The sequence below is a fragment of the Chanodichthys erythropterus genome, chromosome 23 (genome assembly GCF_024489055.1).
Source record: "Chanodichthys erythropterus isolate Z2021 chromosome 23, ASM2448905v1, whole genome shotgun sequence".
In the NCBI taxonomy this organism is placed as follows: Eukaryota; Metazoa; Chordata; class Actinopteri; order Cypriniformes; family Xenocyprididae; genus Chanodichthys; species Chanodichthys erythropterus.
In genome coordinates this window covers 25955620-26099798 of record NC_090243.1, presented here as the reverse complement: position 1 = coordinate 26099798, position 144179 = coordinate 25955620, and the positions used below count along the sequence as shown (strand labels likewise).

The following is a 144179-nucleotide window of genomic DNA, read 5'->3' as shown; positions in this document are numbered from 1 at the left end:
AATATTCGATACCCTGCCGAAAAGAAGAAAAAAAAAAAAAAAAACTGTGACGCCTGTTAGAAAAAGACGTTCCTATTCTTTATTCATGCTACATCCCTGGCAATATCATTGTACAAGGAAACTTTATATCACCAAGAATAAAAAAAAGATAAAAAGAAACAGAGGGGTATAAATCGATGTGGGCTGTGAAATCTGACCCAGTAAAAAGTCTTCTCATTGACAAGATGGGCGGCCAGTGTATGCAGCGCTGCAGTAGTAAATCGTAGCAGATTTCTCCCTGGGGACATGTGGTGAAGTACAGGGCTAGCGTTTGACAGAAACATTATTCAAATCATCCTGCTCATTTTTCGCTTTCTTTTTTTTTCTCGCTCTCTCTTTTTTTTTTTTTTTTCTCGCTCTTGAATGCAAAAGTCTGGCATTTAGCTGCATTTTCAGCGAATGTAAAGAGAGAAGGTATTCTGTGCTTCTGCCATGGTCAGAGGTGTATGACTGACCCCCTGAGCGTGTCTGTTTATGAATTAAATATTTAATTTGGACACGTTCCATTCCCTGTCGCCCAGTGCCCGCCACAACAATGAAAAGGTCATGTCACATCACTCTAATCACTCTGAACGTGCTACTATGCAGTTCCCGTGTAACCGAGAAAGAGAGAAATACAGGTTAGAGTGAGACAGGCAATAACAGAAAAAAACACATGAACTTCTAAAAGCCTGTCCAGTGAACACATTGTGATTTGACAGGCTTAACTTTTTTTTTTTTCTCCCTGACATCTATGACGTAACAAGTCCTTTGCTCTTCACTTGATCACAAAAGTGGAGTGTGAAGGAAATTTTCACAGTCCAAAAACATCTCACAGGCATCAATGGTGAAATGGCAAAAACCACTTGGCAGGAATTCCATTCTCCTTTCAATTAGGGATGTGTACAAATACATATTTTCAAAATCTTGAAAATATGGTGCATTGTGAGAACAACAATAAGGAAACTCTGTACGATTACACTAATAGGGTTATGTCCACCAGACAACAATCATATAAAGTCAGAATTACGGGATATAAACTCACAATTCTGACTTCTTTTCTCACAATTCTGATGTTTTTTTCTCACAATTGCGAGTTTATATCTCAAATTCTGACTTCTTTTCTCAGAATTGTAAGATATAAACTGGCAATTGTGAGTTATAAAGTCCAGTTATGAGGAAAAAAACGACTGGCTTTTTTTCTCCGAATCGCAAGTTTATGTCTCACAATTCTGATTTAAAGGGATAGTTCACCCAAAATTGAAAATTTGATGTTTATCTGCTTACCCCGAGGGCATCCAAGAAGTAGGTGACTTAGTTTCTTCAGTAGAACACATTCAACACAAATGTTCATCATTCGCTTGGTGATGTCTGATCGCGCTCTGACAGCGGAAGTGATGTCTAGCACTTATTGAAGTATATGCGCGAGACATCACTGCCGTTGTCAGAGCGCGATCAGACACCTCTAAATGTCTCACAATTCTGACCTTTTTCTTGCAATTTGCGAGTTTATATCTCACAATTGACTTTTTTTTCACAATTCTGACTTTTCCCAGAATTGCGAGTTTTTTTTCTTTTTTTTAATTCTGACTTTTTTCTTGAGTGTATACCTCGTAATTCAGATTCCTTTTCTCACAATTCTGACTTCATATCTCGTAATTCTGACTTCTTTTCTCATCATTCTGACGTTTTCTTGCAATTGTGAGTTTATATCTCAAATTCTGACTTTTTTCTCAGAAATGTGAGATATAAACTGGCAATTGTGAGTTATAAAGTCCAATTATGAGGGGGAAAAAAACTGACTTTTTTCCTCACAATTCTAACTTTTTTCTCGAGTTTATATCTCGTAATTCTGATTTCTTTTCTCACAATTCTGAGATTTTTCTTGCAATTGCGAGTTTATATCTCAATTATGACATTTTTCGTACAATTGCAAGTTTATATCTCGCAATTCTGACTTTATAACTCGCAATTGCTCGCAAATATCACGTAATTCTGAGATGTAAAAAGTCGCATTTACCTGTTTTATTTTTTGTTCAGTGGCGGAAACAAACTTCCATAGTAAACTAATCAGAAACTACAAACAAATGAAAAATAAACACTAACAATCATATAGTGAGCATTAAATTGGAATTGACACACTGATAATAAAATAGAAATAAAAACAAAATAAAAGATATCTAATTTGATACATATTCCATCTATCGATAAAGTGTTCTTTGGATGGTGAAATTCTGTGCTGGCGGAAAAATACAAAAAATGACAGCAAGGTGTATGCGTTCTGCTTGGAAGAAGATGTTTGTAATGCACTTTGCAATGCTTGTGGTGCAACACTGAGTCTGTGTCATTCATCAATGCTTTGACACAGGAAGCGGACACAACCCTGCCTGTCAGACACCATGATGGAACAAGGCCATTTTTTACTGCATCAAACAGTAATCCACAGCAACAGTCATCCCCGTCACACCCTTAGAACAGGTACAGTAAATGACATAAACCTCAGAATGACTCAATTTTGGAAAACATTACACACTGTGCTCTTGCTAACCTATCATCTTGCGGCTCAGGTGAGTCACAGTCATGTCAGACAAGTCAAAATGTGATGAATTAGAAAAGTCTATAGTCTGACTTCATGCACTCAAATGAGCAAACTGTGAGTCACTGTTGCCAAATCATCAACACTTTTCACCAGGTTTATGGTCCGGTTTATACTGTTTAATCCTGCATCACATTGAGTGAAAAGGACAGAAGACCCTCACAGTGCAGCAGCCACCCCACTTATCTACCATCAGCATAATCTGTACACATAGACCATTCAGGCTCTGCTGCAGCACAATGCCTTTGTTTGCCTAGCAATAGAAACCAGTTGTCCACTGCTGAGTCAATATTTACACCCTGTTGGAATGTGGGTTGCGCTGCCTCCCCAATACTAGAGCCCAAGCTTATATTCAATCTCCCTCACTCTCTCTTTTTTTCTCTTTTTATGCATCGTTCTCCATCCTTCTTATGAAGTGCACAAACACAAATCCCCCTGGGGGCAATGTAAAGGCTTTCCATCTGCAGTCACATAATGTTTCTGAGTGGGTGAAAGTTAGAGTATCTGAGATCTTGATTTATTTTGACTGTCATGTTCTTGTATCTACATCCTTGTTGGTTCTGCAATGACAATCCTATCAACCAATCATAGGAGTGGAGATAGACTCTGAACAACATTCATTTCAATCTATAATTTAAAGGCATTGAAGATTGAAATATCCAAAACCACTAGAACAATGTTATGCATTATGTTGACTTGTGTACTTACATTATCCCAAATGATGTCTACAATTATTTTTTTATTTCTAGATACTTTAGACAGGTTGTGAGCAATTTTTTGAGATCCTCCAATCAGAATGCTAGCTGGTCGATCACGTGGCCGGCTTGGAGATTTCAGAAAAAAATCAAACAAGATGGCGGCATCTTAGCGGCAGTGGAGCGTGGAAACGGAGCATGAACTTATATCTTTTTACGCTAGTAAGTTGTCATGTGTCAACCCAAAACAGGGAATTTACCTCATTTAATGCTTAAAATACCAACAGGTGTCCAACTGAATGTAGGTAGGCTGTAATTTAGCCATTAAATGTTTTCAGTTAAATACTAAAAAGATGCATTCTGTTTAATGTCTGCAGTGGTGTAGGCTGTAGGAAGTGTGGCATGTGAAAGTAACTTTTGACACGATCAACCCAGGTTCGAATCCGCCTTTTGCCAAACTTGCTCTCCTCGGAAAGGCATTTATATTAAGTAAAAATGTAGAAAATATTTGAAAAGTTGAAGTTTAATAATAAAGAATTTATTGGGTTGGCAATAGCTAAGCTCCTCTTTGATTGGTTGCTGCCAACTGTCCGTTGCCCTATTAGTTGCCCTGTGTCTCATCAGGTTGCCCGTTGACAGCAACATTGCTCAAAAAGTTGCCCCATGTATCATCATCTTAAGTCTTATTGTTTAAAGGGGTATATGTAAAATTTTCACTTTAATAAAGCATGAAAATACCCCGATATGTTTGCAGATATTTAGGAAACATGCAAAGTTCACCTACTTGTCTCTCAGAAAAACAATGCTACAGCCAGATATTCTACTATGAAATGTGCTTTCCGTGTCGGATTGTCTATCTTTGTTTTGGTCTGTGCGAAACCGTGTGCTGCCAGTTTATCCAATAGTATTTCGACATCACGGGTTGCCATTTGGTGGAATACACCAAGGCTTGTAGCCATGGAAACCAGCAAACAAACTGGTCAGACAATCGCAGATTCTACCTGACCTAAAAAGCCTCTGCATCCATCTAAAAATCTCTATGAACGACAGCATATTAAAACACAGATAAATCAACTCATCAACTTACAGTGTGTAAGTCTCCTCAGCTTTCATTGTCAATTGCGTACCCTCTTGTTGCACATCCTCAAGCTGGCAACCCGCGTCTTTGAAGGAGGGGGCGGGGCAAACAATATTTTGAATTTGGACTGCAGTACCTATTTCGACCACTGGGTGTCATTCCTACATAGAGCCCCTTTAAATCTTGTTTTCTTGATTTACCACAACTAATATCGATCTAGCTTACTGTAGTGTGCAACAAGAGTCTCGTAGTAGCTGCCGAGTGAATGCAGAGTAGCACTATAACAACTTTCAGCACACAAATGTATCTAATATGATAAAACAGCGCTGTGAAAGCAAACTATTGAGTAGATGAGTTTACATGCTCGGCATGATTTTCAATTTCCATGATATAGTCCCATTTAGCCATGGTATTACTGATGTATTTTATCATGTAGAATAAAACATGTTAATATCTTGAGGTTGTGTTAACCATAGACTTCATTTCAAACATTTAACCTAAAACTCATTGACTTTAGGACAATGGAACCAGATGTGCCAAAATGATAACTCACTTTCCCGTTTTGGCCTAAAAAAATACGTCATGCTGGCAGCACTCTATAACAGGCATGTGTGTTGGAGTAAAGTTGGAACTGAAGTCTGCATAAAGGTTGCCCTACAGGGGAAGCAGGTTTAGCTAGCAATAACTTAGAGATAGGACAATGTGTCTTTGACCGGAATTTTGACCATCAAAGATGTTGACCAAGGAACATGTCCTACTTGGCAATATCTCAGTCACCATCCCCTGACTGCCGGGACAGATAGAACTGGCAATCGAGCCAAGGTCTTCACCACCCAGCGGATGCCTCTGCCATGAGCTCACTACATTCTCACAGAATGACCCCTTTGTTGCCAGGGCTGCTTGGAGGCCGTGGATGGATTACGGAAGGAATGTGCAACATTGCAACTGCAGAGCTGATGAACTGGAGCTTGTCCCTGAGCCACCTCCCCTCTCAGCACAGGTGTAAAAAGCAGGAAACAGGATGTCCCCAGGTTTGTCAAGCAACCCTCCTTTCTGGCCAGAAATCATAATAAACAACAAAAAATAAATGCTAGATTAACTGGCCCCCATGGAGGGAGCTGGTCCTAGTCAGGAGGTCACTGCTCTGCAACCTTGAGACACAGTTGAGCTATTCATGCTCTAATCTCTCATCCCTTATCATATCATATAATTTATTGTTTTCAGACCTTGTTTTGCATTCGCTTCTTCAAATATGAAGAGATCTTAGTGGTACAGTTATGTTGGTGAAGGAGGTTGCTCTTCTTCTTGTGGTGAAAAGTTATTTTCAAAGGCTAAGGCAAGTTGGGTAGTTATTTTATATGAAAGTGTTTTTTCAAAACAATGCAAAAACTTTTGGACTAAACAAATATAAAATGCTCTAATCGTACAAGCTCGCTCAGGCTTGAACAAGGCTTGTGAAGTTGTATTTCATCTTCATTGTTAAATCCAAGACTGTCATGCATTTTACCTTTTGTTCTTTCATTCAAGGTTTACCTCGTATCACTCCATGCCTTGTGCATGTTTTTCATTACCTCAGTTAGCTGTGTTATCTGTTCTTGGTAGTAGGCCTGTTTGTTACACACTGTTCCAGGAGCTTGAGAAATCACTTCAATGCTATGAATGGAACCTGCTGGAGTTTCACATATTTTATGAGGAATGTACACAATGTCTGCTGTCCCACGGATTGCAAAACATAATGGCGTAATGCTAACATGTGACAGTGACAAATCATTGGAAGGCTGGAGATCCTGGGAAGAAGTTAAAGAAAAGAGTGGCAATCTTAAGCTGTGTTTCCACCAAAATTACCTGGAACAATTTGTCCCAGGATCTTTTTCCCCCCAGACCTGTTGCTGTCTGCATTTCCATCATGGTCTAAAGTACTGTGAAGATTAGTCCGGTAACGTAGGACTGCGTGTGACTTTCCAGTTCCCATTGGATGTCGTCCTCCCATATAAGCTTCATAAAGCCTGAACCTAATTTTTAATGTTCGTAATTTTTAAATACCATTGTTGATTCAAATAGCAAACAACTGTTATTGCACACATGGCAACAGACTTTTAAAAATGGTGGTTGAAAAATAAAATGCTGCGTGGGGTCAACCAATCAATATGCTGTGTGAACTCAACCAATCAGCATGTTAAGTGCCCAAGTCCCACCCCCGAAAGTTCCTGAACTTTGAAAAAGTACTACCTTAGCCCCATTTTCACCGCAGGAACTTTACCCAGGAACTAGGGAGTTTGGGCTGGTACTCGGTGTGTTTCCACTGCAGGAACCAGGAACTAAAAAAAGTTCTGGGTAAAATTTCCCCCTCAGAAAAGTCCCTGATGGCGAGGTGGTACTTTTTCAAAGTTCAGGAACTTTCGGGGGTGGGACTAGGCGCTGAACATGCTGATTGGTCGGATTCACGTAGGGCTGGACAATAATTCAATATCAATATATATCGCGATATAATTTTTTTCGATAACGGTGATATGATTTTTAAACACATTTCCGGTATTTCGATATATACATTACAACATTTCTCACTGACTTGAGGCGCAGCCGTTAGAAAGAGCAGAACGCGATTGGCCATTGGCGTGATGACGTACACCACAGAGACACGCAGCCATCAGCCAGTGCTCAGCGTTAATATGGTTTGTTTAAAATAGCAACATGGAAAACAGACAGACAGAGTTCAGATAATGTATGTTTCAGTCGATGGATGCGCAAAACGTTACAACAACGATAATCAAAAAGCGTGGACAAAACAGTCACTCTTTGTAAACTGTTAACAGCGAGTGCCGTGTGCTCTAATGTCCAGTCATTTACGCCGTCATCACCCGGGTGTTGATAGCGCGCGAGCGCAGGTGAGACCTGAACAGCACACGATGCTATCTGTTTAAACTAAACTCATTTAAGCTTTGCTGATTTAAACCTTCAAGAACAAGACGCGAAAGAGAACTTGCACGCGCTGTGAGAAGATTTGTGTGCGCTCATCCCACGCGCGCACACGCTTATTTCAGACAGCGCAAATACTGATTTCTTTTTCAAGTCTTGCGCTTCGGCGGACAAATTCATACAAAAATTAAGTCAACATGTCCGTCCTAGCGAGTATTCTAGCAAACATAGTCGGTTATGTCTTAACCCTTATGCGGTCTTCGTTTGGGAAGTACACTCAGGGTCTTCGGGGTCTCCACAGACCCCAGGCAACAAAATGCAATTTTGTAACAAAATACTTGTTTTTTTAAAAAACATTTAATTTTACTCTTTTTATTAATGTTTTTACTCCATGTTTGTACAGTTTTTGGAGGATTTATCATATTTTTTAAATTTATATAAATAAATTAAAAAATATTTTTTTAAAATAGGTTTTTATACAAAAACAGCTTTTTATGTAAAATTCCCTTTATAAAAGACCCACATTTCTAAATTTCATTCATGGGGATAACATGGATAATTTGACATGGTTTAGTGTAAGATTTTTGCCCATCTTTTGGAAAATGCAGTTTTAAAAGTAAAAAAACTATCATTTTTACCAGTAGATGGCTGCAGAGCTCCACTATATGCTATGTGCTATCTGACTGACTGAAAGACATCTTTTCATAAGTTTTTTTCAGTTGGATTCATATCTAAATATTATGAAATCACAATTATAACAATAAAGGGTACTTTTTGTCAAAGTTTAGCATTTTTTGTAATGAAAAAAAATAGTTTTTCAATATTGTTACATTATGATGAGACTCCACTGTGAAAATGGACAAAATTCATCCTCAAAATCAACATTTTGGAAAAATTAATTTTTTTCAGTACAAAAAATGCTAAACTTTGACAAAAAGTATTTTTTATTGTTATAATTGTGATTTCATAACATTTAGATATGAATCCAACAAAAAAAACTTATGAAAAGATGTCTTTCAGTCAGTCAAATAGCACATAACAAATAGTGGAGCTCTGCAGCCATCTACTGGTAAAAGTGATTTTTTTTTACTTTTAAAACTGCATTTTTCAAAAGATGGGCAAAAATCTTACACTAAACCATGTCAAATTATCCATGTTATCCCCATGAATGAAAGTTAGAAATGTGGGTCTTTTATAAAGGGAATTTTACATAAAAAGCTGTTTTTGTAAAAATATTAATTTATTTATTTATTTATATAAATTTAAAAGATACGAGAAATCCTCCAAAAACTGCACAAATATGAAGTAAAAACATTAATAAACAGAGTAAAATTACATTTGTTTTTTAAAAAGCAGTTATTTTATAACAAAATTAAATTTTATTGCCTGGGGTCTGTGGAGACCCCGAAGACCCTGAGTGTGACCCTTTTTTTTACACTAACATAAAAACAAGATATCACTCCGATTTTTTTTTTCTTTGTAGATCTAGAAAGTGTTAACAACGGTACAAAGTTTCATGTCATTTGGACAAAGAGAATATTTTTTTTTTATTTGAGCAAACGTAGTTTGGGGTCTGTGCAGACCCCAAAGACCCTATAAGGGTTAAGTGAACGTATATTAGTCGAGAAAGACATCGCATGTGTAACAGTATATGTAGCTACTGGATCGTGCATGTCTTATAGGGGGGAAAAAAATTCCTGCTGCCTGTTTTTAATGTTAAATCAAACAACAAATAACAAAGAAATCACTCACTGCTCTTGACTGAATAGTTTTTGTAACTTCAATAATGATTCATCTTTATTTATTTTATACAGTAAAAATAATATGCAGTGTTATTTTATATTTGATTACTTTATCCATTCTGTACCTGAAAACTGCAGTTAGATACCTGAAAAGCACTGTTTATTCTATTTGAATATTTGCTTTATTGTACTTTTTTGTGATGTACTTATTTGCTCGTTCTTATTTTCTTTATTTTAATTTGACAGTAGTCTTATTTTTAGGGTCACGGTTTCGGTACGGTTCGGTATGTGCTAATAGCACGTACCGAAACCGTGACCCTAAAACCATGATACGAACCGAACCATGAGCAATTTGAACCATTGCACCCCTAGTGTCATCAACACTCAACAATGTTCCTGCCCCAGCAATGTGTTTTTGTTGTTTCTCACTGTTTTTTTCTGTTTTTACTGTTCACAATCTTTATCTTGGCTGAAGCACTTTTGTTTTAATCTATATTAAGGATAATAAAATCAGCCTACATTATAGTTTAATGTTAAAGATATTAATATTACAAAAGTGAGTGAGTCTTATGTTTATTTTTTATGTTTGTATGAAGGCTAAATACAAATAAAAGCTGAACATACATTTATTTGTACTGTTTTTATTTCTTAAATATTATATAGTTTTATAGGAAGAGATTTCATAGATTTGGCAAATTCATTTTTCAGACGTTGTGGCCGTTCTTGGCAGTTTTTCTGAGGCTATTATATAGTTCATATCGATATCGGAATTATATCGTATCGACCGAAATTAAGAATTATATCGTGATATAAATTTTGGCCATATCGTCCAGCCCTAGATTCACGCCGCATTTGATTGGTCAACTCCACGCAGCAGTAAATTCCATAATAACATTCTTCACAACTCTGGATAATTTTTATTGATTGTTTTCTTACCAATCTTGTTCTTTCTGCCCGATGGCACGCGTTCGTCCCAGCCATCTCCAGTCGATGTTTGCAATTGCTGATAAGACACATTGTCTCATTTTATATCGAGAATTACGAGCTTTCTGTATACGCTTTACTATCAGTGCTTGTCTGTTTTCTGCCGTTTGGTTCATTATTTCTTTAGTAAACCAATACACCATGAGCAGAAGCAGCATTCCTTGAATCTCCTCCATACTGCTTTTTCTGTCGCACAAGAATGATTACGGTCCGTCACTGACAGGAAGAAACAGTTGCGTGCAGTGCTACGTCACCGGACAAATTAGCCTAATCATCACGGTACTTTAGACCGCGTGGAAACGCAGAAGGCAACAGGTCTGGGGGGGACAAAAAGTTCCTGGGAGAAAAGTTCCTAGTACAATTGTTCCGGGTAATTTCGGTGGAAACGCGGCTCTTGTGAGCAGGGACTTTTTGAGGGGCAATTTTTACCCGGAACTTTATTTAGACCCTGGTCCCTATACCACCCCAAAGTCCCTAGTTCCTGGTGAAAGATCTTCGTTGGAAATGCGGCTTGAGAATCCAATTTAACATTGACTATATTTTTTTTTTTTTTCTTTTATCTTAGGTCATTGCGAACTTTGTGAACCTTAATAAATGTAAAATTCAGAATCCATCAAATCTATTAAAGTAGCAATAGTTCTTTTAAATTGATTTGGATTAATTTATAGAAAATTTACCACAGAAACTTCTCATCATATCAGATATTAATATTGCTATGTTAGCAGAGCAGCCTGAAAATGATTGTGCTAAATTGGACTTAGGAACTTTAATCAAGTGCCATAGCTCCAAGAATAATCTGAAGACAGATTCTTTTCAGCAATCAGAATAATTAATTATCCATGGTGCAGAAAACTATATACTAGAGATACTTTGATTTCTCATGCAATATTGAAATGCATAATAAAAATGAGGATTATTAATTTTTTTTTCCTCCTATTAGATTATATCCAGTCTCAAAGTGACTGTTAAATGAACAAAGCAAAGGTATTATATGATTCACTATCTAATCAATGTCCAAAAACCATGTACGGTTTATTCAGTTATGCCAGTTTATATCCTTTCATTTGGGGAAGCTCTCAAATTCTGCATTCCCGTGTATGCTCCTATTGGCTTTTGGGCAAAATGATGAAAAACAGCAGCAGTTCCTGTGGTCAAAGTGTGAACCACACTGGGTAGTCAATTGTCAGTTAAATGGAGCACAGTGCAATAAGCACCAGCACAGCCTGTTTGCTCGCCTATCCCCAAATCTTTCCCTCCATAACCCCCCATCTTTCCTCCCACACATTTACCCTGTGGGGTCCCAGTTGGGTGGAATACAGCACGAGTGGATGTGGCAGGTTGCCATAGAAACTTAATAAGCCACCGGCTGCAGAGAGACTTAGCTGGGGTAACTACTGAACCATGGTTTTAAAAGGTAATAAATTGTAAGCGGGGCAATATGTGGAAAGAGAGCCAGAAAGAGAATGGATGTCAGAAGGGAAGAAATGTGTTGTTTCGCCTGAGAATTGGGGTGTGGGTGAGGTTGAAACTGAATTAAATAGTTTGTCAAGCACAGTCTCAACTGTGAGAGCCACCGGAGCCGCGAGGCTGAAGGTTAAACGGCTGTCTGTGATGCCGATGTCGATTGCTTCCCTTTTGACGCGTGTCACCGTTCGTCTGTGGCGTCCCCATTCTTTATCCTCTCCTACAATTGTCATTGCCTCGACTGGACTGCCCATCATGCGCACCTGTCTGCCGGCAAGAATTGATGTGGGGCTCGCTGTCATAGCTCAGATCGCTCCTACTGCTGCTCTGTTGCCAAGTATCCTTTGTGGCTGTAAACCTTTCATTAGCGGCAGTGCTGTAAATCTATCATTAATTATTGGGCTTGGCATTTACAGAGGGACCTCTGATTGATAGCAGAGACGGCAGCAAGCGTGGTGTTGACTGTTTAGAGAGCAGATCCATAATGGCTGGCAACAAGGTGGAATTTGTCTAAGTTTTAATATCCAGAGGTCCTGCCATTCATCTTGCTAACCCTATCACATCGCAGATCTCAGGATGCAGATCTTCCAGGTGCTCATCTACGTGTATTGAAGTGTTTGTGCCAATGTGTTTTTGGTGAGGGGTGGGATACATGCCCTAAGTCGCCTCGCTGCACGAGGTTGGTTGTTTTAGAAATGATTCTGAGAAACCCATATATGATTTCTGGCCCCATTTATACCTGGGCCAAGTTACATAAACTTAAACACTTGTTAAGACATTGTCAGAATTAAGACATTCTACTCGAGACGTTGAGGTTTAAAAGTGTTCACAACATACTTTGTATTGTCTGACAATGCATACAGCAACAGGTACACATCCCCCAGTTTCACAGACAAGTCTTAAGCTAGTCCAGACTAAAATGCATGTTTGAGCTGTTTTAAACGAAAGCAGCTTGCACTGACATATCTTAAAATATGTCAGTGCCATTATTTTGTCTCTAATGTGGGTAGATTTCAGCAGTGGAAGTTGAATTTTATATATAATACTGTAGATTTTCAATTGTAGTCTTTTAAAAAGGCATTTGAAATGATAAACTAAGAGCAATGTAGTGTTGTCAAAAATCTGGATTTTTCAATACTTATCAATACTGAAATATTTGAAGCACTTCCAGTACTCATTTTCCACAGTATAGATACACGATACCAGCTGCTCTTTATCTCTCTCTCATTTATTCTACAGCAAGTCGACACACAAACCCTCTTCCCCTCACTCACTCGTTTCATTTGCTCCAGATGAATATTGTTGGTGTTACAGGGTTTGAATTTCGGCATGGGATTGCGCTTATTGTGCATAATTGTACTCATTCCCACATATTTTGTTTTCACACACAAAGTGTGTGCACATAAATTTGCCTTTTAGTACTAAATTGAGTTCTTTTTCGCTGCTTATTGTGCTTAAACAGTCAAATGCACACAAAATTATGTCAAAATGCCAGTCTTGGCGAGTATTCATGTAAACACAGTCAGTTATGTTTTAAGTGAATGTAAACAGTTGAGAAAGAAAACGCACGTGTAACAGTATAACGGATCCGTGCGTCAGGTCTTAAAGTGACAGCAGCCTAATAAACCTGATGCAAATTATGAGATAATATTAAAAATATCTATATGGCAGTTTTTTTTTTTTTCCCCCATGGCATTGATGTCAAAATTGTGGCCAGTGAAAATGCTGAGTCGCTAGTAACTTTGGAAAAACAACTTGCCACAGAGGCTGGTGAGCAAAAAAAGTTAATGTCAAGCCCTGCACACTAGGGTACGTTTATAAAAGCTACTTAAATAACCTAATTGAACTAAGGCCTAATCTTAGTATAGTCTAAGCACTGTCTGTGAAACCGGGCCATGGACAAACAGATACTTGCACCATTGGTTGAGTCATTGTTTTTGTGTATGGCCCAGTCACAATTTCTTTGATGCCACCAGTGGTGGGTAAATTGCACACTTTGAGACGCTCACCAACTCAGCTAGTTTAAGCTTCTTTTTCCAGTAGGGATGAGGGATTAGAGTTTGTTTCTTTGCTTCTGTGTTCACTCTGAAGGTTAGGATAAAGGGTCGGCTCATTGCAGAGATTCAGTTGTCTCTTCTTGGAAAGCACTCAGTCGCCATGCATTGCATATGATTAGATGTGGGCAACTCTCAAAAAACATGTGCATGCATTTCATCAAATGCCGCTTATCTGAGCCTTGCAGTTAGTCTCAGGTCTGTAACTGTTGCAGATTACTCTGGCTCAGTCTATGAGAGCACGGGTTGTTACAGCCATTGTTCCGGTGTGCCTGGGGACTTGACCACTCAGCAGGTTTGATGAAATCGCTGCTCTGGCAGTGTGCTGGAGAGAATGGGGTTACGTTAGGTGGTTAACAGGAGATGACTCCCGAGCATCAGCCAAAACAGTTTATTTTCCTATCCGCTTTCATAAGTGTGATAGACCGAAAGATCCCTCTGAGATTACTCAAAGGAACAGCTCTCTCAAGATGTCAGATGTTGGTCGGCCGCCTGCTGTAGCAATTTAGGGATGTTCTTTGTTTGGCAAGTGCCTGAAATAAGTTTCAAGTTCAAGCTGCTTGACTGAGTTCACTCAGGTGCTTTTGAGGGTAACATGTTCTTATAATGCTGACCCTTTAGCGATAACACTATTAGGATTCATGGAGCACTCAAATAAATTACTGTTAGGCCTAACCTGAGGCACACTGGATTATGAAGACAAACTTGATACTAAGAAATGATTCAGACCACTAAAGCAGATGGTTATCATAAGGTAGGCAGGAAGACAATAAGACCCATGTCCATCTTTAGCTGGATTAGTCAATTATCTGTTTACACAGATTCAATTCATTTGTTTAATTTCTTTGTTTATCTGTTTGCAGATAATCTATTGTTCTCCAGTTACATGGGTGCTGCTGTAAATGACTTTTTTGCATTAAGCTCAAATCTGTTTTTTTGCTTGTAGTCTGAACAGAATTACAAACCTGATCAAACTGCATTTATATAAAGTTTGCAATGCAATTACAATTTTGGAACTGCATTTCAGTCTGTCAGATTGCAGTTCTTCTTCTTTTTTCATTATTCAATATGAAACATGCGTTAAAACCATACACTGAACAGTAGTGTCTACAGACGTATCTGAATTCACTTATTTTACACTCATGTTTTCCCCATATTTCAACGATCTATGTTGTGAATGAATGGTTTACGAATGGCCAAGAGCAGAGGCAAACTGTCCTCTCTTACCACATGACAGCTGCTCTCTTCTCTTGTCTCCTGGCTTTGTCTTGATACTTGAATCATTAGTATGGCAACCAGTGTGTGTATATAAATATATATATATATATATATATATATATATATATATATATATATATATATATATATATATATATATATATATATATATATATATATATATATATATATATATATATATTGAATACAATGTCTGAACAGCATGACACGGTGAATTACAAGGCTCTTCTCCATTATATGATGAATCATTGCTTCTATTATTACTAGAAATTGTTCGTGTAAAATTCAGTTATACTACATATTTGCCATGGGCAATAGGGCAACACTATTTGTGGCAAGTAAATAGTGCTGACTTTTGTGAATTAAGTGTAATTTACATTGAAAAAAACTTTGCAATGAAACTATGCATTGCATAGATCATGGGTGGTTCTAGAATTTGATCTTTTTCTTCTGGCCTGGTCAGATCACAGCAAAAACAAATACTAGCCTAACTAAAGCCAGGTTCACACTGTGCGATTTTGACCACGATTTGGCTGTCTAAGACAATTTTGCAAATCCTAAAAGATTCCTCTGATCCTAGGCTAAAATCTGTAGTCTTTGATCTTTAGTTTGACATGTTCACCGACAGCCAATTAATGACCGTTGCGATTAAATTTTTACCTCAGACAGAATTCTGGCAGAGTCAGAAGATTTGGCGCACAGTCCTGCAGAGTGACTTCTCCTACGACGAACGTCAAATTATCTCAGTTTTTCAAGACAAGCCATAGTCAAAATTAACACTAGAGATTTTTTTGTTAGCCGAACATATATATTTTGATGATGTAAAACCCTGGACAAGTTTTCCTGCATGCATCCATTTTTAACGCGTCTTGACTGTCGTACAGTCTGACATTAATCTGACGGCTGAGATCCCACAGTGTGACATGAGGATCATGTTTGTACAGTCTGACAAGCAACAATCGTAAAGGATTATTATAAATCGCACAGTGTGTGCCCGGCTTAATATAAAGTTCAATTAAAGACAATAATAAAATAATAACAAATAAACAAATTACAAGCCACAGCACAAAGAAATACAAGAGAACAAAGATAAAGGAATTAAATAAACAGTACTTTACAGAGTTTGTGAAAACGGTATTACTGTAAATTTACACAGCTAAAGGAGTTATTTAGTTAAGCGCAGTGGGTGATTTTCTTTTTCTTTTATTGTTTATGTAGGCTGGTAAAAGCTGTGCATGTAAACCTCACTCCCCTGATCTCAAGAGGTGCTCTAGTGACTGACACTAGAAACTGCGATCTTTAGCCTCCTTTTTAGTTTGCCCGACTTCCAAGCCGGCGGACCCAGATTCGAGTCCCGCTTGGAGTGGGCGGTTCGAACAGGAGGGGTTACATTTGATTAACATTATTAACATAGGAAACAGAAGGTATATGAGGCTGCTTTCACTTTAAAACCTAATGCACCATGGATCTGTTATATTGACACACTTCCGATATTTTCTTAACTGTTTTCATTCACTTAAGACATAACCAACTGTGTTTACATGGATACTCATCAAGACAGAAACAATCTATCACAGTGTGCTAGTACTGAATTAAGTTACTTTCACTTGAATGACTTAAAATCACTTGAATGTTTAAACTGATAAGACTCAAAAACACGTGACAAGTATAAACTTTTTTGAAGCAATACTGGGCTGATCTTTCAGATAGGTGATTGTAGTTAAAAATGGTCTACACTCAAAAAAATGATTTGTTGATGCTGTTCACTTTATTTAAACAACTTATTTTGATTCAACACCATGTATTAGGTTTCTGGTTAAAATTTAATTGCTTCATGTTAAACTGAATTAAAACGATTGCTTTTTTACTTAACTTACTGTTTTCATATTAAACTAACATGTTTCAGTCAAGTAAACTCAGCCAGAACTCAATCAAACAGGACTTTCACTTCCCATCATGATTTGCAAAGGGGCTGATCTGGGAGAGTAAATGTTGAAATAAAGTGCTATTTTAAGCAGTTTTTAGCAACATGAGAAAATGGAGGGACTTTTTAATGTTTACTTTCTACTATGTTGGTATTTAAAAGTTTCTGTTATGTTAAAGGTGCCCTAGAACTTTTTTAAAAAAAAAAGATGTAATATAAGTCTAAGGTGTCCCCTGAATGTGTCTGTGAAGTTTCAGCTCAAAATACCCCATAGATTTTTTTTATTCATTTTTTTAACTGCCTATTTTGGGGCATCATTAGAAATGAGCTGATTCAGGGCTACTGGCCCTTTAATTCTCCTGCTCCACGCCCATGGAGCTCGCGTTTGCCTTGAACAGTGCATAAACAAAGTTTACACAGCTAGTATAACCCTCAAATAAATCTTTACAAAGTGTTCGTCATGCATGCGTCGGATTATGTGAGTATTGTATACTGTTAAATTGTTTACATTTGATTCTGAATGAATTTGAGGCTGTGCTCCGTGGCTAACTGCTAATGCTACACTGTTGGAGAGATTTATAAAGAATGAAGTTGTGTTTATGAATTATACAGACTGCAAGTGTTTAAAAATTAAAATAGCGACGGCTCTTGTCTCTGTGAATACAGTAAGAAACGATGGTAACTTTAACCACATTGAACAGTACATTAGCAACATGCTAACAAAACATTTAGAATGACAATTTACAAATATAAATACTAAAAATATCATGTTATCATGGATCATGTCAGTTATTATCGCTCCATCTGCCATTTTTCGCTATTGTTCTTGCTTGCTTACCTAGTCTGATGATTCAGCTGTGCACAGATCCAGATGTTAATACTGGCTGCCCTTGTCTAATGCCTTGAACATGGGCTGGCATTTGCAAATATTGGGGTCATACATATTAATGACCCCGACTGTTACGTAACAGTCAGTGTTATGTTGAGATTCGCCTGTTCTTCGGAGGTCTTTTAAACAAATGAGATTTATATAAGAAGGAGGAAACAATGGAGTTTGAGACTCACTGTATGTCATTTCCATGTACTGAACTCTTGTTATTCAACTATGCCGAGGTAAATTCAATTTTTCATTCGAGGGCACCTTTAATAGTTTTGGGGTTACCATTGTGGTAAAGTGTAGAACATGTGCTTGGGTTATCTAACAATTATCTAACAATAATTAAAGTTGTTTAATAATAACAACTATTTTGGGCAGATGGAATAAATCCATCTTCTGGCTAACACTTAGCAATAAGAGTCTTTCCAGAGTAAAGATTTTGTAAAAGGTGTGAAAATTTGCTCTTGAATGCATCCACTAAATAAAGTAATCCATTAAACTGGATTACTTTTTTAAATTTCTGTTTGATATGAATTTTAGAATAATTAAACTTAATGGTTTCGGACAAAATTAAGAATGTTAACCTGATTCAACTAAATGGCATTGAGTTAACCTTATGTAATAAATTTAAGTTGACTGAAATAAATAATGTTAATTAAATTCAACATAACCAAATTATGTGGAACGTAAAATCCAACGTATCATTTTTTTGAGTGTAGATCAACCCCTGTCATACTTTAGATGCTTAGGATTGCGGATGGTTAATAAACACAATTGTACTGCAGAACAACTGTACAAAATCACCCCACAGTTAGCTAGACACTAGAGTCTTGCAGTGCAGCTCTTTTTTCTTAAAGATTTTGACGTGCATTTGGTCCACTAGCTCTCCAAGGCCTTCTCTACTCCTCCCCCAAACCTGACTTCACTGCAACACAAACACTGATCAAGAAACTAAAAAAAAAAAGAGAGAGAGAAAAACATCAGTGTGTGACAAGTTCTCTCCCTCTCATCTCTGCGGGAATCTGGTGGGGGCTTTTTGCAACCCACCTGGCCTCGGCTGAATCAACTGCAGCTCAGCATCCATAATGAGGCAGAGCTCCTGCAAACTCAGCTAGCATGTTTTTAGCGCAGACACCCCACTTCTCTTGATCCTCACTCACAGCGAGGCCTGTTTTCATCCGCCCGTTATTGTTGGAAGAGTAGTTCACCTCAGACTTCTGTTTTTCCTTTTTTGTTTCTCTCTCACACTCCTTTTTATGTTTCAATATTTTTTTTTTTACTGTGACCACCCGCTGAATGTGTCTTGGTAGTTTCTTTTCAACTCTATTCCCTCAGTGGCCGCAGGATATGCCAAAACAGTTTAAAAAGGAAATCTTCGTTCCATTTTTATCCCGTTTTTCAAATGTCAGCCAGAACCACACATTCCACAAATCAACAATGCACTTTCTGTTTCATGAATACTCGTGACAAACAAAAACACTTTCTATAGCTGCAATAAACACCACAAACAACAACTCCACAAATAACTTTTTTCTGTTTAGAGCTTAAATTGTTTAAAGAGAACCTGCTGGAAACAAATCTACATTTTTTTTTGTAGTTCCCCTGATTTGGCTTTGCATGTTAACACTTTTATATGTCAGCTTGGTCAATGTGCGAGAAAAGCGGAAAGAAAAACTCTCTTATGTTGACAGTTAAGTAAACCCTTTCATTTGCAATTTCCATGTTTGTGTGGTTATTTATTTGTTAACACTTTAGTTTAGGGTCCAATTCTCACTATTAACTAGTTGTTTATTAGCATGCATATTACTACACACTAAAAAATGTAAAAAAGAGATTGGGTTGTTTTAACCCAGTGGTTGGGTTAAATGTTTGATTTAACCCTACTATTGTTTAAAAATTAATACATGGCTGTCTTAAAGGTGCCCTAGAATTAAAAATTGAATTTACCTCGGCATAGTTGAATAACAAGAGTTCAGTACATGGAAATGACATACAGTGAGTCTCAAACTCCATTGTTTCCTCCTTCTTATATAAATCTCAAGCTCTCGGACTAAATCTAAAATATCTTAAACTTTGTTCCGAAGATGAATGGAGGTCTTACAGATTTGGAACGACATGAGGGTGAGTCATTAATGACATAATTTTCATTTTTGGGTGAACTAACCCTTTAATTGGACCCTAATTTAAAGTGTGACCATTTTTATTTAAATTTGTATAAAAAAACTTTCGGTTTCTTTTCATGCTAATTTGGCAGCATACTTTTTTGTTTCCCTTAAAAAGGATATATGCTTATTTTCTTTCATTTTTTATTTTTTTTTTTAATATCTCTGCCAGAACCACACATTCTGTAAAACAATAATTAAAAAAAAAAGGTGATTTGCAAAAAGCTCCTCTAGCTGAAAACTCAACCAACAATAATCCTGCGCCAGGCTTTGCTTCTTCTTTTATTCAGAATTTTAGAAAAAGTGAATAATTCCACACTACCATTTTGCGCTGCATTATGAATGTGTTGTCTTAGCTGTGGTAATTTTAGGAAAGCAAAGCGAGTGGAAACCCCGGTGTTTCACTTTAAAGCAGCGATCTGGTGCTCACAGCTGGAAACCACTACCATAACAAATAATACATGAGCGGCTAGCAAGAGGGAGTGCAGTCTACGCCATACAAACAGGAATAAATCATTACAGAGCTGATTCAATGCGAATGGAGGGAACCTGCAAAACCCTCTCGTACATCTGCCTCTAGACTCGTCACCTCTGAACCTCCTGAAATGAAGCAGTTTTCACTGCTCTGCCATAACCAGGCGCTAAACAAAAGCATAATTTTCCATCATCATAATTACACTCAGCCTAATGCAAACTATTTTCAGCTCTTATTTTTTACCAACCAGTCTCTCCGTAGGTGCCGCCTCAGAGACGGTGTTCGCCTTTGCTGTCATTCAGATTTCCCTCATTGGCCAAATGCTGATTGCGGAGTCTCGTTTTTCAGAGCACATCAATCATTCTTTAGCATTAGCGTTCAAAGGGCCAATTAGCAAAGCTCTGAGGCACTTAGAGTCACCGAGTGCAAGTCTTCGATTAGAGCCTGACCTCGCTGCAATTTGCATGGACAGCTAAGCATCAAATAAAAGATACAGGATCTTTCACATAATTACATATAAATGGATATTAGGGTGGAACCTTTGAGACTTCATCTGTGGATATTAGCAGCAACGAATGGAAATATATCAGTCTATAACAGTGATTGGAACAGAATGGACAACGGAATGGAAAGTTAAAGTGTAACATCAGATCAATGACACCTAAAATTCTGCCAGATATTATGTGAGCAAGTTGATAAATCAGTGAGTGTGTCAATTTTACGGTGTGTCATAGAATTCTACAAATCCATTGATTTCAATCAATCGCATCACAAGGACATGGATGAAAATGCAACGGTTATCATTTTTAAAACTTAAAAAATGTAATCATTGGTGCAATCCATTGAAAAATGATCATTTCAAAGGTGGTTTATTAGTCGTTTTGATTGAATTTCTGCTTGATTGCAAACTGAACCAGCTCTTTCCACACCTTCAAAATGCGTTTGATGTATTTGGGTCAATGACATGACAGCTCATTTGTTTTTGTCCAAAGGCCTTAATAATAATAAAACATAAAGATATGACATCCAAAATATATAAGGTAGTGCAACTAGATCTCTTTTATTGAATCCAAAAGGTTTTAATTATATTTTGCTACATATAAAGGTATTTTAAAGATTTTGAAGTGTCAAAAGGTCATTCGGTTTAACCGTCCAAAGGCCAATACAGCCATTTCATTTGTGATTAAAATATCTTAAAATGTAATAAATGTATATATTTTTATTCTGGCATGATTTTATAACACCATACATCAACATAGTGCAAAATTGTGTGTAGAAGTCATTGCTTTATTATGAGAAAGAATGTCCAGAAAAATGAATTTTATTGATGTCATTCGGAGTAATCAAATGGGAAAAGGGACCATTTTGGAGCCATGCGATCAATATCATGTGACAGGATGTGACATCATTGAGACACCTGCAAAGGACCACATGGTCATGAAGCAAAGTAACTAAATCTCTTTTAACTATTTGAAAAATTCATGTTTGATCATACGCATGTCCCGAATCATCATGTCATTCGGTACAACCGCTATAAAACACAAAAAATGTTGCTATATTTTATATAGCTAGCTAGATATCATCCTGTTAGCATTGTTTTAAAAAAGATATCGTCATTTAGTATAACCAAAACTGTCAAACCAAATGACTTTTTTGGTGACAAATGTTGTCCATCTTGTAAAAAATTACAAAACAGTGTTAATTGATTATAAAAACCACATAATTTCATTGTTAACACTTAATAAACTTTTAAAAACCTTATTCGTTAATGACCCATTTTTACCCGTCAAATGTTACATCACTGATTTAACCACAGGTAAACTCTGTTCTTACTGCATACAAATGGTTTAGCATTGTAAAATCACGGTCATTCATATTATTATAATTAATAATCAAAATACACAGTTCTTGTAACAGTTGCTGTTTTATGGGTTTTCTGTGGTCACAAGATTGCACATATTATTGCCGTTTTACAACTTTAAATGCAGCTCACCCAATCAAAATGTAAAATGCTTTATAATGAGCTGATTTTTAAAATTCTTTTAAGTTACATTATGATACAGGATAGATTTGCAGCGTCTCTCAATATAAAAGTCCAGCCATTTGACCCTTTTTATGGTCAAATGAGTCTGGTCCCATTCTCACACATGGCCTGATTTCACCATAAGAAAGAGGGTTGTTTAATGAGGCAGTGCTAATCACGCAAGGTCACCTCGGCGGCTAACTGCCTTTCCACCTCTACAGGTGCGAATACTGGTGTCCAGTCTTTTCTATAATATAGCTTCTTTTTTTCTGGATAAACTCTATTAAGTTCCACATAATTGTGTGTGTTCTCCATGGTGAATATTTGATACCCTGTTTGCCCTCTGACGCTGAGCAGACCAAAGTAATCAGTGCTGGGCTTGTCCGTGGATAGACATTGGTGTGTACTCAACGGATGGCCACTCACTGGACCAATTACTTTATTAATTATTAATTTATCACAAAGGTCAACTTCCCTTGATTGTTCCCGCAGAGCTGGTCAGGACAATGTGACTTTTGTCTCTTTGAGTAGCGGTTAATACTCACATCGAGAATTAAGGTGTCTAACGAAGAAAAACGAAGAAAAAAAAAAAAATCACATGTGTATATGCTTTCAAAAACTAGCAAGCGACCTATATAGACAGCACTCTAAGAAATCATAGACTAAGATGCCTCATTTTCACTTAATTTAAAGCCAGCATTGCATTTTCCCTTCAAAGAGACATTAAAGGGTTAATTCACCCAAAAATGAAAATTCTGTCATTAATTACTCACCCTCATGTCGTTCCAAACCCGTAAGACCTTTGTTCATCTTCTGAACACAAATTAAGATATTTTTTATAAAATCCGATGGCTCAGTGAGACAGCAAGATAATTAACACTTTCAAATGCCCAAAAAGCCATATTTAACCCTCTATGGTACGCAATATGATATCAATGAGGAAAAAAAATTATTTGCGTTGTTTTTCCTGCTTAAAATTGGACACCTTAGCATCTTTAATATCAATAAACATTTTCATATTTTTTAAATTTATTTAATTTTTATAAGTTTGTTGCCTCGAGGCAACATTGTACCACAATGGAAAAATTTAAACATTTGGCATTTTCATGTAGAAAAAAAGAAATATATTTATTGAAAACATCAATCTGTTTAACTAGACACTTAAACAAACAAATGTATCTAGTTTTTAATGTATTAAAAGTTTCATATTTGATAAAAAGTAACATTTTATATCCAGCTGTTGCCCTCAGGCAACATTGTACCATAGTGGAACACAAGTATTACCAAACCATGTTATCATATCAAGTTATATCCATCTTCATCCTTATCTCCATCTTTTCTCTCTCCCTGACAGATTGTCACTATGATTTCATCTTCCTCATCACAGTATGACCCCTCATTAACTCCTCATCATCATCTTCATCAACTGCCAGGTCTACCTGTGTTTTATACCTTTCTGAAGTGCTATAGAAAATGTGCAGATCATAATATATGCAGATATAGTATGTGAATTAATATTCTTATAAGTGCATTACAAAATCATGTGAAAATGCCAACATATTTAGATAATTCTAACTCTTTTCCTTACAAATATGATACATTTGTATTCAAACCTATTAAGCCTGTATGGCCTTATGCGATTCCTTTATGATACAATGTTGCCTTGAGGCAACATACAGTTTTTTGTTATTTTCTCTAAAACATTTTATGATATATAATGTAAAGTTCTTAAAAATACTTCTTTTTTTGTGGGTGATTAAACGGTTACAAACAAATGAAAAAAGCACTTTTCAATGGAGAAAATATGGAGTTATGTGACATGTGCTGAAACAGGACACAAAATGGACCCCTGTTGGTCATGTTTTGGTCTTTTTTGCACTTTTATTGATTAGTATTTGAGTTATTCTCCCCTGAGATATGCTTGATCAATCAATTGGTGCCTTATTTTATTAAAAACAAACTAAAATAGACCATGTTGCCTGGAGGCAACACCGTACCATAGAGGGTTAAAACAGGTCATGTGACTACAGTGGTTCAACCTTATTGTTATGAAGCAACAAGAATACTTTTTGTGCGCCAAACTACTTTTTTCAACAATATCTAGTGATGGGCGATTTCCAAACCCCGCTTCATGAAGCTTCGAAGCTTTACGAATCATTTGTTTCGAATCAGTGGTTCGGAGCGTGTATCAAACTGCCAGATTCACGTGATTCATGTTACGTTATAAGTGTTTCAAAATTTCAGTGGTTCACGTGACTTTGGCAGTTTGATACACGCTCCGAAACACTGATTCAAAACAAAAGATTCGTAAAGCTTCGAAGCTTCATGAAGCGGGGTTTGGAAATTGCCCATCACTAGATATTGTTGAATAAAGTCGTTATTTTGTTTTTTTGGCACACAAAAAGCATTCTCGTCGCTTCATAACATTAAGGTTGAACCACTGTACTCACATGAACATTTTTAAATATGTCTTTAGTAGCTTTCTGGGCATTTTAAAGTGTTAATTATCTTGCTGTTTCACTGAGTCATCGGATTTGATAAAAAGTATCTTAATTAGTGTTCCGAAGATAAACGAAGGTCTTACGGGTGTGGAACAACATGAGGGTGAGTAATTAATGACAGAATTTTCATTTTTGGGTAAACTAACCCTTTAAGATGGACCATTTCACCCAACATTTGTTTTTGTTATGCATTTTTATTAGTGAAGCACCATAATTTCGGCAACTGAAAATTGTTCGCTTTGGGCAGAAATAGTTTTGGTGGGGTAAAACATTGACTGAAACGGTGACGTTTAATTAGAGCGTCTCCGATGACATGTTTTGACTGTGTCAGTATCTATTTTGTAAGCCATAACGGGTAAACACGTAGGCAGTGTGGACGCATTTCACCATAACAGTTTATTCGGCTGAAATATCTAAAGGCTGAAGAACTTTATTATGACTGGTTTAACGTTTTGAAGGAAGCTACCAATGTGGGCAGCAAGTCAGCTGTCTATGTTTCGGAACAGAGCCATAGTATCTGTCTAGACTAAAACATGAAGTTTCAAATGAACAAGATTATTGTACACGTTCGTTCAGCGTTGATAATTAAGGCTTAATGTCTTGTACCTCCTAACAAGGCCCAGCTGGAGTCTCGTGTGGTTCTGTTTAATTTGAAAGTCCGGTGGTTTGTAATGTTTAATGTGTCATTTATACTGACCTTTAGTTAATGGTTCTGCCATACCACTGAAAAGGTCATATCTCTATTTCCTATTTATTGCCAAAATGAGATGCAGAGTGACCCTCTGCCCTCGTTGGAGCGGCCAGCTCACAATTACAGTGGTGACTGATTAAATTACCACCTCTGCACACCATTCCTTCTAAGAATACCTCATTCCTTTCAAATGATCACAGACCCTCCACAAAATCTGACCTGGTTTGTTCCACTGAGATGAAAGAGACCACCTACACTTGAAACACTTCCTAAAGTGTACTGTGTGAGATGGAAGAGGCGGGAGCTTCGTGACTCACTGGATTTAATTAATGTTAATTCGTTTTTTGTTATATTTAAACAATGCATGTTAATCTGGCCCGGTAAATTATGAATTGTCAAGCCTGTCTTCATTTACATTATATTAATAGTCATATTAGCATTAAGTGCATAATTAAATTTGATTACGAATAATTATTCACATAAATTAGATTTAGGCTCAAATTATTGCTGTTAAAGTCTGTGAAAAGCTATTTAGCAATAAGAAAAAGTATTCTGCAAATGCTTTTAGTATTCGCGTCGTCTGCGCATACACAGACACACAAGATCCATTCCCTTAAAATAATTACGGCCGCATTGATATTGAAATTTGCATAATTTAATGCCATAGTCCTCCAAACTTAGAGGATTTGCCCTTCTCAGTTTATGCAATAAGCTTTACTGCACTCTGTTAAACAGGAATACACCAGTCACAAATCTGTAGGGTTGTAGTCAAGACCGCCTAAACCGAGACCAAGTCCACATAAAGACCAGAGTCAAGACCCAAGACCAGACTAGTACTCCTCAAATTCATCTGAAAGATCCACATTTACTGCCTGAGAAATGTCTTATTTTTAATCAATAATAACAATTAGAATAATAAGACTATTATATAGAGCTGTTACCAATCAATTGAATTCACTAACAACAAAATTCAAAAATTCATCTTTACTCTGCAGAGGTGGAACAGAAGTTGCATCTGAATTGGTACAATTACAAATGCATAAATAATGTTGAGATTAATGTTTTTAAAAACAAAATGCTGTTTATTGAACATTTGTTAAAAAAAAAAAAAAAAAAAGCCCTTTTTCTTGTGATATTGCTTAATTATATCATGTGTTATAATATAAATATCAAGATCTTATACAATTACTTTATGCAATCATATCTTGAATTTTGTGGGCATTTCTGACACAATCCCTTGTTGATTTCTGACCCGGCACAACAGTAATAAAATAAATGAAATTAGAAATAAGTTATTGATTGCATTTGAAGCAGGACGTTTTACATCCAATCAAATGAATGATGTTTACAAAGAAATCAGACAATGCAATGGCAATTTAGTGATTTTAGCAGTTGTGGTCTTGACCGGTCTTGAAATAAAATCCCGAGTCCTTTTAGTCTGAGACCAAGACAAGACCAAGACCTTCAAAAAATGGTCTTAAGACCGGTCTCGAGTACTACAACGCTACAAATCTGGGCACTTGTATTCATGTTACTCATGTTAAGTTGTTTACAAAGTCAAACATAAATTGTGCTTACAATTAATTTTATGCATTTATGGTTTATGTATTTATTTTTACAAAATTAAAAGCTATTGAAAACTATTTTGGGGAAAAGAATGTGGCATAAGGTTTTTGAGGCATTAGGCCCCAGCTTTTCTGTTGTAACCTCTGTTCTACCATAAATACTCAGAGGGCAGGTAAACATGTTATTTATTCCGTAAAATATAAACAGATGGTAGTGACGCACGGTACAACTAAACATGGTACAATGTTTCATGCTTAGTTGTACTGAAGTTCTTTGGCGTAGGCCCCATCCTTCGTTCTAATCCTGCACTGTAAAAAATGACCCTGATTTTAACAGTAAAAGACTGTAAAAATGCTGCGGTGAAAAACTGTCAATTGGTTTACAGAAAGTTTCCGTACTATATACGGTGAATAACTGTAATAGATCTAACGGTACATTTAATGTAATTTTACGGTAAAATACCGTTAAATTCACAGTTTTTGGAAGTGAAAAATAACACTTCATTGTAAAATATACAGTGAAAAAACGTAAATTGACATTCCCACAATTCCCTGCGTGACACTTCACATTTGATATATTTTCTTCTTCGTTTTTCTCATTTTTTTCTAATCAGTTATGTACATTAGGGTTTTATGTTACATCTAATGTTTATTGCATTTTCAAAATTTCATGCATGTTAACATGATGGTGTTTAGTGTGTGTGTGAATGACACTGTGTGCACCTTCTATATGTTAGTGTTGTCCTTCTCAGCTTGTGGAAAATCTGCTTGTGATGAACTTTGATTCATCATGTGACTCTTATCACCACTGTGTTTGGTGACTGTCAGTGTATTATAAAGGTACAAAACAGATATTAGTACTTCATTAGGTTGGTAAATTAACATTATAACAGTTAATGAAATACGTTATTTTACCGTACATTTAACAGATTTTTTTTTTTTTTTTTAACGTTGCTACTGTATTTTTTACGGTAAAGTTCTGGCAACCACAGCTGCCATTTTTTTTCCGTAAATTTTACTGGATTTTTTTTACCGTGTGGGGATGCAGATTTGGCTGATCCTGCCTGAAGATGAAGGCAGGGGCGGAGCCTATCCCAGATGGATGAACGGGGCCAACCTGGTGGTAGTGGGGAGGATGGAGGGTAACGTTAGCATCATCAACAGAAAATTCAGTGCTCATTTATACCAGGTGTCAAGCAGTGATTGGCCAGACTTATTACGAAGGATGATGTGACATTAAGTCTTCCTGGTAGAACTTGCGCTAGCGCTTTCATTTCCCTGATGGAGGGAACGTGACATTGTGTCGAGACTGACACTAGGGGTCGCTCTTGGGAGCCTCAAACACCTGTGACATATTCAGAAAATGCCAATGAGAATTAGTGAGTGCATGCCAGCCACTCCCTCGGACATGCGGGTATAAAAGGAGGCTGGCGTGCTCCACCCATTCAGGTTGATGCTGAAGAGCCAAGACAGCATCTTGACCATTTCATCATCAGGGTTGTGGCATGAGGGACACAACGTCTCATTCCCTCCTTCAGGGAATGGAGGTTACAACAGTGACCGAGACATTCTCTCTATGTCATTCACTTTGACGATGTGTCGAGACTGACACTAGGGGTCTCTATATGAAATGCCACAACCAGTTGAACTATGTTGAGTTTTTGTGGTACAAGTATCAAGTGAATCCACGCCATCTCGCTACCTTCCAATGGCCAGGGGACTTTCCCTTTTTTTATCAGTCGTGAAGTAAGTTCTTATTATTAAAAATTAGTACCTACTCAAGAAAGTATGCAATTTCTATATTTCTTGATGGATGGATGGATGGATGGATGGATGGATGGATGGATGGATGGATGGATGGAAGAACAGATCGACCATTTGAAAACATGGTTTTAGTGTGAGAATGCTGACTGTAAGATGTATCTGTCTGTAGTTTGGTCTACAGATGGTGTAACATGAAACATACTCTGTCTGAATCACTATAAAAGCACATGCAGAGCTGCCCAGATATGGATTAGCGCTATATAGATAAAAAACATTTTAGAAAAGATAAGCATTGCGTTGGAATAAACTCACACAGTCTGACTGTTGACGACATTGATTCTGGCTATATCCGGGATAAAGATAAGGTTCTGAGATTTACGACAACATTGGAGTCCTTCCACCACGGTGATGCTTCAAAGAATTTATGGGAAAAAAACATTCTACATTATAAGACCATATTTGTCTTATCATCTATCACCAGATTCGATTGGACCACACATGTAAATATGACGGATATAGACATCTACAGTTAGTCTTTGGCTCGACAACATATTGTCTTCCAAATGTGTTCTCAGCCCCCACAAAACCATATGGGCTCTGTAAATCAGAAATCTGCAGTTTTCTCCTTGTGTAGACTGTTTATTTTTTCTTCTAAATGCAGCTTTCATGGTTTCACAAAAGGGATTTGTCAAAAATTAAATAAATATAAGGAAAAGTATTCACAGAACAGTTCAAATCGACAGAAACAACATAATAGACCCTCCAGAGCGTTTGTTATGTCCTCTATTACTGAACCTCAAACGACATTATAAAACAACTTTCTTCCTCTTTGTGCTTTATAGAACGTAATCATTCATAATAATGAACACACTCGAACTCGGAGTGTGTTAGTGAGATCTGACTCAAAAAAGGTATAATGGTAAGAAGCCAGAGGCATAAACAGATATCAGTCTGAAAACTCACAGTCACATTAGAGCTCTTATCGCTTGAGAAACTCTGTTGTATTAATTAAATTAGAGTGACTGTATTGATTGTGATATTTTTTTCTGGCTTCCCCGTATTCTAGTGTGGGTCCTGGAGGGCTGTAACCTTGCTGTTTTTTTCACAGCATTCTGCAGATTTGCCCTGGGGTTGAAAGTTTACCGCTGACACACAAACACACCAGTGCGCCGCTAAAGGCCCCTGGGAGATTAACTGGATGAAGGGGGAGTGGAAGCGTGTGGGGTGAACGAAAGGTTGCGTCAACCGAGGGCAACGCTCACTGCCAAGGTGTAGCCAGACAAAAAGACTAGAAATTTACATTTTACATTCATGTGATTGCACTAAGGCATCGTATCGCCTGCAGCGATGTTCCATTGTAGTTTTTAGCCGCTGACATATTTTGTTTATTATTTATTTTGTTCTTTTATTGTGGAAAGTGTATAATTATAGCTGTCACAGGCCTGTGATTTGGGGGGCCGTGTTGTGAGACTGGCCCAGGTGCTGATACGGCTGCACATGCTGATAGTGCCAGTCGCCACACTGACAATTACAAACAGGGTGATTGCTTGATTGGCAGGGTTATTTCTGGGCAATTATTTTGATTTTTATGTCAGTCAGTCCTACAATCGGCAGATCTTGCTTTTTTACCCTCTCTTGTTGTGTTTCTTAAAGGCTTTGTAAACCTGAAAATCTAAATTCTCACATAATTTCAAAAGAAGATATTTAGCAGAATGTCAAAGCTGCTCTTTTACAGTTCAAGTGAAGGGGAGGCACAAAAAATGACAAAAATAAATATCAAATATAGCTGCAAGCAGCAATTGCAGGGTCAAGCCAAATAAGGACATACAAGGAAATATTTGTGAATATCTGTGATCATGAGGTTAGGATAAAGCTGTTTAAATTACATCAGTTAAAACACTTATTAACATGGTTTATAACTTCTGAGCAGTAGGTGCAACTCTGCATGCACCCTCAAGTCATGCCTGTGATGACATGTACCAAGTTTCGTGTCAATACACAAAACTTTTGCAAATATACAGCCACATATCCTTTTTGGCATGCGCAGTCAAATTTGTTGACGCAGTATAAAACAACAGTTGGGTCTATCAAAAATCTTTTAATAACTTTTTGGGTCCCACTTTATATTAAGTGGCCTTAACTACTATGTACTTTCATTTAAATTAATAATTTGATACAATGCACTTATTGTGTACATACATGTTTTTACATTGTACTTATATTTTAAGTACACTGTTGACCCATCCCTTACACCTTACCCCTACCCTTAAACCTACCCATACCACCAAACCTGTCCCTAACCTTAACCGTATCCACCTCAAAAGCAGCAAAAGTGTTTTTCAATTCAATATGAACCCAATAAGTACGTTGTACTATTTTTTTGATGTAAGTACATAGTAGTTAAAGCCACTTAATATAAAGTGGGACCACTTTTTGTAATGATTGTCTGTAGATGCTACATACCAAATTTCGTAGGAGTTACAAAAAGTAGGTTTTGGATAAAATTCAATATGGAGCACAGTAAGTACGGTAGAATATGGCAAATTTGGTATCGTAGGACTCGGCATAAGCCAACAAACCTAATGATGTAAGTTGAATTTTTCATATGTTATTAGCATTTTCATAAATTTCATTATATCTCTTGACCACTAGGGTGCATGCACTGACCTAAAACTTTAAAAGTCCTCTCAGAACATAACCTGGATGAATCATACCGAGTTTCATAATGATATGTTCATGCGTTCATAAAACACAGCATTTCATGACAAAATTCAAAATGGTCAATGCCAAAAATGGCCGACCAAAGAAAATATATAGCATTCAACTCAGCATGCCTCGAGGAATCTGGGGAGACCATCCTCATGATTTTAGGACAAGGCTTTCAAAAGTTATAAGCAAAAATACTCATTTTTCTTATCACGGCACCAGTAGGTGGTGCTGTGACGATACTGTGCATGTACCCCCAAGTCCTGTAATACCATATACCAAGTTTGGTGTCAATACACCAAATCATTGTGAAGATACAGCATCAAATCGCAGTCAAATTCGTTGACGCACTATATGAGAACGGATTGGCCGATCAAAAATCTTTTGCCTGGAGTGTGAGTAGAAGTGGGTGAAGTGTGCTACATACCAAATCCCGTGCAAATTGGAAAAACGCTCAAGAAGGAGTTTGAAAAAGGAGGTTTTTCATGACGGTGCATTCGAATGAGCATGTGGAAATAATTTTGTTTCTAGGACTTACACGTCCAAAGTTATGAGCATAAATATGAGTTAATCTTTGAACTGTTGGTGGCGCTAGAGGGTTTGACGTAGAGACTCCAAATTTGCTATGGTAACAATTGAGACTGTCCTCTATCTGTGTGCCAAATTTCATCACATTTTACCATACAGTTCTATGGGCTGCCATAGACTCAAGAGTGGAAGAAAAATAAGAAGAAAATAATATGACTTTTAACAGAGCACATGAGTCATATGGGCTGTTTTTATTATTTTAATGATACATTTTTGTACAGTAATTATGAGTGAGGATGGATGCCGTTGCGCTCCAAAACGGTTTTGTTATTGTAAACTAAAACTGTTTTTATTTTTATTTTTTTTTTGCTAACTGAAGTAAAATATAAATTAGTTCAAAAATTGAAATTCAAATTTTGCCTTAAATAGAAATTAGTTGAAGTGCTAAAACTGGTATAAAATATAAATATTAAAAATGATTAAAAAATACAAAAGCAAAAAACAAAATGACCAAATCTTAAACTAAAATTAAATATAAAAATAACAGCTGATTCAAAATATGAATAAAAACTAGAACAGCATATAAATATTACTAAAATAATAACTACTCGAGTCAAGTCGAGTTTTGCTGGAACAATTTAGCATGTTGAAAATGTCGTACATTGAAATAACATCTTTAATCCCAGTTTGTACTTCTCACAAACCTACATCTTCAGAAGACTTTTACTATAGCACATGATTCATATGCTTGACAGCAAGTTGAATCAAGATGAGGGGGAATACATTTTGACCGTATTTTCATTTTGGGCGAATGATTCTTTTAAGCTTCAGTAGTCCTTGATTCATCTGTTTTTGTTAGTCATTCATGGAATCACAGCTGCAGAATCTCCTGTTATTACACTTCCAGTTTCTTCATCTTATGTTTTTGCACCTGAAGCAATCTCTACCTAGACCACCACAGCAGCCAAGACCATTATCACTAAAGCACTGTTCCTCCGGCTGCAAATGCTGTTGATAAGGAACAGAAACCTACTTTGTGCCTTAATGAAAATGTCAGAAGACAAAAGGTCATTAGTGAATGCTGCGCGTATGTGTGTGTGGCCCCTTTGCGCCTCGGTCTTTCTCATGGAACATTTCCCTCGGCTTTCCGAAAGCGAAGCAAAACGACCTTACTTTTCATGTTACTTCAAGGACAACACCGCACATTCTCTTTCAGACTAAATAGAATATCCATGGCAACTGGGATGTGTTGCTGCAAGGTGCTTTGTGTGTGTATTTAGTGATAATTCATTTAATGAAAATCAATGAAGGTGTTGCACAGAACGGTGTAGGCCGCACTAACACGGGTCGCGTTCTCCGATTAGGAGCGGCAGACTCTAAACAAACTATTAGTTCTAATGAAATCTCATCAGTACATCAAAAGACATGGTTTTGCTCCACGTCGTCTCAAATGAGCTCAATTAAATCAGGGCTTTTAGGTCTATTACAAACAGTGTCAGCAGACGCTACCTAAATAGCTTTCCGCTGCAGTAAAGAATTACGCTCAGCATAACAGATTTTATAGAAACGCTAAGGAGACTTACCGCTGTCTACAAATTGCCAGTAATCTGTCTTTTGGAACTGTGGGAACCAAAAATAGAGTCTAAGATCAGAGTATCGCAGCAAAAATGAATTGACGTTGACACATCAACCACAACTATGAAGAAACTGCATGAAAAAGCAGTTATTTGGCTTGGACGCCTGAGTAATGCATTTCCGTCTGATGATCAACGATTTTTCCCCTCGCTGCTTTCTTTTAATGTCTGGGTGGTAATCGTTCCTACTTGTGAGGGGGGCATCCATGTCAGATATAGGCTTTTGCTTCTTAAAAGCTTGCAGCGCTTTAAGTGCAAGGGCCGAAACGCCTGAGTCAGCATCCACGCAGCCAGTTCAGCGAGTGCGACGAGAGGCTGGAAAACACATCAGCACCTCCCCCTGTTCGATGAGACACGCTATACACACACATTTCTCCCCTGTGTTCATGAATTTACATGAGGTCAGTCATCTCCCTGACAATTTTCAGGGGCAGCTAGGAAATCCGGTTGTGGGGCAGAAATTTGATGTGATGTAAATTGCTCTAAACGCACGGCTGAGACTGACTGAGTTGTTACCAGAGCCGAAATTTTTCACTCTTCTGTAATGACGTTTGGCTCTCTGAGATCTACGGCGGAGGACGCTGTAAATAATGTACTTAACATAATTCTGTGTAGCTCTGAGGGTTTCGGGGCGAATTCGCTCGCCATGGGATAATTTCATGCAAACAAGCCAAAGAAGCCACTTACATGCCTCAGCGGCAGTTCATTGGCCATCTCCAAAGCAAACCAATTAGCCAGCGACTCAGCATCTGTCAGGCTAGGAGAAAAGTCTGTAAAGAATGCCTGTGGATTGGTGGGTGGTATTGTACGAGACCTCTGTATGGACCGAAACGACGAAGGCGTGTGTTTAGAAACCGTATCGCTGACATGAAGGGCTTCCAAAAGCTGCTACGCATCAAGAATCCAATGTGCTAAGCTGCTTGAGCTTTCAAAGCCAATTCAATGTCAAATCTTCCAAAATAAGCTTCAAATTCACAAATGTGTTTCTACTGTGGGGTTACTTAGCAGGGGTTCGCTAGAAAGACTTGGGTTGGTTGATCTGGAAAGGGCAGAGGGATTTGGCCTAAAAGTGTTTAGGTGTCAAACTCGCTGCCCGCACCCTCCCCGGGGAGTCAACATTGTGCGGAATTACATTGGCCACACAAAAGGAATTCTTAATTGGATGCTAATTAGGGGCACAGAACTGATAAATACCTTAGTGAGGCAGCTTTTATGCAAAGATGAGAAGATCAGAGTCAGACACCCCTCTTCCAATTCCATTAACAAAAAGGCAGTTTTTGGTGGGAAAAATGTCTCAGCACTGGTCCCTCAAACACGCTGGTCTTGAGCAAGGAATTGCTAACGTCAGTCATCAAGGAAAGGGATAATGTCCACATCAAAGGATGCAATATGTACAAAACTATGAGTAAAGGCTTAAAGGCCTAATCATTCTAATTCTATTGCTGCATCCCAGTTTGCCTACTTATACCATGCCCTAAAAGTATGTACTGTTTTTGTGAAGAGTGTGTAGCAGAAGAGTATGCAAACTTTGGGATACATTGTTGTTGGTAATTGCGTCTTTAATGGACGTTCTGTCGCTTAGTTACGCAACCTGTAACCGTTTAAACTGCCCTTTCAATCATCTTGTCACAGTTAAAATCCTCCAAATAATTTCCGGAGAGAAACGTAGTAGCACGTTGATCTGCCAGTCATGGGTCTTTCATGTGAAGAACTCTCCTCATGTTTGCATAATGATGCACTTAAAAGTTAATGACCAAACGAATCGTTATAAAAGTTCACAGTGCTGTTGCAGATGAAATATAATTGCAAAAAGTTTTTATTAACCAACGTTTCGGCACAAAGTCTTTGTCTAGGTATGTGCACCTCGGACGGAGTGCGTTTGTTTATGTCTTTTTTTGATTACTAGATACTGATTATTAATCACTGAAACCCCTTTATCTTAACCGTTCTGCTTAACCGTTGGTCTCGCACATCTGTCATGTTTGTAGTTTTTTAACACGTTTTATTCGTATTTGTAGTTCTAAACGAATCCTCGTCCACAGCGCAATGTGTTATGGGCAGTATAAGCTAAGAAGTGTGCATGGATTTGCACTTCGGATTCTAAACGGAAAAAGTAGACCATCCGGGTATTTTTGGAATGCTCATTTCAACATACTACGATTTGGAACACACTAATTCTAATTTCAAATACTATAGAGTGTCCCAGGGATGACGCGTTTTTGTAGGCAAAACCCGGAAGCGAGTTAGCATTTTAGGACTTCCGGTTCCAACGCCGTAAAGTCTATGGGGTTTTTGAATTGGTTTTTGCTAAATCGCCTGAAATAACGTCTGTGGTTAACAAAGCCTCTAAATACTTTCACGTTTTGATCTATGACATAAAACACACAAGTTATAACCCACTTGTGATTTTTTAAACTTTTACTGTGTCTTCAACTCGGTGGTTGCTAACAAATTGCTAAAGGGGACTACTTCCTTTGGCGGGGACTTAAACGGGAACGGGAAACGGTTAAAAACGGGACATTTGGACAGCATTTCTCATGAAAAAGTGGATAAGTATTCATACACAGCGCAGATCATAATCAGTGAGCATGTTTTTAAATAGCGTTGTTTTCTAAATAAAGTTTGAGGACGCTTGGTGGTGACGTTGATCCGCGACCATGGTGTGCTGTAGTCCGTTTATAGTCTGCTGTTAGCCTTGTATATCTGACGACTTTATTTAGGCTTCAAAATCTATAAATGTTGTGTTAACTTGTAAAGATTATCTTGATAGACAAAACGCGTAAGTGTCATAACCCTTTGTTAAACACAGAGCTTATTTTCTGCGATTTTCCAAAAGTCTATGGGAAAAATGAATAGGCTTTCAGTCGAGGGAACCCGTGCGCCACTAACTTCCGGGTTGGCCTACAAAAACTCATCATCCCTGGGGCACTCTATTTATCACATATTTATATATATATATATATATATATATATATATATATATATATATATATATATATATGTATATATATATATAATATATTTCAATGAAAACATATATCTGAGCACTTGCCCACACAGCTATTGCTCCGACTAATATCCTTATAGTTATCTTTATTGTTATCTTTCTTGGTGTGAAGACTAAACAAAGGCTGTGATATGTCTTGTTGGTTTCAGGGTGATTATGTCCATATAGTCACTTATGTTGTTGTTTGGCTCTCAAGAAACTAGTAGGTAATCGGAAGGAATTAGATAATATCTGCATGTTGTCATATAAACAATGAGTCAGTAACTGCACTAATTTACAACAGCTTTGAGTACAACATAACAGTTCTTGGTTCATGGAGGCGGTCATGACAAAATTAATGTGAGTGAGATTAATTGTGAAAATAAACACTGAAAGTATTCTTGAAAATAACATGAGCTCAGGAATCAAACTCCACTGGTCACACTGTATGCTTCTGATTCACTAAAAAGAACCAGCCAAGAATCAATAGCTTGGGAATCAGGCTTCACTGGTTGCACTGTGTGTTACTGAACCATAGAAAAGAACCAGCTAAGAAGAGTCATTAGCATGAGAACTGCACTGATTGCAATGTATGTTTCGTGCTGAACAGTAATGCAGAGAACATTTACGTTGTTCTTGCATGTGCAAGAAAATCAGTTTCATTTTCAACCCAAGCTTATTAAAAAAAAAAACATGCCTGTAACAGAATTTCTGCAAAAATTATATCATGCTGCTTCTTGCACATTTCACAACACATTCAAAGAAAAATGTCCAGTGAGTGGTGCAAAAAGCACATTTAATTTTCATTGAAACTGTGAAAATAATTTACCACTTATGCTAAACTCTACTCAAAACCTGATAGTATTAAAGGGCACCTATAATGCCCCTTTTCACAAGATGTAATATAAGTATCTGGTGTCCCCAGAATGTGTCTGTGGAGTTTCAGCTCAAAATCCCCCACAGATCATTTATTATAGCTTGTAAAATTTGCCCCTATTTGGGTGTGAGCAAAAACACACCGTTTTTGTGTGTGTCCCTTTAAATGCAAATGAGCTGCTGCTCCCGCCCCCCTTTCCGGAAGAGGGCGGAGCTTTAACAGCTCAACAACAACAAAGCTGGAGAATCTCACGCAGCCAAAATGAGGAAAGTGTTCAGCCTTACATTGTTCAAACCGGAGTCGACACTGATGGAGAGACTCAGGAAGAAGTTACAACTTTTAGAATGAAACTGGATGTTTCTGAATGGTTAGTGGATAAATGTGCACGCCTTTGCAAATAAGCATTGCATTTTTAATGTCTTGTCTTTACAGAAAACATATACACTTTTTCAAGACAATCACCGTTTAAACTGTTCTTTACAAAAGTGTGGTTATACAGTATATAAACAAGGTTTAAAATAGACGACAGACATATCGACTCTAAGACAACGATAGCTTTAGTTGCATTTGTTGTTGAACTGGCTAACAGGCACATCGACTGAAATCGTGATTTGCTCAAAAACTATAAAAAATAAACACTGTGACACTTACTTCTTAAGGAGGTGACACTGGATCAAGAATAGTTCAAACAGATCGTTCTTGAGTAACAACTTTTTAGCAAAGCCTGCCTTGTATTGCCCCTCGTTCACAAATCAGTCTTGAGTGAAATGATTTGTGCAAGCATAAACAAATTTAGGTAGATATTGGGGCGCATTGCCTTCAAAAAAACAAGTGGGTGGATTTTTATCATTGTAGGATGGTTGTGTTCATACACTGCCAACACACATTTATGTTCAAACACCATGTGAAAGTGGATTTTGCATAATAGGTGCCCTTTAAGTGAAGCAAACGTGAGACAAAATGCAATGAAATGTAGGCCTATGTATAGGTACTTTTTTGGAATTTTACAAAAAGGTAGGTTCAGGCATGTTTTTCCAATGAGCCTATGTTGTTTCCATTTTATTGGAAAATAGGTAAAAGAGTGAGATGAAGTGATTGTAAGATACCTCATCCTGCACTGTAATACCACAAAACTGCAAGACCCTCCCCAAAAAAACCCCCTAGTACATGCATGCATCTCCGCTGCCTCATCGTCGCATTGTTTCCATGGAAACCTGAGGATGAAAAGAGTTACTTGTAGATTAAATGAGATATTTGAAGTACAGACATCCTTCAAAAACACATGACTAAAAAAGTATAAGCTCTTTGGATAATATTGCTCAAATTCATGTAGATAGAAACATTTTCACCCAGTCAGCCTTTGATGGGCTTTAGGCACATTGATCAAACGCTTCAATGTGTATCAGTGTACTAACAAAGTCGCTGAATGCAGCATTTTTCACCTCTGGTTATGATAAAGCTTTCAGTAACATATTTATGAAACTGTGAAATAAGAACATGAAATATGATTTTCCTCAGCGGCAACTCTGAGTAATGGAAGAGATCCAGTCGAGTCATCTGTCACATCTGCGTGTGCGTGTTTGTGTCTTCGCCAGACTACTTTGAAACATTTCTAAAGACTGCTGCATTTCCTCAGGCTTCAACAGATGAGTACACCGATGACGGGATGACATCCAAAAACGGTTGAGCCTATCACATGCTTGCTGCCGGTCGGTGCTTTTGTGTGTGTGGGCCCATGTTTGTGTGAATGTCTCCTTTACAGATGGCCGCTCTCTGAAGGAGATTAGACTGGCTAGCCTTCCCTATGACGGACATAGACAGAACATCCCAATTCCCTGAAGGAACAAGCAACTAAGATAACAGGCATCCAAAACGAGGAGGCAGCAGACACATAAACTGTTTCCCAGTCTGTCTCAATCAGAGTCCACTGAGCAGCCAATATAGACTGTAATTTATTGTGCACCTTGTCCACTGAATGAGGCCTAATGAATCAAGGAATTAGAGTGTTTATGGGTGGCAACTGAATTGCATGCACTGAATTGCATGTTCTGGTAATGGACAGGCTTGGGAAACGGCAGTGCTAAAAAAAAAAAAAAAAGAAAAAAAGCCTTCCAAACTACAGGCTATTTAGAAATTTAACACAGTTAAGCTAAAAATACACTGTAAGCTACTATCAAAAAAGCTTTACATGCACTGTTCAATTGAACCAATTAACTTAAGTGAATCAGACTACCTACAGACCTAAGAGCTTGTTTGGTTTCTGTCTCGGTTTACTTAGCTGAAAAGCTAACACAGTTACCTAACCAAATGCCAGGGTTTCCAGGTTTTCACAACAAAATACACCCAATTGCTAGTCAAAACTAGGCCAAAACCAGCCCAATTGCATTTTGGGGTAGGGTACCCTGGTAAAATTGCATTCCACGGGCTAAATATCATGTTATTTGGGCTCGCTTCAACCCGCGGACATGAAAAACAACCCGCGGCAACAGTGTTAAAGGGATAGTTCACCCAAAAATGAACATTTGTTTATCTGCTTACCCCCAGGACACCAAGATCTAGGTGACTTTGTTTCTTCAGTAGAACACAAATGATGATTTTTAACTCCAACCGTTGCAGTCTGTCAGTCAAATAATGCGTGTCAATGGTAACAAAATCTATGAGAGTAAAAAAAAAACATGCACAGACAAATCCAAATTAAACCCTGCGGCTCATGACGACACATAGATGCCCTAAGACATGAAACGATCGGTTAAATATGATAAAATTCTAGCGACAAACAGTTTGTCTGTCCACACCAAACGGGACCCGACTACGAGACTCGACAAAATCAATCAAAAACCACAGCCAATCAGAAGAGCGCGAGGGTGGGCTCTCTTGGGAAGCACACAGCAGTCATATTGAAATGGATGAGTAGGCCTACATAATCAAATGAATAAATATTACACAATTTAAACATTATTTCAAGTACATCCTGAGTTACTGAAACAATCTTTGTCATATAATACACTTGTTTGTTCACAATGAGTTGACAGTTTGAACGTTCTTGTGCCCATCTATTTATTTTCATGATCTGATATGAATTATCCATGGTTACTTTAAGTACGGCTGCAAAGCTGTGAACACGATATGATATTCAAACGGACATTAGATGCTTTTAGCAATAAAAAAAGCACATAAACAGTACCATACTTCGTGTTGTTGTTCCACCTGCAGCATCGCAGAAAAATAGAAACCGTTTCTAAAATAGAATTGTTGCGTATCGCAGTCGCAGCTAGTTAGGACAAAAACTCTGATTAACATGGAAAATATGCCTTTTATTGCACGTCGCATCTGGCTAGGACATGGTGTTGAGTGCAAAAATACAGAAAAACCAGGAAAATGTAGCTTGTAACTGGAAAAGCTACATTATTATGATAACAGCGGCTACCAAGAAATGTCCAGTCATTATTACTACATATTCAACCTACAGCTATTTTCAGTTAGTTATTCCCTATAGAATACTTGGAACAGCATTTCATAACCAGAATATAAAATGTTTCTTGGTACAGCTGTAAAAATGGATCACATCTTGTAAACAAGGGAATTACTACAGGATCACAATTTCTAATGTTATTAGTAGCCAAACTGTTTAGAGCCATTCACACAGAGCACATGTTTGCACTTAAAAAAGAAATAAACTATATTTTTATGCTCATGTTGTTAGAAACATGTTAACATTGCCTGTCATGTCTCCTCTGTGCATCTTGTGAGATATGCTATTTGTCAGTTTTTATTAAGTGATTAATTCATTTGTCAAGGAATATATATTTTGTTTTTAGGTAACCCTCCCCTTCTGTTAATGGATAACTCAAAAGGGGTAAAGCGAAGAAAATGCTTGTCATATTCAAGATTTATCAGCTGATCTCCCACCAGACTAAAGATTAACCAGAGCTCCATTGTGTTAGTCTGTATACCTATTCACCTTCTTTTCTCAAGATCCCATGGGTAAACACACAACCACACACGCACAGAGCACAACACGCTTCACGGTATCAACCCTTGCGGTGATTAGACATAATTCAAGTTTAACGCCCGCCAACAGGCCCAAACTACGGAGCTGTCGGGATGGAGGTCAACGTGTATAAATATCTCCACACTTATTAATGTGTCAACGTTCTAATGTGGCCACAAACAGCCCACCGGGGACCTGTGGTGAAATAAAAATGGGTGGCTGAAACAAGGTTCGCCGCGCCATTATTTTTACACGTCTTTACGACTCAATTTAGGCCGTGAGGAAGTAAAAGAAGCCCACGTCAAAGACAAGGGTGCAGATGATTTACCGTGCCTGGATGTGTGCGCGTGACTGCAATAGCTCTCTCGGCTGGCGTGGGTGTCAGCGAGGGAAGTCTGCTAATGAATAGGGCTTATTTTGATGAGTCTCTTTAACCTTGGTTAAGAGGCCTGGATGCACGGGTTCCGCCGGGGATCAGGTACGCTGTCATGGAACACTCGGTTTCCTGGCAGAAGCTTCTGTCTCACATGAGCGCAAAAAATGCCATTTTTCCCTTCCTAATTACCCAAACAGTCTCAATTAAAACTCACATTTTAAATGCAAATGAATGAGCTTTTATCAAAATAAGTCTCTTTTTTTCCCACTACCCAGACTTCATATTCCAGATGGACACCATGGTTAGGAATTGATTAGTTTTTTTTATACCTCAGTTGTTGTTTTTTTTACTAAGGTGGTATAATGGTAGCTCGGCTGCCGGGTTTTAATTGTGTTGCAGCTTTTAGAAGAGAAGCCAGTAGCGTCTGTAATGACGGTGACTTGCCTCGCATCAGGTTATTTTGCAGTTGTTTCGGAGCTGCTGGGGCGTACTAACACTGGAGGAGAGCGACAGTCAGTAATTAAAATTCTGTTCAGCATGACAACGCTGTTTCATGCCTCATTTTTCACACACAGGAGGAATACACAATCCACACCATGAACACAATAAGTAAATAACAGACGAACACTTACTGTCATAAGAGACATGCAAATGAGCAGAGGGAAATGAAATCACAGCCTGCCATGTTTATGGTTTACATAAACGTACAGTTTTATATGTAACACTGTGCAGTTTACACATGTATGCAGTCTGGTGTACCTGATATAACAAGGTGACATGTTGTATTAAAGGTGCTAAATAGGATGTTTTGTTTTATACATTTTTGCAATATTACTTGAAACTGTCTTTACTAACTGATAAAAGACTATTTATTAGGTGCACTGAAAGGAATAATATTAATATACATCATCTGTGCACGAGGTAGGGCCTTAAAAACATCAGACAATCGTTTACGCGATCATCGCGTAAACGATTGGCCCTCTGGCTTGTCAATCACTGCCATGACGTTCCAGTAACTTTCCACACTCCACAGGCGCTGCATGCAATGTTTCTGTCCGGAGACAGGAGTAACAACTGCAGATTGAGTTACCTGCGGTGAGTCCGACATAATGAATCCACTAAATACTCGTGTTCCGATACTTGTGCACGAGTTTTGGGAGGCGTTCCCTTGAAATGAGCTGTGAAGGAGGGGGGTTGTTCTTACGCATGAGCTCATATCAAAAACTCACTAACAGTCTTTGGTTTCTCAGTCGACGAAAAGATCCTCTAGCACCTTTATTGGTGATACATGGAATATTCATGATAACTTTGTGATGATTTGGTGGCGATTAAAAAATATCAACATTGTCATTATCATAATGGATTTAATGCACTTTTTACTCAGCCATTAAGACTGCTGAAGAGTCTCATTAGACTAGTTTCATGCTCTTTCCTTGCAAATTGCGAAGTCATCACAAAACATTATTCGCAACTCAGTTAATTTCCGTAATCTGATATATTCCCAGTTGAAGATTATATTTTGACAAACTTTTTTTTTTTTCTTCTTTGGAATAAGAACTCTTTTTTTGATATTCTGTTTTGTTTGCTTTAGTTCCTGTTTCCCTGCTCTGTTTAGTTTTAGTTTCCTGGGTTACTGATTATGTCCTTGTTTGTTTCTGTGGTTACTTAGGATTTGCACCTGTATTCATTACGTTCGTCTTGGATTTCAAATCCCTATTATGTTCAGTACCTTGTCTTGTTTATTATTTACGTAGTTAGAATTTCTCTTATGTTGTTACTGTGATCCTGAATATTTTGCATCATTCATAAAGACAATCTTTCTTCACCTTCATGTGCACTGAATGCATGTTACATTGTGCACAATAAGACCAGAAACATGTGTTTATAAAGAAAGCAAATAGTATTAATTTTGATTTCATGATTTATTTTTGTCTTCACTTGAAAAAGTCCCAGCGTCACATTTTTTTAATGAATTGCAAGTTAAAAATAGGCAAATATAATTTTTGTTATATTCAAAAGAAAACTATTCCTCCTTGAGTTCATTTAATTAAAACTACATTTACACTTAATTTTACACAAATAAATATTGAGATTGAAAGTATATACTGAATATCACTGAAAGGCTTAAACATTTTTGCTGTATCACTAAGCACTGAGATGTGTCTACAAACTCAAATACCCCTAATCAGATCAAATCTCTAGGTGTGATTTGTAATAACGGACACGTGTGGGAATTTATCACAAGCACACGGCTGTATTCAGTGACTAGTTAGTATGACTGAAGGCAGACGCGTGTGGGTCTCCAGGGATGGTGTCCATGGGGCTCTTCAATTATTGCCAGTCAGTTATCAGCGTTTCTCCCAGTATCTGAAGGTCTCCACGGCTCCTCAGCATTTAACCTGGGCCTCCACACTCTTGGCTCTTTCATCAAAAGCATCCTGCCTATTTTGTTTCCCAGCACCGCTGAGAGTTATTGCTCATGACAACAACTGCAGTTCTCTCTTTTCTGTTGCTCGCTCTCTCTCCACTTGCTGGGATTGTATTACCCTGTGATATTCTAGCACTCTCTATTAAATATGCATGAACCCTAGAGATGAAATTAATTTTGGGAATGCTCACTTTTGAATGTTCAAATATGCCTTCATCTGCCTTTGTATCAAACCTTGAATGTGTAATTTCATTTAGGATAGAGGCAGTAGATTAAAGCAGCACCATTTTGGCCAGTGATCAATGCGATGCTGAAAACGACACGCACCCAAAAAATTGATATCGGGGGCTAATTTGGATTAAAAAAAACTGGGGTTCACTTGAAAGAAGATATTTCAGTAAAGACATGTCTGGAATAAATATATAAAAGTAAATGTTCACCAAAAAAAAAATTAAAATTATGTTATCATTTAATCACCCTCATGCAATCCCAAAACTTGTTTAAATCTGCATACATTCAAATGTTGGAACATTAAGATGTCGATTGCCCTGTCTTGTGATGGTGTGAGCCGTCCAGTGTTATTTTAGTATTATTAAGATATTTTTCATTAATATTTTATTTTGTATTTTCTGTTTTTAATTTTATAGTAATTCAGTTGTATGTGTTTGCCATTTTTATTTTATATATGTCTGCACAAAGATACTTTATGAAACTGATTTCAGACAGACATCTGAGGCAGCATAATGGTTTAGGATAATCTCGGGAGACAGGAAGTGAGGCTAAACATTGGATTCGGGAGTGCCATAATGCCTTCCTATCTTGAAATGCATCCTCTGTAAGCAGCATCTTTAAGCTTTCGGCTGCAGCCAATGTTTTAAATGGGATGACTACGAACACAGTGTTTTAGGCCAAACAGAGGGGAAAAAAACTGACAGAAACTGCCATTCTGTCAGTTCTGCCCAACACCCCGAAGCAAAACGCATCTTGTACATAGTTTTACCATAATGCTGTTTTAAAAGTAGACAAAGGCTGGATCCCAAATGGCAGCCTAAACCCTCATGGTCTTCCTCTGAGTCTGCACTTTCGTGACGTAATGCCACTGTGACTGCCAGGTAAAGTCTGCGAACTTGCGGGCTCAGCTGAAGTGCGCATCGAGGGCACATAGCGGCCGCAATGGGGGTGCTCGTGAGCACCCTTCTGAAACCTAAAATGATGATTGGGACACCCTATGGTCTCGTGGACTTAACGGAGACGCACACATCAACATTGTAAGTAAGACCGAAAGTGCTTTGAAGTGTGCCATTTGGGATTCAGCCAAAGTATAATACAATTTTCAGTGATAAACGTACCCTTACAATAACTGTTCTGTTAATAACCTTCTGTCTCACTGTTCGTAGGCGAGGATGCAAAAATATGGAAGTATAATCTGTAGTTCTACCAGAAAGACTCAGGGTGGTAAGATAACATGACAACCATATTTATTAACAATCAGCAAGCAAAACGTTGAAAGAAAGTTCTTTGGCGTAGGCCCCGTCCGTAGCTCAGATCCTAAAGGGTTGCGGACTCTGCATTTCCTGCCTGAAGATGAAGGCAGGGGCGTAGCCGACCCCCTGGGAGGTATGGACAGGGACCATCCTGGTGGTGGTGGGGAAGATGGAGGTGAAGGTTTTCGACAGCATCTGCGGACTCAGACATGTGTCAGCAATCTTTTATACTCCAAGTGCAAGATAATGATTGGTTAACAACCAATGTGTTTGGGTAGTTTTTGTGTTACCCAGCTCCTGGCTCAGACGTAACAACCCAGTGTTTGGGTAGATTTTGTGTTACCCAGATCCTGGGTCAGACGTAACAACCCAGTGTTTGGGTAGATTTTGTGTTACCTAGCTCCTGGGTCAGACGTAACAACCCAGTGTTTGGGTAGTTTTGTGTTACCCAGATCCTGGGTCAGACGTAACAACCCAATGTTTGGGTAGATTTTGTGTTACCCGGATCCTGGGACAGACGTAACAACCCAGTGTTTGGGTAGATTTTGTGTTACCTAGCTCCTGGGTCAGACGTAACAACCCAGTGTTTGGGTAGTTTTTGTTTTACCCAGATCCTGGGACAGACGTAACAACCCAGTGTTTGGGTAGTTTTTGTTTTACCCAGCTCCTGGGTCAGACGTAACAACCCAGTGTTTGGGTAGATTTTGTGTTACCTAGCTCCTGGGTCAGACGTAACAACCCAGTGTTTGGGTAGATTTTGTGTTACCCGGATCCTGGGACAGACGTAACAACCCAGTGTTTGGGTAGATTTTGTGTTACCCAGATCCTGGGTCAGACGTAACAACCCAGTGTTTGGGTAGTTTTTGTGTTACCCAGCTCCTGGGTCAGACGTAACAACCCAGTGTTTGGGTAGTTTTTGTGTTACCCAGATCCTGGGTCAGACGTAACAACCCAGTGTTTGGGTAGATTTTGTGTTACCCGGATCCTGGGACAGACGTAACAACCCAGTGTTTGGGTAGATTTTGTGTTACCTAGCTCCTGGGTCAGACGTAACAACCCAGTGTTTGGGTAGTTTTTGTTTTACCCAGATCCTGGGACAGACGTAACAACCCAGTGTTTGGGTAGTTTTTGTGTTACTCAGCTCCTGGGTCAGACGTAACAACCCAGTGTTTGGGTAGATTTTGTGTTACCTAGCTCCTGGGTCAGACGTAACAACCCAGTGTTTGGGTAGTTTTTGTTTTACCCAGCTCCTGGGTCAGACGTAACAACCCAGTGTTTGGGTAGTTTTTGTGTTACCCAGATCCTGGGATAGACGTAACAACCCAGTGTTTGGGTAGATTTTGTGTTACCCAGATCCTGGGTCAGACGTAACAACCCAGTGTTTGGGTAGATTTTGTGTTACCCGGATCCTGGGACAGACGAAACAACCCAGTGTTTGGGTAGTTTTTGTTTTACCCAGCTCCTGGGTCAGACGTAACAACCCAGTGTTTGAGTAGATTTTGTGTTACCCGGATCCTGGGTCAGACGTAACAACCCAGTGTTTGGGTAGTTTTTGTGTTACCTAGCTCCTGGGTCAGACGTAACAACCCAGTGTTTGGGTAGATTTTGTGTTACCCGGATCCTGGGACAGACGTAACAACCCAGTGTTTGGGTAGATTTTGTGTTACCCGGATCCTGGGACAGACGTAACAACCCAGTGTTTGGGTACATTTTGTGTTACCCGGATCCTGGGTCAGACGTAACAACCCAGTGTTTGGGTAGTTTTTGTGTTACCCAGATCCTGGGTCAGACGTAACAACCCAGTGTTTGGGTAGTTTTTGTGTTACCCAGATCCTGGGTCAGACGTAACAACCCAGTGTTTGGGTAGATTTTGTGTTACCCAGATCCTGGGTCAGACGTAACAACCCAGTGTTTGGGTAGATTTTGTGTTACCCAGATCCTGGGTCAGACGTAACAACCCAGTGTTTGGGTAGATTTTGTGTTACCTAGCTCCTGGGTCAGACGTAACAACCCAGTGTTTGGGTAGATTTTGTGTTACCCAGATCCTGGGTCAGACGTAACAACCCAGTGTTTGGGTAGATTTTGTGTTACCTAGCTCCTGGGTCAGACGTAACAACCCAGTGTTTGGGTAGATTTTGTGTTACCCGGATCCTGGGTCAGACGTAACAACCCAGTGTTTGGGTAGTTTTTGTTTTACCCAGCTCCTGGGTCAGACGTAACAAGATAATGATTGGTTAGCTCTAAACTAATTGATGACGTAACATTGAGTCTTCCTGGCAGAACTTACGCTAGAGCTTTAATTTTTCGCAAAGGCCCTGGAGATGTCCAAAGTCAGACTTTTGCCGATAAATAAATGGGAATTTCCTGGTCCAGGGAAGATGGAGAATGAGTAAACATTGTTTATTTACATATACTACAGGGTTTTGAGTTTTTTTGCTCACCAGCCACTGTGGCTACTGGTTTTCCAGAGTTACTAGTCACTCAGCATTTTCACTGGCCACAAATTTTATATTGATACCATGGGGAAAAAGTGCCATATAGATAATTTTATTATTATCTTATTATTTGGGAGCAGGTTTATTAGGCTGCTGTCACTTTAAGACATGATTTACAGATCCATTACACTGTTACACAAATGTGTGTTCTTTCTCAACTATTTACGTTTTGATATTATTTTGTGTGTAGATGACTGTTTATACGCAAATAACACTTTATGTGTGCGCACTCGAAAACAAAATCTGTAAAATTATGCACAATACGCACAATCCCACGCAAAATTCAAGCCCAACACCAACAATATTCATCCGCAGCAAATTAAACTAGTGAGTGAGTGAGGGGAGGTGGGTTTGTGTGTTTTTATACTTGTATTTTTAGAGCTCATCCACATTCATGGCTTTTCACTTCCACTGTATGGAAAAGAGCAGCTTGAACATTGGTCAAAATATCTCCTATTGTGTTCCACAGAAGAAAAAAAAAAAGAAAAAAAAAAAAGTCATACAGGCTTGGAAAAACATGAGGGTGAGTCAATGATGACAGAACTTTAAATTCTGGGTAAACTAAGCCTTAGATCATCCCCACAATCTGTCATCACCGTGTCGTTGTTGTCGTAGGCTCCAGCTGTGAAGCTTCCCGTAAGTCCCACACTCACTGGAGTTGAGTTCCACACACACATTCACTCTAACTACATCTGCATAATTACATTCTGCAGCAGGGAAGTCTCTCTGGAGCCATATTGTTTGGAGACCAGTCAAATCCCCTCTCAGGCAGATAACCCAAAGGCTAACCACAGCTGATTCGAGAAAGGCTTTTTTTACTCTTTTCCCCTCAGAGATATAATTGGAAATCCAGTTTACCATCTTTTTATCGATGGCGAGACTATGAGCCTAACTGCTACCTTGATTGGGGTGCATCAATAACAGTTCGTGTTAGATGTGGAGGGGTCGCTAGTAGGCGACCCCTAGGTTCTTATCAAGTAAAGTGGTTTTTGATTAGTGTTAATGGGGATTGGTAATGGCCTTTGGCTGTTACATGGACGGTCATGCTTCAAGTCAGGGCACACTGTGGGAGTTGTTTGTTGTTGCGAATGCACACGCATAATTGCTTTTCTCAAGGGCACATAAGCCATGCGTCGCTCTCCTATATTGTGTGTGCGCAGAGAAAGTCATAAATCCATTCGCAGTGTTCTGAAGCCAAGTTTTTCGAGTAATGCTTTAATGTTTTGCGCTCACATGCACCTGGGTGGTACAAACAAGACAGGTTAAACTGCATCGGTGCATGCGCTTTCTTTTCGCCCGCCACACTGAACGCCTGCCATTCGTGTCGAGCTTCGCCCTTGCATGATAATGCATTCTTAATATTATTCTTATGAACTGCCAGTGACTTCATATGTTACCCAGCACTCTGTCAAATTAATGTCAATTCCATTAATGGCGCTGTCCATTTTCTTGCTCTCTCCTTTTCGCCGCTCAAAGTTTCTTTCCCCGGTGTGGTCGCAGTGGGCCGCCGCCGCTCTGCAAAGATGAAAGACGGAGAGGAGAGAATTAACGTCCAGGGTCATTTATCAAGAACAGGACCCAAAAGTGCAGATGAAACTCTGCCGATGAAAATCTGTCCTGAGAAATGTCACTGAGATATTAGGTTTAATATATCAAATCATGGGTCTTCCCAACAGTGCTGAGCCAACACCAGTTCACCGCCTCATGCTGTGCATAAACACAGTGCTGTACGATCAGCTTTATAATCTACAGGAAACGGTCAGCATGCGGGAAACGGCGAAGGCAGCAAAGTGTCGCTAAAGGTGTCGTGATTGATGTCTGGTTTTGTGAGCTATCATTTGTCCTACAATAAAATTTGAGAATCTAAGCAAACTATCAGTTCGCTATCTGCCACATGAGGGATGAGCTCTTTTCTAACTCTGCGTCTCCGTAGTCGTGATCGATGGTTCGTTTTAGAAACCAATGTGGCGAACAGCAGCTGTGATTGTTCAGAAGACAATGTTAGTTTTGATGAATGCTGCTCACCTGCATTCTGTGCAAACTCACAGTTCTTACTAAATTTAAAATCAAAATTGATAAACAAGATGTGAGAGAATTAGCCGCTTACCAAACTGAGCCCAAGAGATCAAAGTTTGGCTGGTTAGCACGGCACAGTTAATCATCTTGGGTTATTTTTATCTTTTATCTTGAGCCTTTTGGGTCATTTTTGGGGGGTTTTGGGTTTGGGTAGTTTTTGTGTTACCCAGCTCCTGGGTCAGACGTAACAACCCAGTGTTTGGGTAGTTTTTGTGTTACCCAGCTCCTGGGTCAGACGTAACATCCAAGTGTTTGGGTAGTTTTTGTGTTACCCAGCTCCTGGGTCAGACGTAACATCCAAGTGTTTGGGTAGTTTTTGTGTTACCCAGCTCCTGGGTCAGAAATAACAACCCAGTGTTTGGGTAGTTTTTGTGTTACCCAGATCCTGGGTCAGACGTAACAACCCAGTGTTTGGGTAGTTTTTGTGTTACCAAGCTCCTGGGTCAGACGTAACAACCCAGTGTTTGGGTAGTTTTTGTGTTACCCAGCTCCTGGGTCAGAAATAACAACCCAGTGTTTGGGTAGTTTTTGTGTTACCCAGCTCCTTGGTCAGACGTAACAACCCAGTGTTTGGGTAGTTTTTGTGTTACCCAGCTCCTGGGTCAGACGTAACAACCCAGTGTTTGGGTAGTTTTTGTGTTACCCAGCTCCTGGGTCAGAAATAACAACCCAGTGTTTGGGTAGTTTTTGTGTTACCCAGCTCCTTGGTCAGACGTAACAACCCAGTGTTTGGGTAGTTTTTGTGTTACCCAGCTCCTGGGTCAGAAATAACAACCCAGTGTTTGGGTAGATTTTGTTTTACCCAGCTCCTGGGTCAGACGTAACAACCCAGTGTTTGGGTAGATTTTGTGTTACCCAGCTCCTGGGTCAGACGTAACAACCCAGTGTTTGGGTAGTTTTTGTGTTACCCAGCTCCTGGGTCAGACGTAACAACCCAGTGTTTGGGTAGATTTTGTGTTACCCAGCTCCTGGGTCAGACGTAACAACCCAGTGTTTGGGTAGTTTTTGTGCTACCCAGCTCCTGGGTCAGACGTAACAACCCAGTGTTTGGGTAGTTTTTGTGTTACCCAGCTCCTGGGTCAGACGTAACATCCCAGTGTTTGGGTAGTTTTTGTGTTACCAAGCTCCTGGGTCAGACGTAACAACCCAGTGTTTGGGTAGTTTTTGTGTTACCCAGCTCCTGGGTCAGACGTAACAACCCAGTGTTTGGGTAGTTTTTGTGCTACCCAGCTCCTGGGTCAGACGTAACAACCCAGTGTTTGGGTAGTTTTTGTGTTACCCAGCTCCTGGGTCAGACGTAACAACCCAGTGTTTGGGTAGTTTTTGTGTTACCCAGCTCCTGGGTCAGACGTAACAACCCAGTGTTTGGGTAGTTTTTGTGTTACCCGGCTCCTGGGTCAGACGTAACAACCCAGTGTTTGGGTAGTTTTTGTGTTACCCGGATCCTGGGTCAGACATAACAACCCAGTGTTTGGGTAGATATTGTGCTACACAGATCCTGGGTCAGACGTAACAACCCAGTGTTTGGGTAGATTTTGTGTTACCCGGATCCTGGGTCAGACGTAACAACCCAGTGTTTGGGTAGATTTTGTGTTACCCGGATCCTGGGTCAGACGTAACAACCCAGTGTTTGGGTAGATTTTGTGTTACCTAGCTCCTGGGTCAGACGTAACAACCCAGTGTTTGGGTAGATTTTGTGTTACCCGGATCCTGGGTCAGACGTAACAACCCAGTGTTTGGGTAGATTTTGTGTTACCCGGATCCTGGGTCAGACGTAACAACCCAGTGTTTGGGTAGATTTTGTGTTACCCGGATCCTGGGTCAGACGTAACAACCCAGGGGTTGAGTTATTTATCGCGGGCTTTTTGCGCCCTCTTCAGGAGAGAGCAGAGCAGCTCCGTCAAATTGGTGCATGTCTTCGTCAAAATACAGTTTTGTGTACATTTTATTTTTTATTTTATCTAAAAATCCATTATTGTTCTGTATATCGTTTAATTTTATGCAAAGCAACATACAGGGGTGTGATGTGAGTCACCTAAACGAGTGTCGCATCAGTCTTTTCTCGTGATGGAAACACCTGATGCTTTGCATAAAATGTTATGATTTTATTCAAAAAGATGCAGAAAATAATTACTTGTACACTTGAATAATTACGATTACATTTGAATTACTTCTAAATGTTTAATCTTTACTTCTAATATTTGTTAAACAAGCTTAAATGTAAGCAATATGTATTAAAAATGATATAAAATATGTTATACTACAAAATATGATTAAAAAAAAATAAAGGCATTATAATGCAAACCAGTGGTGTGTGGAATATAAAATATATATATATATATATATATATATATATATATATATATATATATATATATATATATATATATATATATATATATATATATATATATATATATTTTACCCATGGGTTGATTCATCTTTACTTTAATACTTATTTTTACTCCATACATGAATTAATGTTTATGGATTAATTTAGATCCTCTAATTAATATATATATATATATATATATATATATATATATATATATATATATATATATATATATATATATATATATATATATATATATATTAGAGGATTTTAATTAATCCATAAACATTAATTCATGTATAGAGTAAAAATAAGTATTATAGTAAAAATGAATCAACCCATGGGTAAAATTAACTGAACATGTGTTCTGTCCTATATTTACCCAGCTCTTGGGTTGAAAACAACCCAAATTGGTTCGTTTTTAACCCAGTGCTTTTTTAGAGTTTACTGGTGGTAGTTATATATATATATATATATATATATATATATATATATATATATATATATATATATATATATATATATATATATATATATAAATCAACCTTTAAATTAATTTCTTTTTTCTGCTGAACACAAAAGAAGATATTTTGAAGAATGTCTGTAACTAAACAGTTGATGGGCCCCATTGACTTCCATAGTTTTTTTTGTTTGTTTGTTTTCCATACTATGGAAGTCAATGGGGCCCATCAACTGTTTAGTTACAGACATTCTTCAAAATATCTTCTTTTGTGTTCAGCAGAAGAAAGAAATTCATACAAGTTTGGAACAACTTGAGGGTGAGTAAATTAATCTTCATTTTTGGGTGAACTATCCCTTTAAGAGGTTTTATATTTGTTGCCATTTAAAGAAATCTTGCTACTATCTAATGCTACTTACTCTTGCTTAGTAAAATAACAAAACATTTCATTTTGGCCAGGAAAAATTGTCCCAAGGCATGTAAAAAACTACTGGCTCACCTGGGCCTGCAGAAAAAGAAAAAAATCTTTAAAGTTGATGAATATGAAAAGCATTGTTCCTTTTCTTCTCTGTTTAAGCAAGTGCTGAAAAGCAAATCAGTAATAAGGCTCTTGATACCATCTCCAATAACAGACGAGAAAGCAGTGAAGCGTACAGCCCTTAATCAATGAAACATCCAGCGTCAGATACTGTACAATGTACAGTACAGCACAGCAGAGATTTGTTCAATCTGCCTGCAAAAAAGCATCAAAAAGTCCCACATTCATCATTCACATTTTATCGAGCCGCAAAAGCTGGAACATTACGCCAGTTTATTTCTTCATGGATTTATTCATTCATAAATATTCATCCTCCACATATGTCACACACACACACACATGATTTATCTGAAAGAGAAATATTGCTTTTCTAATATTACACACCGAGATTTATTGTCTCTCATTACCATTGTTATCGCAGTAGCTTTCAAGTAATCTATTTTTACCACTATGGGCATTCACTATTTACTGCACAGGAATATCATTCGGGATCATACATCTTTCTCCAGAAATCCATATAAGTGTGAAATCAAAGGCAGAAATCTGCAGCACAAAGCATTCTGGGACCCCACAGTGCCTGAATTAAGCGTCTCTTTAATGGAAATGGTCTATTTTCCTGGGCATTAGAATGATCCAGGCCTGGAGTTTAATTGGAGCGCTGCGTTTAAGAGGAGTGATGTATGAAAAGAAGTTAAAGTCAGGCAAGTCCACACATCTGGGCTTGATACGGACCCTGAAACGGGCCGAGGCTTAATCAGTCAGATGAGATCAGATTCTGATTTAAGACGGAAGGAAATAACAAGGGAGAAATGAAATGGTAATTACTATTGATTGCCTATGTGCATATGACCCCACGGGCCTTGCTTTGCATACTTAAATCAACTTAAATAATTGGATTTGCTAATTTTTTGTATGTGTAAGCGAGAGTGTGTATGGCTAGGACTATGGAATACGTCCATGCTCACTGAAAGAATAAAAAAATGAATGAAGAAATTATGCAACTTGACTCTTGTGATGAATTACCTCACCTTTACCTTGTGTTTTGAACGTGCACTGGATTCATTGGTGAAGTTTGGTACATTGCATTGCACTTGATTTAACTTCAGCAGACAGTACATTATGATGTCAGGGGAATCATTTATTATGTGAACCTTCTTTGCAAACAAATACTGCATATATACAACGAGTACGCAGTGTGATCACGATCAGGAGTAGTCGTGGTGTGTGTCTGACAGAAGCATGAGTGACCATGCTGCAGAACACGTGCTCGTGGCTCTGTTTTAGTGTGATGATGCACTGCTGCCCCCTACTGGATCACTAGAGCATTAGTACTAGCTTTCATGGGTCAACATATTTTGTTGACCCTGGAACAGCATGCCTGCCCGAAATTGTAATCCTAACCATATCCCAATCTTTAAATCTAACCCTAACCATAACTTATACATAAAATCTGAGGGAAATGATATGTGAATAACATTGATGTAGAAGCACTTAACCCTGGATGTGAGCCAAAATGTTGCATAAACTTATCTCTCAAATCTGATTGGGTGATTGGGATGTTGAACATGTTGTACTTGGTGAAATCAGGTTCTGTAATATGTTCTACATAATCTAAACACACTCATTATACATACTGTAAACATTACATGTTACAATAGCATTTTTCAGTAAAAAAAAAAAAAAGGGTATAGGCCTATTAGAAGTTGCCATACAGTCATTTTGGCACAGAACTTGCATCGAGGAAACTACAGTAACAAACCTTTGCTGGCTCCAACTGGGCTGCGTTTCCCAAAAGCAGCGAAAGCCTAAACTGATATTAGAGACCATTAGTGGTAATAGTTCTACAATCAAATTAGGCACAGGCTACGATTCTTTTCTTTTAATCTACATTTTAGCTAAATGGAGTTTCTCTTCACCTTTTGTCCACAAGCAAGTTTAATTAAGCTTTTAAGTTATACTGAATGCATATTGGTTTGAATGGTAACCTCTAACAATGATTGAAATCCGCAGACTTGGCAACTCTGTAGCCTCTGTTGTGCCACAGCCCGCCTGGATGCAAATATTATTGTTGTATCTGGAAATGCTGATCAGCGAACATAAACATAAGCTCAACCGTATACGTGCTTTGATGCGCGAGAACAAACCTCATTGGTTCTTGCAGAAGCTCAAATAACACACAAGGACCTCATTGGTTTTCACACGTCAAGCAAACATGCTTGAGCTTCTGTTTACCATAACTGATGTGTTCTTGATGAATGTTTATATGCGAACAAAAGCTTATATTAAATCTGTTCACCATATAAAGCGATTGTGTCTCGTCAGAAAATTTGGACTAAACCGCTTGATTCATATGGATTAGTTTTTCAATCTCTTTATGAACTTTTTGAAACGTCAAAGTGGTAGTTGCTTAGACTGTCAGTGGAGGGAGAGAAATCGCTCAGATTTTATTAAAAAGATCTTCATTTGTGTTTCGAAGATGAATGATGCGGGTGTGGAACAACATGAGGGTGAGGAATTAATGACAGAATTTGAACTTTTGGGTGAACTAACCCTTTAATCATCTGTATATTGTAATTTGTGAACAGTGTTATCATCATTTGTCCTGTAAAGATGTTAAATGTGTTAAAAAGTGGAAGTGAAGACACTTCTACTGCTAGAGGAAAGAAATGATGTAATAAAACAAATTAAAATAAGTACATTTATCAGCCTTCGAATACAAATGCATTGTCTTGACATGATGTCATGATTATTAAGGGAGGGTTTTGTCTGTCAAAACATCATAATGACCCTTTTACTGCTAATGAAAGGCAAACGTTATCTGATATTAATCCGCTCTAATTAAAGGCTCATTTTAAATGACTTGGTCCAGAGCCATGAGCACAACCAAACATGTCTGGATTGTTAAAAAGCTCGTGGACTGTGAGAGGGACATTATTTCAGTCAGAACACATTATTAGTTTTTTTATCATTCACATATGAGGTTGACAGCATTAATTTTTAGCATTCATTAATAAACTGGACCATCTCTTGCATTGTGATAGAAACTATGATTAGTATTTGATGTTTATTTTTTAAGAATTAATTTTTTTAAATTTGTAAATGTTTTAAATTAATATTGATAATATTACGAAATGTTTCTTGAGCATCAAATCAGCATTTTAGAATGATTTCTGAAGGATCATGTGACACTGAAGACTGGAGTAATGATGCTGAAAATTCAGCTTTGATCACAGGAATAAATTACATTTTACTATATTTTTAAAAGAGAAAACTGCTATTTTAAATTATAATAAAACTTTTTTTACTGTATTTTGATCAAATAAATGCAGCCTTGTATAAGTAGTATATACTCTAAAAAATGCTGGGTTAGAAACAACCCAAGTTGGGTTGAAACCCAGCAATTGGGTTGTTTTAACCCAGTGGTTGGGTTAAATGTTTGCCCAACGTGCTGGGTAGTTTTCTTTTACTCAACTATTGTTTAAAAATTACTGTATTGCTTGCTTAAAATGAACCCAAAATAGGTTGTAAATGAACATTTATTAATGTGTTTAATAAATGAACATTTATTAATATGTTTAATAAATAATAAACTGTAAAAAATGCTGGGTTAAAAACAACCCAAGTTGGGTTGAAAATGGACAAAATGGTTAAATGATTGCCCAACGTGCTGGGTAGTTTTATTTAACTCAACTATTGTATAAAAATTACTGTATTGCTTGCTTAAAATGAACCCAAAATATGCTGGAAATGAACATTTATTAATATGTTTAATAAATGAGCATTTATTAATAAGATAATGAATAATAAACAATAAACATTTATTAAATTGCTTATTAATAAAGGTACACTTTTTGATTATTATTGTTGCCTCTAGTAATTATGTGTCTGATTTTTAATTTCTCACCTATTTTGGATTCATTTTAAGCCAGACATATAGTCATTTTTAATCAGTAGTTGGGTTAAATAAAACTACCCAGCAGGTTGGGCAAACATTTAACCCAACCACTGGGTTAAAACAACCATATTGCTGGGTTTGTCCATTTTCAACCCAACTTGGGTTGTTTTTAACCAAACATTTTTTAGAGTGTATAAGTGCATCATTGTATAAGTATAATGCGGACTTCTTTAAAAAACATTTTAAAAATGAATGCACATTATGACTGTGGTCCAGTTGATAATTAATTAAAATAATTAAATAATTTCTGCTCCATATATCAGGGTTTTTGGGGCTGATCACTGATTACCGAAGCAGTACTGGCCGATACTGATCACCGAAATAAATAATGCTACATGATAAATAGAAGGCTTCAAATAGACCCAATGGAGTTATTTAGCTATCCTTAATTTTAAGTATAAAAAATAAAGAGATAAGAAAGTATCATGCAAGTATCAAGTATCAAACATTTATTTATCAGCTTAAGAAATACAGCATTTCTGTGAAATAAATAATAATAATAATAATTAAAAAAAGATCAACAACTACAAAAAACAAAAAAACAAAAGTAATCAAATGTAAAACCACTGCATAGTCTTTAGTGGTTTGATTAACATTGAAACGGACAGCAGCAGGTTTATTAGGTCCCTTTAAGACTGAATGCACGGATCCAATATATTGTTACACATGTGACTTATTTCCCAACTGGGGGGTGTGGCCTGATTCCAAGCTTCTCTCAACCAATTTTTGTCCAAAAAATCTCAATTGTTTAGCATCATTATAATTATTTTATTGCTCCCGATCGTGTCGTGTTTGATATTTACGACTCTTGATCAGACTGCCTCTGACGTCTACTTGTGATAGCCAATGAAAGCGAGCAAGCTTCGCCAGCCGGATGTTGCTTGCTTCTATAACTGAAACTTTCAAATCAAAAGTATTGAGAAAGAAGATCACCCACATTCAAGGTCCAGAGAAGTAGTAAAGACATCGTTAAAATAGCCCATGTGACTATAGTCCAATACTGAGTCGGCATTCTGACGTAGAACCTGGAAGCGCTGCACTGTGTTTACAATGTAAACAGCCTAGGAGAATGACAGGTGAGAGACGAAATTGTTGAATAAAATTTTCATTTTTGTTTTGTTTTTGCGCACAAAAAGTATTCTCTTCACTTCATTACATTAAGGTTGAACCACTGTAATCATGTGGACTATGTTAACCATGTTTTCACTACTTTTCTGGACCTTGAATGTAGTAATTATGTTGCTTTCTATGGGGGATTAAAAAAATAAATAAAAAAACTCTTGGGTTTTATCAAAAATATCTTAATTTGTGTTCCGAATATGAACGAATGTCTTATGGGTGTGGGGGTGAGGAATTAATGACAGAATTTTCATTTTTGGGTGAACCGACCCTTTAAAGCTTATTGGTTTAAACAACAATGATGATTTGTTCTCTTTTAAAATGTTTGATTTTAAAACTCTGATATGATGTGTTTATGTGTATAAATGAAGTGTGAATAGGCGAGTTATGCGATTGTTGTCATAATTCTAAAACAATAAAATAAATAAAAACATGTCTGTATTAAAGGCACTAACAGTTCACCCAAAAATAAAAATAATGTCATTTATTACTCACCCTCATGTTGTTCTACACCCCTAAGACCTTCGTTCATCTTCGGAACACAAATTAAGATATTTTTGATGAAATCCGATGGCTCAGTGAGGCCTGCACAGTAATGGTGCTTCCTCTCTCAGGATCAATAAAGGTACTAAAAACATATTTAAATCAGTTCATGTGAAGTGGTTCAATATCAATATTATAAAGCATTTTAACTCGTCATATGGTCATGTTACAACATGCCCCTCACGTTACAATGTGCCCCACATAGGGCATGTTGTCACATTTCACTTCCATTCTTTCGGGGTAAATCAAGAAAAAAAGTATACACTGTATTAATGAAACAAAACCACATAATTGTACTAGATGTCTAAAATTAATGTGGGAAAAAATAAAGTTCTCCCCTATAAGGATATATTCTGTATTATATTCTGTATGTTCAACATTTATTCATCTGGTGTATGCGTTTTGTTTTAATAACATATATATCCACCAGGTGGCAGCAGCATGCAATGAATGAAGTATGCCTTCTTTTTCATTATATTGACATTATTGTTATTATTATTATGCTATTACTTGTCTTATTATGTTACTACTAATGTCATTAACTTAATTTAATTTTTCATTAAATAAGTATATTTATATGGTTGGTAATATTATTTAGCTTCTCACTTTATTGCAAACATATTGAAATAAAGTGGTCCGATTGCTCAATAGCGCCTCCTATCAGTGAAGGTGGAACAGCGTCATCGCAGCGTGCTCAATGTTTGATCTTCTGAGGTTGAACAGGAGCCGCTGCACATCATTTGCACATGCAAATTACTCTGACCTTCCTGCTTTTACATGGAAAGCATTATTATCTATCTATCTATCTATCTATCTATCTATCTATCTATCTATCTATCTATCTATCTATCTATCTATCTATCTATCTATCTATCTATCTATCTATCTATCTATCTATCTATCTATCTATCTATGCAAAAACAAAAATCACGTTGTACCACTAGATAGCGCTGCTGTATTGTATTGACTAATAATGTGCTGCGCGTGTCTCTTTCCACGGTGTTTATACAGCTGGAATGAGACTTTGTTCATTCCGGGTTGACTCTTATTTCTTTCCTCATTCATTTCTAATGTATTTTTATTCCATTCTAAAGTATCCTATATGATTTAAGTTTGACTTTATACGTCTGTTTACTATTTTATCATGCTCATGTGGTAACAATAAGGTTCATTAGTTATCATTAATGTATTAACTAACATGAACTAACCATGAGCAATACATTTGTTACTGTATTTGTAAATGTTTGTTAACGTTAGTTAATATAAATACAGCTGTTTATGGTTTGTTCATGTTAGTTCACAGTGCATTAATGTAAACAAATACAACTCTTGATTTTAATAATGCACTAATAAATGTTGAAATTAACATTAACAAAGATTATGCTGTAGAAGTGCAGTTCATTATTAGTTTATGTTAACAGTTAATTATTACCATTATGTATTAATGTGCATTACCTTACAGTACAATAAACCTTTCTTCCTTACAGTCTTTAAAGATAAAAGTACTTATTAATGGATGACTAGACAATAAAGCTCCATTACAGATTACCTGGAAGATTAAATCTGTCGATCATTTATGATGCAGTCTTGTTAAATTTGATAACTTGCATTCATGAAAGCAGAGCAGATTCTTCATTTTTTTAATACTACATTGTTTTTACACAGTATAGACCATGTTTTCTCAGACCAAATATATATATATAGTTTTGAATTTTTAATTGGAACACAATGATTTGAATCTGTGATGTGTCCGTGACGTCAGTGACATTAAATCACACCAGCCTCTGATAATAACATATACAGTGCAGCCACATAAACCTATTATTAGTGGGGCCTTTTGTGTGAAGCTTAAATAAAGCCTGTTTTAGCCAATAAATGTCACAAAACCTGTAGTCTTAATTATATTTTAAATGGTCACTTCCCGTTTACAGAAATATTGTTGGTGTATTTGAAATTCAATAGCTTACTTATTGTAATAGTGATTTTTAAATGAAAGTCACTCCCCTCTAGGGGAGAAAAAAATTAAGAAAAACAATATTTGTAAAGATATTAAAGCATAGACACAGCGTCAGAAAATATATATATATATTTTTATCAGTGCTATTTTTGCCACTCATACTCACTTTTATATTGTTAGTAATATTTCAAAATGAACATTTATTGTACAGCAGATTGCAAAATATTTTGAAAAATAATGTTAAAATGTGAGTATTGGATATGATCCATCAGGCTTATTTGTTCATCTCTCAATCATAGGTTCAGATCCAGGGGGCGGAGACAAACGGGTTGGTTTTGATCCAGGGGGCGGAGATGGATAGGTTCAGATCGAGGGGGTGGAGACAGACGGGTAGGTTTAGATCCAGGGGCAGAGACAGATGGGTAGGTTTAGGTCCAGGGGGCGGAGACAGACAGGTAGGTTCAGATCCAGGGGGCGGAGACAGATAGGTTCAGATCCAGGGGGTGGAGACGGGTAGGTTCAGATCCAGGTGTGGAGACAGACGGGTAGGTTTAGATCCAGTGGCTGGAGACGGGTAGGTTTAGATCCAGGGGGCGGAGACAGACAGGTAGGTTCAGATCCAGGGGGCGGAGACAGACAGGTAGGTTCAGATCCAGGTGTGGAGACAGACGGGTAGGTTTAGATCCAGTGGCTGGAGACGGGTAGGTTTAGATCCAGGGGGCGGAGACAGACGGGTAGGTTTAGGTCCAGGGGGCGGAGACAGACAGGTAGGTTCAGATCCAGGGGGCGGAGACAGACAGGTAGGTTCAGATCCAGGTGTGGAGACAGACAGGTAGGTTTAGATCCAGGGGCGGAGACGGGTAGGTTTAGATCCAGGTGTGGAGACAGACGGGTAGGTTTAGATCCAGTGGCCGGAGACCTGAAACCTGGGCAGCTGACTTGTTACCTTGATGCCTTATCAGGTGAGTTGTATAGCAGCATTTGTGCATGAAGGCACCTCACCAAACTGATTTCGGACACACTTCTGAGGCATCTTAACATTTAATGATCTACAGCAAAATAGCGCAAGCTTTGGTGAGAACTAAACTCATATTTAATTACTACAGTAGTAATTTCATGCTAGGAGTGATATCAAAAGTGGAAAATGTTGGTCAAGAACTTACATTTACACAGACTGACCAGCAAATGCAACTTTCGGATGCCATCTTTATTTTTCTTCTCAACTGTCACAGAATGGTACACACAGGATTGTGGGATATCAAAGGCAGCGAAGGATACGTCTATGCTGCCTTCAAAAATTGATCAGATGAAGGTATCTTAGGAAACAGGAAATGAAGCTAACATTGGATTTGGACGTGCCTTGATGCCTTCCTACCTTGAAACGTGTCCTCCGAAGGCAGCATTTTTTTCAGTTTTCGGATGCAGCGCTAGTGTAATTGATCTAATCTAACAGTGAATTTAGATGACGAAGTCAATATATTGGAATAAAAACAACATCTAGTCTTTTTCACTGCAACTTGAAAGGCAGCAAGACAATGCTGTCGAAACTAGCGCTGGATACCTGATGTAATTTTATGTTACACTGTTTGCTAGCCTAGAATAATGATCTCATCGTTACTCCGAGGGTATGACTAATTGTTTTCCATATATTAATTTTTTTAAGTATCCTTGAAAAGGGGGTTTGATTTGTCAAACTTTGATGGATTTTTCTGGACCTCTGCGATTAACTTCCTCAATGTCATCCGCCATTTTAAATATGAGAGCCCTTAAATTAGAGTGGATTCTGATTGGCTGTCAGTGTTTATCATTAAACAGCTGGGGAAAAAAAAAAATGTTCTGAAAGTGATTGTTCCTCTATATCAGTATCGTTATAGCTATGGATTGGACAGTGCTATTCATTTATATTTAGAGGATTTTTATAACTATATCTTTATTGTTATCTTTATAGTTATTGGTGTGAATGGGCCTAAGACATAATATTGGCAGATAGCGAGTACTAATATGCGTTTTATGTAAGTAGTCTGTTATTGTGTTGATTTACATTACAAACATCAGAATTTCATCTTTTTGTTCATATAATATCAGCAATTGCAGGAAATTGCATATTTTTGCTTGATTTGAATAAAATTGAGCTGTGTTTTCCTCCTCGAGTGTGAGCTCTATATTCTCACCATATCATTCTGTATCAGACTTATGTATCAAATATGATACAAAACATTAAGTTTTTTAGTATTTTGTCTACAGGTTTAATAAACTGTTTTTTTTTTTTTTTTTTTTTTCCCTTACTAGGCTATGATTTAATAGGTTTTACAGGGTAAAGTAAATATATTGTAGATTTTAGATGTTTGGGGATTTTCAATGAAAAGGACCTTTTAATTGCCATTAGAATGAAATTACTGAATCTAAACATACAAGCTTGATAAAAATGCTCATTTTAGAAGAAAATTTCAGATGGCACTTAGAGGCTTTTGCATCTATATATATATATATATATATAGCAAATAAAGCAACTATATTGTGTATTTCTATAAAAGCATATAAACCTACAAAAATATAAAGATAGTTTATAATGTAAGTATTCAACTCCAAATTATGCTCTTTTTACATAATACCGCATATATTATTGAAAATAAAAAGTGTTTTGTTTCAAGAAATATATTTCATCCATTGAGGAGCCAGATTTACATGCTTTAATGCAACCAATAAAAAAAACAAAAAACACAAACATTCAAGAGAAAATTTATCAATATCGTGTTTACAGTCTCTTGCAAGCAGATACAAAATGTATCGTTCTGAATGACGTCAGGCGCTGAACCGGAAGCTGTTCCGTGTGCTCTCTCTGTGTGTGTGTGTGTGTGTGTGTGTGTGTGTGTATATGTGTGTGTGATCGTGGGCACGGCGAAACACTGACAGCTGAACGATACGATGTAACTGCGACGGGCGAGCATGGAATAACCCACCGATACCGGCGCATACGCACACATAAACCTCTCCAGAGCAGCCCGCGTGGATTATGTGTTGATTTAATGAGGACAGTCGTGACTGTAATACGCTGATGTCTTTACACGAGCGTTTGGCACGGGAGTGATCTCGAAGATCGCAGAGCCCGTGTTTCATCCCGTCATCCGCAGCTGTTACGCCCATCATCTGCGGCGGGGCTCCGTCGATCCGTGGCTGTTTGTTTATCTCTGCGCATCGGGACTCATGGGGAACAGCACATCATGCTGCGTGTCGTCCAGCCCGAAGCTCCGGCGGAACGCGCACTCGAGGCTGGAGCCGTACCGGCCCGAACCGGAGCTGAGCCGAGAGGACACGGGCTGCAACCTGCAGCACATCAGCGACAGAGAGAACATAGACGGTAGGTGTCATCCAGCATCATCCACACACTCAACTAACATCTCATTTATCCAGAATAACGGCTCACTGAAGAGAAACTCTCCGTGAGGGTCCTGCATTCAAAAAGTACCGTGCTATTTGCACAGTTTACCATGGTAAATACCATGCTTTTGACAGTCATTCGGTAGCATATACAGTAGGTAGAAGTACCATCGCTTTACCTCACTGTACCATGGTAACGCCCTTACTTTATTGTACAGTAATCACACATCGTATGTTAATAGCACTTAAGTGTTGCCATTAGTCTTGTCAGTATATTACAAAAACACCATGAAAACTATATATATTATTTAAACAAAACCGCATAGTTATGGAAGTAAAACTCGGTTTAACTCGTCACTTTAATACAAAATATGACTAATGTATATGCATATAAAAGTAAGGACTCTATCAGATGCACCATGTTATAACCACTGTGTAATATTGTAAATGTACTTTATGATAATGTTGCTATTCATATACTTCAGAATTTATGTTGGACTCAAAGAATACTGATATTTCCATACTGTGGTATTACCATAGTAGAATACCGTAGTGCTTCTTTTTACTCGATAACAAAATGTGACTCTAAAACCAGTCATAAGGGTCAAGTTTTTGAAATTGAGATTTATACATCATCTGAAATCTTAATAATAAGCTTTCCATTGATGTTTGGTTTGTTAGGATAGGACAGTATTTGGTCAAGATACAACTATTTGGAAATCTGGAATCTGAGGGTGCAAAAAAATATTGAGAAAATCACCTTTAAAGTTGTCAAAATGAGTCCTTAGCAATGCATATCCACTCACAAAAATGAATTTTTGATATATTTATGGTAGGAAATTTAAAAAATATCATCATTTTGACCCATACTGTGTATTGTTGGCTATTGCTACAAATATACCTGTTCAACTTATGACTTTTTTTGTGGTCCAGGGTCACATATAATACCATAATAATGACATTTTTGGACATGCATTGTTGATAAAATATGATTCTTGTACCATGTAAATGTCACAGAATCATTTCATATCATGGTGTTACCATGGTATGATGGTACCACCCTAATTTGCAAGGGTGTCGTATATAGTGGTGCCAGTGTTTGGTTCATAATGTTTTTGTGCGTGATCAGAGGTATCTTGCATCAGCTGAAGTTCACAGTGATGTGATCTGTGCAGTTGCTGCAGCCGGTGCGCTGGACATCTGTTGAAGTGGAGAGTAGATCCAGATATGTTCTAATGTAATTTAACATCTAAAAGGAGATGAAGGCTGATAAGTGTCATGTGACAGCAGGCAGAGCTCATGTATATGAGATATAGCTGATCCAGGACCAGTTACTGATTCCACATGATCATATTTATGTATTTGTGCAGCATGAAAAATCAATGTCATTATACTGTAGGTTAGTGCTGTGAAATGTTGGTTCATTTAAATTGTTTGATAAAGGGCTAAATTCATGCAATTTGATGAATCTGCTGCTTTTATTATCTCTTGACTTAGAAATTGGTCTTTATGAGGACAATCAAAATAAAACTTTAAGTTCTTGACCAATACTTATGAATGACTGGAAATGGCATGGAAAATAATAATTTTAATTTATTTATTTATTTTTTATAGTGAATAATATATATATACTTTTTTACCTTTGTTTATTGTAGTATTATTGAGATACTATTTTATTAATACTTTTTTAATTAGTTTTTATTTTTATATCTTAGTAATTTTGTGTTTTTTATTTATTTTTTTTTAAACAGTTTTATTTCAATTTTACATTATTATTTTAGTATAAGTTAAACTAAATGAAAATAATGAATATTTCCTTGGCAACTAACTGAAATAAAACAAGTTTAACCTTTTTTTTAATATTTTATTTCAGTTAATGTTTATTTAATGTCAAGTAACAAAGCTTAGTTTTTATGGTTTAATTTCGGTTAACTGTAAATAACTCTGTTTAGACTATGTTTTAATGGCTCTATATTTAACGAATCACATACAACAGACCTGAACCGAAAGTGATACGACCTGTTTTCCAGAATACAGAAGTTTGTTGCTCATAACAACACTTCTGACAATGACAATTTTAAATGTATTTAAAGAATCCTATCTATGCCAAAGTGCATTTACATACAGATACTTTTATCGCACACTCCTGATGCACTGCAAATTGAGGAAGTCTTGCATTTCATCATATCTAGCCCACCCTTGACAGAGATGAGAACTGCGTTGGGTGAAGATACTCTTCCATGGTCGGGGTCAGTCTGTGCCAGTCTCCTGTGATGGGAGAGGAGCTGTACTGATGTGATTAACACTGTCCATTGTGATTCAGACAGCTGCTGTGTGAATCAGCCTTATCCCACAGAATAAATCCGTGTCAGAGCTCTAGTTTTCCTTTTTTTTTCCATTCATGAAAAGCTTCTTCATTTTATTTTAACTGCAATATAATGATACATATTAAATAAATGCTTTGTTTATAATGAGGGGGATGCTTTAAATTATGAAACTTGCAGGATGTTTTAAAGGTGCCGTAGAATGTCTTTTAAAAAGATGTAATATAAGTCTGTGTCCCCTGAATGTGTCTTTGAAGTTTCAGCTCAGAATACCCCATAGATTTTTTTTAATAAATTTTTTTAACTGCCTATTTTGGGGCATCATTAACTATGAGCTGATTTAGGCTGCGGCCCCTTTAAATGCTCACGCTCCCCGCCCACGGAGCTCACGCTTACCTTTAACAACATAAACAAAGTTCACACAGCTAATATAACCCTCAAAATGGATCTTTACAAAGTGTTCGTCATGCAACATGTCTAATCATGTCTAATCATGTCTAATTGCGTAAGTATGGTATTTATTTAGATGTTTACATTTGATTCTGAATGAGTTTGATAGTGCTCCGTGGCTAAAGCTAACATTACACACTGTTGGGTTTATGCAAGTGTTTAAAAAATTAAAATAACGACAGTCTTGTCTCCGTTGTCTCTTGTCTATAGTAATAAATGATGGTAACTTCAACCACATTTAACAGTACATTAGCAACATGCTAACGAAACATTTAGAAAGACAATTTACAAATATCACTAAAAATATCATGTTATCATGGATCATGTCAGTTATTATCGCTCCATCTGCCATTTTTCGCTATTGTTCTTGCTTACCTAGTCTGATGATTCAGCTGTGCACAGATCCAGACGTTAATACTGGCTGCCCTTGTGTAATGCCTTGAACATGAGCTGGCATATGCAAATATTGGGGGCATAAATATTAATGATCCCAACTGTTATGTAACAGTCAGTGTTATGTTGAGATTCGCCTGTTCTTCGGAGGTCTTTTAAACAAATGAGATTTATATAAGAAGGAGGAAACAATGGTGTACATTTCCATGTACTGAACTCTTGTTATTTAACTATGCCGAGATAAATTCAATTTTTAATTCTAGGGCACCTTTAATGGGACAAAACATCCTTAACTTCAAAACTAAATTTTTGATATATTTACGGTAGGAAAACTTCAAAATTTAAATTGTTGGTAAAATTTTAAATCAAATATAAAATTTTAGAAAATCCAGCGACTAGATCTAGCTGCCTGGTACCTTGATAGTGCTATATTATTTTAGAGCTATAACAACCCAACCACAACACATAATTGCGAATAACATGCCTTACCTTAACACAGACCTGGGCTCAACATCCTTTGCAGTTTGAGTAATCGTACTAAACATGAGTGGAATTTGCACTGCAGCGCCCCCACACCTTGATGCTCATGACAAGAATAGCATGTATAGTTATCTTTATTGAAGTGAATTAGGTTTAATAATTTAATTGTTTAATAATCCACGATGAACACATTACACAAAACTGAAATTGCACATCAAAATAACACATTGTCAATATTTTTTGAGACCCCCCCACAATTTCACAAATCACATTTTCAGGGGAGCCCATGTCTTATTAAGGGGAGCCAAGCTCCCCCTAGCTCTACCGTAGTTCGCACCCTGGATACACGGGGCAACTTTTTGAGCAATGTTGCTTTTTGAGCGATGCTGCTTGGGCACTTTACCATTGAGAATAGGCAACAATTTTGATCTAAAGTATCCAGATAGAAATTTGTCCCCTGTTCTCAATGGGAAAGTGCCCAAGCAACATCGCTCTGCAAAACTGCTCGGCAACATTGCTCAAAAAGTTGCCCCGTGTATAATCACCTTAACTCCTTAAAATTGAGTGGCAGCTCGCCATCAGATTGGATCTTGCAATTTTGAGATTGGTTTTACCATGTTTTTGTGCAACAGACATTCTGTGAGGCCTAAATCATTGAATATTTCTTAAAGAATAGACAGCATGTAACAGGAGAGTGTGAAAAGCGAGAAACTAAGGCACACTTCTTAAGAGCTAACAGGATTATGTGTTGTTTGCCATATGGTCTGCTAGTTTGTTTCTTAGCTATTCTTGATATTGTTTGAATTTTGACTGGAACAATAAAATCCCCCCAGTCAGAGTTCCAGACACTTGGTTTGATTCATGTTCTTAACTGCAAGATTACTGTTTAAACCAGGGATACTCGAAGTCTGGCCTGTGGGCCAAATCCAGGCCCATTCGTGGTTATCAGTGCCCCACCATGTCAATTCTGTTGTCTACCCAGAATTCAGATGTGATGTGTGATTCAACAAAACTATATTACATACATTTTAAACAAATACACTTTTTGTGATATCAGCAATCACTTATAATAGGAATGTTTTAGTGAACACCTTTTAATTGGTAGATTTCCACACAAATTACATTTTGGGAGATGATTGCAGTGCAGTTTGTGCATAAGTCTGGAATAGAGATCGGCCAAAATAATGGTGCATATCTAGAATTCTGGGAAAAATACAAATTTATTGGGCACATTTCAAACAGATCAGTTTGTCTATCTGTCTCTCTCTCTAAAGCTAACCCTATCTTGGAAATCTTGGAAATTAATTTCAAATAAATTTTCACTTAAAGTCCCCCTGTAGTCAATTTTATTCCATAAAACTCATCTTAGTTTGAACACCAAAATGACACATTTAAATGTTTTTTTTTTTTTTCCTGTGAAAAAAATAGCTTGAGTGTAACTCTACAACCTTGCCTCATTTAGTATACACAGATTTATGAATATGCTAATTAGCTCGCACGAGCTCGTAGATCCACTCAGTCAACTTACTGAGGTAAACGCAGCACAATGGTATCACTTTTTACGACGTCAAACACATAACGGTAATTATTATGATTATCCTTTTGCTTGACTATGCTATCAAACAGCTGATAATGTGTTGCTAATGTTACACAAACCATGTTCCCATTCATGGGTCAGACAGCTGTTTTCTAAAAATCAGTATACTTAAAAAAACAACTCAGATATACATCATACAGCCGCTATATTGCTGAATCTACCCGATTTTTCATATCAGCAGAAAAATATACTGGGATAACCTTCTCTTGAGTCTCCACTGCTTCATTGCGGTCATAGTTAATGATATACTAAAGCCCACCCCCATGTTGATGTGATTGGTTACATGGTAGTTTGTGACATAAGAAACACCAGCGAGTTCAGACCGCGTTTTTGAAACTATCTTTAGATCACTGCAGTTTTAAAGAGAAATACTCAGCAATGGTGCTGTCTTTTGAATTTGCACATGGTTTGTCTAAAATTATACTGAAAACACCACATAGGCATATAAACAACATTTAAATACTTGTTTTCCTCAGGGGGGACTTTAAATTCAAATTTGAATTGCAATTTTGCATCTTGTTTGTGTCCTCAATTGAAATTCAGGAAAGAAACGGCTTCTTTAGCTGGCAGATTGCTTGAACTGATTGCCAGCATTTCGACATCAGGTTCTGTTCGCATGGGTCCTTTACATAAATAAAATGCCATTAAATTTACAGAAGAAGTTGTATGTGTGAATGTACCTATTAACTACTGGGAAATGAAAGTCCTTTTGTAGACTTGAGACTGTTTTGAGAAATGAGTTGATAAAAATGTGAGGCGCAAACACAGCTGTGGATTTGGAAATGAAAGTATTATTAATATTACCAGGTCATTTAATTCATTGGCCCCTGATCGCTCCGCATGGTTCATGAGCTGCACAATTTAAGCGTCCCTGGTTTACACCTTTCCACATTCGTATCCCTACAACATCTATTCTGTTGACACACCAGTCCTGCAATGCAATGTGACTCTAGCATGATTGCGAGTACAGTACAGTAGGGCATTTGTTTGCGAGCACGCTGCCTTAGGCTTGTGTTTAGAGCTGTGACCCTCCAAAAGTGTGACTCGAAGTCAGACATTAGAACTGCTGACTTTCAACCCCGAAGCGTCTATGCAGAAAATTCCAGGTTTCACTTTCCCCATGTCACCTCCGATGTGAAACATTACTCTTGTTGCCCGTCTCACATTTTTCTCTTCATTAGTCTTGTTCTCTTGAAGCACGTCTACATACTCCTGCGTAGGGCTGGGCGATATGGCCAAAAACATTATCACAATAAATTGTCATATCAGTCGATATCTATAATTATTTCTTTCGAGTTTAAAGGCAGATTTTTGCTTCTGAGTGAAAGTACTAGGAACCAGACAGTTAATTGTGGTTTTATCATCACAAACACTTGCCAAACAGGTGACCATGTCACAAATTAATATTACATGTTTTGGCTCTTAGAAATGCAAATTTGACAGTAGCTTGAGTTGAGTTTCTGCAAACACTTTATGAACTTGATGAATGATTATTTTATATAAGTTTCAAGTGATGTGTGTAAGGAACTGGAAGAAAGCAAAGTACGGATTTTTCTAAAAGCATTCAGTACCATCTGCTGGCAAAAACTAAGCTTAGAATCAATTCGAGAGAGAATTGCGATGCATTTGTAAAATTTCAGAATCGATCCACAATAATTTCTCGATTAATTGCAATGATTTATTGTCCCAGCCCTACTCACTACCATGTAGAGCTGCTCGATTAATCATTAAAAGATCTTGATCTCATTCCTAAATGACAACCATTCGTCTGTGACTATTAAACTTTTAACAAATTCATACCAGAACATTAAAATCTGCGTCAGCGCTGCCGCTGAGCCAGAGAGAGATGTTGTGATGTATAGGTATGAACAGTCTTTTCAACCATATTTCTGTTACAAATATTCATATTATCAAAGAAGAACTAGGATAAAAGTTTATTGTTTGGATATAAACACTGATGTTTATGGAGCCGATCAAATTAGAGAAAATCACCTTTTTTGACTCTTCAAATAAAGATTGTCAATTACATCATTACAACAGTAGGTGGCAACTGTAACAAAAAAAAAAAAGAAATGTATTTGTCATTGAATCATTAGAGATTCGTCCAACAATTTAAATAGTCTACAGCAATTAACATTTGTCAGAACCTCTAGTAAATTACATGTTATTTTGTGGTACAGTTGTCTGTGCAGAAATATTGGATAACTGTTTGAAACCAAATAATTGTGATTATCAATTTATCCAGAATCATGCAGCTCTACAATAAAGTATATTTACAAGCTTTTTAATTCATACAAACCCGATTCCAAAAAAGTTGGGACACTGTACAAATTGTGAATAAAAACAGAATGCAATGATGTGGTAGTTTCAAATTTCAATATTTTATTCAGAATACAACATAGATGACATATCAAATGTTTAAACTGAGAAAATGTATCATTTTAAGGGAAAAATTAGTTGATTTTAAATTTCATGCCATCAACACATCTCAAAAAAGTTGGGACAAGGCCATGTTTACCACTGTGTGGCATCCCCTCTTCTTTTTATAACAGTCTGCAAACGTCTGGAGACTGAGGAGACAAGTTGCTCAAGTTCAGGAATAGGAATGTTGTCCCATTCTTGTCTAATACAGGCTTCTAGTTGCTTAACTGTCTTAGGTCTTCTTTGTCGCATCTTCCTCTTTATGATGTGCCAAATGTTTTCTACGGGTGAAAGATCTGGACGCAGGCTGGCCATTTCAGTACCCGGATCCTTCTTCTACGCAGCCATGATGTTGTAATTGATGCAGTATGTGGTCTGGCATTGTCATGTAGGAAAATGCAAGGTCTTCCCTGAAAGAGACGACGTCTGGATGGGAGCATATGTTGTTTTAGAACTTGGATATACCTTTCAGCATTGATGGTGCCTTTCCAGATGTGCAAGCTGCCCATGCCACATGCACTCATGCAACCCCATACCATCAGAGATGCAGGCTTCTGAACTGAGCGCTGATAACAACTTGGGTTGTCCTTGTCATCTTTAGTCCGGATGACATGCTGTCCCAGTTTTCCAAAAAGAACTTCAAATTTTGATTCGTCTGACCACAGAACAGTTTTCCACTTTGCCACAGTCCATTTTAAAGGAGCCTTGGCCCAGAGAAAACGCCTGCGCTTCTGGATCATGTTTAGATATGGCTTCTTTTTTGACCTATAGAGGTTTAGCCGGCAACGGCGAATGGCACGGTGGATTGTGTTCACCGACAGTGTTTTCTGGAAGTATTCCTGAGCCCATGTTGTGATTTCCATTACAGTTGCATTCCTGTATGTGATGCAGTGCCGTCTAAGGGCCTGAAGATCACGGGCATCCAGTATGGTTTTCCGGCCTTGACCCTTAAGCACAGAGATTGTTCCAGATTCTCTGAATCTTTGGATGACATTATGCACTGTAGATGATGATAACTTCAAACTCTTTGCAATTTTTCTCTGAGAAACTCCTTTCTGATATTGCTCCACTATTTTTCGCTGCAGCATTGGGGAATTGGTGATCCTTTGTCCATCTTGACTTCTGAGAGACACTGTCACTCTGAGAGGCTCTTTTTATACCCAATCATGTTGCCAATTGACCTAATAAGATGCCAGTTGGTCCTCCAGCTGTTCCTTATATGTACATTTAACTTTTCCGGCCTCTTATTGGTACTTGTCCCAACTTTTTTGAAATGTGTAGCTCTCGTGAAATCCAAAATGAGCCAATATTTGGCATGACAGTTTAAAATGTCTCACTTTCAACATTTGATATGCTATCTATATTCTATTGTGAATAAAATATAAGTTTATGAGATTTGTAAATCATTGCATTCCATTTTTATTTACAATTTGTACAGTGTCCCAACTTTTTTGGAAACGGGTTTGTACAAATATAATTAACTTAACATAAATCAAACAAAATTAATTAGTTAAAACTTACTAAATCCATAAAATGATCCTGTGATGGGAACCCCTAAACGTTCTATATGTAAAGCGCCTGACAGAACCCTTTAAAGATTCTATATTTCTTCTCAGAGTTCATTATATACTGCTACTGATGCCAAAATCACTGTAAAGAAACCAACACAAAGAAATCTGGAAGGTGAAAATAATGAAATGACAAACACATTCTATTTGAAGATTCCCTTCTAAATCATCTGATGTCACTTGAGGAGGGGGAGTGAGCTCAAACAAGGCTAATTTTAGCCAACATTCAGGGCTCATATTTTCTCTGGCAGAAATGATAGGGAGATTTGTGTTAATTCCTGCTATTGCAACAGAGCACAGGTCGGGAGATTAGTAGTGTTTTAAAATCCCTCTGGATTAGCACAGAGACACAGACAGTACGGGATGCACCATCAGGAAGTGAATGGACACATGAGAAGTTTTAAACCCAAATAATACTTCAGTTTCAACGTGAACTTTTAGCATATGCATCACATGGCCTTTAAAAGTATAGTTCGTTTGACCTTTGAACACAGGTGATCGACACATGCACACTACAAAGTTTCATCCTTGTTTCATCCTATATGATGGCACAAACCTATCTAGTTCATTGGAAATTGACCTTTTAAAGTGACTTATTCAGAATCTTGTCAGCATTTTTACTACTGAGGTTTGAATCGGAGAATGTCTCTGAAGCAATAGTGTTGCATTGAGTGGAGGAAAGTGTGAGTATGCCAAAGCTAGATAAGAGAGTAAATATGAGACGGGCTGTGAATGTGGAAAGACTGCTGACCTGCACTGCTGACTGCGTTAGCTGATGACGAATCTCAGCAGAAATTAAAGTGCATCAACTTAAAATGAGTCAGCCGTAAAAACGCTCTCTAATCGTTCTTAATCACTTTCACTCTTAGTCATGAATGGACCCGACTCCCGCTTGACATTTTGCGCGGTCCTCATTACTCATTGTGATTTGTGTCTTCTGAAGGAAATGACATACAGGAAGTGCATTCTTTTTCCTCCCTCAGCCATGTCCGTGTGTTGTTGTGTTGTGTGGTGGATCGTTTCATTTAGCTGCAGAAATGTGCGGGTTTGATGGGGTTTCGTGAAGTAGTACTCAAAAGTCTTCCACAGGACTGGGTGATATAGCTAATAAAATATTGATTTTATATTTTAGCAATTTTATGACATTCAGAATCTCAGTATTTACTTGTAAGTTGCTTAATTTTTTGTGACTTAAATTATAAAATACAATAGAAATCTAGTAACAATTTTTTTTTTTTAAAGTGTTACTTCAGGATTTAGCATTAAGCTTTGTATTAGTAGAATACCACTAGTATTTTTGAATTAGCGTGCTTTCCCCCTTCATATCAGCCCGAGATGAGAGATTTATGCATTTTTATTCTGTAAAAAAGCCTCCGATGACGCAAAAATCGTCATTTTGCGTCATCGGAGGCTTTTTTGGCCAGAGGCTTAAAACTACAGCCAGTAATAGCAAGTATTTCCGCATTTTTTCACCACGCCCATACATATGCGCGTTTGAGGTTACTCACAGACATAGATCAAAGATGTTATCCAAAGTGGGTGTCAATTATATTTTTAAGCTTACAGTAATTAACTTTATTTTTGTCTACACTACATCAGTGGTTCATCTCACAAATTTATCGGTCTCTGCAGTCATCTCAACCAATACAGCAACATGCTTTTGTGGTAACGTTAGCACAAATAGATAAATAGACTAACTCAGTTTTACAGAACAGTGGCTTTACTTTGATAACAGTCAACTTATATGCAACTTATATGTAATTGTCTATCTAACGTTACTTTGCTAAGCTTGCAGTTTTACTGCTACCTACAACACTACATATAGGCTACTGTGTTATCAGTCTAGTATTAGCGAGTCTTACCTTACCTTACGAATACGCTTAGTGCCAGATGCCCAGGCTGTTCGTCCTCTGGGAAAGTGAATATCGATGGTATCGCGGTGTCCTTCAGAATTGTTCTCTTTGTTGCAAAAATATTTGGTTCGTAGTCCTCGTGCTTGAAATGGAGACTACATATTCTGTGGTTTTTTAGGTTTTCTATAACGGTGTCATCTCCAAACTTTGGGTGTTTGATGGCCCGCAGCCACTGTTTACATCGCTCCAAATCTTTAACTTAATCGGAAAATGATGGGAACTTACTTGTCCTTTCCTGGTTTTGGGTGTACATCCAGGTACAAAGTAATTTAGCACCATTTTGCTGTAAATGTATGAACTAACTCACAATTTATTTGTTTGAATTTTCCTGAATGCTGCCTGTAACCGATAGGCTTGGTTTGGGCGTGGCCTCGCAAGGGCAGCAAAACAAGTGCATTTTGGGAGTTGTTGTCTTTCATCCACATTAGTCAAAAATACATGTTCTGCCTTTTCTCAGTCTAGAAAGCTCCAAATTCAAAAATAATTTCACATTTCTACTACATAAATGACCAATTTTAAATACGCATTCATCTTTCCAGGGGTGAAGTACCCCTTTAATTATTTGTATCATTCAACATTTACTCACACACTGTTGTTAAAAAGTTTGGATAGGATTTTTTTGTCTCTTATTCTTACCAAGGCTGCATTTATTTTATCAAAACTACACTGTAAAAATTATTTTTTCATTGTAAATAAATCAAAGATTACTAGAGTAAGTTTTATAAGAATGTTATGTTTTACAAAGATTTAATTTAATGTGTTGCTTCTAAATTTGTGAAATCTACTAACGATTTATGAGTAAAAATAGTTTCAAAGTAAATCCTTAACCAAATTTTTTTACAGTGTACAGTAAAAATAATTTAAAAAAAGATGTGAAATATTACGCAATTTAAAATGACTTTTCTATTTGAATATATATATATTTTGTGTTGTTTTTAAATGTGCTATAGAAATAAATGATTTTGATTTTAAAATGTTATTCATTCCTGTGAAGTTTCAGCAGCCATTTGTCAAACTTTTTTCACTAAATGAGTTCAAAGAATAATGTTAATGTTACATGATTCTTCAGAAATCATTCTAATATGCTGATTTGCTGCTCAAGAAACATTTTCTTACTATTTTCAATGTTGAAAACAGTTATGCTGCTTAATATTTTTTATAGAAACCATAGTAAATAAGCTTATTTTTCATTAGGGTCAATTTCTACAGATTTTGCCTTAATAACCTCCTAATTACTAATTATTAATAGTTAATAAGTTAGTTGTTAATTTAGGTATTGGGTAGGATTAAGGGATGTAGAATATGGTCATGCAGAATAAGGCATTAATATGTGGTTTATAAGCAATAATCCTAGTAATATCCTGGTAATATGCAATATGATAATAAGTGGCGGGGCCATGTTGGGCTGCTTTAGAGTTGTTGTAGTAGAGTGTTGTTGTCATGCCTTCATGTTACACAAGACTGCTTCACAAACGAGGGTCAATTCAACGCTGGATTTGCACAAAAGATGAACATGACGGCACATGCTAGTGGATGAGTTGAATCAACTCCACAGAAACTACATCAATTTATCCACTAACCATTCAGAAACATTCAGTTTCATTCTAAAAGTTGTAACTTCTTCCTGAGTCTCTCCATCAGTGTCGACTCCGGTTTGAACAATGTAAGGCTGAACACCGTTACTGACAATCCTCATTTTGTCTGCGTGAGATTCTCCAGCTTTGTTGTTGTTGAGCTGTTAAAGCTCCGCCCTCTTCTGGAAGGTGGGCCGGGAGCAGCAGCTCATTTGCATTTAAAGGGAACCACAAAAATTACGTGTTTTTGATCACACCCAAATAGGGGCAGATTTGACAAGCTATAATAAATGATCTGTGGGGGATTTTGAGCTGAAATTTTGGGGACACCAGAGACTTCTATCACATCTATTATGCATTATAGGACCACTTTAATGGTTTAAAATAAAAAAAAAAAAAAACATGCAAGTGACAAGCTTTCGTGACAGTGCAGCACAGCAACATCATGTGATTGTAACCTCAATCTGTACCGTCTGACACCTGTATACTGGTTAATCATGTCTATATATCACCCACCCCTACCTGCCACTTTGGTATGTGTGAATCATCATAGTTCATATCACATTTCATCTATTGTTTTGCAATACTTTCTCTATGACTGTATTTTGCTGCAGGAAAGAATCTTAAAAGAATCTTTACTACTCTTAGAATATCAAAGATGAGCATAACTGATTATTCAATCTTTACTGTTAATTTTGATCAGTTTAATTAATTCCTTGCTCAATAAAAATATTAATTTCTTAAATACTAACAGACCCCATACTTTTATATATGTTTGTGTTTATGTGGGTAAATTACATTCACAATAAAGGTTGTATTCTTAACCATGATCTGCTTACACATGTGAAACTCGGTGACTAGGTTTCAGAGGGTGAATGTTGGGAAAAGATTAAAAGTGTGCCCTTTACAGGAAACACATAAAAGTTGGGCTTTTGAAAAGGATTGTGGGAATGGATATGACTCGTAAAAGCAGCAGCAGGAGGAGGGAACCCTGGGGCGCTGGGCGGCTCTGCTTAAAGTCTCGTCATTGCACTGCATTTTCAAAGGATGGGTTTTGTGAGATCCTCCTGTAAAGCAGTCGTGGGAAGATCAGTGAATGTGGGAGAGGGTGCCTGTTCTTTCAGCGTCAGTCTGTACACGTGGATATATTTTTCACACATAAGACGAGGCCTTCAGGCTAAACTGCAGCCTTTTTTGAGGAGTTTGACTTACTAACAAATAATCAAACCTTTTGAAATTTGAGACGGAGTGTTTGATCTTTTGTGGGAAACCTTTTGGTCGGAGCAGAGAGATTAATAATATCAGCTGTCAGAAATCTGCAGCACTCTTTTGTTTTAATGCCATAAATACAGCATGCCATTTAGAAAGTTAAATTAAACAATAACCCACAAAAGTGAAGTGTTGATTTTGCCATGCTTAAAGATCTCATCAAATGATTTAATATAAAACATAAATATATACACTACCGTTCAAAAGTTTGGGGTCAGTTTTTTTTTTTTTTTTTTTTTTTTTTTTTTTTTTCCAGTAAATTAATACTTTTATTCAGCAAGAATGCATTAAATTGATCAAAAGTTAACGATTTATACATTGTTACAAAAAGTCTATTTCAAAGAAATGCTGCTCTTTTGAACTTTCTATTCATAAAATAATCCTGAAAAAAATGTTTCCACAAAAATATTAATCAGCAAAAACACCAACATTGATAATAATTTTTATTTTATTTTATTTTATTTTATTTTATTTTATTTTATTTTATTTTATTTTATTTTATTTTATTTTATTTTATTTTATTTTATTTTATTTTATTTTATTAATATCAAAAAAGACCAACCTAAAATGTGTTAATAATAATCACAATATTTCACAAAGTAATTTTCCAACTGCAGTGATTTTGTAGATATTTGGTCTAGTTGCACTAATATAGCAATTATTTTTGCACATATTTTTTTAAAATATGTTTCAGAGTTGGAACTATCTGTTTTATTTCAGCACATCAACCGCTGCATCTTTTTATTATGTTTTCTCTCCTCTAGAGACAGACTCATTTATTTCATTAGGCAAAAGGCCCAGCATTGAGGGCCAAATGAATCTGAAATGAATCAGAATTAGGCTGTTTGTATGCATAATCATTATGCTAATGGTATCCACTTCAAAAGATCCATGTGCTATAACCAAATAAATCCTCTCAAACCTCTCTCTTGTTTTTGTGAAGCCAAATGACCGTGAGCTGAATGGAGGAGGAACGTGTTCAGTGGCCGCTCTTCTGATCTGCACAGTAAACATTAGACATATTGGTTATTTGCACTGGTCTGCACAATTCTTTCGTAGTTAAAGGGATAGTTGACCCAAAAATGAAAAATATGTCATTAATTACTTAAACCTGTATGATAAAAATAATGGGCTGTTCTTCACACTAAGCTATTATATTAGTGGTCGACCGATATATTGCCAAGACCAATACATCAGCCGATATTTTACATTTTTCAATCATCGGCGTTGGCTGATAGGTTTCACTCTTTGGCCGATGTGTCGGGAGTGAGACTTTTATTTTGAAAGTGCTGAGAATGCCAGCGCATGAGCATCTGAGCACTCATCTTCACTAGTTTACTAACAGTTCTGTCTAATACAGAGCTGATAAACAAAGAAAGTGAATGGCATATGAAAAGCTATTATAGCATTTTCTTTTCTATTATTAGCAATCGAAAGGCAAATGCTATGATGATTTCTCCTGTACCAGCAGCGTTCAGCAAATATCTTTCTATTTTTAACGCGAATGAAGCATTAAGCGCGAGTGATTTACATGTTAAGTCAATGCAAAGATGCAAATAGACATCCTGCGGCGTGATTCGCGCGAATGAAGCGGCGCAAATTGAGCGTTTCAGGTGTTTGACGCGCATAAGGCGTGATTCGCGCGATACACACAAGTTGAAAAATCTGAAAATTCGCGCCGCATTAACAAATCAGGAGCTTGCTCTAGTAGTGACATGACGTAGCGAGCTGAGGCAGAAATCCGAAACAACATGGAGGACAAAATCTTCATCGTTGTACATCTTCACACTTTTATAGAAACATAAATAAAAAGGATCTTGCTTGAAAGAAAGTGAGTGAGGAGTTCGGACAATCTTGTAAGTTGTAAAAAATGGTCTTTACTCAAATTGAGCTATATATATATATATATATATATATATATATATATACATATTGATACTACAAGCTAGCTAAAGCCGACCAATTGAGATTATTCGCTGTAATTTACAACTATTTCCCCGCTGACGAGTTGTGTTTATTCAGAGGAAATGTCCAGAAAGAAGTGGAAGAGTCTGGGACACATAAAGGAGCGGGAGGGCCCCTCTCATGGCGCGAATTTGCGTCTGTTGTGAAGTGAATTTCATGCGTGAAATTTGCGAATTTGCATCTGATGTGAACGCAGCATTAAAGAAGTGAAAGAGTTGTTGTAGTAGAGTGTTGTTGTCATGTCGCCATTTTACACCGGACTGCTTCACAAACGAGGGTCAATTCAACACAAAAGATGAACATGACGGCACATGCTAGTGGATGAGTTGAATCAACTCCACAGCAACTACATCAATTTATCCACTAACCATTCAGAAACGTCCAGTTTCATTCTAAAAGTTGTAACTTCTTCCCGAGTCTCTCCATCAGTGTCGACTCCGGTTTGAACAATGTAAGGCTGAACACCGTTACTGACAATCCTCATTTTGGCTGCGTGAGATTCTCCAGCTTTGTTGTTGTTGAGCTGTTAAAGCTCCGCCCTCTTCTGGAAAGGGGGCGGGAGCAGCAGCTCATTTGCATTTAAAGGGACACACACAAAAACGGCGTGTTTTTGCTCACACCCAAATAGGGGCAAATTTGACAAGCTATAATAAATGATCTGTGGGGGATTTTGAACTGAAACTTCACATTCTGGGGACACCAGAGACTTATATTACATCTTGTGAAAAGGAATATAATAGGTCCCCTTTAACACAGAGTTTGTATGTTTTGTTTGTGCGATGAAAAGCAAGCGGCTGCATCAAATGCACAGCGGGCGAATCCACGGGGGCCATTGTTCAGTGGGTGTAGGAGTCATAGACCAGCTTCAGAGACGTGCATAAATATCACACAGCCCTTTCATTAAACCACACAGACAACAGCCAGCTGGTAAAATCCCCCCTGCTTCAGAGCTTAGCTATTTTCTTCCTGTCTAGCCTCTCTTCCCTTGAGTATCCTCTTTCTCTCCGTAACATCGCTACAGTAAGGCGTCTCCCCTCCTCCCTTTACAGCGCTATGGAAACACATCCCAGCTCTCAAGCATCTCGGGGGGGCGGAGCCTTGCATTCTAGTAATTATGCATGGCACTTTGGGCTGACGCTAATCAGTGTAGGATATGTGCCCAGATTTTTCTCCCTCAGAGCGTTTTTTTTCGTCAATATTTGCTCTTATTGTTTGCATACATTTTCTGACTCTAAACTCTGCAGCCTGTTTAGCTCGTCTAATATTCTCAAGTGACTCACAAAGGTTATCCGTCAAGTGTTTAAATTCACTTAAATATCAAGCGTGAACATGTTCAGAAGAGAGACATTAAAGAAATAGAATAAATTTTTCTGAGTCTGTGCCACACAGAAGCAACCTGGTATTCTCAGATGATTAGTGTTTTTAGGAGAGCAGGATTTATTCCCATGACATCAGTGCAGCTGCTTGTGTTGTTGGGTGAGGAGATGGCACATGAAAGGGAAGCCCTCATTAATATGTATAACGGGGGTGTGGTACTGAACATGTTTGGAGCACCTCTGACCTGAATTGAGATCGGCATTAAATATAATTATACTTGATTAGAAAAATAATAGTTGGTTCAAATAAACAGGAAAGAGCAATTTGAAAAGATAAGAAGCATGAAATAAGAATAAGAATAATTATGCTATATTTATTACGTTGCAGATATTTTGTCACTTTGTCATATGTCATCTTCCACTGTGGCAATTGTAATTCTGATTTTGTTAATTCTGTAGACATTTCGTGCTATTAACACAGCTCTTCCCTTGAATGTGTTAGTGTGTAATGTGCGTATTGTGTTGCTGAGTTTAAATGTCAGGAAGACAGGGTGGCGCTGGCACAGATGGCATCACAGTAAGAACTGCTTCCTTAACAGCATGACACACACACACACACACACACACACACACACACACACACACACACACACACACACACACACACACACACACACACACACACACACACACACACACACACACACACACACACACACACACACACACACACACACACACTGCAATAGGAAAACAATTCCTCAAGTTACTGAAAATAAAGCCTCCAGGATTCAGTCAAGATCTCACATGGTTACTGTCAGCTGATACTTCACTAAAATTACATAGTAACCTTATCAGTGCAAGTTTCTTAATGCCTGATCGCATAATACAATGTGTTTTTACTGTCTAGTCAGTCATTTGAAAATGTGCTATATTCTAGTTATCTAATACTCAGTCACATCACTTGGATGTAAAACTGTTTTTAGTGTTGAAGATGTGGTGTAGCTGTTAGTGAACACGATGTAGACAATGGTGGTCAAGTGGGAAAAGCAGGTTCCAATCTGGCCTGTGTTGTTTCCTGATCAGCCGTTATATTTAAATTTTATTAGGGGTTCAAGTGTGCAGCACTGAATCACTGTTGTAATTGTTAAATTTTCCAATGATCAGCATTCACCCCTAAAAGTGATTGGGCAGACCAAACCGTAGTCGTAGAGACTTGAAACTTTGAGGGCTGGTACTCACACCGCCTACAACGTCACCAAGGCTCGCCTCGATCGGCCTGGCGAAATTTTCGGGTATTTTGGATTTTTTGAAAGAACCTACTTTTGCGAACTAGTTCTCGGTTTTTAGCCCGATCGGAACCAAACCAGTGCAGCAAGATTCTCCGGAGTCTCATTGTCAATAATTAACAACAAAAAAAAAGTTGAAATTTCGATTCACGGTCCCTAAGGGCCACCAAAACATTCGATGTGGGTGGAGCCACTTTTACTAAAATGGCTATAACTCGTGAACAGAATGAGATATTTTCACCAATCTCAGCACAGCTACGTAAGAGCTCATGCTGTGGTCTTGTAATAAAGTACACGGCAACTGGCCACTTGGTGGCGCTGTAACATGAAAAAAACCTGAAAACGGCTATAACTACTTCATCGTTAGTCTGATTGAATGAAAATTGGCATGCAGTATCTTTGTCTGAGGTGCCATGATTGTCTATGAGGACATTAAAGATGTAATATAAGTGTAAGGTGTCCCCTGAATGTGTCTGTGAAGTTTCAGCTCAAAATACCCCATAGATTTTTAATTTCAATTAATTTTTTAACTGCCTATTTTGGGTCATCATTAAATATGAGCCGATTTAGGCTGCGGCCCCTTTAAATGCTCGCGTTCCCCACCCACGGAGATCGTGCTTGCCTTAAACAGCATAAACAAAGTTCACACAGCTAATATATAATGCTTATGCATTATACAGACTGCAATTGTTTAAAAATGAAAATAGCGATGGCTCTTGTCTCCGTGAATACAGTAAGAAACTATGGTAACTTTAACCACATTTAACAGTACATTAGCAACATGCTAACGAAACATTTAGAAAGACAATTTACAAATATCACTAAAAATATAATGATATCATGGATCATGTCAGTTATTATTGCTCCTTCTGCCATCTTTCGCTATTGTTCTTGCTTGCTTACCTAGTCTGATGATTCAGCTGTGCACAGATCCAGACTTTGTTTTGCCTTGTGTAATGCATTGAACATGGGCTGGCATATGCAAATGATCCCAACTGTTACGTAACATTCGGTGTTATGTTGAGATTCACCTGTTGAGATTCACCTTTGTCTCTAGGACCACCTCTAACCATCAAATCATTAGTTAAATATTGGATATTATTTCAAAAAACAACTTTGGCAAACTAGTCCTAGGATTTTGGCTCAACCTCGATACCTGTTAAAAAGCTTAAAAAAAACCCCATATATTTCCTATGGAAAATTGCCTGTATTGGCTGTAAATGGTCTTTTCCATCTATGATCTAGGCTTGCTAAATAAAACATTATACCTTTTTGCGCATGTGCTTAAAGGCCTTAAAGCGCTTGAACCCCGATAATTGCTGCTCGCAGCTATATTTTATTTCAAATGATCATTTGTTAAGATTAATTATACTGTATTATGCTGAGCTTTCTACTGCTTATTTAATATTACAAAATGGTGTTATTAGTTATGAAATGTGTCCTACTCTCCCTTTTTCATTGGCATGCACACAAACACACACACACATGCACGCACAGACATTCACACACACACTCAGCATATGTGTGAAGCTCGATTGAGCTTGTGTTGTGATCAGGCACCTGTTAACACTTCAGCACTGCACAGATTCTGATCTGGGCTCTAATGCCCTCAGCAGGTGCCGCTGGCCTGTTTTCTGCCCACACATTAACACGACTCACAGCTGCCTCACTGCGCTGGCACACGAGGACAGTGTTTGAACAGCTTACTTACATCACGCACAGGAAGCTCTCTGATATGAGCGGTGCTGATTTATGAGTGCTTTTTTCATGGTGTTTAGTTTGTAGTCTGTGAGACTGTATTGATTTCTGTTCTTTGACGGCTAAGTTACCCTGATCTTCAGCTAATTTTAGCTGAGAACGGTCGTGGAGCTTGTAGAGCAGCTAGCATAGATTTTCAGAATCTGTTTAAACAACCCTTAGACCTACATTTCCAAGCACATGAGTAGTATTGATATTTCAAAGAGGGAAATTATGCTTTTAAGGGTGAACTGATTAGATTTAGTCATTTCATGTGTATATGTTTATTTATATAAAGAATTGTAGGTCTGTTGTCATGTTTAGAAGTCTGTTTCAAATATTTTATTTATCTATTTATTTAGGTACAGTTTGAGTTAAAAACATTGTCCTATCGTTCGTTCGTTCGTTCGTTCGTTCGTTCATTCAATGATTCTTTCAGTAATGTTTTATAAAAGGAAACTACTTACTTTGCATCTGAAGTGACTTTTCTGCTCATATAATCATTACAATACAATAACCAATAATTTTGCTCCCTACCCATTTGGATTTCATGATAAAATCAAATCTCCCTTGATAATGGTAGCCGATCATTCAGAATGATATTTGCTGATACCGATAATTTGATTTTCTTAAGGAAAAAAATCTCTCCCATCTAATGCTATTAACTATACAGAGAACCCTCTCATTTGGTACATTACTATAATATTAGAGGTTAAACTTAACAACAGAGCTATTCAACTGCTGTTTATTTTCAGATATAATAACACTCAAATAAAAACTGACATGTTTATGCAACTCAGTTGCACATAAGGTAACAAACACTTGTCTTCATGTCTTCATTTACAACGTCGATAATAAAAATTGATGGCAAATATTTTTGTTTTCAAATAGTTGTTTGATCCCACATGGCCTGCAACACTGTGACCAGTGGGAGTGCTGTATCGCAACTAAGATTTTTTTCCTTGATAAAATGTATATGTACTCTACTGGATATATATCCAAATGAATCAATATTGAGTTTAATTGAAACTACATTGGAATCAACTCATGAAATTTGTGTCAATTCCCAGTGCAGTGTTAATAAAAACACAGGACCAGTCATTGTAGCAGTTGGAATATTGATGACAGTTGGCTAAAATTCATTAGACATTTACAAAAGCTGAAATGATATAACTTGATATTTGAACTAATTGCAAAAGCTGAATAATTTATCATAGCCTACTTTAGCCAAATAATCTCTCTAACAATCATTAGATTAAAGGTGCCCTAGAACCAGTTTTTACAAGATGTAATATAAGTCTAAGTTGTCTCCTGAATGTGTCTGTGAAGTTTCAGCTCAAAATACCCCATATATTTTTTTAAATTAATTATTTAAACTGCCTATTTTGGGGCATCATTAACTATGCACTGATTCAGGCTGCGGCCCCTTTAAATCGCACACTCCCTGCCCCTAAGCTCTCGACTATAATACAGTGCATTTACAAAGTAACCCTGAAATGGATCTTTACAAGATGTTTGTCATGCATACTGCATGTATGTGTCGGATCATGTGAGTATAGTATTTATTTGTATGTTTAACATTTAACAGTACATTAGTAACATGCTAACGAAAAATTTAGAAAGACAATTCACAGATATCACTAAAAAATATCATGGATCATGTCAGTTATTATTGCTCCATCTGCCAGGGCACCTTTAATTGATTATCAAAATAATTGTTTGTTGCAGCCCTATCTTCATGACACATTTATTCATACATTATATATTTGAGCTGATATTTTGATCCTTTGTTTGTAATATATATATATATATATATATATATTAGCTAATAAACGAACCTTAAACATTGGATAACTTTCCTGAGGTAAATGCAATGTTAAGTGAAATTGTTCACAAGCTTTTTTTTATTGATCTGTCACATCACATTTAAGAGCGGAAAAACGCCATTTATTGTTTGAATTTTGTGTAAAAATGTACAGATTTGAAACCTGCAATTTTGTTTCTTATCAGAAGCAACAAAGCAGAAAGCTTTTTGCCATTATTGGATATCACGCACGCTACAAATAATGTTTTTATGTAGGGAAAAAAAAAAAAAGTGAACCTGACAAACCTGGCTTGAAATACAGGTGATACATAGGGCCAAATATTTCTATGATAATGACTTAGAAATAGTGCAGCATCTTAAATATTGTACACATTTATGTGGCCAAATGTAAATCGAATGTTAATGGAATCAGACAGCAATCCAATCAGTCAAGATGCATTAAATGACCAAGTACAGTAGGTGTGTTCTCATAGAGGCAGTGCTGCTGGCTGATCCATAGAGAAAGAGTCCGCTGTCCTTTATCTGGCGTTTCCATGGTGCTGCTGCCCCAGCGACAGGCGAGGACGCAATGACAAGACAGAACAAAGTATTAACACGGGCTAATTACTGCTCTCCACCCTGCCAAACACTCAAAACACACACACTGCTGTTTCATCATCCATATCCATGTGCCTACGGTCAGGATGTGTCACATATTTACTTGATGAGGTTGTTATCCATGTTTCATTATAGCTTATGAAAATCTCATTTCAAAAGAATGATGATAACTTTGGATTTCCAATAAACGTTTCAATGGACTGTTTGTGAGAGAATCTTGTGAAATTATAGACTATAAAGTTTATGTAGAAGAGCTGTTTGAATGAAGCAGAGTCTCTCTATATCTGGTGTTGGAAACACAATTGACTTTCCTTCCTCGCTAATGACTGCAGTGCGTCAGCACGTTTACAGTCAGATCTTTTGATGTATTTTACCCTTTTTGTAAAGCTTACAGGAGATGACGAGGGTGTTGGCCATTCTGCAGGGAAGCTGAGAATGTGTGTGTGGTTTGCATCCTGATTGAACCACATGCTCCCCTGCTCTCATTTATTTTTATTCAAGAAATAGTTGACCAAAATGGCAATTCTGTCATCATTTACTTTCCCTCAGGTTCCAAAGCTGTATGATTTTTCTTTCTGCTGTGGAACACAAAAGGTGTTCAGCAGAACGTTCAAGCTGCTCTTGTCCATACAATGAAAGCATACATTGAATTTTAGAATTATTTATACACTATATTGCCAAAAGTTTTGGGACGCCTGCCTTTACGTGCACATGAACTTTAATGACATCCCATTCTTAATCCGTAGGGTTTGATATGGAGTTGGCCCACCCTTTGTTGCTATAACAGCCTCAACTCTTCTGGGAAGACTTTCCACAAGGTTTAGGAGTGTGTTTGTGGGAATTTCAGACCATTCTTCTAGAAGGGCATTTGTGAGGTCAGGCAGTGATGTTGGCGAGAAAGCCTGGCTCACAGTCTCCGCTCTAATTCCTCCCAAAGGTGTTCTATCGGGTTGAGGTCAGGACTCTGTGCAGGCCAATCAACTTCCTTCACATCAAACTCCCTCATTCCTCCCTCATGTCTTTATGGACCTTGGTTTGTGCACTGGTGCGCAGTCATGTTGGAACAGGAAGGGGTCATCCCCAAACTTTTCCCACAAAGTAGGGAGCATGTCATTGTCCAAAATGTCTTGGTATGCTGAAGCATTAAGAGTTCCTTTCACTGGAACTAAGGGGCCAAGTCCAACCCCTGAAAAACAACCCCATACCATAACCCCCCCCTCCACCAAACTTCACACTTGGCACAATGCATTTAGGCAAGTACCGTTCTCCTGGCAACCACCAAACCCAGACTCGTCCATCGGATTGCCAGACAGAGAAGTGTGTGATTCGTCACTCCAGAGAACACGTCTCCACTGCTCTAGAGTCCAGTGACGGCTGCTTTACACCACTGCATCCGGCGCTTTGCATTGCACTTGGTGATGTAAGGCTTGGATGCAGCTGCTCGGCCATGGAAACCCATTCCATGAAGCTCTCTACGCACTGTTCTTGAGCTAATCTGAAGGCCACATGAAGTTTAGAGGACTATAGCTATTGACTCTGGTGGTTGGTGACTTCTGTTCACTGTGTGTCTCAGCATGGACTGACCCCGCTCTGTGATTTTACGTGGCCTACCACTTTGTGGCTGAGTTTCTGTTGTTCCCAATTGCTTACACTTTGTTATGATACCACTAACAGTTGACCGTGGAATATTGCACAGGTGACAACCTGTCATGGTACTATGCTTAAATTCACTGAGCTCCTGAGAGCGACCCATTCTTTCACAAATGATTGTAGAAGCAGTCTGCATGCCTAGGTGCTTGATTTTATACACCTGTGGCCATGGAAGTGATTGGAACACCTGAATTCAATGATTTGGAGGAGTGGCCCAATACTTTGACCAATATAGTGTATATTATTACAGTATTTAGGGCTTGACATTAACTTTTTTGCTCACCAGCCACTATAGCTTGTGGTTTTCCAAAGTTACTAGTCACTCAGTATTTTCACTGGCCACAATTTTGACATTGATACCATGGGGAAAAACTGCCCATTTGGCAGCAGGTTTATTAGGCTGCTGTCACTTTAAGACCTTACGCACAGATATATTATACTGTTACACATGCGTTTTCTTTCTCAACTGTTTACGTTCACTTAAAAAAACAACTGACTGTTTACATGAATACTCACGAAATCTGAGCACAAAATCTGCGGGAATTAGTAAAACATTTACTGTTGTTCTGCAAATTCTGTACTTTCAATAGGAATCCACGTGAATGGGAATTTCATGTGAGGGTGAAAGATTTCCCACAGAGATTTCGCAGCAGAATTTGCCACATTGAGCAACAGAAAACTGCATGGTTACTTAGAAAGTAACTTCTGTTTTATCTGTGCTTCACTACACTAATCTCTAATCTGACAACCCTAAGTCATTTGGGCTATTTTGGATATGGTGAATAAAACCTCTTCTTTTGTGTTACGAGAACAAAGACTGTCATTCAGTTTGCAACAACATAATGGTAAAAAACAGATAATGACAGAACTTCTTTTTGGGATGAAATAACGTTTTAATGATTATCTGACTTTTAAATCCCTCTTTCCTTGCCATCTGCAAAGCTAGAATGGATGGATTTTTTGTCCCAGTCTGTTGTACTGCCTTCTTTCAATTTAGGAGTTCCCAAATAATCCATTGTGCACACAACTGAGCAATATTTTTTTTTTTTTTTTTTTTATTTATTGTTTACACAACAACAGCTTTCAGCAACCACTGAAAAATTATGTCCAAAGAGAGGATATGATGTCGTCTCCTGGCAGGAATTGCGCTCACAGGAAGCGTGATCGGGGCATGTGGCAGGTCGCAGATGGCTCATTTGCACCAGATAATGAATCAAACAGAAATACCATCACCATCCAACTGTCTGTCCCATTAAACTTGGGGCACATGGGTTGATTTGAAGATGCAGACACAATCTAACATATTTGTTATCACTTTTGATTTATTGATGTTTGCGGTCCTTGCAGACATACACTGAAAGGACTGTTTGTGTTGAGGTTCAGTGCAGGGTTACAGTGGGAAACGGCAGTCGGTCTCGGCTCGTATGTCACTTCCTGTCATCTGAGGATGTTGTTGCTCTGTTGTGCTGAGTGACCACCCTGTGTGTTTGTGTGCATCCATTTCAGCCTGTTGAGGACCGTTGTTGTTAACTAACACTTAACCTGTTAAAAAAGAAAGTCTCTCTCCAATTCCACGCCATTTGTGCCAGTGTTGTCTATTTCAAGCTCAATCAGGCCATTCAAATGAACAGATTGCAATTTTCATTCTGTGCCTCTTGTGGTGTAGAAATACACACTTCACCTTGAACTGTGATGGAAATGATTCGGTTTGTTGATGTTATGATGGGCTTAATTTACTCTATGCTATGTTTCAGGCACATCTCATTTAGTTTCATTAAATGCCCTCGTCGTTTCAGGGGCTGGGAAGCAAATCAAGTTTTTTCCTCTGAGTTCCAGCCAGGAGAAAAGAGGGCAAGAAAAAAAGTTAAATTTGAAGTTGTGGAGTGCAACAGTCGGGTTTCAGAAGTGAAAACTCCTTTCATTTTCTCCCTGGGGAAATATATTTTTAACAATAACTTATAAACCTTCAAAGCAGCCTTACTGTGAGCTATGAGGTTGTTAATCAATAGTATTTGCTTCTATTTACGCCATCAGCTTGCATTATTTCAACTTTGTTTTAAAATAATAGTGTTTAACAGTGGAATTTGAGGTGAAAACTATATCTTGTTAGCTCCACCCACTCCCATGAAGCACCATGAATGTAATAGTCAGTCTCCCTACACTCTCAAAATACTTGAATATTTCAATGTGTATGAATATTTTACAATAGAAACTGTATTCAACAGTATTATTCTACATGACCTAATTCAATGAGTGGAGTCCAGTTATCATATTTCATGCATTTTCATACATTCAGCTATTTATTTATAAAACAAAAACTAAATACAAATGACAAAGGCATGTAAGATAATTACTTAGATGAAAATGAAAACTGAAAATATATAAAAAAGCTTATTTAAAATATTAAGAAATACTATAATAGAAGCCTACATAATACTAAAATAACATTGGCACCAGTGATGAGCATAGTAGTAGTGATGCTTGCTTTAGCAATCCCACTAAAATGGAGTTTTATGTTGAGCTGAGAGAGGAATAGTCTGGCTGGCACAGCTCTTTCAGGCTCTATTAGTGAACATCAAGATTTGCATCCTCCCAGTGTGATGAAAGAAAAGCAGGCTGGTGTCTTGTGAGAGTTCAGTGAGTTCAGTGTTCAGTCTCTCAGCATCAGCACAGAGCTCACTGAAGCCTGAACACCTCCATTATGCTGCATGTGCTCTCAGATGCTGTCTGCTCAGAAATCTCACACCCTTGAGACTTTAAAGTGCAGCTAACTGGACGTCAAAAAAGTGACTCAATTTTAAAATGTTTGTTTGCAAAAATGTACATACTCTGCATTTTGTGTTTTAAAGTACTAATATCAATAATGTAAGATAATATTAAATATTTGCATTTAGTAATATTACTTAAAGTAAGATTATTAATATGTAAGTGATAATTAATTATGGGCTGTTGAATTATTAGAAAATAATGTAATGTGGTAATGCAATCACGATTATTTCAACAGACCGGAGTCAATTATTCCACTTAAACTACTGTTAGCACACCTCAAGACACTGTTCACATGTTGTATTTCAAGACATTTGTCAGGTTTTTGTCCTTAAACGCTCTTGTGTGTAGGACTAATTTCTTACGCTTCTTAACCCACGCCCAATTCTTCATGAAAAAAGGAAGTACATGTTTCAAAACTTCCTTGAGTAGCTCATGTGACAAATGGACTTTTTTAGTCTTGTCATGTGGCTCTGGGTCAGTGTTTGGTAATTGCGTATGACGTCCAGGTGGCACTTTCCACTGAGGGCTTTGTGTGTGTATATGTTTGTATGTTTTTTGTGTGTGTTTGTGTTTGCGTACTGTAGGCATGATGCCCAGAATCCGTCCTGTTATCTCGCCTCTGTCACCAGCTGTACACACACTAGAGGATTTATTGTCCCATCGTCTTTATCATTTATTACTATATTTCCCTCTTGTTGTTGTATTGATTGTGGAAGTATATACACATTTTAAATACCTTTTGATTGTATATTGCCTTGGAAAATTAATTGATTTTATCTCATTATCTAGATAGATGTTGAGTTAAAATTATTGCCTCTTTACGTTTTAAAGAGGACCTATTATGCCCTTTTTCAAAGTCTTGATTTTATTTTTGGCCTCTACTAGAATAGGTAGTCTCTTCCCAGTCTGTCAGTAACGCTCTGTTTAGTTCCTGTCTCTATGAAGCCCGTCCTTCGGAAAAGCACAATGTGCTCTGATTGGTCGGCTAGAGCAGTGTGTTGTGATTGATCAACCGCTTTAAGTGTGTTTGTGAAATGTCACGCCTCTTACCATAACTGTGAGTTTCAACACACTCCTAACTAGGGCTGGGCGATGTATCGAATGCTTTTGTCACGCGCATTTCGTCAGTAAAGCCGGTTCCCTGATTACCACTAAATCGCCATCACCTGCTTTCAAATGAAGCGGCATTTAATAGACAGAGCCGTAGTTCACTGAGAAGACACGCAATATCGCGTTCAATATCGATATGTATCGCTGGAGGGACCCCAAACCCCCCCCCCAAATGAGAGAAAAGACAGTCGACTTGTACAGATCAGATGGGATTTGTAGAGCTGATCCTTTGTTTCATTGTGTTGTAATGCACTGCATAAATCTGGATTAACTCCATGTCATTCATGAATCCGCATGGATTTCTTTCACAGTGCAGCACCAGTAGTAGGTCCTAATATCAGTCCTTTAGGATGTGAGAAATGAAGCTGACTCAGATTCACCATAACGGCAGCATGCCAGTTAAAGTGGATTTTAATTGGCTGTCAATGTTTTTATTGTTTATCGCCTGAAAATAGCTCTGACAGTGTTTCTAATCATCATTACTCTGTTGTTATCATTGTGTGGTGTGGCTATTCTCTTAGAATTAGAGTCTGTCTCTTTCTTTTAAACTTTATAGTTATCATTATTGCTGTGAATGAGCTTTTAAGCTTTGGTTTTGACCATGATTTTGCTGTCTGAGACCAGTTCTGGAAAGATTTCAATCATTAATGTAGCTATAAGCAGCAATTATGCGGGTTCAAGTGCTTTAAGCACATGCATCAAAAGATATCTCTATCATAAATGGAAAAGACCATTTACAGCCAATACAGGACATTTACCATAGGAAATATATGGTTTTTAAAACTTTTTAACAGTTATCAAGGTTGAGCCAAAAACAGGTTTTTGAAATAATCTCCAATATTTAACGAACAATTCGATGAACAGAGGCAGTCATAGAGGCAAAGTTGCTCAAAATGAGGAGTTCTACCATGTGGTATGAATGTTTTGGGTGTGTGAGGAAAAATTGTGTGATTCTTTCGTTCGATAGTTTCATTCCGATCGGCCTCTGTTAACCTTGTCTGACAGCTTCTCAAACTTCATTGGCCGATGGCGGACATGTTTTTTGAGATGCGTCAGTGTCCTCATGACAAGTATGGCACCTCGGACGAAGACACTGCATGTCAATCTTCAAGTCAATTGGACTAACGATGAAGTAGTTATAGCCATTTTCATGTTTTTTTTTTTTGCTTTTATAGCACCACCAAGTGGTCAGTTGCTGCATACTTTTTCATGCGACCACAGAATGAGCTCTGATATAGGTGTGCTGAGTTTGATGAAAATATCTCACTCTGTTCATGAGTTCTAGCCATTTTAGTCGAAGTTGGCTCCACCTATTTTAATTTTTTTTAATAATTATTGACAATCACATTCCAGAGAATCTTGCTGCACTCATTTGGTTCCGATCAGGCTAAAAACCTAAGGATAGTTCGCAAAAGTAGGTTTTTCAAAAAAATCCAAAAATTTCGCAAAGGATTCCAACAGTATAATAAAACACTTGAATCTACTCATAACGGTTTAGGAGTAATGATCGCTTTTGTACTTTTGACCGCTGTAGCGCCCCCGTCAGGCCAATCGGGTTGAGTCTTGGTAGTGTTATAGGCGGTGTGAGTACCACCCCTCAAAGTCTCTACAACTTTTAGTGTTATGCATTTCAACCCCTAATTATGCAAAATCATCAGTCTTGGTTTGCATGATATTAGACAATATTGAATCAATAACCTAGTAATTAGGCATTGAGCAAAAGCATTTTAAAAGGTTTGTATAAAAAAATCATTCGTTTATGATTCAGTTTCCATTTAAAATGGATGAATCCCTTTTTTTCGTTGCTTAAGAAAGTGGATTTTGGGCATGATCAGGTGAAATCCCCACCGCAGTGCTACTGCTCACACTGAGCTGAACAGATTTGGCTTCTACATGCTCTGCAAAGGTTCTGAATTAATTCAGAAAAATTTCTCATCTTTTGAGCTTCACATCAGCCATGAAAACCCAGTTCTTCCCATCCAGGGATTTAAAGTGGCCTTTCGACCCGTCTGGGTGACAGGAATGAACTTGGCAAGACTAATGAGATTGAGAGCTGACAGCAGGCCTAAAGCATGAGTGGGAGAATGTTTTGTGGCCCTTGCGTGGAGGAGAAAAAGAGCATCTCTAACTTCTATATTAAATGTCTATTAAGTAATATATGATTTGTAAGTGCATCAAAAGTGCATCATTTATATATCCATACATCCAGTATATCAAGCAACATCCAAAATGTAAAATGTGATGGAGTGGTGGGAAATGCTTAGAAAAAAAAAAAAAAAAAACATTTATTTAAAGGGTAAGTTCACCCAAAAATTAAATTTGTCATTAATTACTCACCCTCATGCCGTTCCACACCCGTAAGACCTTCGTTAATCTTCAGAACTCAAATTTAAGATATTTTTGATGAAATCCGAGAGCTTTCTGACTCCAGAAAGGTAGTAAAAACATTGTTAAAATAGTCCATGTGACTATAGTGGTTCAACCTTAATGTTATGAAGTAATGATAATAATTTGTGCTCAAAAACAAAACAAAAAATGACAATATTCAACAATCTCTTCCCCTTCCCTGCACATTGTTTCTAAAAAGCTTGTTTGGCATCATGTTCTCATGTCGTTCGGAGTTCAGGAAGCTCTTTTACAAGAAAACCAAAGCAGCTTGCTTGAGTCTGCAACAAATCATCTTAGTAGAACAGTAGAATGATTAACAAATATGTGGAAACTCCTATGCAAGTGAGTGGCCATTTGCATCCTCTTCATGTGGCTTTGTTTTTCTTGAGTGTGTACATGCACATTTGTCAGTCACTACAGGGGAAATGTTGACAGCTGTGGGCATTGATGCCAGGCAGACCGCAGGGCATCATGCCAGCTTGTGCTGGGGTCTGACTGGCCAATGAGCCGTGCCCAAGACAGGCCACAGCTGGTTCTGTTAACTGGGGTAGAGCCGTAATTCAGGTCAGAAACATTCATTGACCTAATTGATAAATAATTTACAGTACTGACTAAGAATAATTATGAGTAATGGGCTTAGATCCTTTATATCCTAAATGTCTTTGATAACACAATTACAGAATGTAAAATACCACATAGGACCTCTGTAAACATTGATTCACTATTTTGAACCAATTAATTGAAAATGACAGATTGAAAAAAATGAAATTGACTTTTTGAGATTTAAAGGCACAATTTGTAATTTTCGCCACTAGATGGTGCTTATTCAAAACAAAGGTATAGCTTGATGTCTCTGTGAATGTGTGTGGAATCATGGGAGTTGTTGTCTTCACCTCCACAACTGATGGAAAGCAATCCCATGGACCCCAAAAATCATGTTTATAGATGCGTTAATGTATTACATTTTTATTAATGTTACTGTGGTATAAAGCAGGGTGAGCTTTTATTATGCTTTTGCTGCATCGGCCACTTCCACTGTTTTTGTTGAGTACGTGGGGTAACGCAGCTCTGTTTTACAGGATTAAAACAATCATACTAAATACATTTGAGTGTGCTAAAAGTTACGCTATAATGTTGTTTTTTTGCTTGGTGGCTGGTATAATAGACTTGCTGCACTTGCAGTAATTTAGATTGATAATAGAATGTCATATTAACAAAAACTGGCATGACTTGTGATGCTAAATGCAATTAAAGGGGACCTATAATGCGCCTTTTACAAGATGTAATATAAGTCTCTGGTGTCTCCAGAATGTGTCTGTGAAGTTTCAGCTCAAAATCCCCCACAGATCATTTATTATATCTTGTCAAATTTGCCCCTATTTGGGTGTGAGCAAAAACACACAATTTTTGTGTGTGTCCCTTTAAATGCAAATGAGCTGCTGCTCCCTGCCCACTTTCCATAAGAGGGCGGAGCTTTAACAGCTCAACAACAACAAAGCTGGAGAATCTCACACAGACAAAATGAGGATTGTCAGTAACGGTGTTCAGCCTTACATTGTTCAAACCGGAGTCGACACTGATGGAGAGAATCAGGAAGAAGTTACAACTTTTAGACGTTTCTGAATGGTTGGTGGATAAATTGATGTAGTTGCTGTGGAGTTGATTCAACTCATCCACTAGCACGTGCCGTCATGTTCATCTTTTGTGTTGAATTGATCCTCGTTTGTGTAGCAGTCCGGCGTAAAATGACGACATGACAACAACACTCGACTACAACAACTCTTCCTCTTCTCTAAAGCAGCCCAACATGGCCCCGCCCCCTTTGTTGTGTGTTCTCGGGGGCGGGTTTATCTAAATTTTGGGGTTTGTGATGTCGTCACCAACCCGGGAAGAAGCTTGTTGTAGTCCCTACCAGCCGTTTGTTTCCATTTCTGTAAAATATCTCTCTTTGCATTGAACTTTGAGCGTCGTAACTTTGCAGATGTTGTTTTTGCTCAAACAGCAACATTACACACTAACTAAAGTTAAAAAAAGTGAAATCATAATCAACCACGCCTTTAATTTAAAAATATATTGTATGATGGAAGAAGCTCTCTCTGATTAATCAGCTGCTCACCTGTCTAATAAAACAAAATGGAAATTGGAAAAAATAAATAAATAAAACATATTTTATAAGGCCCTAAACATGTAATTGTGCACATGCTTGAAAGATTTTCTGCATACAAATTTGTAAATGTTCTGGTGTGTTTCGTAAGTGTGTGTTAGAAGCTCTTTCCTGAGTGTGAGGAAGTCATGGGGATCAGACCCCCTCCGACCGCTCCAGCCCCTCTTCACAATATACAGAGGGTGGGTCACAGGAAAAGAGGAAATGACTCAATCCCATTGAAAAACGTTCTGTTACCACATGTTCTGCCATGAGTATGCACATTTTTGTTTCCATAAAACACTTTAATATTAGAGATTTTGTGTCCAGCTACCCATAAACCTCTCTGAGACCGGCAGCGCATTTACAGTTCTCTGGTCTCCTCTTCTCTTTTTCATTCATATCCACCTTTCTCTCCCATCTTTTATTAATCAGTCTTTCCTCTGCACCTCAGAGTGCTTCATACATCTTGCGGTCGAGGCTCCTTTGAGATTCAAGTGGCTCTTCCGCATAAAAAAACCCTGCTTCAAAAGACTTAAAACACAATACAGTGGGCCGCTCACGTGGCTTTCGCTGAAACGGGTTATTCTCTGTCACGATTATCTTCGGTTTTGCAAATCTCAGTGTGCATGTTGCAACTGTAACGCAAACACTGCTGTAGGTGATGATGGTGATGTCTTTATTGTCGGCTGGTTTGATTTCAGGCTACGAACTCTGGGTTCCTTGTTTCCTGGTCGGGGTGTGCCACAGCACTTTCCTCTGATGACATCATGTGTGTGTTAGTCGCTGCTGAACTGTGTGTGTGTGCATCCTTCTGAAAGTCAGGGTGGGAATCTCTGTGAAAATGAGCAGAAAGGAAGTTTCTTAAAAAAAAAAACAAAACAAAAAAAACACACAATTAAAAACAAAATTAAATGCATTATAATTAATTACAAATGTAATTAAATTATAGTATTAATATAAAATATAATAAAAATGAAAATAAATGTTTTAATAAAAAAGGAAGTTTCACGTCTGTGTCTCGGTGATGCCTGAAATTGATGGCAGATAACAATAAAATAAAATATAATAATATAATTTGTAATAAATTTCATAAATATTATTATAATATAAATGTAAAAATTAATGTAATATGTATATTGTAATATATGTTACAGTAAAATTAAATAAAAATGATTAAAGGTTGTAGTCCCTCATTCACTTATGGTGCACAAATGGTTCCCATAATCATAGTTCTGCCCCCTAGTGTTGGTTTAATGGCATAGCAGGGAAAAAACATACATACTGTACATTGCTACTATCTTTGCATCATGTATTCTGTGCACAGTGTTCACTTTTTTTGGCAAGAAATTACCTATTAAAATTGCCAAAATATGCCGTTTACAATCAGAGCATATAGAGGATATTGTATCCCATAATTCAGTGCACTGAACTTTCCATTTCAAGTTTGACAAATGAACGTGAATGAATGTGTCAAACACAATATCCTTTTCCTACAAAGTACATGGTGGTGTTATGGTACATTGACAGTATCAAGTTTTACTATATATTATATATTTTGTATAGAATTTCATGGAACTGAATGATAACCATATTCATAATATTATAGTATTTCATGGTATGGAATGATAATCATATTCATAAACCATATATATACAGTACAGACCAAAAGTTTGGAATCACTAAGATTGAACCACAAACTTTCGGTCTGTACTATATATATATATATATATATATATATAAAATAATATGCCACAAACTGCTTCAAAGAATAACATGATATTGTTGGGAAATATGCATTAAAAATAAATTTGTTCCTGTTTTTTGTATGTTAAATATTCCAATATAACTGATTTAAAAATGTAAGCTAATTGTGTGTCATGCCAACACATAGTATATAATGTATACCATTACATAATAAAAGTCTGAAGAATGTTAGTATTCCATTCTGAACAAAAAGCTGTAAAGTATAATATAAATATTAGATGAAAAACTTAAAATACTTAAATGAAATTTAGAAACATTGCCTTGGCAAGTAACTTAAAATAAGCTGGAAGTACTAAAATTACTAAAAATTAAAACTGAAATAAAAATATTTACAAAAATAAAGCACATAAAAATCACTAAAATCGCGATTAATCGTTTGCAAAATAAAAGTCTGTTTACGTAATATATGTGTGTGTTCTGTGTATAATAATTATGTATATATAAATACAGACACATACATGTATAAATTTAAGAAATATATGCATGTTTAAATATGTGTATATATATATATATATATATATATATATATATATATACACGCACATGTATATATGTATATATATATATATGTGTGTAATATAAAAAATATTTTATATATAGATCTAACATTTTTCTTAAATATATACATGTATGTGTATATATATATATATATATATATATATATACATGTATGTGTATATATATATATATATATATATATATATATATATATATATATATATATATATATATATATATATATATATATATATATATATATATATATATATATATATATTTAAACATGCATATATTTCTTAAATTTATACATGTATGTGTCTGTATTTATATATACATAATTATTATACACAGAACACACACATATATTACGTAAACAGACTTTTATTTTGCAAACGATTAATCGCGATTAACCGTTGCACATCCCTACATAATAGTATATAAATAAGTCAGTATTTTGCTACATCTAATTCTTTTAGCCATTTTCAAGGCTTTGTGTACACTATATCCACTCAATACTGTGGCTTGCCTGACTAAATGTTTCCCATAATCCTGTAAGTAATGTTTTTTTGTGTTTTTTGTGGGGTTATTCTAGTAATACACAAACAACAACTCAAGCCTCACTCTTGAATAACAAATCATCTTTCTCTTTTCTCTCTTCAGAGCTCAACATGGAGTACAATCCTTCGGACCACCCGCGCGCCAGCACCATCTTCCTCAGCAAGTCTCAAACAGACGGTAAGAGAGACTCCACGTCTTCTGACTCACAGGATGAGTGGGACAGTCTCCCCTTAAGACTGGATGCTGGAAGGGAACGTTAATTAAAACGAAACTACGGTCAGGATTGCTTCAGTCTGATCCAAACGAATCAGGAGGCGAGCGCACAGATGGCCCTGACTTAGTCAGACCAAACATTCCCTCCTCAGAGAAAACTTTCAATAATAGTTTGATTTAATACGGTACCCCTGGGTGATGATGCTTTGTTAACTGTCAGCTCTTCCCAGTGGGCGATATTTCTATGTTATGATATTCTCCTTGTTTCTCAGGGAATTGTTAGTGAGATGTTTTGTGACTCCGGTCTATCAGACATCTCGTGGTTCCAGTGACATTATAAAGGGATACAAACACAATTAGTGGCGTATGAACTGTAAAGTCAAGGACAAGTAAATGCCAGCCTTGTTATCCATGCTCAGATTTAATTTAGAAACCTTCTTGTTTTTCAGTTCTTTTACCCAACAAGAAAGGTACGTTTGATCTCAGCGTGTTTGTTAGTCTGCTGCTGTGTTGTGCTGAAGCTTTATAGATTCCGAATGTCTAGATTTATGCTGTAAGCTGTTTTTTGTTCAGGAATCTACTTTGATAAGCTACAAGCTACTCAATTTAACTGCAGTGAAGCTACGCTTTGTAGTTAGCTACACTACAAGTTAACAAAAAGTAGCTAACTACATTGAAGCTGCTTAATGGAGCAACAGCTTTTTCAGAGTAATGCCATTTTAAAAGTATTTTCTGACAGCATTAAACTTGAACGCTTCCTTTTACACAACATTTAGTGCCATTAAGGGGTTATGCATGTTAACAGTGTCGCTGAATCTGTCCCGTTTGTCTGGCTGCGCAACTGTTTGTGTACATTTGTGTACGCTGTGCTGTCACTAGGTCTCTAGTGCTGTTGTTAAGTCATAATATGGATGAAAATATAGTCAAACGGCTAATGTGAGTCATTAGTCATACGGTAGCTTTAATATTTGTGTTTGTGTGCGTGAGGGATCTCTAGGGATTTCTAAAGTCAGTTTATCTCACATTACCACACATATTTTGTCCAAAACCAGCTTTTTATTTTCACCTGCAGTCTCACTAAAACATATGGGTCAGGCTTTTAACACATTGCCTTTCAGTCAAAATAACTGGCCTCGCCCACAAATACAATAGTGGTCGTTTAATTCGTTATTGCATTTAAAGGGGTCATGAACTGCATTGTTTTATTGTTTTATAATGTTTCATGGGGTGCACTTATAATGTTAAAATGATTTTAACATCAAAAACGGTCATAATTTAGAAATAAAAGGCATTTTTCCTACCCTGATTTTAGCCCTCTGATTTGAAGGCTCTGTTTTAAGGGGCATGTCTGTGTGAGACTTCAGTATAAACGCCCACTGCTGTGATTGGATAACATCTTTGCATATGAAATGGCTTACTCTATATGTGGAATTCCCTCAAACTTTTAGCACATTACAGCTCTCAAGGATAACTGATCGTGAAAAGTGTTAATTATTTAGATTGTGGCATGAAAGGTTGCAGTGATGATCATTTTATCTGATCACAGACATGTTGAGCACATGAATGCAGCAATCTCGTCAATGCAACGCGATTTCTGCACACTAACGAATGTTTTCATCATAACTAACAGTGCAAACACAATGTAAATAAGAGATCATTCACTGATAAACTCGCGCTGTTTGATTGACAGCTCCAGCGACTGTAAAGGGAGCGTTCTGTGGTCGCTTTATATATATAATTTAAGCACAGATTATTAACTTTTTAGAAATAACAGATCATTTTCATCCTACTAAGAGGAAATGTGATGTTGACCGTTTAGTCACTGGTTTGATTTACTGATACATAGACAAAGAACATCTGACTGTATATGAATCATTAATATCCAAAATCACTGCTCACAGATCAGGCATTAGAATTAACAGTTACTTACAGTCGAATTACTGACGAGTCCATATCATTTATCGCTTGCTAGCTCTAGTAACCTAATGTTAGCGTCTCTCTGTTACCTTCTACATGGTATGCGTGATTTGGTGGGCGGGGCTAAACAGGCAGTGATGTAGAAGCAGGCGTTGATCATCTTCTGTGGAGGAGGTGTTTAGCCACACTATTACGTAATAAAGTGGCACATTCCACAACCTGTCATTTTGGCAGATTGGCTTCAATATAAGCCAATTTTAGACTAACAAGAAAATTTTCCTCCGTTTTCACAGACAAGGCTTAAGCTAATCCTAGACTAAAATGCATGTTTGAGCTGTTTTAACTGAAAGAAACTTGTACTGACATATCTTAAAATATGTTGGTGCCATTGTTTGTCTCAAGATGCACACCAGTGATTTTTTTTTTTTTTTTTTTTTTTTTTTCAGTGTACATTTATAAAAGCTACTTAAATATTAATTGAACTAATCCTGGCTTAGGCTAAGCCCTGTCTGTGAAACCATGCCTTTTGAGTTTTGTTTTTATAGTAAAATGACCACTTAAATGTCAAACGATTTTGATTTCTCAGTTCATGACCCCTTTTAAAGGGATAGTTCACCCAAACATGAAAATGTGATGTTTATCTGCTTACCTTAAGATGTAGGTGACTTTTTTTCTTCAGTAGAACACAAATTATGATTTTTAACTCCAACCGTTGCCATCTGTCAGTCAAATAATGTGAGTGAATGGGAACTCGAACAATAAGAGTCGAAAAAACTTGCATAGACAAATCCAAATTAAACCCTGCGGCTCGTGACGACACATTGATGTCCTAAGACACGAAACAATCCGTTTGTGTGAGAAACCGGACAGTATTTATATTATTTTTTACCTCTAATACACCACTATTTCCAACTGCATTCAGCACTCGCTTAGTGAGGTCTGATCGCGCTCTGACAGCGGAAGTGATGTCTCGCACTCATTGAAGTATATGCGCGAGACATTACTGCCGTTGTCAGAGCGTGATCAGACCTCACTAAGCGAGTGCTGAACGCAGTTGGACATAGTGGTGTCTTAGAGGTAAAAAATTATATAAATACTGTCCGGTTTCTCACACAAATGAATCATTTCGTGTCTTAGGACATCAATGTGTCGTCACGAGCCGCAGGGTTTAATTTGGATTTGTCTATGCAAGTTTTTTCGACTCTTATTTTTCGAGTTCCCATTCACTCCCATTATTTGACTGACAGATGGCAGCGTTGGATTAAAAATCATCATTTGTGTTCTACTGAAGAAACAAAGTCACCTACATCTTGGATGCCCTGGGGGTAAGCAGATAAACGTCAAATTTTCATTTTTGGGTGAACTATCCCTTTAAGCAATTAAACAAACTACTGTACCAGACACACCAAACCGATATCAAAGAACTAGCAGCGATTGTGATGAATGTGGTGTCTGGGCTAAAATGTTGAGCTTGAACACTCAGCAAAGACTACAGCCAATGACCAACTACCATGTACAGGGGTTGGACAATGAAACTGAAACACCTGGTTTTAGACCACAATAATTTATTAGTATGGTGCAGGGCCTCCTTTTGCGGCCAACACAGCATCAATTTGTCTTGAGAATGACAGATGTAAGTTCTTTACTCTGGCCAGAGGGATTTTGAGCCATTCCTATTCCAGAACAGTGGTCAGGTCACTACGTGATGCTAGTGGACGAAAACATTTTCTGACTTGCTCCTCCAAAATACCCCTAAAAAATATTTAGATATGGTGACTGTGCAGGCCATGTGAGATGTTCAGCTTCACTGTCATGTTCATCAAACCATTCTGTCACAAGTCTTGCTGTGTGTATTGGTGCATTATCGTGCTGATACATGGCAACCTCTTCAGGGTACAATGTTTGAACTATAAGGTGCACACGGTCCTCCAGAATGGTTCGGTATTCCTTGGCAGTGACGCGCCCATCAAGTACAGTAGAGAATGCCATGATATTGCAGCCCAAACCATCACTGATCCACCCCTGTTCTTCACTCTTGACAGCAACAGTGCAGGTGTTGAGCCTCTTTGGGGCTTCTCCACACCGTAACTCAATGAAGGTGGACTTTCGGAGAACAATACATGTTTCACATTGTCAACAGCCCAAGATTTGCACTGTTGGCACCAACGAACCCAACATTTGGCATTGGCACAAGTGATCAAAGGTTTGGCTATAACAGCCCGACCATGAATATTGACCATGTGGACCAGTTTTGGTGGAAACAGGAGTTGAGGTGCATATTTAATTCATGCATTGAGTTGGGCAGCTGTGGTTTCATGTTTGTTGGATACAATCTGGGTTAGGACCCAGACACCCCTTTCAGACAGCGCCGATATTGGATGTGGTTCATCCTACGTGGTGGTATGCCATCATTACCCTGGATAACACAGCGTTCAATACTACTCTCATACCAGCAGGTGGCAGTAGTCTGTATTCATCATTCAGGAAAGGAAAACAAAAGAGCTAGGACCAAAGCAGCGCTTACCATTTTCACTCATCACTTGCTTTCATCACTTTTGTTTTCTTCTCATGCTCTGGTTGGCTAATCTGTACAGCCAATCATAGTGATCTATTTCATTGAGGGGCTCAGTTACAAATTCAAAATGCTCAAGCATCCAAAATTCCATTGACAGTAGTCCGACTAGCGTCAGTGGTGCAAAACATGCTGCAAAAAGCCTGACATTGTCTGGCCATCGTCTTGTGTCCCGGCCTTTTATATGTAAATGATCTCTGTTATGATTGGTTAACCTCTGTTCATCATCATAGCTCCATCAAGGCATACATTGGCCTGTAAATGTAGGTGATTGTAAGTTTGTGTGTTAACATTAATACTGTAACAATTTCTAAACACCACTTTTTAAAGAAGCTTTGTATGAATGTTAGACTATATTTACATAGTAGTACATATGTCTAAACCAAACGTCATTCAACAAAAACCAACAATGGCAAATAAATAGAGCGGTTTATAAAGCTTTGACTGTGAGCAAACAACATTTGAAGGTTTAAACTCTCAGCAAATATCACAGCACTGCTTAATAGGTTCTGCAACTGCTGCATGATAATTTGAATGCGCTTCTGTGATTTTCTCATTCCTAAATGGCACAATAAAACAAAAAAACATTGGTTGCTTCATGGTCTATTGGTCTCTTTCCCTAAAAAGCACAAAGTGTACTTCAATTTTTACGCGTACGCTAGGGTATGTGTACAGTGCACGTGATGTAAATTTTATTATCAGAATAGTGCATTACATTCTGTAAACTCAGCCAGATTTTTCTAACTGTCTTAATTGTTTTTTCACATTAATTAGTTTGTCCACAAGGTGGCAACACTGATCACAACTATTGTTAACAACAACAGACACCTGTGTTGATGAGCGCAAGATACACACTAAAAAACTTTTTTGCGTGCATGTGTTCACCGCCTGTTTTAAAAAAAAACAAAAAAAACAAAACAAATGGAGTATACTTTTAAATAGGGTTGTCAAAAGTGCCGACTTCGATACCAACTTGGCATTGACATTCTAAAAAAAATACCAGCATTTCCCCCTAGCATTTTGATAAGTGGATTCTAAAACGCCTCTGATTGGCCATTGTGTTCACATGCTCAATAGATATGTCTGTGATTGGCTACAATGATCAACGCTTCAAAAACAAGTTGTAAATAGACACCTTTGACGCTCTTCAGGCGTCTATCAGTGGATCTGTCTATCAGCGGATATATTAGAGATCTCCTGCTTTTAAAAATTCCCATGCATTGATAATTGTAGCCAATCACAGACATATATGTTGAGCTTGTGAACACAATGGCCAATCAGAGGTGTTTGAGAATACGCTTAACAGTGCTCAAAATGCTAAGGGGAAATGCTGGTATTGTCACATTTTTAAAATTTCAATGCCAACTTGGTACTTTTGACAACCTTACTTTCAAAGGCTATGTGTTCAGCTGTACGCACATACTAAGCGTTCACGTCAAAACTGAAGTGTACTTGGAGCTTAATTTGGCAGTTATTGGCTAGAATAAGCTCCAAAGTGGATCAGACTTCATGCTGATAGTCAGAAGTAAGTCTATGCAAAACTAACCAGCTTTTCTAAAAGACCTTTTTCAGAGAAGTTTAATTACAACACATTTCATCTCTCTGCCCCTTGAACTGTTGATAATGAAATACCGACCAACAGTTCAAGACCTCAGATTGTTAGATACATCCTCCTTGATGTTACTGACATCACTGTAATTGTGGCCCTTGTCTTTTTGTCTGTCTCTAATTAACTGTATAGGCTGTTGTGCTAGTGTTGCTAATTATGCGTTTCTCTTTACAGTTCGGGAAAAACGGAAAAGCCTGTACGTCAACCATGTAAGTAGTAGCAGCAGCAGCAGCGATGGCATCAGTGGTTATGTGGCTTCTGGTAGTGTGATTCTCATAATGCTTGTGTCTGCAATGAAAACATCTCCCCAAGTGTCAAAACACTCACAAAACTAATCAAACCTAACTGTCAACCTCCACATGAGAATGCAGAAACCAATATTGCATGAGTCTCTGGGCTTGTGTTGCATCAGTAACTGCTTTTCTGTTCAACACTTTAATTCTAGATGAATGATTTAATATGCATGGCTTGACTTTCTTTATTTCATCACTGCATGCTCTTCATAATAAATTTGCAATTAATCGCTTATGCTTTGTTCCTATTTTAATGTCTTTTATTACTTTGCAAGTTAACACACATTGCGGAGTCGAAGGTAAATATCTGCTCATTGCTCTTTTTAATTTTCTTAAACTGTTTGTGTTACGTAATGATTTAATTGCATTATTAATTTTGCTTATCAGTTTGATATCTTGTTAAACATTTTCTAGTGAGTTGCATAAAACTTTACAGTCTGTGGTGCATTGGAGTGGGATTCTTACCCACACCAATGCACACATTAAGCGAGAATCACTTGAGTAAAAATGAGATGATAATGACTTTTTTGGGGCTGCAGGTGGCATAATTTGCAGCCTGTTTGCTGAAAGTGTGTGTGTGTGTTTGAGAATAACTGATGTTTTAGTTTGAGCTCTGTGTGTCTTTGTCTTTCAGCAACATCCGTCTGGTCCAATGAGACGCAAGTACAGCTCCTGTTCGACGATCTTCCTGGATGACAGCACCGTCAGCCAACCCAACCTCAAATACACCATCAAATGGTACTCGAATCCTCTGTGTAACAGTTATTGAGCTGTGTATGATTGGTATATCTAAGGCCCTGGTATTAAGATCGGATCACAAGTAGACGAAGAAGACATTCCCGTTTACACCTGGTGTTTTAATCCATCTCTTTTGTCCACTTTCCACCACTTCTGTCCTGATTTCTTCGAGGGGAGGGTCTATAGGCGGGTAAATGTATGTTTTTTTTGTTTTTTTTCAGATCTTTTGATCTAATGGACGAAATAAGGTCGCACAATTTGCATATGAACATGACCAGAGATGACGGAAAATCATAAGGAGAGCATGATTTGATGAAAACATTCCAGGATTATTCTCCTTATATACCCCCTTTCCACCAGCACGAACCGGGTGCTAGTTCAGAGCTAGTGCTAGGGCCAATTCGGAGTTGGTTCAACTGACGAGCCTTCTGAGAACTGGTTTGCTTTTCTACAAGGTAGAGAGCAGCACAGAGCCAGGTCTTGTGTCACTGTATACGTCTCATATTTCACAGCAAAGCTAGCGCCGCAGCGCCAAACGCAAATACACCAGGCTCGTTTGAGATGCATCGGCTTCTCGCAGAGCGTTCGGCGCATGACATCAAAGCTCCGCGAGAACGATCCAAAAGTACAAGGAGTTGTACGCTCTACAAATGCTCCCGCGGCACCCGCCGAATTGGTCCGCGCTGCTCCGATGCATCTCGAACAACCCTTCTATCAACAATCGCGGATGTTTCACTACTGTTGATGCTCATGGCTTTGCGAACCTACATCGGTATCCAAACATGGCTCGTAATTTGTATATGGATGGAGATTACAATCGAGCTGCTATTAGCTTGATTAGCTGCTATTTCAAAAATGGCGGTCACAAGTTTCTTGTTGGTCACGGTAACCCCGCCCCCAGCCCCTGATGCAAGCGGTTCTTACTTCTAGCCCAGCAATGTTTTGGTGCTAATTACGAACCACTTTTCCTGGTTCGGAGCTGGTGCTTTGTGTGTCGAAAGACAAAGAACTGATTTGAATCTAGGCTCTGGCTCCGAACCAGCACTCAAACTGCTTTGGTGGAAAAGGGGTAATAGTGGGCTTCAATGGCCTCCAGACGGTTGAAGGTCAAAATGACAGTTTCAGTGCAGCTTCAAAGGGCTTTAAACGATACCAGATGAGGAATAAGACAGAAATGATCGGTCATTTTCGAAAAAATGTAAATGTATATGCTTTATATAAACAAATGATCACCTTCAAAGTGCTTCCGCCAAAACTGCACTCTCGTATTCTTCAAAAAGCTTATGCTGTACTTCCTACGCCTTCCCTATTCAACTTTTGGAAACAAATGGAACTGGCACTGTGTTCGTTCTGTAAATAGAATAGGGATGGCATAGGACATACAGCGTAAGCAATGAAGTTCATTATAAGGTGAATAATGGATGGCATGGGGGTTGAGTAAATTATCAGGAAATTTTATTTGAAAGTGAACTAATCCTTTAACTAAGCTTGGATCTTCAGCCGACTAAGAGCAAATCCCGTCTGGCTAACACACTTCCCATAATGTTTACGTGTTAGGTCAGTAGGCGGAGCTTAGGCAGTCTTTAGTGGCTGTTCAATCACATTCGACCACAGAAGCGTTCACACTATGAAAACAATCCAGTCAAATGTTTTTTCGACTACCTCTGGAAGTAGTCGAAAGTGGACAAGCTCAAAATGTTTTACACCCCGTTTACACCTCTATTTAGTGTTGCCCACTTGTGATCCGATCGATCAAAACACATCTTAATTCCAGGTGTAAATGAGGCCTAAATGAGTGAATTAAATAAAGCTGAAACAGTTTGAAAATTCCTTTTTTGAGGATGCAGAAAGAGAACTAGGTTTCCATAAGAAATTCCATGGAAATTGGGCTTAACAACTTCTTAGGTTATATTTTTGTTAAATAATAACCATTGGTATAATGAATTCAACATCTGAGCTGATTCAATGAGGAAGTGAGCTTTTTGACTGATTAAATCCATGATTCAAACCTCTTTATGATTCCATATAATTTGCCAGTCAGTTCTACTGATCACATTCAATATGTCTCTTTATGGATTTAATTGGTTTAGGTATGCACCACTATTAAAGTTCTGATCAATAATTAATTAAATATATATATATATATTAATAAAACAAAAATCTATCAATGAGCATTATAATGTACAGTCTCAAAAAATTGCTAAAGATTACATTTAACAGTGTTATTAAATTAGTGCTTTTAAAGATTAACTAAGTGAGCAATGGATGACAGCAAATTAATTTTTAATTTAAATGTAACAATAGCAGAAATTAACATGCACAAAATTTACCAAAAATATTGTGATAATTGATATAGGATGATATATGAATTTACTAAGAAATTCATTCTTCATATACGAGGCCCCTTGTGGCATTCAATTCAAGAATAGATTTATGAGTGATTTACACAAATCATACATCATACATACTGTAGAGTTTTCGATCCTGTATAATTCGCCAGTCAGTTCCGCTGAATATCATGGTTTTTATGTGCACATTGTGCAGTTATCGAGGACCACATAATGGCAGCACAATTCACCGCTAACACTAAATAGAGCTTCACATAAATGCCGCCGGTCCCCTTTAGATTGAATTTAATGTTGCATCATCATGCAGATTACTACATTATATCAACTTCTCTCTATTGTTTCTTCTGTTTGCAGTGTCTCCCTTGCAATATACTACCATATAAAGAACAGGTATGTGTTTCATTGCTCTCATCAGGTCAGGTGCTGTTATTACGAGAGCTCAGGGAAATATGTGTGTGAGTGACTACACATGACAGAATAAATGGCACTGCAGGAAATCTGTGTTTTTCATAAATGGAGTGGTGAAGTCCAGCAGTGTGTGTCGTGTTTCACAAAGATGGGATGAAGTGTCTTAAATGAGTCTGGACACAGGGATCCAAATACACTCAACCACATGTGTTGCAGTGCACTGTGGGTGAAGGAAAGATTGATTGCCCTCCCTTCTGGAAGTTCATAGAGAGAGACCTATTAATGACAATGTGACTTTTATTTGAAAAATCAGCAATGTTTAGGCTACTGAATATCTATCTATCTATCTATCTATCTATCTATCTATCTATCTATCTATCTATCTATCTATCTATCTATCTATCTATCTATCTATCTATCTATCTATCTATCTATCTATCTATCTATCTATCTATCTATCTATCTATCTATCTATCTATCTATCTAATCTGTGATCCATCCATCCATCCATAATTTTATTTTATCTATCCATCTGTCTGTCTGTCATCTTTTTATCCTGTCTATTTATCTATGATCCATCCATCCATCCATCCATCCATCCATCCATCCATCCATCCATCCATCCATCCATCCATCCATAATTTATCTATCGATCTATCTATCTATCTATGAATCCATCCATCCATCCATCCATCCATCCATCCATCCATAATGTTTTATCCATCTGTCTGTCTGTCGTCTTTTTATCCATCCATCCATCTATACTTGACAATATACTTTATATCTCGGTCTTTACTCATTTCTCTGACTTTGTGCCTATCTTTCTCTCAAATCCTTAATACCATATAAACCCTTAATGCTTTATAACCTTCAGACTTCAAGGCTTCAGAGCGGTTATAATATAACTTTCAGACAAGGTTTTGATAACATTGAAAATTTACCATGACACACTTTGCTTTCTAGTTCTTTAATGCATTATAAGAATACATCTCAGACAATAAGGACCAGTCTTCCCTAATGTAATTCCATTAACCCTTCTCGTTTCAGAAATGTGGACGGGCGAATGCTGTTAGACATTTTTGATGAAAAACTTCATCCACTTTCAGTAAGTGTTTCATTTCTGCAGCTCATTTATAAGCTGTTAAATTACATCCTGCACAGAATGTCCTAAAACTTCCTCTTCCCACAGAAATCGGAGTTGCCGTCAGACTACGACAAGCACGACCCCGAACAGAAACAGATCTACCGATTTGTCCGTACGCTCTTCAGTGCCGCCCAGCTCACGGCTGAGTGTGCCATAGTTACTCTGGTGAGTGACAGGTCATGTGACTTGATGCTGGCCCAATGAAATTTCCCCTTTGTCATTTTTAGATTGGCTGGTAGCAGAAGTTAAAATAGGGTTTACCATCAGTGAAGTGGATTTACCATCACTCAGGTGAAAATAGTTGTCATATTTTCTGCTTTATTCGCTGGTGCTAAGCCCAGCAGCTGTCTGTGTGTGACTGTTCCTCCTCTATGATGAAATTCTTCTTTTGAAGGCTCATCCCTTCTCACTTTCCCAACCAAATACCTTTGAGGTGTCATTAAACACGGTCTAGACATACAAGAGGCTGTGAGGTTGAGATGGGCCTGAGGGGAAGTATAGAGGCTGTAGGGTTATAATCTATGCTGATGGTCCAATGGAAGTGTAGTCTCAGATGGTTCCCATCGACTGTTCCTAGACTGTCTGATGTATATTACACATAAAAATGGCAAGCGTGTTCTTAAACTTGTAAGCTGCAATCTGATTTACTGATTTAATCAGTTTGTTACCTCCTAGCTGACTGAAAAATTGGAATAAATGTCCCTGTGCTTTTTTCAGTAATGTCTGAAGAAGACTGTTTTCATTATTTTTGTAGTACCAATGATTTCAGATGTGCTCGCCTCCTAAACATCTCATTAAAAAGCTAACTGATTAATCACTTTGCATATCAACCAGTCTCTTCCTTAATACTCTTCCTTAATAGTTATAGTAAAATGTCTGAGACTAATAAAAGTGCTGTTTTTATGAGCGTAGCTATTTTGTGTGAGATTGAGATTTGTGTCTGAGTTAGACTCGGTATCTGTGTAATGGTAGGCTTCTCATATAGACAGATTGTGTGTGACTTTGTTGCTAAATGTAGATTGAGACAGATTGAGCTTGTTCCTTGACCTGTAGGGGTCAACAGGTGCAGAGATGCTGGTGAAATCCGATTGGCTGTTGCTGGTGCTTCAGTTATTCAAAGGAAATTATGAGTCACTGCATTCAGTGATCTTCATGGGAGGCTGGACTTAAAATATACACTATCAAAACATTTTCATTCATATGCCAAATAATAAATCAGTTTGCCAAAAAATGTTATCTAAGACAGAACTCATTGTTCCTAAATCCAGTTTCACGTTCAGTGTGAACAAACAAATGACCTGTTCAGATTTATATGTATCCCTATTAATTATGACAACAAAACAAAAATATTTGCCAAAAACCCTTTAGCTTTATGGTAATGTTATAGTAGTTGCCAGCTTTATGGTAATTCACCCTCTTAATGTTTATGACTCAACTGAATGAAACATGAGTTATGTTTTAATAGCTCTACACAGGTTAGTGTTTTCTGGAAGGTGCTGATCATCTCCAGAGTGATGTTGATGATTATGAATTAATCAATTATGTGTTAAGTTGTTGATGTATGAATGGAAGTATTTGCTGGCACTCTTTAAAGTTTCTCTTGAGTTGCTATATACACAAACATGTTGTCATCAACACTTATTTAACACAGCTGCCCACGGGTGAGCCGGAGCCCCGCAATGCAGTGGAACTAATTAAATGTGCAATTTCTGTCTGACACTTTCTACAAACAAAACTGGCCTCTTATTAGATTTCTTTCCCACTGTGGGCAAACTAATACTATTCGACATTGTTGTCCCCCATTGTGTGTGTATGTGTGCATTTGCGCTGCGTCTACGTCTCTTTTTTAATTGCATACATCATGTGCTTTTCATTTCATAAAGGACGTCTTTGTTCGCCTACATCCGTCAGCAGTGTTTATGAATGCTAAAGACGCCCATGGCTACAGCATACTGTCATACTCCACGTCAACAGAACACAGACTTACAATTCAACTACTCGCAATGTTTATAACTTTCTATTAGAAGTACACAAAGAAAAATAATTGGTGTTAAAGGATTAGTTCACTTGAGAATTCAAATTTCCTGATAATTTACTCACCCCCATGTCATCCAAGATGTTTATGTCTTTCTTTCTTCAGTCGAAAAGAAATTAAGTGTTTGAGGAAAACATTCCAGGATTTTTCTCCATATAGTGGACTTCACTGGGGTTCAACGGGTTGAAGGTCCAAATGTCAGTTTCAGTGCAGCTTCAAAGAGCTCTACATGATCCCAGACGAGGAATAAGGGTCTTATCTTATCAGTCATTTTCTAAAAAATAAACAAAAAAATGTTTTAACCACAAATGCCCGCATAATCTGCGGTATCTGTGGCCTGAGACATGACTTAAGTTCTTCATAATCATTATATTTACATGGTAGATGTTAGTGCTGTTAAAACTGTGTGGTGTTCGGTTTGCAGCTTGTTAGCAGTGAGGCATCAGGTGTTTGTGTTGGAGATAAATGTGTTTGTTTGTCTTTCGACATGCGTGCTCCCTGACCTGCGTGTCAGTCTCGCAGTAATCGCATATTTGCAGTAACCTTGCTCCAAAAACAGAAACACGAGGGTCAGACACCAGAATCTAAAAACAAACATCAGTTTCTTTACAGCTTTATTTTGATATTGAATAATGTCCAAACTTTATGAAGCATTTCCTCTCTCATTTTTTTTTTTTTTTTTCTTCTCAGGTTTATCTGGAGAGATTGTTAACATATGCAGAGATCGACATCTGTCCTGCTAACTGGAAGAGGATCGTTTTGGGTGCCATCCTGTTGGCGTCAAAGGTGTGGGATGATCAGGCCGTATGGAATGTCGACTACTGCCAGATCCTCAAAGACATCACCGTGGAAGACATGTGAGTGTTTGTTTGTTTCAAAATAGCAGACTTTCAGTACCAGAATAAATCAAATGTTTTGTTAATACTCAACAATTAGGTACTACATTAGCTATGTGTACATCCACATATCTGCATGCAAAATGTGGCGTATCGCATAACAACTCTGAATGAAATGGCAAGATGTGCATAAAATCTTAAAATTTAAAAAAAAAAAAAAAATAATAATAATAAATTGCACTGAATTGAGTTGGATCATTTTTTATCTGATAAAAAGACGTGCATAAACCATGATAGAAACACATTTACTGAATAAATTCCGATATAGGCAACAAAAACTAATCAAATCATATGATTGGATAACTAGACTAGCCAGTGGACGAAACTCAAATTTCATTCTGAAATGCTTGAGCCAAAGTCTGTCATCAAAATGATTTAGTATGATTTGGCTCCCAGAACAGTCACACATGATTGCATTCACACACATCAGGCATCCGCTTCCAAATGTAAGATAACACAATAGCGTTTGTCAATGCTTTTCGCCTGCCTGCTTTGAGCTGCAGGTAGTTTATTTTGTAGGAAACAAATCTCCAGTGGATTTCCAGATTGCAGCAACTTCTGTTTTCATTACTGATAATTTGCAGCAGTTTCCCAGGAAGCGATGATTTTGTTCTCTTGAACACGAGATGGAAACCGTGCTTTATTCGCAAATGTGTTTTGCAATATTCCAATTTTTCATACAAGTTCAATTTGCAACTTTTGATTGAAACAGGCTATTGGTTTATAAGATATGACTTTGTAGCATATGTAGAAATTAAGGTACCATATATATAATAAAGCTGAAGGCAAAGTAACAAGAAATTGACCTGACAAATAAAAATAAATGCTTGACATTTTCAGCATGTTGTCACATCTGTTCTTTCAACTCCTGCTGTGTACACAGTTATTTTAAAGACCGCCCTGACTGTAGATTCAGTGACGGTGGCTGTCATATTGTCCTCAAAGCATACCACACACAGCAGAGGACCAGAGAGTGTGGGTTTGTGGGTGTTTGTTGTCTTTTTTATTTTTTTTGTCAGAAGCTTCACTTTTGGCTATATTTATCTGGTCGGTTGGAATAATTGTGTGGTTGGTAGGAAAGAAGTTTTGTTAGTGCTGAGAAATTTGGGGATGTATCAAGGAAGATCTGTTAATATGAATGCATGATCAGGACTTGTCGTTTCTTGACAGAATTGTGTTTTTATAATGAAAAGACATTGATTTCCATTGAAAGATGCTAAATCAGAATTTTCTTCAATAGCTAAACTGTCAAGATTTTCTTTTTCTTTTCGCATATTTCCGCCCACTGACAAATGTCAAAAGGAACATGCACAAAGCTAATTATCTTTGCTTTCTTTCTCTCCCACCAGGAATGAGTTGGAGCGGCAGTTTCTGGAGCTGCTGCAGTTCAATATTAACGTTCCATCAAGCGTCTACGCCAAGTACTATTTTGACTTGCGTTCGCTCTCCGAGGCGAACAACCTCAGCTTTCCCCTGGAGCCTCTCAGCAGAGACAAAGCCCAGAAACTGGAGGTGAGGGGTCATTACCACTCCAGATCATTAACACACATTATATAGCTCATGATATTTATCTAAGATTGTCACTCAAGAGCTCATCACATCCCAGTGTCCTATGGCTTCTAGGTTTTCAAGCAAAGCTCAAAATGTATCTAGCAAGCAAGTTGTAAGGAATATGGCAGTGGAATTTAAAAGCTTGCTTTGTTGCAACTCTCAAAAAGAAGGAATATTGTGACATGTTGTATTGCTCCATTGGTTCAGTAGCAGCAGGGCTGAGCAATTACCTCGCCTGAATTCCCATGTGTGTCCTTTGCCAGCGTTCAGCCTCAATGCTGCCCAATTACAGTTCTGACAAGACCAGGCCTATAATGATGTTAGTTCAGTTGTGTGTGTGTGTGTGTGTGTGTGTGTGGTTTCTTTTTGGTGGTGTAATAGCCCACTAGCCCATCTAGAGTCAGTGGTCTGTGGGTGGACAGCTCAATCAGTCAGTCAGTGGTTTGTGATCCAGTTCTTTCATGAGGATCAGCCCCCTGCTTCCATACCGCTCTGACCATCTTTATACACTCCCACACACAATCAGCTGTCGTATCAAAAATAACGGACACAAGATGTATCTTGTATCTTGAAACTTTTTCATACTTATTCATGGAGGTGTTTGTACTTGGAAATTGAGTTCTTGCATCAGAAAGTACAGGTTTGGCCAATACTTCTGTGACATCTTTACTTGTATAAAATGTGAATCTAGCTAATTCTGTATGTGGGTCAATGATGCGACGGGTCATATACCAAGTATACATCTAGATATTTTTTATTGAATCCAAAAGGTTTTAATTATATTTTGCACTTATAAAGGTATTTTAAAGATTTTGAAGTGTCAAAAGGTAATTTGGTTTAATACAGCCATTTCATTTGTGATTAAAATATCTTAAAATGTAATAAATGTGTGTATATATGTGTGTATATATGTGTGTATATATGTGTGTATATATGTGTGTATATATATATATATATATATATATATATATATATATATAACATCATGTATTAACATAGTGCAAAATGGTATTGAAATTGTGTAGAAAGTCGTCACTTTGTTATGAGAAAGAATGTCCGGAAAAATGAATTTCATTGATGTCACTCGGAGTAACTAATATAAAGGGACCATTTTGGATCAAGTCATGTGGGCAATATCATGTGACAGGATGTGACATCATTCAGACACCTGTAAAGTAACTAACTCTATTTTAACTAGTTGAAAAAATCATGTTTTCACTTGCTCATACACATGTCCCGAAACATCAGGTCATTCGGTTCATCCGCTATAAAACATGGAAAATGTTGTAATATTTAAAAAACTTTTTGATTTTCCTTTTGATATCAGCCTGTTAGCATTGTTTGAAAATATCATCATTCGGTATAACCAAAAGTGTCATTCATTAAAACTGAAATTTTGGTTAAAGGTGCCCTAGAATTACAAATTCAATTTATCTTGGCATAGTTAAATAACAAGAGTTCAGTACATGGAAATGACATACAGTGAGTCTCAAACACTGTTGTTTCCTCCTTCTTATATAAATCTCATTTGTTTAAAAGACCTCCGAAGAACAGGCGAATCTCAACATAACACAGACTGTTACGTAACAGTCGGGATCATTAATATGTATGACCCCAATATTTGCATATGCCAGCCCATGTTTAAGGCATTACACAAGGGCAGCCAGTATTAACGTCTGGATCTGTGCACAGCTGAATCATCAGACTAGGTAAGCAAGCAAGAACAATAGTGAAAAATGGCAGATGGAGCAATAATAACTGACATGATATCATGATATTTATCTTAGGGATATTTGTAAATTGTCTTTCTAAATGTTTCGTTAGCATGTTGCTAATGTACTGTTAAATGTGGTTAAAGTTACCATAGTTTTTACTGTATTCGCAGAGACTAGACTGTCGTTATTTTCAAACACTTGCAGTCTGTATAATTCATAAACACAACTTCATTCTTTATAAATCTCTCCAACAGTGTGTAATGTTAGCTTTAGCCATGGAGCACTATCAAAATCATTCAGAATCAAATGTAAACATCCAAATAAATACTATACTTACATGATTAGACATGCTGCATGACGAACACTTTATAAAGACCAATTTTGAGGGTTATATTAGCTGTGTGAACTTTGTTTATGCTGTTAAAGGCAAGCGCGAGCTCCGGGGGAGGGGAGCGTGAGCATTTAAAGGGGCCGCAGCCCAAATCGGCTCATATTTAATGATGCCCCAAAATAGGCAGTTAAAAAATGTATTAAAAAAAATCTTTTGGGTATTTTGAGCTGAAACTTCACAGACACATTCAGGGGACACCTTCGACTTATATTACATTATTTAAAAAGACGTTCTACGGCACCTTTAAACCAAATGACTTTTTTGGTGACAAATTTTGTCCATCTTGTAAAAAGTGACAAAAGCAGTGTTAATTTCATTGTTATAAATAAAATAAAAATTCAAAATGAATTATATCTCCATTATGTTTGTTTTTACACTTATAATAACCCTATCTGTCTACTCAGTGACATTGTCATCTCTAATAAGTTACAGATAATAATAATAATGTAGATCATTTAGAAAAAGAAAAGGGCCAAGAACAGAACCCTGGGGAACACCTTGAGTAAGGGCAGCATTGGGTGGATTGTACTTCAGAATAGAAATACTATATGGAATATAATAATATACAGAAATATACACTATAAAACTGTCTAAACTAATTTGGATAAAGTGACAGTCAAGATAAAATGTGCAAAAAAAAAATTTCCTTTTGAACTTTTTATTCATTAAAGATTCTTGAAAAATGTATCACAGTTTCCTCAAAAAGCAGCACAACTGTTTTCAACACTGATAATAATAATAATAAATGTTTCTTGAGCACCAAATGTGCTTATTAGAATGATTTATGAAGAATCTGAAACAAAAAAAGTCTGAATTGCTAGAAATAAAGTAAATTCTGACCTTTTTTTATTATTATTACTCGTAATTGTTTAACTGAATTAGTTTTGTTTTTGAAATTGTGAGATATAAACTTGCACTGAAGACTGGAGTAATGGTGCTGAAAATTCAGCTTTCAACACAGGAAAAAAATTAAAGTTTAAGCATAAGAGACTTCTTTCAAGAATATTTAAAAAAAAATCTTACCAATCCCAAACCTTTGAACGGTATTGTAAAATCTTATCTATCTCCCCTTCTCATGTTTCTCACAGGCGATCTCCAGGCTTTGTGACGACAAATATAAAGACTTGAGAAAAGCAGCCAAGAAGCGCTCAGTGAGTGCAGATAACCTGACAGTGGTCAGATGGTCCCCGGCCATCATATCCTAATATCGGTGGACGTTGGGAACTTTCACGAGAGACTGAGAAAAGAGACTGTCAGAAGAAGCGTTCTCTAAGAGGACACATACATGCTTAGTACCTCCACAAGACTCTTGAGCCAGAGGTTTTTGTTCTGAAGAGTGTCCTTGCTGGACGTACGGATGCTGTATATACGAGACACCCACACAGAGATCACTTTCCAACCTGTGGCTTAGAGAGGAGAGAGAGGAGGACACTGCAGTTCAGAAAAACTGGAGGGTGATAGGATATAAACGAGGGAGAAACTCCAAAAGACGCCCAATGACTGGAACAGCATTCCAACAGCTCTGTGTCATACGTGTTTGCCATTCTAGGTGAGGAAGTATTCGCACATGATCTTGTATGGTTAGAAAAGTTTCTCATGGACGCTTAAGGATGTGTCGTATCAAGATGGCCAAAATCAACCACTTCTCCAGATATCATTCCTAAAAGTATTTCTCTGTGAGCTGATCACACTATGAAATCACCACTGTAGTTACACATACTGTTATTTAACGTTTTGTTTTAAGATTTATTTTAATTCACTTAAAAACATCCTTAATGATGGTTTATTAATCTAAAATTAGTCTTTAATAATGCACATTAAAGGATTAGTTCAGAATTAAAATTTCCTGATAATTTACTCACCTCCATGTCATCCAAGATGTTCATGTTTTTGATGAAAACATTCCAGGATTATTCTCCATATAGTGGACTTCACTGGGGTTCAACAGGTTGAAGGTCCAAATTGCAGTCTTCAAGGAGCTCTGCATGATCCCTTTATATACTTTTAACCATAAATGCTCATCTTGCACTGCTCTGTGATGCGCCATATATTACATTATCACGTTGGAAAGGTCACACGTGACGAGCAAAAGTACCGCATTAGGAATCTCATTTTCTCCTCCAACATCAAAATCAAAATTTTCACCTTTTTTTTTTTTTTTTTTATGGTTGACTTTAGTTAATCTTTGCATGTTCGCTTTGTAAACACTTGCTCAGTACATACGCCTATGTCACCCGTGACCTTTCCATCGTGATTAAGTAATGCGTGGCGCATCACAGAGCAGTGCAAGACGAGCATTTGTGGTTAAAATGTGTATAATTTTTATTTTTTTAATTGACCGATCGTTTCGCTCGTCTGGGATCATGTAGAGCTCTTTGAAGCTGCACTGAAACTGACATTTGGACCTTCAACCCACTGATTCATGTTGAAGTCCACTATATGGAGAAAAATCCTGGAATGTTTTCCTCAAAAACCTTAATTTCTTTTTGACTGAAGAAAGAAAGACATGAACATCTTGGATGACATGGGGGTGAGTAAATTATCAGGCAATTTAAATTGTGAAGTGAACTAATAATATACAATTTGGACATCTTTTAAGTCTGATTATTTCATTTAATTTTTTCATTCTATTTTTTTTTTTTTTTTTACCTTTTTTTTTTTTCAATTTAATACTTGATCAAGGCAGTTTGTGCTGTTTAGTCTTATTATCTTAGAACAATGGAAGCTGGCTTTGTATTTACACGAGGAGAGTGTTGTGTGGCGTTTCCATTGTTCCATTAAGTTTAAATTCAAAATGTACAATGTCGAAATAGACTGAAATTGGAAGTTTTTTTCTTTCTAGAGCCAACAATGACATTCCATTCTCAATGACCATGAACATTTATAACCTTCACATTCTTGTCTCTATTATTTTTTTATACCCGTCTCATCCTTCACTTCAACAAACGACAGATATACACATGTCGCTCATTTCCAAATTTTCAAAGCAATACATGCACTGTGCTCTATTGCATTTGGAGCTAATATTTGAAAGGTCCCTGGGGTACTTAGAGATGACATTTAATGAGTCCAAATATTTGGTTACAATTGGTGTCAAAAAACATGCTATTAAAGGTGAGGCTAATAGTGCCACTTCGATACAAATGGTTGGGTGGATTGCAGTGTTTTATTTGTCAATTACAATGCGCCAAACCAGCGACTGAATTGAATTGGTGAGCAAGAGGAATTCCTGCTGTATCCACTGCCATCACCTGCGGTGCCTGCGTTTAGCGGGAATATGGCCTTAGATATAGAATATAAAAATGAATCATGTTATCTTTCATTCTCATTAAGACATCAAAATGAGTTTTTAGCAAAAGAAGTTAGATTTAAAATCGGTTCTTCCCAGTTCGAAAGATCAGCATGTGTTGAATTATGCCATCAGATGTGTGTAATAATGATTTTGTTATATTATGTGAAGAGAGACTGAGACATATTCATCTGTGAGACTTATTGAGAATTAGAACTTCCAAAAATATCTTTTGTATATTGTACATAATTAAACATACTTAAAGAAATTGAATTATGATCTTGAGATATTTATATGTCACCAGTATTTACTTTTCTTAATTATTATTCAATTCTGGAAAATGATGGATACAAATTTGAAACATATAAATATGTTGGTTTGTCAGGAAAAAGTCAATCTTCTGACACAGTTTCTAAGCGCTGTCATTGAAGTGTTTTTCTTTAGTCATATTCTTCTGTCCTTAATTGAATTTCCAGTCAAGTTAAACCTTTCTTCTGCACCACAAAAGTGTTGAACCAATTTCACAAGGTTATATTGACATGAATGTAACTCTGCATTTCTTTTCATTTTAGCGGCAATGATAAAAAAAAAAAAGCAATTTTCCATACTTCTTGCTACAGAGGACATCAAAATGACCATTATTTTTAAGCAGTGTGATGTTCTTACATAGATTATAATCTAGATTTTTTTTTTGTTTCTTTCTTTGTTTGGTTTTTTGTATTTTTATATTTTCTCAAATGCCCAAAAAAGTCTTTGTATACAATAGAGTAAGCCGGCAATGTGTGTTTGCAAACTAAAAAGAAGAAAAAAATAGGAAATTATATTTTGCATAAAGAAAATTATGCCTATTTTAGGACCATACGATTGTCGTTAGGCATGTATGGAAGCTTGTTTTCACCATGGAATTATATATGTATATAATAATGCAAATTTAAAGCTCACAATTTGGATCAAGTTTATATCTTTTTATCTCACAATTCTGAGAAAAAGTCCAAATTTTGAGATACAAACTTGGAATTGCGAGAAATAAAAGTCTGAATTGAAAGATATAAATGTGCAATTGCAAGAAAAAATTCAGACTTGATTTTTCACAGTTGCGAGTTTATCACATTTGCGAGGGGAAAGTTTCAATTACCTTTTTAATCCTGTGGCAGAAACAAGCTTCCATACGAATGAACACACTTGGAGAAAAAATGTGATTAATAGGCTTAATTATCTTATTCATACAATATATAATTTTTAATTTTTTTGTGATTTTGGGGTGAAATATAACCCAGACATGTTCTTGACAGATTCACTCCCTGAGCAAAGCACTCGTGTACCTTTGCGCATCTTGTGACAGACATGATACTGGACAAACCGTGAAACTAAGACAGTGAACACAGATGTTTGTGTTGGTTAATTTCCTGAAGATAAAGGTAGTTTTACCAAAGTTCTTCTCAAGGAAGATCTGTTCTTTGTAAATGGCGGCGCTTTAGACTCCCTCTGCACATATTAAGTGTGTTGGAAACGTTTGAAATCAGGGAAAACGTGCAAGGAAATTGTCTTTGGTGAGGAAAACGGAATCATAAATCGAAAGACTGATAACAAAAAAGCATTTGAAGATTGTAGTATTCTATTTATTTTCTGTGAGCATTTGAGGATGCAGCCCAGCGTTGGATCTGAAGGTGTTGTAAACTCGAGGCAGTAGGCAGGCGAGTGGCGTGTTTTAGCCGTGTGCACTGAACTCTACCTCTGCATAGAGTTTTTTTGTTTCTTATTTAATACCTCTCTCTTGATGATATTTCCATCTGTCTCTCTCTGTAATCCTTGTCATTTTCATTGCAATTTCTAGGAAATTACAAATTCAAATCTTTCAGAACCTTTATACTATAAATGGTTTCCTGTGAAAAAAAAGAAAAAAAGAAATCTGCTGTAGTTGTGAGTTTTAATTTTATATTCAGTCACTGGTTGTATGCCTGTTATCATGAATAATACATTGTTGTTGTCATTTGTTTCTGTTCCAAAGGTCAAACCCATCCTCAGTATGTGTTTTCATTGTGCCAAAGGCTGAATCCTATCTCCTATGTATGATCTTAGTTCATTCTACTTTCTGTTTAACTAAGTGAACCCAGTCGCCTGCGGTCATCCGCCCAGGAGCTGGAGGCTACAATGGTCGCATGCAGTTTCTTTTGTTCTCGGACTATGATTTTAACTGATGCTCCCAGTTCAGAAGCAATGTTTAGAAACCGCCACAAGAATAAACTTTTAAAGTTGCAATAAAATTGATTTGATGTGTTTTCATTGAGCCTGATCACATGATGCAGGATTAGGGACTACATTGTATTGTCACATATACTTGTCTCGATTTTTGTCCAGTGAATATTTATGTACATTTCTGCATAAACACAAATCTTAAATCTTGGCTAAAAAAAAATCATTTTTATTTGAAGAAAAAAAAAAAAAAAACAGGAGCATGTTGACTTTTGGTGGCATAATAGCCTATTTTAATTGTAGTTTAGAGGACAGAATTCACCATAATTTTCAAAACTCTTTCAACCACTCCTACAGTAATCAAACATTGCATAATTGTGACATATAGTCTTGGTCACCTCATAAGTAGTACTAAAGTGGCCATATAATGCTATTTTACATATTCCTGCCATTGGTGGAATTTTCCAGAAATCCATGTTTTCACTGTTATACAGTAGAGGGCGCTATAGGCTTTATACCAAACGTCACATGAACAAACAGGAAAACCGGTCTCATTGCATCCGCTTGTTGTAGAAACTGTTAATGGCATAAAACTGATGTGATATCTATGGACTCAGCTAACTTATCTAGTTATTTTTATTGGTAGCGTTTTATTCGACTTAAACATCTAAATGTTGCAAATGTCGGTTATTCTCATCTTTGCTGACTCCTTTGAAGGGATCTTTAGTAAACCATTTCTATATTTAATGAAGCGCATAAAAAAGACCTGAACCAGAAGCAATTTGACCTGTTTTACGCACAACCCCCATTACACATTTTTAAAAGAGTACAGAATCTCTGGATCAAAACACGGGCAAAGAAGAAGCAAAAACAAGCGATAGAAGCATTGCTTACATGTAATCTAACACGATCATCAAATATTAAACCATGTATAAATCAAAACTGCCTAACGTTATTGAGCTAGCTATTTTTATTATTATTATTATTATTATGTTATTTTGTTTAAAAGCACAGTTCTTTATTTTGATGTATTGTATGTTCAGATATTCATACAACAACATTTTCTGCGGGCCATAAAATTTGGGTGAAAATTATCAAAAATGCTAGTGCTGGGAAAGGGTTAAAAGGTCATTATTTGGTTATTGGGTGTACTAGAATAGGTAGTTTACATCAAAGCCTTGTCTTTCTTTGCGTATGCCTTTTGGTGGGCATTATGCTAATATTTCACACTTTGATGTAGATGTTTGCAGAAGTAATATCTGAACTTCAATCAAGAGGCAATGGATCAATGTCCTCTGTTAAAATAAATCCCTTTTGTGGAGCACTATGAGCTTTGTAACTTTGCAAATCTTATACATGCACAAATAGATACATTACATACTAAAGGAAAACAAAGCATCATATTGAGCACCATATTGAAATAGAAATTTACAGTTCATTTCTTTAAGAAATGGGATGTTGGAGCTATAAAGGCTATTCAATGCGAATTCCCTGGAAACCAGTCAAATACAGCCATATATAGCTTTTCACTTAATTTTATCAAATAAATGGTTCAATGACATATCTCCAAAACTAATGCATTGGCTGTACTTAGCATATGGTCTATGCATTCCCATCCTAAGTCCTCAGCTTTGCACGTCTAAATGTGTCCCTGGTGAACTACACCATTGCTAGTTGCCTTAAAATGGACCTTTATCCAGCTAATCCAATTACAGAGATAGGGAGGCGAGAAAGAAGAAATGATTGAAATATTTGTCATCTGTCATCTGGGACATTTCATCTGTTCTGAATTGTGATTCACCACAAATGTACAAAATGTATTTGTGTGTTCAAAAGAACATATTTGGTTACACATGCAAATGCTGTATGATTTGCATTGTCTTTTCCATGCAGGCATAAAATTAAACTGTTGTTCGCCTACTCACTTTTAAAAACAGGATGCAATTTGCTGTGCTCCTAGTGTAATTAATCTCATAAACACATTCCAGAAAAAGAAATAATCTCCCTACTTGACTTCCCAAGACAGATTAATAATAATACTCAAGCAGAACCCAAGAAAGTCAGATCCAAAACCGCCTTTAAAGGGATAGTTCACCCAAAAATGTAAATTTGATGTTTATCTGCTTACCCCCAGGGCATCCAAGATGTAGGTGACTTTGTTTCTTCAGATGATTTTTAACTCCAACCATTGCGGTTTGTCAGTCGTATAATGTGTGTCAATAGGAACTCAATCTATGAGAGTAAAAAAAAAACATGCACAGACAAATCCAAATTAAACCCTGAGGCTTGTGACGACACATTTATGTCCTAAGACACGAAACGATCGTTTTGTGCGAGAAACCGAACAGTATTTATATCATTTTTTACCTCTAAAACACCACTATGACAAAAGTCACCTGCATCTTGGATGCCCTGGGGGTAAGCAGATAAACGTAAAATTTTAATTTTTGGGTGAACTATCCCTTTAATAGACTTGTTAATGAATAACATTATTTCTATACACAGAACGCATTTTTCCGTTCAAATGCGCTACTTTTCCATTGTTTTTCTATGTAAACACTCGCTAGAGGGACGTGAAGTTGCGCTCATCTCTTTTTTGCGGCACCTCGCGCATGACATAGCATTCTAAAAATGGCGCTCAAATTAAAATCAGTTCAAATTTTAAAAAACTCATCTCGATACCTTATGTTTTTTCCCTATTCCACTTCCCCCAACTCACGTTTTTGCTTTGAACTGGCCCATAGGTTCACGACAACTTCCCTCTGTGCCCTCAATATATCAAAAAAAAGTTTTACAGTAAGTATTCACAAGCAGCTGCCAATATATAATTTGTGTACCCATAAATCTCCATTCATTAGAACACAAGTCCTTCAAACGCTCTATCCAGATGTCCCTCATTCAGAGGTCATTTAGTCAGGGCTAAAAGCTTCTAGAGATTCCATCATGATCTACTCTGATCCCATGGCATCCAGTCATGTCAAACACCTCAAGGGCGAAGCTAAAGAGGGGATTCTTTTTAACAACGCAATAATAACAACCTAGCACATCGCTAACAGAAGCCAACAGAAAGGAGCCTCAGATTAAAAGTTTTCCAATTAAACTTTCTGCATGATCTCAACACCCAACAAAACACTTAGATACACTTATGTAAATGTATTTAGTATCTTAATATCAAATAAATGCATTATAATGAAATTCATGTCAACACAAAAAAAGGATTCTGCCACCCAACAGACACAAACTGGCATTGAAATGCTTTCCATCTTACATGAGAATTTAATACGGGGTATTTGAGGCCTGATCCAGCTAGTTATTCTCCTGTAAGGACAAACAGAGACCAAATATCACAGCAAGGCCTGCGTGCTGACATGCCTTTGGTGGGTAAGAATAGCCCCACAATGGAGCTCACATCTCTCGTCTTCTGTTGTCTGAGAACAGTTGTTGTCAGGACAGAGGAAGTGGTAAGATCGGAAGCCAAGCTGGTGGCGAGTCTTGCCGATTACACCCGACCTGGTATCTAGGACCTGACTAGGATTTTGAGTGCTTGTAAATGGGGTTTATTTGTATACTCCTGCTTGGACTGAGTTTAATACAGACTGCAAAACTCCTTTTCTTATGTGGAATCAAGCGGACTGTGTTTTGACCAGCGAGATATTCTGTGCAGTCCTCTCGGGGTTCGAAGGCCTAAATCTGCTAGCATGGCTAAACTGGCTGCATCAGACATGATCTTCATAACACTGAACCACAACATCACCCTCACAGGTATGTGGACGCTTTTAGTACTTTAAAACACATTTATGCAGTGGCTCCAGAAAGTATCTGGGCACTTAAACCACACCTATAATGTCTGAATGTTAGTGTATTTGATTTCAAAAACCAATATTTATTTTAAAGATAGCACATTTTTACATGCAAAACTTTGTACAAAGAAGTTTGTTGCTAATTTGTTGACAGATGTTTATTTATTTTGGATCTCATGGAATGATATTCATACATTCTGAACTAATACTTTTGGGGGGTGTTGTATCATTGTTTAATATTTTGACAGTTAATGCATAATGCAAAATTATAATTCAAGATGATTTACGAGGAACAATTCTCACTTTTAACTAGTTGCTTATTAGCTTCCATATTGGCTGTTTATTAGTACTTATAAAGCACATATTAATGTCTTATTCTGCATGATCGTATTCTACATCCGTTAATCCTACCCAATACCTAAACTTAAATGCTACAACAACTACCTTACTATTAATAAACAGTGAATTAGGAGTTTATTGAGGCAAAAGTCATAGTGAATATGTGTTCCCCACACTAAAGTGTTACAGATTTACTTGTGTAAAGCGTATCTAAAATGTCTGTAAAGTGATTAAATGGCTTTAACAGAGAAGTCTGTTTATGCTCAAACAGCAACATTACACACTAACTAACTAAAGTTCAGAAAGTGAAATTATAATCAAGGACCCCTTTAAAGGATTAGTTCACTTCTGAATAAAATTTTCCTGATAATTTACCCACCCCCATGTCATCCAAGATGTTCATGTCTTTCTTTCATCAGTTGAAAAGAAATTAAGGTTTTTGATGAAAACATTCCAGGATTATTCTCCATATAGTTGACTTCAATGGGCACCAAACGGTTGAAGATCAAAATTACAGTTTCAGTGCAGCTTCGAAAAAGAGCTTTAAACGTTACCAGATGAGGAATAAGAGTCTTATCTAGCGAAACGATCAGTCATTTTCAAAAAAAAAAATACAACTATATCTGCTTTATATAAACAAACGATCGCCTTCTAAGTGCTTTCGCCAAAACTGTGTTGCCTTATTCTTCAAAAAGCTTACACTGTATGTCCTACGCCTTCCCTATTCTACTTACGGAAAAGATTTTAACTGGCGTTCGTTCCGTAACTAGAAACTGTAATTGTGACCTTCAACCATCTGGAGGCCAGTGAAGTCCACTATAAGGAGAATAATCCTGGAATGTTTTCATCAAAAACCTTCATTTATTTTCGACTGACGAAAGAAAGACATGAACATCTTAGATGATATGGGGGTGAGTAAATTATCAGGAAAAGTTTATTTGAAAGTGGACTAATCCTATAAAACAATACTTAAGCTTCATTTGTCAAAATAATACCTGGCTAGTTTATTCAATTTAACAATTTCCAGACCAATTGGAAAAGGTACATTTCTGAATAAGGTGTTAAACTGAATGCTCTCTTTCTTTACTTAGGGAAAGCATGGCTCATCTTGGTGGTATTCCTAAGGATCCTGGTCTTGCTGTTTGCTGGTTATCCTCTCTACCAGGATGAACAGGAGCGATTTGTGTGCAACACCATTCAGCCTGGTTGTGCCAATGTGTGCTATGACATGTTTGCCCCTCTTTCCCTTTTCCGATTCTGGTTGGTGCAGCTCACCACCCTGTGCCTTCCCTACATGATGTTTGTCATCTATGTGATCCACAAAGTGAGTTCTGGCATAGCTGCTGATAACGGAACGTCTGAATCCATAAAAGCAGACTCCATCTATAAGATCCATCAAGAATCATTCAGGAAAGCATCTCTTTGTAAGACCGTAGTGAAGGCTGAGAAGGGGAGGGTGCAGTACTTCACAGGAGCCTACATTTTGCAGCTGTTGCTTCGGATAGTTGTAGAAGCTGGATTTGGAGCTGCCCATTATTACTTGTTTGGCTTCCACATCCCCAGACGCGTCATGTGTCAGCAGCCGCCCTGCACGACCATGGTGGACTGCTACATCTCTAGACCCACTGAGAAAACTATCATGTTGAACTTCATGTTGGGGGCGGCCGCTTTGTCCTTGCTGCTAAACGTGTGTGACTTAATCTGTGCCATTAAGCGCTCCGTGAGGCAAAAAAGCATAAGAAAGATGCTGGTGGAGAAGATGTACGCAGAGGAGCAGTACTACCTGTCCGGGAACGGAAATCAAGGTGTGGATGTCAGCATTCCGCCAACTCAAGACGTGAAGGGGGGGTTCCGCAAAAGAGGGACCAGAAACTCGAGTGGCGATGAAGCTGCTTCCGTGCTTTTGGACGATGACCCTCCACCACCCTTACCTCTTGGAGGAATGTCTACAATTTCTGGAATGCCTGGTTCCAACAACAATGATGACAGCAGCAGCTACCAACCCACCCAAGAAGAGGGGATGGTAAGAGAGGGCAGTGAAGTGGCACTGTACCCCACTGAGCCTTTGGGGACTCCTCGAGCCATCAGAGTTAGCAAACGCAGTCGTCTCAAACCTCCGCCACCTCCACGAAAGGACAAACTAGTGGCTCAAGGTGCAGTTGATGTCTCGGGAGCATCAGCGATGTGTACCCGAAGAGTAGGGCAATATACTCTGGTAGAAATGTCCACTGGTGAAGACATGGCGAGTTGCAGTGGAGATGCCCAAGAGAAGAGGTCAGAGTGGGTTTGACTGTTACTCCCAAAAGACTGTCCATTTGAATTTGGTTACTGCTATTTTTAGCATGTATTCTCATACGTTGTAAGCTCTGAGGTTACATTTCAAATGCATGTAAAGCCCGGGACACGAGTCGACGTCAAAGAACTAGTGTTGACGAAAACCGGCTGTGTTTTCTCCTCTCGTCGACTGCACCTTGGCCAAAAAAGCTGCACTTGAACAGACCAAAAGGTCTAAAGGTGACTGTCAACTATGTGCGTTCTGCAACTGTTTGGATGTAAATATTGGTCTATTTCAGTCTATTTTCATCATTCAAAAAGGGAAACCGAAGCTAGGACTGCAGATTTGCAAACAGGCAGTGTTTGGGGTAACGCATTAGAAGTAACGCAGGTTGCGTAATCAGATTACTTTTTCCAAGTAACTAGTAAAGTAACTCATTTCTTTTAAATTTACATTGTTTACATTGTTACTTTTTCAAATAAGTAATGCACAATTTAGATATACTTTATGTATTTAATCTCACTTTATTAACCAATGTCTTTGCTGCTGATATTCAATGATCCAATTCAACCATACTAATAAGCAAAAATGATTATTAGTGACAGTTTGTTTAAGTATTGAACTTTCTTCTCCTGTGTCCTATTTTGCTGTTCTCCAGAATGGCAGTTTATTTGAGCTGCGCCCTCTATTGTACAAGCGTGAATTAGCATTTCCTTCAGCCTGAAGCTTATTCATCTCACTTTTGGTTTGAAAGGGCCTTTACATTTGCCAAAAACAGAACGTTTGTTATTAAAAAAACACAAGTAAGCCAAGCCCAGGTGAGAAAAAGTAACAATGCATTACTTTACATAAAAAGTAACTAAGTCATGCAATGTGTTACTGTTTTAGGGAGTAACGCAATATTTTTACGAATTACTTTTAAAAGTAACTTTCCCCAACAATGCAAACCTTAAACAAGGCAGAGCTTGCTTACCATTTAGAATATCATAACATAAAATTATAACAGCTATCTGTCTGTACCGTCTTGACTTCTTTGCTTGCTTTCATCACTTTGGCTTTTATTCTCGTGCACTGACTCGTTTACCAAGCTGAACAGCCAATAAAAGTTCTCTCTCTCACCAACGGCCCGACACTGATTCAACATGCTGAATCGGCCCAAAAAACCAAGATGGCACCTGACACACACAGAAAAAAACTAAGCCATCTGAAACTCAAAAACGGTCCGACATTCCCTGCTGGCTGACCATCAGCTTTGTGTGTCCCAGCCTTAAAGGGTTAAAAAAAATGAAAATTATGTCATTGCTCACCCTCATGCTCACCCTCATGAACTTCATTCAACTTCAGAACACAAATAAAGATATTGTTGATGAAATCCGAGCGGTTTTGAACTTTTGATGGTGTCTGACGAAGAACCCAGAAGTGCTGCACTGTCTATACAACGTCAACAGCACAGGAGAATGACAAAGAGACAAAATTGTTGAATAAATTCAATATTTTTGTTTTGTTTTTGCACACAAAAGGTCTCTTAGGTAGATTCTTGTCACTTCATAACATTGGTTGAACCACTGTAGTCACGTTGACTATTTTAATTATGTCTTTACTACTTTTCTGGAACTTGAATGTGGTAATTATGTTGCTTTCTGTGGGAGAAAAAAAAAAGGATTTCATCAAAAATATCTTAATTTGTGGTATGAAGATGAATGAAGGTCTTATGGGTTTGGAACGACATGAGGGTGAGCAATTAATGACAGAAATTTCATTTTTGGGTGAACTAACCTTTTAAGTTGCAAAGAAAAGTTGTTTAGAACTCGACTGGAATAGATTGCTTGTAAAGCATGGCGAAATGTGAGGTATTATTAGATACTCTCGGATCAACTATGCCCATCTGCATCCACCTGCCTCTTATGTTTGTGTTAGCTCACTCTTTCACCAACCAGACGGGCCTTGACCTGCCTTGAACCTACAACAATCAGGGGACCCCAAAGGCCATTCTAAAAAAAGGCCAGTTGCAACCACCCAAGATCAGCTAGGATGAAAAACTAAGATTGACATACTTTCTGCTTCAACTAGAGAGGCCACCAAACAAGAACATCCCTGAGGGTACGAAGGTGCTACCTGCTTTAAAGTCCTCCAAAATCCTCTAGCCTGCAAAATCTCAGGGACTGTCAAGTCTCAGTCAGCAGCACCCCATCATAAAGCAATTACTGCCCAGGCTGCTTTTGTATTTATGGAGGGAGCTTGTAACACTATTTCAAGGACCCGCTGGGCTTTGGTTTGGAGCTTTAGAACAAACACTTAAAATAGAGCTCCATAATCTGCTGTAACATGAGAGCAAGACAATGCATGCATTTCAGACTCTCAGAAGCTAGCCGCAACATGCAGACGACTGGATGTGTGTTAGCCTTGGACGGTCACAGACTGCAGCCCTTCTGTCATGTGTCTTATTAAACACACCAGAGGCCTCTGGGATTGCTTAATTATGAGGTTTCCTTATGCATCACTGATGCTGACAGGTGTAATTGACTGCTATAAAAGTGCTTATTGTCTTTGAAATTTCTCCAGGAGACTCAGGGAATAAATCAAATGTATAAATTAAGTCCTTGCATGTATCCATAGGCCTATTGTAATAGGCTACTAAAACTAACATTATAAACAATGAAAATATAAAATTATTACATTACCAGCAAGGAAAACTAAGGGTTTAATAAAGACTACAACAATTCTGTGATTTGCCAACCATGTAAACTCGCATCCTTGAGGCTTTTTGTACAGTTTTTTTGTCCTTCAATTTGCCAATTCTCTGCATTTTTGACTGATGTGTGAGAATTGCTCACTAATCGCTGTTATCATATTGCCACCGCATTATGCAGGGTTTCTGCAGGTTTCATCAAATCTAATTTAATGCTTTTTAATGCCTTTTTAATGCCATTTTTTTTATTTTTAATGCCATATATATATATGTGTGTGTGTGTGTGTGTGTGTGTGTGTGTGTCGATAGATGACTTTATGCGGCAATTTGTTTGCTTCTCAGCTGCTACCGTTTTTGCTTACATAATATATTTTGGTAACACTTTATTTTAAGGATCAGAAATTAGACACTAATTAATGACTAATAACTGCATTTGTAAGTGACTAGTTATGTACTTGTATGCCATTACAAGCTATTTATAAGGCCTTTATTGGCTGTCGTCTTATTTTTGTCTTATAGCCCCTTTATACTTGTTTCTGTCCTAACAATGTACTAATTAGCTAAAATTAAAACAAACTAATAGGTTGTATTGTGTCAATTACACACTTTATAAGTTTCCAATACACTGTGTGAATATGTAGCTTATAAGTATGAAATAAATATAGAATGGGCATTTCAACACAGACATTTAAATTTGCAGAGAAACACTGTCTTTCTAGCAATTGTTATATACTAACAAATTATTTATAACTGAAATATTCCCTTTATTAATAGGTAACAGGCACATTTATCACTAATAAATGCAATATTACTTCAGATTATGTTCCCTATTCTAAAGTAAACATTTGCTGTTTTCCAAAAAGAAAAGAGACATGTAATATTGCAGTGAACAACTCAGTGTTTATTGTTTTTATGGTTCAAGAGAACAAATTACAGATGAGACACATCTTGAATAATCACAATCAACACACTAAAAAAATATGAATGAATAATAAAAAAAATACACTGTTTTAATTGTATAAATCTTAAATAGAAATTTTAAGTTAAAGGGCCCTTTCAGGTCCTTTTCAGCACTGCTCAAAAAGTTACTAGCCAACAAACCAATTTCACTTGTAGATTATTAATATTTGTAGAATATAACAAAAAAGAAAACAAGAAAAAAAAACCTAAAATAATGATTAACATCCAACTATATTTTTTCTTTAATCTAAAACAATTATCTAAACTTTAACTTTTACTGAACAGATCTTTCTTGAACAAAATCTTGCAGCAACACATAACTTCAATACTTCATCAAAATGGGCAATAGATGCCTCGAGCTTTGAGATCTTCAATGGATCTTTTAATTTCAGGATTAACACTACTGGCACATCTTTTTGCAAAAGCAAGCAATGTTTCCATAGCTGGATCGAACACCAGGGTGCTGTAGGTCTTGGGGTCTGCAATCTGAAGCTCTGCTATTGGTGCTGTTGCTGCAATGGTGCCTCTGTCAACATTGTGCCGATGGAATGCCTCTGACATGGTGCGAACTTTCCTGAAGGTTTTGAGGACTTGATTGTAGCGGCTGATGACCTCCTCTGGACCTTTAACTTTGCAAAAATAATAAAGAAATATATATTTTCAAAACATAATTAAAATAAAAATATCTAAAGAAAAACAGCAAACAGAAACACAAAAAGTCTTGTATTTCTTACACATTGTGATGTTAACTGATAATGCAGTTCTTTAGGACTAGTTTTATTTATTTGGAATTAAATTAAAAATGTGGATGCAGAAACACACCCTTGTTTTATATGTAATATAATTTCTAATTTTTTTTGTTTTAAAATCATATATTTCAGAGATAATTTTAGTCAAAAGAATACTTCAAAAATACATAATAAATGATTTACTCACTCTTATGCTGTTTAACTTGTATATTTCATTTCTTCAGCAAAATCTAAACCATGACATTTTGATGGAGATGTGATGATATTATTTCTATACAACACAAGTCAATGAGTACTAAAACTTTTCAAACTCCAACAAGAATATAAAGGCAGTAGAAAAACATTTTGTTCAATACGTCTTTAGTAATTTAATCCATATGGAGGATATACATCTCCATCAAAATATTTGTTCTTTGTTCCACAGAAGTAATAATGTCATACAAGTTTAAGATGGCAAAAGGGTGAGTAAGTGACAAGAAAATTGTCATTCATTTAACAAAAAACAAATTAAATAGAAATATTTCACATTAAAATTATAAACATTTTCCATAGGCAGAGAACACACGCTTACAATGGTATAAAAAATAAATAAAAAGCAAACCTAATAATTGAAAAAGAAACCATGAAAAAGTAAAATATAAATGCAGTGAATGTATGTCAATGAATCAACCATTTACTGCTAATAATGGCAGGTCATCCATTTAACAGCTCTGGACCAGATCAAGACTAAGTTGATTTTTCAATGAACTTAAAACAACATTGTTGAAAGCAAATCCAAGTGTATGGGGAAACAACAGCAACATATCTTTATATGATATAATGTAAGCATTAGAAACAATGTAGAAAAGCCACTGACCTCTAATGTGATGTCGAAGGGAATGGTGTGCCACCTTCTTCCTTTTCTTCTGTTTGTTGTCTATTAGTACAGGCTCATCAGATTCGCTCAAACTTCGTGATGAGGAGGTAGTGTCATCATTGTGATCATGGTGGTGGACTTCTTGTTTGACATTGAAAGGTGCTAAAAATAAATAAACAAATGTGTAGCATAGCATTTTCAAATCATCACTTTTTAGAACAACATCAGTTATTAACAGTTAACTGCCAGGTTTACACATTAAAAGCACCTTATTTTCATCCTGCCTTGCAGCCTTAAACAATAAACAACAATTATTTAGAAAAAGTAGCTAATCATTATCTGAATGACACTTTACTAATTCAAAAAGAAACAGATCTTCAGAATTTTAGAGATTATACATTTTTATAAATATGACTGTGTACAATTTTGCAAAGAGTGTCAAACATGTATCTAGGTACAATTCACTTTCCATTTTTTTCACCCCTTCACCTGGTTTGCACATACCCCTGTCACAGGTGGGATGACATTGCTTCATTCTGAGTGTGTTGATTTTGTGGCTTCAGATCCCTATTCGCTCACTGAAGCACGTCAATATTGCAGTGTGAGTGAACAAAATGTAACAAAATGTGCCCTCTTTCCGAAGATGTGTTGCAGTAAAAGAGTTTAGATATCATAGAACAGCAGAATGTTATAGACCGTATAACAATTGGCTGTATTATTGTTAAAATGACAACAAAGCTATGGAAATTTTTAAGTCATCTAGGAGCTTTTTACAGCAGATGTCACTGTAAAATTGGTAAGTCTATCCCTCTAGCCTTGCTTTCATACCTGTCATGGTGTTGCTCTGAATAAGGTCTATAGAGTCAAAAACAAACCATTTACAATGTTGCAATCAGCCATTGTACTCGTCATTTGAGTTAAAAGCTAATAAAATGCACAGTTGCACTTCTAGTGCTCATTTCACTTGGAAAATTCAAATCATTCCTAGTCAGATTTGACACGTTTTGCAAAAGCATAGACAGAGTAATGTCACAATGAGCCAATGTTGAAAATATCTAATGCTGTTAGCCAAAGCTAATAGCACTCAGCAGCCATAAAAGTGAAATCAATGAAAATGCCAAAAGTTTAAAAGTCTGATGTGTAAATTGCTTGCATGTAATAAATACTGCACAGACAGCATGAAACATATTATTATACTGACCGACATCTTGTCCTTTGGCTTTCCCAAGAACCTGTTCTCTGAGAAAATCACGTTCATTCTCTAGCTCTCCGATCATTTTTTCTTGCCACTTTATTTTCTCTTCCAGAAATTCTATCTTCATTTTCATGGAAAAAATGCCTAGAAACAACATATCACAAATAAATATTAGTTAGCTAACAATTAATAATAGACACATATACACATTGCTATTTGTGACATAGACAAAATGACAACATACTAGTATCAGAACCCTGGCTGCTGCAGCTTGGTAAAGAAGGCTCATTTTCCTCCAGATCTTTGGGTGTTGCATCGTTGGAGCTCTCCTGAATGGAGTCCTGCTGCTTGTGTTGTAGCTTCAACTTGCGCTTTGGCTGTATAAAAGTTCACATGAATTTATTTTTATTAACCCTATTATCTCATAACCCCAGAAAAGTTGTGATATTTTGTAAAATGCAATAAAAACAAAAATATGTTATTTGTTTATTCTATTAGATGACAAAAGTACAATTTACTAACAAAAGTACAAAAAAAAGAGAAAATTATTTTTATTTTAACTGTATTACATCTTAACTGCATTTGTAAATATACTAAAGTTACCATACTTTTTGTCTCATCTCATTTTAAGCCAGTGGGTTGGCAAGTTAAAGTAACACGTATAAAACTGTTCATCAGTACTAATCACCCTGCTTACATATTGTTATCAAATACACAACAGCTTGGTTATTAAAACGCCAGGACCATTAAATGTTTTATACCTAAATAAATAAATAAATTAGGTTAACGTTAGATCACTGATTCTTGAGAAGTGGGACAAAACAGGATGCAATATTGAAAAAAATAAACCTTATTCTCAGGCAAGTTAAACTACATTTATGTATCTTACATGTAATAAGCTACTGAGCAATGCTTTGATACAACCTCCCAACTTTACTCTTTTTAATCAAAATGTGCTTTTACCTTGCCATCACTTATATTGTGTCAACACCGTCAGACAACAAAAACACAAATTAATTTTCACTCACATTATGCAAGACCTATAAAAAGTATAGTAAACACTCATTTTTACCAAGGCTGACAGAGGCCACAAAAAAATACTTTCAATATGTGTATATATATTTATTATAAAGATTTTCATTTGTGTTTCTTTAAATTGGACTGTGAAATATAACTTTAACTTTATCTTTAACAAAAATCAAGATGATTTTAACATTTCAAAACCCATTCTCATGTTAGCAGACAGATTACATTTTTACCTATGACCAACAATTCCTAAACAAATATAAAATATCATAATGATATATCAAAATATTCATCTGACGGAGTTGACACATCTGACGGTGTTGACGAAAACCTGACTTGTAGTCATGTTAACTATCAAATACTTGAATCAATCAATTACTCTATTAAAACAAACACAACAAACAGTGAGTATGTTAACAAAACAAAAATAATGACTTTATTCAACAATATCTGTAGAACCTGGAAGCGCTGAACATATAAACAGCATAGAAGAATGACACAGAAGCGAGGATACTGTTGAATAAAATCGTTATTTTTGTTTAGTTTTTTTGGGCACAAAAGTATTCTCGTCTCTTCATAATATTGAGGTAGAACCACAGCACTTAAGTTGAACCACTTGAGTTTTAACAATGTCTTTAGTACCTTTCTGGACCTTGAAAGTGGTGATTATATTGCTGTCTATGGACAAGTCATAAACCTCTTGGATTTCATCAAAAATATCTTAATTTGTGGTCTGAAGGTCTTATGTGGAACGACATGAGGGCAAGTAAAGGATTAAAAGATTAGTTCACTTTAAAATGACAATTAGCCCAAGCTTTACTCACCCTCAAGCCATCCTAGGTGTTTATGACTTTCTGCTTTCTGACGAATACAACTGGAGAAATATTAATAATCACCCTGATGCTCCTAATCTTTATAATGGGAGTGCACAGAAACCACCTGTTTGAAACACAAAAGTGCATCCATCCATCATAAACATACTCCACACAGCTCTGGGGGATTAATAAAGTCCTTCTGAAGCGAAACGATGTGTTAAAAAAATATCCATATTTAACTAAGGAAGAAGCATTTTTAACTGTTAGAGTTTTACACTTTCTTCCTAAGTTGAATATGGAAGGCGGTCTGGCGGAAGCTAGATATTTTACTTCATAATGTGTTGAATATGAATATTTTTTTTTTTACACAAATGCATTGCTTCAAGTCAGATGGACTTTATTAACCCCCCGGAGCTGTGTGGAGTACATTTATGATGGATGGATGCACTTTTTTGAGTTTTAAACAGGTAGTTTCTGTGCACTGCCATTATAAAGCTTATCGGAGCAGCAGGGTAATAATTAAATTAAGCCTAACTCTGCTAGAAGTGATGACTAATCCACAAAAGCAATATACGCTGTCAGGTCATATAGTTAGTATTAGTACAATATTAGAAAAACTATACACTATTTTATATTTAATATAATTAAAAATGACTTGAAAACCACAAAAATATGATGACTTCATGTTGAATGTCAACTCCGTCATTGGCCTGTCACCACCATCAGACAGAAAATCTGACGGTGTTGACACTGACGGTGTTGACATATTGGCATTTCTTTCACAAAACAAATGGAGTTCATGTAGTAGCCATTTTGTTTTCTCTGTTGATGCTATATGCTAATAGAACCTGCTTCAGGAGAAAAAAATAATCTAAAAATTTTGAATAATTTCCTCATGAATTGGAAGAGGGTGTTGACATATCATGGTTGTGACACAGGGAATATTAACATTAAGATTTAAAATATTCTAAAATTATAAAACTTACTAGAGCCTGTCTGACATTGATGTACTCTGCAGAGGTGGAATGTGGCAAGGGGGTCCCTCAGAGTGACAGCTGCCCCTGATATTCCCTGATATTATTACATTTTAATAAATGTCTGACGGTGTTGACAAAAAAGTGGGGACACAACTTGGAAATCTTATAAAACATGCATGTGTCATTGAAAAACAATATTGCTCTGACATGAAATATTATCAAGTATTGCTTTTTATAAAACAAGCTTTTTCATCATTAAAAAAACATTTTTATCCATTTTATTGCATACAAATTTTTGAACCCTTCTCTGTGGACACACTGTTTTAGATGTAGTGAGAAGACAATAAGTGTTATACATTTGATATAATAATGATAAAATTAAATTGAAGGGGATAATTGTGATAAATACTTTCTATTATTAATCCCTCATAACATTTAAAATAGAAAATATTTTTATTTTTAAACCTAATAGCAGTTACAATTGCTGGACATGTTTTGTCCCATCTCTCAAGAATCAGTGATATGTTAAATAAATGAAATACGCAAAGCTTAAATGCTAGCAAGCAATTAGTTAAGGATATGTAGACTAGCAATATAACTGAAACACTAACATGGATGTAAAATAACTTAAAAACAAACAACACCAAAGCCAACGTTTATCATAAAGGACATACCATTTCGATCGATGGGTATGTGGAGAGTTTCTTTTTCAAGATCTTGATGCTCTTTCAGCTCTTGATGAAATCCTGCTCGACTGATTGATTGCTGCGTCTGATTGGACAGGAAGCGAGTGCACTGCGCGGGTCTAGACCACCCGCGAAATTCAAATACACTACCAATACGCGCTAAATTACAGATGTTGTGTCAAAGTCCGTGAAGCGTCATGGCTTCAAATTATGATTTTCTGCGGAGAATATTTTTCAGACCATCAGCGAATACGAACAAAAAATTTGTTCGTTGGTTGATGCAAAAAGGATTACTGCGGAAATACATGTATTGCCCATCATGCCACCACATCATGAAATTCAGGGACTTCTACAATGAAAAGGAAGCTGCATGGTAAGAAAAGCTTTATATTATCCCATGCTCATTATTATTCAACTGTGTTTCTCGTAAAATTCAGTGTAGGAGCCTCTCCTCTGTCTCAATTTATGTCAACGTGGCCTATTGTTTACAATGTAATCTAGGCTATTGTAATGTCATGCCAATTGGAGCAAATGGCATATCATGATATTCAGTGTATTATTCTATGTATGTAATATAATATGTAGTTTATTATATTTATTTATAAAGGAAATGTCTGTTTTATTTAGTAGTAATGTATTTGTTCAGTTTAATGTTGAGAATGCAACCCTATTTGTTGCATTATTAGATGCATGCCGATGTTAGAATAATACAACTCAAAGATTCAGACATGTTTATTTAGATATCACACAGCAAGAGCATTTGAAGTGGCTCAATATTTTCCAAGTCTCATAGAAATTAGTAAAAGTAAAAATAAATAAATATTTTTAAAAAAAATGTCTATTGTGAAAATTTTCATTTGAGATGTTTATCTATCTAAAATACATTATAGCATTTTTTTTTTCAATTAAAAACTGGAAAAGTAATACAATTGTATTGATAAAATAACTGTAATCTTTGTATTTAACTTTTTTATTATTAATAATTTTATTTTAATCTGTAAAAATGGGTTTAATGACATAAAAAGTACTAAAAGTTATTCCATTCGTCCTGAACAAAACACATTTAAAATACATTTAAAATAATAAATAATAAAATTTTATTATAAAAAAGAATTATATTTTTAATTATATAAAACTATTTATATAATTATAAAAATAATTATTATTTAAAAACAGGAGTGTTTTTATTAATATCATCTGTCTTTAAACTATGCATTTGCTTTGAATGAATTACATTTTTTTTTTTTATTTATATATATATTTTTTGGTTTTCTGAAGCTTGTATACTTATTTTAATTCTTTTATCCTCTGCTAGGGTGTGTCGAGATAAATGCCACAGTAAATCATACACCAAGAGCATCCGAAGTGGCTCAATATTTTCCAGGTCTCATCTAAGCCTCCAGACATGGATGCATTTTATTTACAGGTAAGAATATATCATTGTGTGTTTGTTACATAATGAGGGTTGTTTTAATATTGTTATAATAACTATTTGTTATTATGTAAGAATTATTTGTGTTAAGAGGAAAATATTTTGTAGTATATTATTCAAGCATATAATATCAGAACTTATACAGTACTTGTCAGCAATGTTAATAATATAACATTGACAGTGAACTGAGTATTAAGATATGTGTTATGATCCTGATGGTTTTTTTGTGTGTGTTTTTTTTCTGTGTATTCTATGTGTTTGCTTTTAAACTGTAGATTTTCACAAGGACTCAGGTTGCGGCAAGTGGACATGCTACAGGAAGGCATCACTGGAAGCTCTTCTACACTGACTAAACTTAGTTATCGTCTGCGTGGAGTCTGCAAATCTGCAATTAAAAGAATGAAGAGAAGAGGTGACCTGAAAATTGGAAAAAGACACGAAATTGTTTTTATTGATGAGAGCAAATTTGGCCACAAAAGAAAGGTAATATATATTCAGTTACATCTGTTCACACTTTATGGTAAAGATAATTGATACAATAAATTCTTAAATTCTGTCATTTTTAGTACAACCGAGGAAGACAGAGCAACAGGGCATCATGGGTGTTTGGAATGCTTGGGGTCAAAGAGGAGTTCAGAAGACCCATTCTGAAAGTTGTCAATCAGCGTTCAGCTCAACACCTCATGCCAATTCTCCAGAAGCATGTGAGACAAGGAAGCACTGTTGTGTCAGATGGGTGGAGAGCCTATAACTGTCTCAGAGATGCTGGATATAACCATCTAACTGTGAACCATAAGGAGGTTTTTGTTGATCCTCAGACAGGTGCTCACACACAGAACATTGAGAGATTGTGGGGAGTTTGCAAGGCAACAGTGTGGAGATTTAGGGGAACCGCACAGAAAGCAGGCTCAAAGACCACTTAAAAGTAATTGAGTGGACGTACTGGCGTGGTGACATACATAAAAATGGCCCCCTGGGAATGATTTTGCATGACATCAGAAGGAAGTATCCTGTGTGAAAAGATGTAGATGTTCAGTTTATTCTGTGACCATCATCATCTTTTGTGTTAAAAACAAATTTGTCAATAAACTGTTTGGCAATTCATTGTGATTATTCAAGATGTGTCTCATCTGTAATTTGTTCTCTTGAACCATAAAAACAATAAACACTGAGTTGTTCACTGCAATATTACATGTCTCTTTTCTTTTTGGAAAACAGCAAATGTTTACTTTAGAATAGGGAACATAATCTGAAGTAATATTGCATTTATTAGTGATAAATGTGCCTGTTACCTATTAATAAAGGGAATATTTCAGTTATAAATAATTTGTTAGTATATAAATATAACTGAAATATTCCCTTTATTAATAGGTAACAGGCACATTTATCACTAATAAATGCAATATTACTTCAGATTATGTTCCCTATTCTAAAGTAAACATTTGCTGTTAGAAAGACAGTGTTTCTCTGCAAATTTAAATGTCTGTGTTAAAATGCCCATTCTATATTTATTTCATACTTATAAGCTACATATTCACACAGTGTATTGGAAACTTATAAAGTGTGTAATTGACACAATACAACCTATTAGTTTGTTTTAATTTTAGCTAATTAGTACATTGTTAGGACAGAAACAAGTATAAAGGGGCTATAAGACAAAAATAAGACGACAGCCAATAAAGGCCTTATAAATAGCTTGTAATGGCATACAAGTACATAACTAGTCACTTACAAATGCAGTTATTAGTCATTAATTAGTGTCTAATTTCTGATCCTTAAAATAAAGTGTTACCTATATTTTAATACAGCCAAATTCCCAATAAAATTGTTTCATCTATATGTTTTTGTTGTCAGAACAAAACAATATGAAATGGTGACTGAAATGTGGCCCATTAAGTCATCACTTACACTAACACTAAATGTAATAAAATCATTCTCACGTTTTTTTTTTTTTTTTTTTTTTCTTTAGTTTGTATTGACATTTTAATCAGGTCCTTGACCGACCAGGCAAGTAAAATTCTCTTTCAAAAAAATCCACTTATCCCGGACTAATTGAAAAGCGTTAGTGTAATGTTAAACCAGCGCTAAATCCTGATTTATAATTGAGACGTTGTCTGACAAAATCACAGTACACATAAGAAAAAGACAGTTGCTGTGGTTTATGTTATAAGTACACGTAAAATGATCACTCAGGTTAGGAGCAATAGTATCTATTTTATGTGTTCTCTGACAGAGTGCACAGCCTCAACTGAATGCGCTGCTCCTCTCAGCCACTCACGGAGCAGAGCAGACGCAGAGAGAGATGCGCCTGCGGCAGAGAGAGGGAAGCAAGATCTTGCGCTTGTGCGGCAGTTCCGGTGGGTCTCGGAAGCTAGATCAGGTTAACAAGTATATTTGTCACAACGTGCTTTCTTGGAAAAAAGTTGCAAAAGGGGTCTGAAAAGTCGCTAAGTTGGTAACACTGATGCAGCCTTCTGGAGGTCACAGCCCACCGCTGTCCAAAACGGCATTACAACAATTTGGCACTGGCCGGAGGCAATTACCAAACTGGTTCTGTGTGTGTATCACACCCATGTACATATTTAACGACAGCAAATCAAAGTTATAAATTATGAAGGCTATATTCTGGTGGTATATATATATATATATATATATATAATATATATATATATATATATATATATATATATATATTTATTTATTTATTTATTTTTTTTTAGTATTATTTTTCTTCAAAACTTAAAAAAAAATAAAAAAAATAATAATAATGCCAGTAGGAATAAAATATAATGCTTTTTAATTCCATTTTATGCCTTAATTTTTGCAAAAT

The 144179-nt window shown here is 37.0% G+C and overlaps 4 protein-coding genes across 6 annotated transcripts; 3 read left to right on the top strand and 1 right to left on the bottom strand.

The window, feature by feature from the left end:
- Nucleotides 1-64143: 64143 nt before the first annotated feature.
- On the top strand, nt 64144-123587 carry ccny (cyclin Y). Of its 3 annotated transcripts, XM_067377455.1 has the most exons (11): nt 64144-64614; nt 100341-100415; nt 100901-100921; nt 106724-106758; nt 107477-107580; nt 110283-110318; nt 111384-111441; nt 111526-111645; nt 114206-114372; nt 115761-115923; nt 119157-123587. In XM_067377455.1, exons 1-11 carry the CDS (start codon nt 64461-64463, stop codon nt 119271-119273), a joined length of 1050 nt encoding a protein of 349 aa, XP_067233556.1. In that variant the 5' UTR covers nt 64144-64460; the 3' UTR covers nt 119274-123587. The 3 variants fall into 3 exon arrangements, with proteins under 3 accessions (XP_067233556.1, XP_067233557.1, XP_067233558.1); XM_067377456.1 differs by lacking the exon at nt 100901-100921; XM_067377457.1 differs by lacking the exons at nt 64144-64614; nt 100341-100415; nt 100901-100921; nt 106724-106758 and adding an exon at nt 106776-107141.
- Nucleotides 123588-127248: 3661 nt separating this feature from the next.
- Nucleotides 127249-129979, top strand: gjd4 (gap junction protein delta 4). The gene is made up of 2 exons (XM_067378698.1): nt 127249-127312; nt 128781-129979. The coding sequence occupies exons 1-2, from the start codon at nt 127249-127251 to the stop codon at nt 129977-129979; spliced, it is 1263 nt and encodes a 420-aa protein (XP_067234799.1).
- A 3967-nt stretch (nt 129980-133946) lies between these two features.
- On the bottom strand, nt 133947-137144 carry LOC137013760 (coiled-coil domain-containing protein 106-like). The gene is made up of 4 exons (XM_067377692.1): nt 136658-137144; nt 136420-136557; nt 135219-135380; nt 133947-134242 (listed from the first exon to the last, which is right to left on the bottom strand). Exons 2-4 carry the CDS (start codon nt 136544-136546, stop codon nt 133947-133949), a joined length of 585 nt encoding a protein of 194 aa, XP_067233793.1. The 5' UTR covers nt 136547-136557; nt 136658-137144.
- Nucleotides 137145-139769: 2625 nt separating this feature from the next.
- On the top strand, nt 139770-142272 carry LOC137013758 (uncharacterized). The gene is made up of 4 exons (XM_067377691.1): nt 139770-140290; nt 141233-141343; nt 141625-141832; nt 141916-142272. The coding sequence occupies exons 1-4, from the start codon at nt 140115-140117 to the stop codon at nt 142270-142272; spliced, it is 852 nt and encodes a 283-aa protein (XP_067233792.1). The 5' UTR covers nt 139770-140114.
- Nucleotides 142273-144179: the final 1907 nt, after the last annotated feature.

Bases quoted from the DNA above. Each gene is read 5' to 3' on its own strand.
- ccny (XM_067377455.1), top strand. From the start codon at position 64,461: ATGGGGAACAGCACATCATGCTGCGTGTCGTCCAGCCCGAAGCTCCGG. The intron at 107,581-110,282 runs GTACTCGAATCC...TTCTGTTTGCAG, and splicing joins CTCAAATACACCATCAAATG to TGTCTCCCTTGCAATATACT. The intron at 115,924-119,156 runs GTGAGGGGTCAT...TGTTTCTCACAG, and splicing joins ACAAAGCCCAGAAACTGGAG to GCGATCTCCAGGCTTTGTGA.
- gjd4 (XM_067378698.1), top strand. From the start codon at position 127,249: ATGGCTAAACTGGCTGCATCAGACATGATCTTCATAACACTGAACCAC. The intron at 127,313-128,780 runs GTATGTGGACGC...TTCTTTACTTAG, and splicing joins CCACAACATCACCCTCACAG to GGAAAGCATGGCTCATCTTG.
- LOC137013760 (XM_067377692.1), bottom strand. From the start codon at position 136,546: ATGAAAATGAAGATAGAATTTCTGGAAGAGAAAATAAAGTGGCAAGAA. The intron at 135,381-136,419 runs GTCAGTATAATA...ATTTATTTTTAG, and splicing joins AGCCAAAGGACAAGATGTCG to CACCTTTCAATGTCAAACAA. The intron at 134,243-135,218 runs GTCAGTGGCTTT...ATTTTTGCAAAG, and splicing joins CCTTCGACATCACATTAGAG to TTAAAGGTCCAGAGGAGGTC.
- LOC137013758 (XM_067377691.1), top strand. From the start codon at position 140,115: ATGGCTTCAAATTATGATTTTCTGCGGAGAATATTTTTCAGACCATCA. The intron at 140,291-141,232 runs GTAAGAAAAGCT...ATCCTCTGCTAG, and splicing joins AATGAAAAGGAAGCTGCATG to GGTGTGTCGAGATAAATGCC. The intron at 141,833-141,915 runs GTAATATATATT...TGTCATTTTTAG, and splicing joins AATTTGGCCACAAAAGAAAG to TACAACCGAGGAAGACAGAG.